Below are 144,179 nucleotides of genomic sequence, written 5' to 3'. Positions count from 1 at the left end.
CTACCCCTCCTCTCTTTCTCGACATAATAAAGAAACAGTGGTCAGCCCCTGCCCTCCCCCCCTGGCACCATCCTCAATAGTTAAAAGAAATTTTCCGGTAGCATCTTAATTGGCCGACCTTCTGCAGGTACCAACAATCGATGCACCTATTGCAGCCTTGCTTTCTAATGTCTCAATTCCGGGTAATCTGGATGAAGGGCTACGCCCCGATGAATGTAGGTCAGACCAGGTGTTACAGAGGGCACATCAGGGTGCGGCATGGGCCATTAAGTCGGCTACCACCGCTTTGTTTTTTAATCGATCCACATTATTGTGGCTTCGCCACCTTCAGGAACACTTTCCCCAGACGATACCCGAATAAAGCAAGACCTGAATAAGATCATCGCGGCCTTGCAGTTCTCTGCCGATGCCACCCAACACGCAGCGCGCTTTGCCTCCAAATCCATGGCATCGTCGATTGCAGCCAGACGCCTAATTTGGCTATGTCACTGGCAGGCTGACGCCTGTCACAAATGGCGCTTGGCCTCTGTGCCTTACTCGGGGGGGAAGTTGTTTGATCCTGCCTTGGAGGCTTTTCTGATTGAGACGAAAGACAAAAGGAAGGTCTTGCCTGCAATGTTTCATCAGGGAGAACCCCATTTTGCCCCTTATCCTCAACGACCGCAGTTCCGTGGAATGGACGGGGGAATGGGTACTCCTCGTTCTACCGGTAATTTTGCTCACAGACAGTAGGGCTCCCATGATAGATATGCCAGGGGCAGACCCTTCATAGCTAGACGGCCCTTTCGAGGGGGAGGAGGTCGTTCCATCCGATGCCGTCACTAGTGCTTCACTGGAAGCTCCCATTGGTGGACGATTGGCCCTCTTCGCCAAGGTCTGGGAGCATTCCAACTCTGACCGCTGGATCCAAGCCACCATCCGATCTGGATTGGCTATAGAATTTCACTCCACTCCTCCGGTGTCTTTTCTCCCCTGCCCGCCTTCTCATAATCCCGGACGTCAGGCCCTCATGGCCTCAGCTATCGCGCACCTCCTCGCTATTAACGCTATTCAATGGGTGCCGCGTGACCAGGCTGGCCAGGGATTTTATTCCCGAGTGTTTTTAGTTCCTAAGTCATCGGGTGGGTGGAGACCTATTTTGGACCTTAAATGACTAAACCACTACGTGGTTTATCGCAAATTTAAAATGCAATCCTTGCGCTCGATTTTAGACAGCATCCGGAGGGGCGATCTCCTCTGTTCAATTGACCTCATTGAGGCTTACTTACATGTTCCCATCCTCCCCTCCCACCGACAGTTTTTACGTTTTTGTTATGGTGGGGCCCATTTCCAGTATAGGGCCCTACCATTTGGCCTTTCCTCAGCTCCCCGTTGTTTCACCAAAGTTCTAGCCGCTTTGGCAGCCGTTCTTCGCCTTCGTTCTGTTTGTCTTCAATGTTATTTGGATGACATATTGTTGTTTGCCCGTTCCCCTCAGCAGGCCCTGTTGGACCTGCAGTTTATAATCCAAACCCTAGATTCACATGGATTCTCCATAAATATGGAGAAGAGCCACCTGACCCCTTCCACACATATCTTACATTTAGGGGCAGTTATTGATTCGGTGGAGGGTAGAGTTTATTTATCTAATGAATGGCAAGATATCTTAAAGGATCTGGTGGCTCAGGTGGAATGTACCAGATGAGCATCTCCCTTGCTCCTTTCCCAGTTGCTGGGTAAAATGGTTTCGGCCATTTCATTTTTTTTTATTATTATTTATAAACTTTATTGTTTAAAAGAAAGAACATTTAAAAAAAACACGTACAAGTTTCTCACAATTGAGAGACAAATTTACATATACAGTACATAAACGTCACCTATTAACTAATTTCCATTATTCTATATAAATATATATATTATATGTACATATATATAAACATACAATAAAGTATTCCATATTCTATACCTCTGACAGTGCTGTTTTTTGTTATATTGATTTCTTCTAAATTTCATCTCTAGCCATTTCCTTTCCTCTGGTTTATCCATTGGTACCATCTATTCCATGTTTCATAATATTTAGAGTCTTCCTTATCCTGTAACTCTAAGGTTAGTCTATCCATCTCTGCGCATGTATATATTTTTTGTATTAATTCCTGATCTGTTGGCAATCGATCGCTTTTCCAGAATTGTGCTAATACTAATCTTGCCGCTGTGATTATATGAAGTATTAGGTATTTTATGTCATTTCGGATGTTCTTTTTGATCATGCCCAATAGGAAAATCTCAGGTTCTAATTCAATTTCACAGTCTGTAATTTCTCTTATCCATATCCTTACCTTGTTCCAGTATTTCTTAATGACGGGGCAAAGCCACCAAACATGGTAGAAGGTTCCCTGTGTTTTTCTGCATTTCCAACAGGTCGGATCTACATTTGGGTACATTTTCGCAAGTCTTGCGGGGGCCAGGTGCCATCGATACCACATCTTATAATGATTTTCTTTGTAGGCCACCGATTTTGTCATGCTGTAATTAGTTTCCCAAACTCTTTCCCAGTCTTCTAGCTGTAGGCTGTGCCCGATGTTTCTCGCCCATGCTATCATCTGCCCTTTCACTAATTCTTCTGCCAAATCATATTTGAGTAAATATTTATAGATTTTTGAAATTAATTTCCCTTCTTTAGATTCTAATAATTTATCCAACCTGTTTTGTTTCAAATCTATTCCCCCCTCCTCCTGATCCTTCCTATATCTTATCTTTATTTGTGAATAGGGCCACCAGTCTATTGCTGTTCCTTGTTCTTTTAATTCTTCCCTAGTTTTTAATTTGCCCTGTGTATCTAATATTTCTCTATATCGTAATATTTTTTGTTCTGATAGTGTATTTGGGTGGGTAATTGCTTCTATTGTTGACAACCAACCGGGGATTTTCATATAATGCTTACTTTGAATTTGTTGCCATGTACTAATTAAAGATTTCCTAATGGTATGATTGTTGAAATGTTTATATGATTTGTTTCCAGAGTTCCAAATAAAGGCATGCCATCCCTTCATTAGGTCATGTCCTTCGAGCTTTAACAATCTTTGATTCTCCAAAGTTATCCATTCCTTGATCCATAGTAAACTGGCAGCCCTGTAATATTTTTGCCACGCTGGAAAGCCGAAACCACCCCTAATTTTATCGTCTTGTAATATGTTTAATTTTATTCTCGAAAAAAAAAAAATCGGTTTCGGCCATTTCAATTGTACCTTGGGCCCGGTTGCACCTCAGAGACCTTCAGTGGTTTCTGTTCCCATTCCAAAGAGCGGGCAAGGGCACTTCACCTACAGTGGTTCTGATTCCCAGGGAGGTGCTATCATCCCTTAGATGGTGGCGGTCTCCAGCCATTTCTAGGGGCTGCCATTTCTTTGAACCGTGGTGGCTGGTGATTACGACTGATGCCATTGTCTAGATCAGGTGGCCCAGGACACTTGGTCGACACTCGAGACATCACTAAACATCAACTGGCTTGAGTTACATGCAGTTTATTTGGTCCTTCGGGCTTTTCAAAATCTAGTGTTCGGCTCTCACGTCTTAGTACTTACAAATAATGTGACAGCAAAAGCGCACATTAATCGTCAGGGGGGCACCAGATCTAGAGCCCTGATGCAGGAGGCCAGGAGGTTGGGTCTCTGGGCGGAGCATCGGCTGGCATCTTTGCGGGCAGAACACATATCATGGGAATCGAATGTGCGTGCAGACTGGCTAAGCCGACAACTGATTGACCACACTGAGTGGCACCTGAACCCTCATTTGTTCCAGGTCCTGTCATCCCAATTTGGCACTCCTGTGGTTGATTTGTTCGCATCGCCAACAAACGCCTAACTTCCATGATTTTTCACGAGATTTCTGGCACGTCAAGCGGAGGCTGTGGATGCTCTGTGCTCCCATTGGCCCCACGGGTTGCTTTATGCATTCCCCCCGATTCCCCTCATCCCGAGTGTTCTGTGGAAACTCATACAGGAACAAGAGGAGTTGCTCCTACTAGCTCCTCACTGGCCGCGAAGGTCGTGGTTTGCCGACCTTCTGCAGTTGTCAGTGTCTCCCCCCTGGAGACTTCCCTGCCCCATGGACTGCCTATCTCAAGGGGCGATACTGCACCTGGATCCCCAGTGGTTGCAACTGACCATTTGGAGATTGAGTGGGACGCTCTGCTGCGAGACAATCTCCCTGCCACAGTCATGAAGACCATTCAGGTGTCTAGGCGCCTGTCCACTGACCGTATTTACTCAGCCACTTGGCGGGCATTTTCTACTTGGTGTAACCTACACGGTGTTTCTCCCATCCGGGCCTCGATAGTTCAAGTTCTCATGTTTTTGCAGGATGGGTTAGACAAGGGTCTCTCCCCCAATATTCTCCGATGACAGGTGGCAGCTCTCACTTCGGTCCTAACCTACGGCTCCCTTCCTTCATTGTCACAGGATCCTTTGATTCGCCGCTTCCTCAGAGGAGCCTCTAATTTATGCCCGCCGGTGTGACATAGGTACCCCACTTGGGACCTTTCTATTATTTTGACTTCTCTCACAGGTGCACCGTACAAGCCGTTGAAGTCTACCAGCCTGCAGCTTCTGTCTTGCAAAGTGCAGTCCTAGTGGCAATTATGACAGCTAGGAGGATTTTGGAAATTGCAGCGCTATTGATGAGAAGCAACTTATGTGTCTTCCATGCGGACCGTGTGGTCCTAAGGCTAGATCCTACCTTTGTCCCTAAAATAACTCTGTGTTTCACCGTTCACAGGAACTTATCCTTCCTGACTTTTGTCCTCACCCAACCACTTTGTCAGACAAGAAATGGCACACATTGGATGTCCGGAGGGCTCTCCGGATATACCTCAACAGAACAGCAGCGATCCGTCGTTCGGAGTCCTTGTTTGTCTCCTTCCTTCCTGTTCCCTTAGGTTCTAAGGTATCCTCTTCTACCATCGGTCACTGGATTCGTTAGACGATTGCTACGGCCTATGAGCTTCGCTCTTCTCCTGTACCGGCAAGGTTGACGGCGCATTCGACATGCAGCATGGCAACATCCGCGACCTGGGCCACCATGCAAGCTTCCTTAGTGGACATTTGCAGAGCGGCAACCTGGACTTCTCCTTCCCCTTTTGTTAAGCATTATAAGTTGGACAGGTTTGCCTCACAGGAGGCAACCTTTGGACGTAATGTGTTACAAGGGGTTCTTGTGGGAGGAGAGTCGTTGGCCCAGACTGAGCCCTCCCTTGCCTAACACTGTGAACTTGGGTATGTCCCAAGCATGGCTGCTGTCTCCACCCTCAATGGAGAAGGGGCATTGGTCCTACCTGACATTCTCCTTCTTGTTGGGTGGAGACAGCAGCCATCCCCACCCGTTTTTCAGTCTGGGTCTTTGGGGTATTGTTTTCTCTGTCTAGTACTCTTCACGAATGTCTCTGCCACACGATGAGCCTGTTTCCTTCCATCTTCACCAAAAACTGGGATCCCTGGCAACGGAGGCGGGACTTGTCAAATTTTACAGGCTCAGTCCTCCAATCTGATCATATGAGTCACTACCCAAGCATAGCTGCTGTCTCCACCCAATGAGAAGGAGCATGTCAGGTAGGACCAGTGCCCCATTTCTCTGTCTCTCCTGTACGCTTCCCCACCCCCCAACCTGGCTCCCCCCCGTTACCATGGCAGCCGAAGCAGAAAAGGCAGAGGCTGACAGAGGGTAAATATTATGTATAAGGGAATTTAGATAATGAACATTCTACTGTTGACTTGTATGAAAATATTTACAGACTCCTTACATCCTGGACATAAACTGTTTCAACTCCTACCCTCAAAAAGATGCTATAGATACAAGAACAGTTTTTTCCTGAACACCCTCACTCTGCTAAACAAATAATTCCCTCAACACTGTCAAACTATTTACTAGGTCTGCACTACTATTAATCTTCTCATCTTCTCATTGTTCCCATCACCCATCTCCTCCCACTTATGACTGTTTGACTGTAACCTTGTTGCTGGTATCCTTACGATTTATATTGATATTGTTTCCTGATTGCTTATTTGTAACCTATGACTATCATTAAGTGTTGTACCTTATGATTCTTGATAAACATATCTTTTATTTTATGTACACTGAGAGCATATGCATCAACACAAATTCCTTGTGTGTCCAATCACACTTGGGCAATAAAAATTCTATTCTATTCTGTTCTGTTCTGTTCTGTTCTGTTCATTTTTATTAATTGTACAAGGTAACTTTGGAATACTGACATGTCAATAAAAAGCAAAAATCATGAAACTGCCTTATTTACTTTAGCCATGTTATGCATGGGAATTTCCTGGAGAAAATAATTATGTTTGGAAGAGTTAGTGGTAAAATGAAACCAGTCCATTAGAGAATACGGTGGCTGGACACCAACGTAGCTGACACTAGCCAGAACATAGAAAAACACAAGTAGTGCAAGACTGGAAGAGGTGAAGCGGTGCAGCCCATAGGATCACCAAGAATCTGACATAACAGAATGGATAATATCAGCAGCAGCTTGGAAGTTTCTTCAACCTAACCTTTAAGAAATCCAGCACAAGGAAAAAAAAAACATTGTAGAAAGACTTTTTCTTTATGCATCTTTTCCTGGTGTAAACACATCATTATGTGATGAAATAAATTAATATATCCAAATATATGGTGTCTCAAATGGGAGAGAGAGAAGCTGATGTTGAATTGGTGCTTGATTTACAGTGTCTCACATTTAAGTGGCTGCACTTTTCATGGAAAAGTTAGGATAAGAGATAGAAAATTTCATGCCATTTCTAGAACTGCTTCTACAGGAGTAATTGATTCTAACTAGAAGTGGCCTTCTTTTATAAAACCCTCCTTAATTGGTGATTTTTCGATTTGAAATAGTAAAAATTATACATGTTTTGGTATGATTGTATTTTATCAATCTATTCATCTATACGCTACTAAAACACTTGTATTCTGAATTTACTATGAATAGATTGTGTCATGAGTTAAGCATATATAGGTTTAGTATACTACTAAAACTCTAATTCCAATAAATTTTAACTAGATGAAATTATCTATTGCAGACCAATTTTTTTTGAACTTCTCTCTCCCTCCCTCTCACATATCTATGTCTGTCTGTCTGTCTGTCTGTCTGTCTGTCTGTCTGTCTGTCTATCTATCTATCTATCTATCTATCTATCTATCTATCTATCTATCATCTTATATATAGTTTATAAGATGAAAGGGTAACAAATGAGTAACACCTTGAAAATATAAAATGAGTGTTGTATGCCCTGTATAGGTATGAGCTAGTAAATATGGACAAAAGACAACAACAAAAAAAAAACTTAACAGATATCATGGAATTCCATTTGGTAGGATTTGTAGGAATTGGAGATCTGCAAGTTCCAGTCTTCTGCCTCTTCTTACTTACCTACATTGCTACCATGGCTGGAAATATCCTCATTATTTTGCTGGTTGTCACTGGTCCTCATCTTGACACCCCATGTACTTCTTCCTGAGTAATCTCTCTTGCCTGGAGATCTGCTACAGTTCTAATATCCTTCCAATGATGCTGGCTAATGTCTTGTATGGTGAGCAGAAAACAATTTCTGTCACTGGCTGCATAATGCAACATTATCTTTTTGGTCTTTTTGGATCTTCAGAATGTTGCCTCCTAGCAGCAATGTCCTATGATAGATATGTAGCAATCTGTAAACCACTGCATTACACAATACTAATGAACAATAAAGTTTGCTCCCAGCTTATAGCTGGATCATGGATAAATAGTTTACTTGTTATGGGCATAATTTTATATTTAATGTGTCAGTTAAAATTCTGTGGCCCCAGTGAAATCAATCATTTCTTTTGTGAATTGAATCCAATATTGAAGCTAGCACGCAATGATACCCACTTGATTGAACTTGTCACAATTTTGATATCTGTTGTATGTATCTTGCCTCCTTTCTTCTTAATCTTGTTGTCATATAGTCACATCATTTTTAATATAATGAGAATGTCATCTGTCAATGGCAGGAAAAAGGCTTTCTCAACCTGCTCCTCACACCTCATGGTGGTGTCCATTTTCTATAGCACCTTAATGATTGTCTACATTTTGCCTAAAACGATGGCCTGCGGAATATTAATAAAGTCTTGTCATTATTTTATACAATCCTGACCCCTTTGTTCAATCCCCTGATATACAGCCTACGGAATAGGGAGGTGAAAGAGGCCCACAGAAGAGCAGTTGCTAAATGGTATAATTTAAAAAAAAAAATGCACTAGTGTAATTTATTATGATTTTGTTAAAGCTGCTTTGATCTCCAATATACCAAAATTTTGATTCTCTTAGGACATCACTATATGTTAGGATTTGTCTAAAAATATCTGTAAGAGATATACAGTAATAAAAAATCCTTCATTAAACTCTAATTTATGATTGTGAGTCTGTGATTTTTTTTGCTTAGCTACACTGTTACAATTTTCTTGTGGATCTCCTGTGTGGAAGTTGCAAGTGTGAATCCTCAGTATCTTTACTTGGTCCAGTGACAAACTGGTCAGTCAATTTCTAAAACAGCCAATGGATCATCATTTTGTTGATTGAAACCCCGCCCCATAAATCCAACCCCCCCAAAAAGCAGACCGCACTTGTGTGAAAAATGAACAAAAATATTCCCTTTCTTCTCTCTCTACAGGATTAAGAGTGCTTTGTTTTAAAACAGCCATGTCTCTTTAAATCTGATGGGATTACGTATAGGAGGAAGGGTAGCTGACCTTGTTTCTGAGATTCTGGGAAGGTGACACTGGAGAGCTAGAGACACACTTTGCACAAAAATAATTTAAGGGAATGAATCTGAATCCCAGTTTAAGGATAATAGACCCCAAATGTACAGGGGAAGCATCAACAGTATTGTCTTGTGGTTTGGGAAATACGCATCTTTCTCTAACATTTTTCAGCAGCCAAACTTTGCACCTTATGTAGCACTGATGTCATTATGTTTTTAAATTATATTTTTGATTTCAGATGTTTAGAATAATATGCATGTGAAGCCTAGCACAAGCTTAGCATATTTATTTTATTTTTCAATCTCAGCTACTTAGGCATTATTTTGATGCTTTCTTGAGTAGCATTTTTGTCATTTTTACTGCACTTAAGGGTGGTGAAAATATGAGGAGAGAAACTGTATTTTTCTGGCACTTTTCATATTCTCCTGGGCATCATCACCTAGAGATTTTTTTCCTCTTCAAGATAAACCCAGTTAATTTGCACAGTAGGGACTGTGTGCCCTTTAATATAAAACAAATGCAAAAATAGGACAATGTCCTTTTTATAGATAACGTTCATTTAGGCTTCATGTCAATTACTCCTTTTATTTACATCAGTCCTGAACCAAATCTAAAAATCAAGGAAAGATTCTATTGAGAATTAGTGGTGATGATGAGAGAAGCTCAAAAGCTGCTAGCAGACTATCAGGTACATATAAAACTAATTTGACAGTGTGTATCAGGATTGTTGTTCTTGTTGATGGTTTAGCCAGCCATACTTCTCACAAGATGATACATTTCATCCTAAGGACAAATTAATTGTGTGTGATAAAATTCTGTTGAGTCTCCTTGAAGTTAGTGTTATTTTTTTAAAAAAATATCAATTTTTATTATTTTTCAAGATCAATGAACCAGCCCTGACTGTTTTGTTTTGTCAAAGGAAAACTGGCAGTGAAGTAGAGAAGATTGATGTGGAGATGAGATGATCTATGAATACATATCAATGCTTCATAGGAGAACCTGCTATGACACAAAATGATTCTTAAAATTATTATTAATTAAGAGCCTACGCTACTAGAAAATTCTAGGCTAACTTTTTGATTGGAGATACGTTTGAAGTCATAATTCTCAGATACACTGTGGCTTCTCAGATACACTTGTGTTAGTTCTGAAGGTACTCAGAAAGTCTATGGCAAATGCAAATTCTTCCATTTCTCTCCCCCCACCATGAATGGAAAAAATTCGTTCTTCTTAGAAGCAGTGTTTATGTAACAGAGCTTACTTTGTACATATTTAGGACTTGGTATATAACATATAAAAAATAATAGGGACGCCTGCTTATAGTTCTTCCCAGTTGTACAGCTACTGAATACTGCACATCTTAAGAATGATGCCCAAATGATTTATTTGCTGGATTTTGTGCAGAAGATACAGAAAACAAAAATCATAAGTCATGCATTATATACTGTATATGAGAAGTGCAACTTAATTTTTAACTCAATTAACAATAGGAAAAAAATTAATTTGAAATTAAATATAAATTAATCAATGTATTTCATGTAGGATGGAGTACCATACTTTGAATAACCTCCTACATCATCAAGCAATCAAGAGAAAACCAAGAAATATAGTTATCATATCTAATAATCTTACTACAGGATGTACAGTATATTTGCAGAATATGATTGGATGAACAGACTGCACCAAAGTTGCATATGGGATTAGAACTTTTTTGAAGTAGTAAATATTCCATTGCTTAGTTATATGATAATTCCAAATCATCTTGGTTGATTTGAATAAACAGACATATCTTCAGATCGGAGATTCTCTAAAACAGGGCTGTTAAACTCCTGGCCTGTGGGCTGGATGTGTCATGTGTGGCCACGCCCAGTTTAGTGAAGGGGAAAAAAGTCCTGATATTTCCTGTGACGCAGCTGTGATGTGAGTTTGACACCCCTGCTCTAAACTAAGTAGGTGTGGGGAGTGAAACTTCAGCTAAAAAAGAAGAGTAAAAAAACTAATCTGAATCTCACTTTCTAATTTTAGTTAGCAGAGGAAATGAATAAATTATGAGAGATTTTAGTTTATCTTTAGAATGAATATTGGTTAATTGAATAGTGATATAAACCCTATGTATATCCTTCCCTGGATTTCTCCTCAATGACATTCTCCAGAAATAAACAAAAGCCAACAAAGTTCTGTTTTCTAAACGCAACATCTGATCCTTATCAGGTCTTGTCATGTTAATTGATACGTTCTCAAATGACTTTTTTCTCAGACTCTCCAAAGTTGAAATTTTGTGGCTTATAAGTATGAAATTATTAACATAAAAACTACTTCCATGCACTGCTATGTATCTTAAGTTTATAAACTGTTTTACAACTGTGTTCCTTGGTTATGTTTAAAACTAAGAAGTGCAAAAGTAAGTTCTGAGCAGCTCAAATAAATTTTGTATCATATTTGCAGGCATGGTAGTGACAAAGCAAGAGAACCAAACAGAAATCACAGAATTCCATTTAGTAGGATTTGTAGGACTTGGAGATCTGCAAGTTCCAGTCTTCTGCCTCTTCTTACTTATCTACCTTGTTACCATGGTTGGGAACATCCTCATAATTTTGCTCGTTGTTATTGATCCTCAACTTCACACCCCCATGTATTTGTTCCTGGGTAATCTCTCTTGCTTGGAGATCTGTTACAGTTCTAATATCCTTCCAATGATACTGGCCAATGTCTTGTATGGTGGGCAGAGAACAATATCTGTAATTGGCTGCATATTGCAACATTGTCTTTTTGGTCTTTTGGCAGCTACTGAATGTTGTCTCCTAGTGGCAATGTCCTATGATAGGTATGTAGCAATCTGTAAACCGCTGCATTATACAATACTAATGAACAATAGAGTTTGCCTCCAGTTTATAGCTGGATCATGGATTCATAGTTCATTTATTATGAGCATAATTTTATATTTAATGGGTCAGTTAAAGTTTTGTGGCCCTAGTGAAATCAATCATTTCTTTTGTGAATTACATCCAATATTAAAGATAGCGTGCAGTGACACTCACTTGATTGAACTTGTAACTATTTCTTTGTCTGCTTTGTGTATCCTATTTCCTTTCTTCTTAACTTTGGCTTCTTATATTTTAATTATTTCCACTATAATGAAAATGTCATCTGTCAGTGGGAGAAAAAAAGCTTTCTCAACTTGTTCCTCACACCTCATGGTGGTGTCTATTTTCTATGGCACAATGATCATTGTCTATGTGTTGCCCAAAACAGATGTATTACAAAATATCAACAAAGTCTTGTCTCTCTTTTATACAATTGTGACCCCTTTGTTCAATCCCCTGATATATAGCCTAAGAAACAGGGAAGTAAAAGAGGCTCTTAGAAAAGCAGTTGAAAAGTTATATCTTTTTCTTTGACATGTCATTTTCTTTGGTATCGTTTTTCTGAATACATCTCCTATAATATATATAATTTTTTTTACTTAAATTTTTTTAAAAAAATGTATTGCCGAGAGAAAATTCTTTCACAAATTTTCAGAGGCCTTTTCTTTATTTTTCTTTATTTTTTAAATATTTTTGGTTCTTTTTTTTTCTTTTTTCTCTCCTTTTCTCTCCACCATTACATTTATATATTTCGCTAAAATGGCATATAAGAGATTAGGAGCATTAAAGAATTCTGCCATGTACGTGGCTTCTCTACCTAAGAAACTCAAGGAAAGGTGATTTATACTGTACATAGAAGTCAATGTTGTTAGTATTCATTGTATTCTCAGAAAGAAAGCTCCAGTAAGGTGCAATTGATTTTGTTACATGTATTCAGTATCTTAGACATTTTTTCACCCTTAGTACTTTAAGAAATACAACATGTTTAAAAGTAAAGCACAAAACATTTCCAGGAGTACCCATTTGGTTATATTTGAAATAAAAGAAGAAATAGAAAATTTCTTTGTCTGTCACTGTCACTTCATGTCACTTCAAAATGGAATCAGTGATTTTGTTCAACAGAGATTCTTTATAAGATAGCCAGCACAGTCTGGTTGTTAAAACACATCTTAGGATGCTTGAGTTCAAGTCTTGCTTTAAGCATAAAGGCCAGCAGGATGACTATGGGCCAGTCACACACTCTCTGTGCTCAACTCACTTCACAGGGTATTGTTGTAGGGAAAACGAGAGAAGATTAGATATGTTCTTTTCTTGGAGTTAGTTGTAAAAATAATAAGAGTGAGAATAAACCATCTCTATAAAATAAATAAATAAATAATTAAATAAATAAATAAATAAATAAAGCATTCCCCTAATCAAATCCCCATGTTGTTTAAATTGTATTTTGTATGTCAATCAGGCCAATTCTGTACTTTATATTTAGTTTGATGGTATTTCAGATATAATCAAACAATCAATACAATTTATTTTTCTTCGTAATAGAATATATGCAATCCAATGAAAGTTACTAGTATCCATTAACAATATTTTATGTAATTATGTATTTTAGTATCTTAATGATATTGTGTAAGAATAAATTGACATTCATATTTAGGCTGAATCTTTTGTCTTCAGTGCTCCTAAATAACTGAGGAAAGGAAATGTTCACATTTTGTTTTGGTCATCACCCAGCCAAATTACCCTACAATTATTGTGACTCTAAATATTTTCCTAAACAGATGTCTCCAGTTGTTTGGGGCTTACAGCTTTCAGAATTGCATCCTGCTTGGCCACTGGAAATTGTTAGAAGTGTAGCCCTGAAACACTGAGAAGACAAATTTGGGAACACTAGATGTAACTGCATCTATGAGCCTATTTGACCAGTAGAGCAAGTGGTGCAACAATGATAGAAGGATCTTCACATGCTTGCTTGTATCTGTTTCTCACCTGTCCTACTGCTCCTGGCCATAGATTACACATTTGGTCTAGCAGAAGGAGGACTTTATGATACTTTTCTCCATCAAAATTACATTTCAGCTGATGAAACCATGAGGATTTAGAAATTGCTAAAGGTTAGCAGGGCAGAAAATTTTTCATGTGCTGAGAAAGTTATTGCCCTGAAATCAGTTGCAGCTTCTGCAATAGAAAATTTGTGTCATGAATGTCAAAGACAATGAGAAAAAGTGCTGGGGATTGAATCATCTCTTTGCACATTGAAGGATTTTTGACCGATAGGGCAAATGGTGAGAGATAGATGAGGATAAAGTTTTTCATTCAGCACGGTCTCACTGAAACAGGTTTAATTGGAAGAAGCATTGTTAAAGTCTCTGTCTCCACTAGTAATAGAATAGAATATTTTATTTGATCAAGTGTGATTAGGTGCATAAGGTACAGAAGTTCTCAGTGTATATACAAAGCAAAGCAAAGCAAAGCAAAGCAAAGCAAAGCAAAGCAAAGCAAAGCAAAGCAAAGCAAAGCAAAGCAAAGCAAAGCAAAGCAAAGCCAGCTTATTCTTTCTCCTATTGTTTATTTTATTTATTTATTTGTTTAAATTTCTATACCGCCCTTCTCCAATATAGGACTCAGGGCGGTGAACAGCCAAAGTAAAAACAAGACATACAAAATCTAAAAACTGTTTAAAATAATTATTTTGGCCGTAATTAAAAATCCCTATTTAAAATCAATTTAAAATTTAACTCAAGCCAGCCCAGCTAGCTGAAATAAATGGGTTTTCAGGGCCCGACGAAAAATCCGGAGGTCTGTTATTGTACGTATCTCTGGGGGGAGGTTGTTCCAGAGGGTGGGCGCCGCCACAGAGAAGGCTCTCCCCCTGGGGGTCACCAGCCAACATTGTCTGGCAGACGGCACCCTGAGGAAGCCCACTCTGTGTGAGCGTACTGGCCGGTGGGAGGCTATTGGTGGCAGAAGGCGGTCTCGTAAATACCCCGGCCCTGAGCCATGGAGTGCTTTAAAGGTGGTCACCAACACCTTGAAGGTGTTTGTCTTTGATCCAGTGGTGAAATGTAAAATTTGTTACTACCGGTTCTGTGGGTGTGGCTTGGTGGTGGTGGGGTAATGTGATTGGGTGGGCGTGGCCAACTTTTTTTGTTTTTTACTTTTAAAAGCATTTTTTTTACAAGCTTAAGAGGTTGCAAAAAAATGTTTTTAAAAGCTTCTGACGATCAGGCAACTCAGCTGGGATCGTCAGAGGCTTTTAAAGGCTTTTTTCCCCTGCCCCCACCCCCATGCCCAGCTGAGCCGCAGGATCATCAGAGGCTTTTTAAAAACTTTTAAAAGAATTTTTTTGGCCGAAGAGGTTGTAGAAAAAATGCTTTTAAAAGTTAAAAAAAAAAGCCTCTGATAATTGCGTGGCTCAACTGGGCATGGGTGGGGCCCAGGGATTTTTACTACTGTTCTCTGAACCACCCGTCACCATCGCTACCAATCAGGCGATCCGGTTCAAACCAGGAACATTTCATCCCTGCTTTGATCCCTTTTAATCCTCAAGGATTTTATTTCCCTAAAATCTTTCTGAACGTGCTCTTCACACTTCATAGTGATGTCTATTTTCTTTAGCACAATGTTGATTGTCTACATATTGCCCAAAATAGATGGATTGTGAGAAATTAACATAGTATTGTCTCTGTTTTATATAACCCTGACTTCTTTGTATACTGTACAAAATAGGGAAGTAAAAGCTTTTTTAAAAAAACAGTTGCTTAATTGTATGGAATTAAAAGAATGCATTGCTGTAGCTTATAAAATATGATAATTTAGGTTGATAGTAGTTTTAATCTCATTCAGTTTGGAATGTTAGTTTTATGTGCTTTATTTATCAAATGTCTCTCTGTTATATAGTCCAGGCATTTCTGTTCAAGACCTGATATATAACAATTCTGAAACTGAGAATTTAGGAGGTATTAAAAAAACCTACTTCTGTTTGAAAAAATGTCTTTCTGTTTGTAAAGATTAAGGAAGTAATTTCATCTGAGAGTTTTATTAGATATCAGGTTTATTAAATATGTAATTCTTTTTAAAAAAAGAAATATATTGCTATGGATTTCAAATGAGTTACATATGCTTTTGAAGTTCTGTGGCTATACAAAGGGAAAGGCAGGAATATGAACAAGCTGAATGAAGTAAACACTAGGTGGCACTGCAGTCTTGTAAAAGCCTTTATTGCAAAAAGCAGGTTAGTTTTTCCCATCCAAAGAATAAAGATGAGAATAAGAGAATAACAGAGTTGGAAGATCTTGTAGTTCAACCCTCCTCATGCAGGAAACCCTATACCATTTCAGACAAATGGTTGTCCAATGTTTTCTTAAAAACCTCCAGTTTTGGAGTACCCACAACTTCTGGAGGCAAGTCTTTCCCCTGATTAATTCTGTCAGTTAAATTAACTGTGAATTAAAAAATAATTCATGAAAATTCATTTGGATTTTACCTAAGGAAATGTTTTTGGGATGCTTTCTGCAGAACTTTGTGCATCTTTCCAAACAATTTATGATCGAATCTGTATTTGTGAACTTTTTTTCTGAGTAATATATTTAATACAGGATTTTTGCTTCATGAATATAAGATTATGGGCATTTTGATTCTGGAAGCTGGTGTTTAGATAAAAAGAAATAAAGATAAGCTTTATTGGAGAAATAATGGACTGATAGGAAAGCCTGAATTATTTAAATCTGTACAGCACAAAGTCTTCCCTATTTTGTAGAGCAGGTGACTCAGGGGAGAACATAAACAGCGGAGGTCAGAATCAGAAGATAAAAAAATAGTACTAAACTAGGGGTGTCAAACTCGCAGTGTCATTTTGTTGTCACATGACATATCACTTTCTCTCCTTCACTAAAATGGGGGTGGGCGTGACCAGCGTATGATGCATCTGTCCTGCCGGCCATGAGTTTGACACCTCTGTACTAAACTGAGAGAGGATACACAGTAGACAGATGATACATAGTAATATGCAAAATAAAATTTTTATACACACACAGAAAATAAAATATTTTTTTGAAACTTTCTATAAATCTACTTCCCCTACTGGTCAATAGGTTTAAAGTGCTGAAAGCCAGTGTCAGAAGTATTATTTCAATCAATAGGACCATTAATTGGTATTATTGATTCCATTTTGAGTCCATGTTCTCTAGTAAAATTATTCTTAGATTGTTTTTTTTTTTTAGATTGTTAGATTGTTTTAGACTCAGGTATAACCACTTTTACTGATAAAAAATAACCAAATTCCTAATATAATTAGAATTCAGTATGTGCTTAGATTATTGTGTACTAGACAATAAAGCTCCCCAAAAAAGTTTTAAAAAATCAAAGAGATAGAAAGATATAAGAAAAAGAAAGAAGAATAAATTAAGAAAAGAGAGAAAAAACAACAACAACAAAGAAATGATTTCTGATCATCTTTACAGCAGTTTAAAACACAATTCAAACATTTCTACCAGGGGTGAAATGCTCCCGGTTTGGACCGGATCACCTGATCTGGTAGTGTTGATGGTGGATGGTTCAGAGAACCGGTAGCAAAAATCCCTGCCCACCCTCTATGCCTAGCTGAGCCATGCAATCATCAGAGGCATTTTTTTAACTTTTAAAAGCATTTTTAATGCTTTTAAAAGCATGAAAAAATGCTTTCAAAAGTAAAAAAAAAGCCTCTGATGATCGCGCGGCTCAGCTGGGATCATCAGAGCCTTTTAAAAGCATTTTTTACAACCTTTTTGGCCGAAGAGGTTGTAAAAAATGCTTTTAAAAGTTTTTTTTTTAAAAAAAAGTTTGCCACGTCCACCGAGTCGCATTACCCACCCACAAGCCATGCCCACAGAACTGGTAGCAACAAATTTTACATTTCACCACTGATTTCTACTATCCCAAATGCTTACCCTGAGACTAATAACTTTTAAGGGATGTGGTGGCTCAGTGGCTAAGACACTGAGCTTGTCAATCGAATCTCTAGTGCCACATAACAGAGTGAGCTCCTGTTACCTGTCCTAGCTTCTGCCAAACTAGCAGCTTGAAAGCACATAAAAAATGCAAGTAGAAAAATAGGGACCATCTTTGGTGGGAAAGTAACAGCGTTCCATGCGCCTTTGGAATTTAGTCATGCCGGCCACATGACCATGGGGACGTCTTCGCACAGCGCTGGCTCTTCGGCTTCGAAATGGATATGAGCTCCACCCTCTAGAGTCGGGACTGACTAGCACATATGTGTGAGGGGAACCTTTATCTTTACCTAATAACTTTCAATATCTTCTCCTCTCAGCTTGATGGTCATATAGAAAATTATTCTGAAAGCCTTTTTCTTTAGGCAGAAGGAACTGCTCAGAATCCCAACCTCTGAATGATAGTGCCCAACCTACAAAGTAAAAATTGCCTTTTCTCCAGGTAAAAAACAGTTCTCTGACGAGATTGCTTAAACTGTGATGGACTGAGCACTTGGCTATGGATTCCAAGCTGCAGTGTATCAATAAGACTTTTGCATATCTTTCAGTTGTTGTGCTGGTTGCCTGCCATGCCTTTGTGACCTTCAAGCAGGGCTGCCCTTGAAAGCCTCTTGACTGCACCTTTGGTTACAGAATTAATCCATTCAGGGGATTGTACAATTTTCCAGCTGGATCAGAGCCTGGAATGTCCAAAAATCTTAAGATTCACAAATACAAATGAAATCTAGCATATTCTACAAATGCAAGCTACTAGATTTTGCATTGACTAATGCTTAGTGAGGGTATGAATTGGTGCAAGCATGTAATACTAATAAGAAAGGGGAATATATGGACAGGCAATTATTTATAGTCACTAAATAATCTTCTTTGGGTGAAGTGGAAAAAGCAAAAAATGTAAGTAAAAATGTATTCATAATTTAATTCTGTATCAAAGAAATGTATATTATGTTTACATGAGGGACTGTAATACATCAACACATTTGATTAGTGCTTCTATCATGTGCATATGGCTGTGGTTTTTTTAAAGTGAAGAGGACGTGCAGATCTGTATATTGGGGAAACAAAACAATCACTACATAAAACAATCACATGACACAATGTATGACACATGACACATCAGGACAAGATCCAGCAGTCCATCTGCATTTAAAAGACAAAGGCAACACTTTCAAAGTCCCCATTTGCTGGTTTGAAATAGGGGTCAAAGAGGCCATCTATGTTAAAATTGAACATCCCTTTCTCAACAGAGGGAGAGGGATATGATATCAGCGATCTCCAGTCTACAACATAGTCTTTTCAGCAGTTCCACATCCATTTGCACACTCATGTGACCTTGAGAATACAGATAAAGTGGCCTCAACGACTCTCTAAAAAGAATGTAAATAACCAGCTGTCTGCAAGGAATATAAATCCTCCAATTCCCTACCATCCAGTCAGAACTGAAGAAGCTTCTTGGATGAGAAGCAAAATACAAGAAAGTCCAGTTGCCTCTTGAAAAAGGCACCTTTGGGACTCCTTGCCTATTTATAGAAAGTTGTATAAATTAAGAGAAAATGCATACAGAATGACCATATAGTACAAGATATTGTATACCAGTTGTTACAATTTCTTTTTGATTTTTCTAATATCTATATAATCAGGAGAAATACCCAGAATAAAATATAACCATATTAAGACAAAAAGTAATAATGATAGATTTTTACCTAGATTAATATTTCTACAAAGAACAATTCAGGATATACAATGGTACTTTGTGTTGCTGGAAGTCCCCATTTGCCTGAAGCCCAGTTTATGAAGTTGTGGTTTTATTTGTGGAAGGTTTTCCGCCCAGCCCATTTATGTCCTTGAAGAAACCTCTAAGAAATTTACCCTGGGGAAAAACTTCTCTTGGTTTCTCTTGGAGTTAACCCAGACGTATCATGCAGATACTATAATATCTTACATATAAAAGTTTTTCTGGGTGATATACCCACCTCATTATTTTCTGCCACTCATGTAATTCTTGTTGAATGGATCAAATGCTATCAGCAGAGATATACTATATTTTTTGATGTATAAGACTCACTCCGCCCCCCCAAAAAAGTGGGTGGAAATGCCTGTGCGTCTCATACAGTGAATGTTGCCAAAGCTCCGCCCACCTGCCGGCCACTACCTGCTGGCCTCTGCCTCCCAGCAATTTGCCTCCTTGCAGCAAACAGCAAACAGCCTGGTCAGCTTCAGCACAGCCTGATTTAGCAAGAAGAGCTGATTGGCTGTTGGATCTGCCTCCCAGAATACCACCTATCATCTGTTCCAGGCTGCGGGGATTGCCACCACCCATCACTGCCATTGCTGCCCATCACTGCTGCTACCTATCACTGTCTCTGTGCACCCCATTTTTGGCCTCCATGCATCCCATTTTTGGCCTCCATGTGCTTTATTTTCAGCCTCTGTGTGCCCCATTTTTAGCCTGTTCCAGGTGGCGGGGATAGATGGCAGTGGCAGCAATCCCAGCCACCTGGAACGGGCCAAAGGTGGGGTGTGCGGAAGCTGAAAATGGGATGCGTGGAGACCAAAAATGGGGCAGGCGGAGGCGGTGATAGGTGGCAGCGGCAATGGCCAGCATTGGCAATCCCTGCAGCCTGGAACGGCTGATAGGTGGTATTCCGGGAGGCAGATCCAACCGCCAATCAACTGCTTGTACTAAATCAGGCTGTGCTGAAGCTGATCAGGCTGTTGGTTGTTTGCTGGGAGGTAGAGGCAGATTTTTTTTCTTGTTTTCCTCCCCAAAAGCTAGGTGTGCCTTAGAATTTGGAGTGTCTTATAGTCTGAAAACATGGTATATGATATAAATTATTAAAATGGGTCCTCTTATTATTTTACTAGTTGTAACGAAAAAACTTCACATCCTATTTACATGTTACTTTTAGCATTCTTTGAGCATTTTATTTTGCCTAAAATTGTATTGCTTGTAAAAGTAAAATAAAATAAATAATAAAATAAAATAAAAATGTATCTCCCATTCTCTGGTCATTATGTATTTATTTTATGCATGTACAGATGATGGTAATGATAGCCATTTCTGCTCATCTATCTCTCAAATATATCCATATTTGTGAAATTATTTCCATAAAAGGAAAAAGGACAGCCACTGCATGAAAATAATTGTCTTCTCACCAATTAATGGATTTTAATCATTGCCTCATCTAATTTATCTATTAAACTTGTCAATAGTCACTAGTTTACTATTAATAAATTCCGAATGCACATTTCTGGAAAACCCATTGTAAATTGTGGGCACAAGACTGTGGGGTGCTACAAAAGGCCCCACATGTGAGCTGGTCGCTAAGTGCCCAAAATATTATCACATGATCATAAGGAGGACCTGACATTGGAACTGTGGAACTGGGTCTTAAGTAGCTTTTTGGTAGTCTATCCCAAATAGAGGACATCTCAATACAATTCTTTTAGGCCATACCCTCCATGCATGATACATATATATTTCCTAACAGTCAGGTTTTTTAATATATTTCAATATAACATGAATGTATTTTAATATTTAATGTTTTCCATAAATCTACTAATACATTCTTTCGGGAATGCAAGAAATTCAAAATACAATTTATGGATGTTACAATGTATTGTAAGCTGCACAGAATCACTTTAAATGTGATAAACAAACAAACAAACAAACTTTAAACTCAAATCCACTGATAGCATAATAACATGATGCTATTAGAATTGGTAAGAGATTCTAATTCTTTAGAGAATTTCTAAAATATCCACTTTTAAATCATTCTTGAGCTTTCAATGGAGATAAGTAATAGGTTTGACTTCTGTTATGGATAACTAATCCACAATCCATCAAATAAGAGAACATCTCAGATGCCTCTACAGTGGCCAAAGCAGCAAAATATGCCATCAAAACCAGCTTAAGTAAAAAATATTGACACTAAAAATACCAAATCCAGTCTGGAATCAGTAAAACTCATTGCATAATAATGGGATTAAAGACATAATATCTATTTTAAAACATATATCTAAAATCTTCTAGTAGTTCCTTAGATTCCTTAGATATACCACCTTCCATTGGAAAAAAATATGAAGGTAAGGCCTACTACATTTGCCTTGTGGAAGGAAGTGTGTGAGTCTATATTTCTGTTCTTATTTACTTCAGTGATAATTAAGTATAGTCCAAGGATGATGTTTCTCATCTGAAACATCTTTGCCTCTTTGCCTGATGGTGCCTGTCAGAAAAAGATACTATGGCCATTGTGATGTTATCATGAGGTTACTATCTGAATATGATGACTTCATGTCATCTACTTTACAGATTGATCTTTCTTGCCTTCGGTGAAAATTGTACACTATGAGTTATAGTGTCTATCTAATTTTTTTTTAAAAAAACCTTCTTGATTAAGATGTCAGGATGAAATAGAAGACTTCTTTCCAAGTAAGTTAAACTAAGTTTATTTAAAATTTATCCTTATAGAATAGTGGAATTGGTGCATAATCATCCAGGAATTAATGTATTCTTATGTTTATGGCAAGTAACATTTTATGGTCCAAGATATTCCTTTCCACAAAGATCAAAATGAATGACCAGTAGAATAAAATACTGATTTTTACAAATGTCTGAGAGAGATTGCAAGATACTAGAGTGTGGATGGTAAATATATGGATATATTCCTGTGATGGCGAACCTATGGCACATATGCAACAGCTGGCATGCAGGGGCCTCTCTGTGGGCACACAAGCTGTTGGCCAGCTCAGGTTCACCACTCAAGTGTGCCCACAAGCCTCCCACCAGCCAGCTGATTTTTGGGATGCCTGGAGGCGGGGAGACACATGTGCATGTGCAGAGGGGTTGTGTGCACTTGTGTGGGGTGGTGGGGATCATATGTGCGAGGGTGGGGGGAGCATTGGAGGGTGCAGCAGGCCCTCCAATGCCCATTTTTGGGCCCAGGAGGCTGCAGGGTGGCCTGCTAGGCCAAAAATGGGGGCTAGGGGGTTGCGGCATGCATGCCAACAAAGAGGGCACTGGGTGCCACGTGTGGCACATGTGCCATAGGTTTGCCATCATAGGTCTAGGTGCTCATCTTGATGATTTTCATTCCCTTCTGGCTGCTCTGGAACAAACAGTCCATATCCAACCTCCAATCAATAAATAACATATATGACTTTTTTTTTAAAAAAAAAATCTGTGTATGGATCTTTGTCAGATGAGCACTAAGGATGAATTTGTTGAGAAATATTCAAATATTCAAATTGCTTAACGCATTGTAAGCCGCCCTGAGTCTCTGGAGAAGGGCGGCATATAAAAATAAAAGGAAAAAAAATAGATCAACAAATTATAAATCTCTAAACAAAACAGAAATCTAAAGGGAAGTTGTTAATGCTAGATATCCTTTGGGATTCGCTATTTATTTGTATCAAAAATGAGCAAATTAGCAGCAAATCTCCCAAGATTAATTATTTTAAATATTTATGAAAAGCATTTAAGAAACATTTCTGTCTAATCGAAGGAGACATTCAAATTTGTCCAGCATGGAAGTTTACCAATAATTTGAAGAAATAGTAGAACTAAGTTCTAGAACATCTATTACTATGCCAGTTACCTGTAACAGGCAAGTTTCAATCCAACTTCAGTATTTTTGTATATTTTGGGAGGAGAATATCATTTCATGATATAGTTTTGCATAAAGACATTTTAAGGCTTCCTAAATTGTGCTAAACTGTAATATGGGTTTATTATGGTTCATCATGCTTTGAGAAGACAACCCTTATAGCTGGGAATCATGATTTTAGTGTGGATCCAGCCACTGTGATTTATTCAACAATCTATTTTTTAAAAATTGTAGATTTTGGTAATGTCTTTCTCCAGCTCTAGCATCATCCCTCCAAAGAATTTTGGATACAGAGTAAGTATTTCCTCTTTTGCTCATTCTAAGCAACTAAAGGACAAGTTTTGTTTTTTAGGAAAGATAACCTTTTGGATACTTGCGAAGGGATATCTCTACTTCTCTGAGTCATAGTTAGCCCTGGAATATTATAAAACTGGTTAAAGAAAAACATTTGCAGAACAAGGTGATTACTGAAGGTCTAAAGGGAAACTATTTTCCTTTATGCAGGAATAGTCAGCAAAGAGTTTATATTTCCAAAGTTGGACTATTCCATGCAATATTGAAAACTCTTGGCTTTCACATTCTCTCATTGTAGAGGAAGCAAAGAGTGGATAGAAAGGCCATATTTACGTAAACCAACTAAGATTTTTACTATCATTCTTTTTTTTTATTGAAAAGTTTTACAGAAAAAAAGAATTTTCTTCCCCCCCATATTCCCTCCACCCTTTCCCTTCCCTCATCCCCCCCTCCCCCCCAGACTTCCCAGAGCAAAATACAAGGTATTTCATTTAACAATCATAAACTAGATTAACCTACCTATCCTCAGACTACTAACTCCCCCCCCCCGAAACCTTAACTCCACTATAGATAACATAATACTTCTAATACTTAACGTTCATTCATAAGCTATTTGATATTTTCTTGAAAATTCTTGGCTTTCACATTCTCTCATTGTAGAGGAAGCAAAGAGGAGATAGAAAGGCCATATTTACGTAAACCGACTAAGATTTTTACTATCATTCTTGATGTAAAGTGATCAAGAAGAAGTAGTGGAGACAGAAAATAAAGATCCTTCAGCTATCTAATCAACCAGCTTGCTCATGCTTCAGCATAAACCACTGATCAGCTTTTGAGGACAGAAGTACATGACATCATGTGTTCTATTTGCCCCTGGCCTATCAGGGTGACTGACCCTACCTGTCCTTTCCTGCTACACATTGAAGAGTGTGCTTTCTAACTTACGTTGGGATACATGATGCAACTTTCCCTTTGTGGTTCATTTTATTGTGGGAAATATCTCTATTCCAACTGGCTACTGCATACTAGGATAAGAATACTTCTCTCTTTCAGTGAATCTGTTCAGTGAATAATATAGCTATTATTTCTAACAAGTCTCTTAAGAAACAATGAAATGTGGAAGTATTTTTAATCAGATGAAATTGACTAGAATATCTATAGAGTATATATATTATGTGTAGTATACTTTGAGCATTTTGAATAATATGATTTGTGGAACAAGTTGATTAAGGACCAACCAGAGGAAAATGTTTTTATGAATGTTATAACAGGGCTGTGCTTCAGTTTCATTCCTTCAAAAATTTGGATTTGGCTTACTATAACCATCAGAAATCATGGTTTCAAATATAGAAAAGAGAAATGGAGAAAACAAAATTGTGTGAAAAACTGACTACTACTATTGCTGCTGCTACTACTACTACTACTACTATTACTACTACTACTACTACTACTACTACTACTACTACTACTACTAATAATAATAATAATAATAATAATAATAAATCATATATCCCTCCCAACTAAAATTATTCTTCTAGATACAATACATGAGTGGAATACTTGTGAACATTAGTTATCCACAATTCCTGAAATAAGTATTTATTACACAGATACAGAGACATACAGAGACAGAGAAAGAAGAAGAAAGTTTTCAATATTTTATTTTTAAACATGTCTTCTTAAAAATATATTCTAGATCTGATGAGACATTTCATGAATTAAGGAAATGCTAGATAAAGAAAAGGAAAACCAGACAGCTATTCAAAAATGCATTCTTCTGGGTTTGGAGACTTTTCCGGAGCTGCAGATTCTTCTTTTCTGGTTCTTCTTGGTAATTTATTTGATGACAATAACTGGAAACCTTCTCATCTTTCTGCTAGTTGTGTCAAATCAACATCTTCATACCCCAATGTATTTTTTCTTGGAAAATTTATCATGGCTGGATGCTTGTTATAGCTCCACCATCTTGCCCAAATTGTTGGCCAATTTGTTGTCTGGTGATAGAACTATAACTCTACATGGATGCCTAGCCCAATATCATTTATTTGGGATTTGTGCAGCCATAGAAACCTATCTTTTATCTGCAATGTCTTATGATCGCTTTGTGGCAAATTGTAGACCTTTGCTCTACAATTCTATCATGAAACAAAATTTTGTTTCCAGCTTATAGTTAGAACATGGATAAATAGTTTGATATTCAATGGCATTCTGGTGGGTCTCATGGATCCATTTCCCTTCTGTGGCTCCAATGTCATAGACCATTATTTTTGTGATTTCCTTCCACTGGAGAAATTGTCCTGCAGTAATAGAAATTTTCTTGAACCCATTGCCTTCTTCATGACTGTTATTTCTACAATAGCCCCTTTTCTATTAACTCTCATCTCTCACATCTGCATTATTGACACCATCATCAAAATCAAATCCAACACTGGAAGGCAAAAAGACTTTTCAACCTGCTCCTCTCATCTCATGGTAGTTTGCCTCTATTATGGCACATTAATCATTGTCTATGTGTTGCCAGACTCTCCCATTCTGAGACCTCTCAATAAAATCTTCTCCATTTTTTATACAGCGATGACACCTTTGGTGAATCCCCTGATTTACTCTTTGTGGACAGGGTTCTGGGTAGGATTAGTGCCGCCACATGTTTATTGGACCCGTGTCCCTCCTGGTTGGTACTGGCCTCCCGGGAGGTTACACGAGGCTGGCTCCAGGGGATTATAACTGCTTCTCTGAGTGAGGGTGCCTTTCCCGCCGCCTTGAAAGAGGCGGTGGTGAGGCCCCTCCTCAAGAAGCCTTCCCTGGACCCGGCTGAATTAGTTAACTACCGTCCGGTCTCCAACCTTCGTTTTGTGGCGAAGGTTGTTGAGAGTGTGGTGGCACGACAACTGCCCAGGCACCTGGATGAAGCTATCTATCTAGACCCGTACCAGTTGGGCTTCAGGCAGGGGCACAGCACAGAAACGGCATTGGTTGCGTTGGTGGATGATCTCTGGAGGGCCCGGGACAGGGGTTGCTCCTCTGTCCTAGTCCTATTAGATCTCTCAGCGGCTTTTGATACCATCGACCATGGTATCATGCTGCAGCGGTTGAGAGGGTTAGGAGTAGGGGGCACCATTTTGTGGTGGTTCTCTTCCTTCCTCTCCGGCCGCTCGCAGTTCGTGTTGGCAGGAGAGCAGAGGTCGACCTCGAGGCATGTCGCATGGGGAGTGCCACAAGGGTCGGTCCTCTCGCCTCTTCTGTTCAACATTTATGTGAAGCCGCTGGGTGAGATCATCCGTGGTTTTGGGGTGAAGTGTCACCTGTACGCTGATGATACTCAGCTGTACATCTCCACCCCAGACCACCCCAACGTTGCCCTTGATGTGATGTCTCGCTGCCTGGAGGCCGTACAGGCCTGGATGGGGAGGAACAGGCTCAGACTCAACCCATCCAAGACCGAGTGGCTGTGGTTGCCGGCGTCCCGATATAGTCAGCAGGTGCCATCGCTGACTATTGGGGGTGAATCCTTGCCCCCCACAGAGAGGGCTCGCAATCTGGGTGTCCTCCTGGATGCACGGCTGTCTTTAGAAGAGCACATGATGGCCGTAGCCAGGGGGGCCTTTTATCAGGTTCGCCTGATTCGCCAGTTGCAGCCCTTTCTGGACCGGACGCCTTGCGCACGGTCACTCATGCCCTTGTCACCTCCCGGCTGGACTATTGTAATGCTCTCTACATGGGGCTCCCCTTGAAGAGCACTCGGAGGCTCCAATTGGTCCAGAATGCGGCCACGCGGGTGGTTATGGGCGCAACTCGCTGTGCCCGCGTGACACCCCTCCTGCGTGAGCTGCACTGGTTCCCAGTGGTCTTCCGGGTGCGATTCAAGGTGTTGGTTACCACCTTTAAAGCGCTCCATGGCATAGGACCCGGGTACCTTCGAGACCATCTTCTGCCACCAATAGCCTCCCACCGACCAGTCCGTTCCCACAGAGAGGGTCTCCTCAGGGTGCCATCAGCCAAGTTATGTCAGCTGGCAACACCCAGGGGGAGGGCCTTCTCTGTGGGAGCCCCAGCCCTGTGGAATGAACTGCCCCCGGAAATACGCAAGGTCTCCGACCTCCGGGTGTTCCGCTGGGCATTGAAGACCTTGTTGTTCCGCCAGGCCGGGCTGTCAATATAATAATTTTAAATTGGGGTATTTTAATTTTTAGAGTTTTAAATCAGCCAAATATATTTAATTATTTTAATTTTTAATTATTGTTGTGTCTTGTGTTTTTAAACTGGCTGTACACCGCCCTGAGTCCTTCGGGAGAAGGGCGGTATAGAAATAAAAAAATTATTATTATTATTATTATTATTATTATTATTATTATTATTATTATTATTATTATTTAAGAAACAAAAAAATTCACAAAGCCCTATGACACTTTACAGCAAAGTGATTATTTTGGGCCAAAGTTATCCCAAACTATCAGTTGGTGCTTAATTCATTAGCTAATATTAAAGCTGTATCTCAATACAAGATATTAAATAAAAGATATTTAATTATTTAATTATTTAAAAGGGAAGATTCTGAATATGATCCTGGTGGGAATACCTATAAATACTCGCCCCCACGGAGAGGGTTCGCAACTTGGGCGTCCTCCTGGATGCACGGCTGTCTTTAGAAGACCATTTGACGGCCGTGGCCAGGGGGGCTTTTTATCAGGTTCGCCTGATACGCCAGTTGCGCCCCTTTCTAGATCGGGACTCTCTATGCACAGTCACTCAGGCACTAGTCACTTCCTGCCTGGACTACTGCAACGCTCTCTACATGGGGCTCCCCCTGGGGTGCACCCGGAGGCTCCAGCTGGTCCAGAATGCGGCCGCGTGGGGGATTATGGGGGCGACGAGGCGCTCCCATGTGACACCTCTCCTGCGCGAGCTGCACTGGCTCCCGGTAGTCTTCCGGGTGCGCTTCAAGGTGTTGGTGACCACCTTTAAAGCGCTCCATGGCTTAGGGCCGGGGTACTTACGAGACCGCCTACTGCCACCAATAGCCTCCCACCGGCCAGTACGCTCGCACAGAGTGGGCCTCCTCAGGGTGCCGTCCGCCAGACAATGTCGGCTGGCGACCCCCAGGGGGAGAGCCTTCTCTGTGACGGCGCCCACCCTCTGGAATAACCTTCCCCCGGAGTTACGTATAATAACAGACCTCCGGATTTTTCGTCGGGCCCTGAAAACTTATTTATTTCAACTAGCTGGGCTGGCTTGAGCTAAATTTTAAATTGGTTTTAAATTGGGTTGTTTTAATTTACGGCCAGAATATCTAATTATTTTAATACTGTTTTTTAAATTTTGTATGCTTTGTTTTTACTTAGGCTGTGCACCGCCCTGAGTCCTATTTGGAGAAGGGCGGTATAGAAATTTAAACAAATAAATAAATAAATAAATAAATAAATAAAAGGATTGAAACACACTGAGTTCCACGTCTTTCTTTCTTTTTCTTTTTTTTTCTAATTAATATAATTTTTATTAAAGTTTTTAAAAAACAAAGCAAACAAACAAGAAACAAAAACATATATTTACATCTTCTTTTCAATATCTTCGCATCAGTAATCCATGTTTACACATTTTCTCTTTCTCAGCTTAATCTATCTTTTATACATATATTTCTAGTATATCATATATATACACCGTTATAATATATTCTCTTAATCTAAATATTTTATTTACATTTAACATAAACGGGTACCTAGTTTCCTTTCCACAATTTATATCTTCCCATTTGTTTCCATATCCCTCCACTTAATTTAACCATTAATTCCAGTTTAATTACCATTAACCAGTAATTCTTTCTTTTCACTGTATGATTCCTTTTAGCATATTTTTATTATGGATATTAGGAAGTATAAAGTTGTATACAAACTTATGTTTCTTGTTTATTACTGTGTTTTTCAAAGTGTTTTCATACAATTATATACTCTGGATGTTGTACACATATAAAAAATAGTTCAGTTGGATTTTGAAAAAAATCTATACAACTAGAACATGTTTATTCTTTATCATATTTCTTGTGTTTTTTCCTGTATCTCTCTCATATATATTCTGAAGATAAAAATCAGGTGTAAAATTCATATATATTTGGTTTGGAGATAATTGTGAGGTTTAATTCACAACGTCTCTGTTCCAATAATATAGGAATAGAACATTTTAATATAACTCTAAACCACTTAAAATGTGCTCTAAAATTCCACATTCCATTGCTCAGTTTCAATTTTTAATATGAAAAATATCATTAAGTATCATAAAAATATCAAGATATCATGGTCTCTTTCTATCAATGTCCTCCTAACCCCTTTTAATCAGCTAAATTCTCCCTCTTGATTGATCAAGAGTAGTTTTTTTTTTCAGCATGTCAATATTTTCAGAAACTAAATATTTCCTGGATGAATTGTGTTTATCATAATTTATCTCCAATTATGCACACCAATCAATGGTATTCTTGACTGAAAAATCTTGTGTATCCAGCTTAAATTCTGTTTTGTGATGGCTCATTAGCACATATTCTCCTCCTCACTGACCATTCTTAGGTAGTCAAGTTAGGAACACACCTGATCACAAATTAGAGATATAGCTTTAAGGCCTACTTCTTAAGTTCTCCTAATGAATACCGTAGTTAAATTTCCTTTGGCTCTCCTTGTTCACTCATACCAAATTGTCTTATTCCTTGGATTCTTACTACCTTATATATTATACATTCTTTATGTTCTGCAATAGCTTCTGCTTATCCTGTAAAAGCAATCACTGACTCACAATGGGTAATTGTCAGCAAGCATGTGAGAGATAGCAAGCATACCTATAGCTGGAGCACTGAGAATAATATCCATAAGACAAAGGACAAAATCATCGGATTACTAATTTTATATTTATTTATTTATATCTAAATTTATATAATTGAGTAAGCCACCATTAAAGCAAATGGAAGACCGTATTTGATACTAAAATTAACAAACTATTAAGAACTTGAGTAATAACTATTAAGAACCAAAAGCAATAAAGAAGTAAAAAGGGATCTGTTTGGTAAAAAACAAATAGTGCAAGCCTCTCCAAGTGAGAGATGGGAAGGTTACTATTAATAATAAGCAATGACAGAATTTTAAGAATCTTTTCTGGAGGAGAGTGGTGAGAATGAAACCTAAGGAAGGCAAATGGGGGAGTGATTGTATGAGAGCGAGAGTGTTTAATTGCGTAATTGAAGAAACTTAGAACAGCCCATGAAACTAGTTAAAAATGAAGTATTGAAATAATTTTATTATTTAGATTTCTGTTCTTTCTCCTATCCTGTTATATTATTGATAGATTTAAAGAAAAGTGAAATCTCAAAGGAAAGGAAGGAATGTTAGAAAGAAGAAACTCATCAAGTAGTAATGGGCAGAGTAGAGATATTGTGGGAGATATTCAGGGGAGGGTTTCAAAACCCGTGTGCATGTGCAGAAGGTACATCCAGGCAGGTGGGTGGAGCTTCCCACTGCTGCTGCTACTGGTTCGCCCAATCTAGGGCAACCCATTAGCAACCCACCACTGGAGATACTGGAATATTTATTTTCCAATTGATACGATTCCAGAAATTCTAAGATCTTCAATATCCTATAAGTGATGGGAAATTTTTGAGTCTTTTCATGAAAGAAGATGAGTGGGCCAAATTTACCATGTGGGTGACATTCTTATTTCCCATGAAATTTCCACCAATTAAATTGTCTCTAGAAGCTACAACCTACATTATCCATTACAACAAAAGTGCATCTTCACTCTATGGAATTTAACTTCATTGTTTATTTATTTAACTTATATGCCATCCATCTCACCTACAGGCAACTCTAGGTGCCTTACAATCAATAAAACAAGACAAAACATGAATATATTAAAGCAATAAATATTAACCCTAAAATTATTGTAAATCCTATTCAGTAAGGGATACAACAATAGATCTCTTGCACTATCTATAATAATTTATATGGTTGACCATTAAATTTTCCCTGTGAAGAGTCTTTAATTCCATTTTTTTTCTTTTTCATACCACAATAGACACAAACAATTCTAAATAATTTCTAGAAGTAACATTTTGGATGCAGTATGTGGGAAATGTTCTTACTTTGTTCCCAAATGCCAAACTGTAAAGGTAGTCAAAAAGTTGCTTTTTCACAGTTTAGGCAGTTACTTGTTTGTGAGGTGGTATGATGTCAAAATATTATTAATAATGTTTGCAACCATAATGAGAGGCTTCATATGAAAAAGAAATTTAATTATTGATATTCCTAGTTTTTACCCCACAAGATTCCATTAGAACAGTATTCTACATTCATCCAACAATTTATCCGCCTTTAAGACAAAGATTGGCAACCAGAACTTTACAGACATCCACCAAGGTGTTTGCCACCTGATCTGAACACCAAAAATAAATACTGAAAGCAAAAATGTAATATAATTCTAGTGAACTTCAGAGCAGAATGCCAGTCTCTGTCACTTTCATTTCCATGAATTCTTCCATGGCCTATAGAAGCAGAATATAGAGTGGATGATGACACCACAGTGTTTTATTTAGAAGTGAGATTCCTGCTGACCTCCCTTCTCCCCACCAAGAAGGCAAAGGACCAATGATATAGGAGAAAACAATCTTAGCAAATAAGGATAGTCTTGGATCTTTGCTGCTGTTAAACTTAATTTTAAATGTCTAGGAGACAACCAGCAACCTATAGTGTCATTCTTACCTGACTAGGATCCTAGCATCCTCAACAAGGACGAAGCTCCCAACGTGAAGCCTTCAACTGAAAAGCTGGGCATACACTCAGAGATAGCCCCTGTTGCATGATGCTATATAGCACAGTGAAATGACAGCATAGAAAATGATTTATGACATTTTGTATTAAGTCATAATCTAGTATGTAGCTTTAATAGATGCTAGTTAGGCACCCCATAAACTTCAGAGCAACTGTAGCTTTGAATACCAAGGATTATAAAATAGAATAAGGGGCCCTGAAAGGTGTCAGATGTCTCACACAAAGTCTGTTAAATCAAAGAAAGAAAAAATGGGTGACGAAAGATTTAGGGAAGGCCCCAAATCTTCCAATGAAAACTGAACATACAGAATGTCCTTAAACTGCTAAATGGCTTGGGAGGAAGAGGGAGAGAGACAGAGAAAGAGAGAGAGAGAAGAGAAGGAAGAGAAGAGAAAAGAAAAAAGAAGAGAAAAAAAAAGAAAAAAAAAGAATGGAATGGATGCTTAACTGGCTTCCTATAGTTTTAATGAGGAATAGAGATAGAGAACAGAGGGAGGGAAGATGTTGAATTGAATGCTAAATTAGAGTCCTCTAAACTTATTAGAGATGTCATAGGATTATTTGTATTGTAGATAAAATGTTCCCACATGTTGGGAAAAATACCAAAATGCTGTCTTCACACCAGATGCTAAGTTTGGTGAGGGTCTTTGGTGAGGGGTAGTGACTGTGTTGCTGCATGTCTAATATTGACATCCTCTGATATTGGTGTTCATTTAAGAATTTAATTTTTGTGTTTGAGGTTTAGTAGCTCAGATCTGCCCTTCTAACTCCCTATCCATGCTCTTATTATTAGTATTGTATCTTGTATATACAAAAGGTCCTTGACTTATGCTCACAACTGAGACCATAATTTCCATTGCTAAGAAAAGCAGCAGTGTTAAATGAGTTGTATCCAATTTTGCAATCTTACATAGCTCTAGAATTTCTTTATCTACAACAAGTGCCAGATTTGAAACCATAGTTTGTTTATGAGGGTTATGAATGGTTGTGACAGGCACAAGGATGTAAAAGTTCCTCTTCTTAGCAGTATGTCTCAACCACAATAGCAACTTAACTTCTGGGTTAGGAGGTTAGGAGGTTCTGGCAGAGGAACATGCTGGCTGGGGAATTCTGGGAACTGAAGTCCACACATCTTAAAAATGGTAAGGTCGATCAACATTGCTCAATACAACTTTGTCCTATCCAATTGGTCCCTTTGACTCTTGATTAAGGTTCTTAATATACCTCCAAAATGTGGACAGGGCCAAGTAGAGGAAACAAATCTAACCACTGCATTCATCAAATCATATCATCGTTATTCCCCAAATGCAGAATTTTCCATATCTTTGTCAATCAAATATACAATTTTCAAATGAGTTATGGAGAATTGGATGGGGAGAAGGTTCTCTCTTCCTTCACAATATTTGAACTTGGGGCCTGATTAGTACTAATTTGGGGAGATCTGGGCCTGAACTAATTTTTTTAGTAGAATAATTAAAGGATGGGATTGTTTGCCATAAAATGAGGCCACTATTTTGAAAGATGATTGGACAATTTCATGGAGCATTGCTCTGTCAATAGCCATTAACCTTGTTTTACATTTCACTGGGGAGAGCAGGGATATAAGGGTTGTTAAGTGAATATTTCACCTAATGACTGCCATGACACATGACCACAATGATCAGGCTCTAGTACAGTCATATCTTGAGGACTACCTGTAATAGCAGTGCTATTAGGATCTTGATGCCTTCTTGGCCATCAGAGAATTTCAAGGCTGTTGTAGAGCAGGAAGCAGAATTTTCATTTTTTGTAAGCAAAGTTTCAAGAGCAAGAACCAAGTGTGAAGGTGTTGTGTCCTTATATGGGCATCCGCTGGTGGTTGGCTAATCCACCGGCGGGAAATTTAAATGAATGTCATTGGCCGGCTAGCTTGCCGGAGCTGTATATAAGGAGGGCTCAGCAGCTCAGCCAGCAGTTCCATATGAGCTGAATAAAGTGCTGAATGGACCTCTGCTGAGTCACGTCTTCTTTTCCCTGCGCCAACACTGGCGATGAAGGACACAAAAGAACTGACAGCATACCTCGTGGCACGATCACCACCATCGACCAAGAGCTGAGTCACTTGAGCTAAGTCACTGAAACTGAACCACAGAACCATGTCTGGACCACAGATCTCGCTGGCTCCGTTTGATCCTAACCAGGAGAAATGGAAGTCCTTCATGGTCTGGTTCAGACAATTCCTGGTGAGCAGCAGTTTCACCGACCTGGACGACAAGCGAAAGTGAGCCCTGTTCCTGGCTCACTGCGGCTCCGGGGTCCTGGAAATGGCCATGGATCTCGTGGCACTGAGGGACATTGAGCTAATGCCATGGACCGAACTACAGGAAGTCCTGCAAGAGCATTACGCTCCAACCAGCACCCCTTTGGCCAACCGGTTTTATTTCCACCAGTGGAATCAACTGGATGGCGAATATATTAAGGACTTCGTATCTACGCTCTGGACAATTGCAGCCAGCTATGAATTTGAGAACGTGGACATCCAACTGAGAGACCGGATCATCTTCAGGATGAGGGATGTTTCGGTCCAAAAGAAACCCATCAGCCATAAGAAAGCCTCACTGAGAGATGTGATTGAAGAAGCTACAGCTGCAGAGTCGTCAGAGAGAGCAGCAGCTGCTATGAGGAGGTCCAAGGGGATTCACAAGATCTACAAGAATCCCCAACCTTCATCAGAGAAGACAACCTCGGTGTCGGAGCCTGAAACCGAAATGACCGTCCACAAGGTTCTCAGACCCCAACGGCAGGAAAACCCTCAAGATGGCGGACGAGAGGAACGCTGTGCCAGCTGCAATGGGGATCACGTGTGTGCCAGATGTCGCTGGCGGGATGCGACCTGCAGGCGTCGCAGGAGGAAGGGCCACATCGCCGAAGCGTGCAGAGCGGCAGAACCGGTCATGGAGGCTCCCAGAACCCACGATCGCAAGAAGCAGAGGTCATCCAGATGGTCCCAATATCCCAGCCGCGAGGGAGAAGGCTACACGAAGAACAGAGGGGTCCATCAGACCACCATAGCACACGCTTCTGCTGAGGGATCCAACAAGTTCCACGTGACCGTCCACGTGGAAGGGACACCATGTCCCATGGAGATCGACTCCGGATCGCCCTATTCCATTATAGACTGGGTTCAGCTCAAGAAACTCAAGCCACAGATTGTCAAAAGCCATCTCAAGCCGATGCAAGCGAGATTGGTGGATTTTGGAGGCCATCCAATCAGAATCCTGGGAAGGACCAAGCTCAGAGTCCATTACAAAGACTTCTCCGGGGACCTACCCATCGCAGTCATCAAGGGAAACCGACCATCCTTCTTGGAGTGGAGTGGTTCAAGCCTCTAGGGCTCACCATTGGCGGAATTGATCAAATCAGGCAGAGCAAACTCGACAAGCTCCTAGAGGACCTCCAGGACGTCTTCAACGGGAGCCTAGGTAAATTTTTGGGGAAACCCATCTCATTCAATTTAGACCCAACAATTACTCCAATTCGGCTAAAGCCCCACAGGATTCCATTTGCCCTCCAGCCTAAAGTTGATGCCCAGCTGGACAAATTAATCACCCAGGGCATATTGGAGCCGATTGATCATGCTGCATGGGAGACCCCCATTGTGACCCCAATGAAGCATGATGGATCTTTGTGCATCTGCGCTGATTATAAATGCACCATTAACAGGGCATTACAGCAGAGCGCATACCCAGTCCCAGTGGTGCAACATCTGTTGCATTCGCTAGGGAGTGGAACCATATTCGCAAAACTCGACTTGGCCGAGACTTGTAGTCTCCCTGGTCTCCTGACAAGAGTTTGTTGTTATCTTGGCTCTTCAAGGCATGTTCAGAAGCCTCCACCAGCACCAATGTCCAAAAGCTTTGGGATCTTTTCTAATCTGCTTCAGAATTTTATTTCCATAGATTATCAGAGGAAACCCATAACTTGCATATTCTGATGTTTGCAGTTATAAATGCATCAAGGCATTTGTCTATCTTTTCAAAGGCTCTCATGGCAACCCGATGAGGTGCTCGCCTCTTCCACTATGATTCAATAAGCCATGAAAATAACTAAAATAATCCTAAACTGAGAATCAATTGACTGTTTCAAGACAATTGTTATAACTGCTAAAATCAGTTAAACGCCTATCTCATGTATGTAACTTTGTCAACACTGAATGGCACAATATTTCAATTGTTTCAATAGATCATAGTTAACCCTTGTAGCACACTGATTCTGGCCATAATCATAGCTGAATCTTGCATGTAACTTCAGTGCAAGAATTTTAGGATTTTCCACAGTAAATAAATGAGTGCGACATTAAAATGGAAAACAAAGACGGTATCAGTGTTCAAAAAACTCCCTGCTAAGCATAAATTCATTTCCTTGATTCTGAACCAGAAAAAAGCTGTGCAACACATCAAAATAACACATAAATTACCTAAATAAATATTCCCTGAATATTTATATATCTTTTAAATATATATACTATGCTATCTCAGGTGAAATGAATCAGTACATAACAGTGGCATGGGGAGGAAGGGAGGAGGCCCCCACACACTGGTGGATCTAGTCATCCAAGGCATTCAACTGACAGCAAGTTTCCCCATGCCAGTGGGCCTAGCTGTCCAAGGCCGCTTAATTCACAGTAGCGTTGGTGGGGAATTGCAGTGATCCTTCAGTCATAGGGTATGGGTTTGCCTGCAAGCACCCAAATTTTGATCAAGTGACCCTGGGGCTGCAATGATTGGAATTTTGGGCAATGACTGTAAGTCTTTTTGCTCATTGCCGTTGTAATTTCAGTCATGAATGAATGATTGAAGGTTGAAAATCAGGGAGTCGCAAGTTCAAATTTCATCTCACCCTGAAGAGCCATTTGAATTATTCAATGGGTGACATTTGAATAGTTAAGCACTATCCAACTCATTTTACAAGATGGTAGTTCCCCAATGAGGAACTGTCCCCTCCATTCATTGTCATCTCAAACTCATAAAGAAAAAACAAGATCATTATTTAGAAAAGGAAAGCAAATACTACAGCTTTCCTGAGAAATTGACCAAGATTGGGAAGTTGAATTTATGCAGAGAATGTAAACACTCTGAACAAATACACCCTTTCTTGAAGTTGACTGTGAAAAAGGCAAGAAGCTCTAAACTATAAATTTGTTATCATCTCCTCTTTCAGTTTTCATTATTACTTTTCAATATCTTTCCTTTACATTTCCAACGTTTAATGGAACATTAATGGGGCTCCCCTTGGGGTGCACCCAGAGGCTCCAGTTGGTCCAGAATGCGGCCGCGCGGGGGATTATGGGAGTGACGGGGCGCTCCCATGTGACACCTCTCCTGCGCGAGCTGCACTGGCTTCCTGGGTGTGCTTCAAGATGTTGGTGACACCTTTAAAGTGTTTCTTGGTTTAAGGCCGGGGTATCTACGAGACCGCCTTCTGCCGCCAATAGCCTCCCACCAGCCAGTTCGCTTGCACAGAGAGGGCCTCCTCAAGGTGCCGTCGGCCAGACAATGTCGGCTGGTGATCCCCAGGGGGAGAGCCTTCTCTGTGGTGGCACCTGCCCTCTGGAACAACCTACCCCCAGAAATACTCATGATACCAGACCTTCGGACTTTTCGTCGGGCCCTGAAAATACATCTATTTCATCTAGCTGGGCAGGCTTGATCCCATCCTTGCAGTTTTAATTTGTAATTGGTTTTAATTGGGTTGTTTTAAATTAAAGGCCAAAATTATTTAATGTTCTTTAAACTGCTTTTAGATTTTATATGTTGTGTTTTACTGTGGCTGTTCACTGCCCTGAGTCCTGTTGGAGAAGGGCGGTATACAAATTAAAATAATAATAATAATAATAATAATAATAATAATAATAATGATGATGATGATGATGATGATGATGATGTCATATAGCCGATGGGACAAACAATTACTTCTTTTCAGTGGCTTTCAACTGGCTACGGGACTGAGTTAGAAACCAGGACATCATAAGTTCTAGTACTTCCTTGGATATGAAAGTCAGGTAGGAGTCTTTGGGCCAGTCACTCTCTTCCAGCCCCATCGACTTCATAGGGTTGCTCTTATGGAGAAAACGGGATATGGGAGAACTAGGTATGTAGGCTATGCTGAATTCCTCAAAATCAAAAGGGGATGCAAAGATATACGCTATTTCCATAGTAACAATATATAATATGTCCTTGAGTGTCATTGCCTTTTTTAGGTGCATATGTCTGGGAATTTTATTTCACAATCCAATAAACAGCCTTTCCATTTTCTGGTGGTTTCCCACCCAAACATAAAATAGACCTGATCCTACTTAGCTTGCAAACAAAGTTGGCCAAGTGATTGCCACTGCTTAAATGAATAGCTCAAGGAAATTAAAATAACAAATGTTAAAAAGTTGGCTCTGCTCAGTTGTGAATCAGATGTTTTAGCATGTAAATATTTTAGCCATTATATTACTGCAGTGCTTCAAGAGTAATATTTGAAGAGACATTAGGGAATCAAAGCTAAGAAAATGAAAAAAATGAACTTTTAAAAAATTGTGTGTGCATATGTGTGCATTTTAATGCTTTAATTTTTTTTAATTTTTCCAAAATGTATATCCAGGTAGTCCTCCACTTACAACAATTCAATTAGTGAGCACTCAAAGTTACAATGGCATTTAAAAAAAGCGAGTTATGACAATTTTTACACTTTTGACTGTTATAGTATTGTCACATGATTTACATTAAAATGCTTGATAACTGACTCACATTTATGATGGTTGCAGTGCCCTGAATTCATATGATCCTCTTTGGTGGCTGTCTGACAAGCAAAGTCAATGTGGAAACTACATTCACTCAACAACCGGATTACTAGTTTAACAACTGTAGTGATTCACTTAACAAAAGCTGCAAGAAAAGTCATAAAATGGGGCAAAACCCACTTAACAAATGTTTCATTTAAAAACATAAATTTTGGGCTCAATTGTGGTTGTAACTTGGGGAGTACCTGTATGTTCAAAAAGATCCACCTGTATAAAATAATTGGCAATTACTTTTCTGAAATAAAGGAGAATTGTCCACTGGCAGACTGTGATTGTGGGCAATTTAGGTTAAACGGGTGATAAACTGGGCTAAATCTGGGCCAAAGCTTCCCAATTAGCTAAAGAGTATTTTTAAACTGATTTAAGGCTTTGCTGGCAAGGCCATTGAGAGAGTTCCCTTCTTTTCCAATTTTTCCTTGTTATTTTGGTTTAAGCATGTTTATTTTCATGGCTTATTGAATCAGACTGTAAGAGACGAGCACCTCATCGGGTTGCCATGACAGCCTTTGAAAAGATAGACAAATGCTTTGATGCATTTATAACTACAAACATCAGAATAAGCAGGTCATGGGATTCCTCTGATAATCTATGGAAGAAAAATTCTGAAGCAGCCTAGAAAAGATCCTAAAGCTTTTGGACATTGGTGCTGGTGGAGGCCTCTGAACATTCCTTGAAGAGCCAAGATAACAACAAAGTCTTTTTAGGAGACCAGGGAGACTACAGAATTTCCAGTCCTAGTCAGCTCTATAACTTCCAAAAAAACAAGACATTGTGTTACTTGATGCTGCTGATAGAAAAAGATTTCAGGTTAAATAGACAAAATAGACAGATCATCATATTGCAACGTTCTGAGGTAGTGAAGAAATTACTTTGGGGAAAACCTCCCTCCATTCTAGAGATCTACAACAACTTTCTAAGTTACACTTCTTTTGCAGGTTTTGGGCCAAACTATGATCTTGGCCCTTTTACAGTAATATCTGGATTTTGACTCACTTTAATGAAACAGTATTACCTGTTTGTTCTCAGCATTGAATGTCTGGTGAGAAAAATAAACTAATTAAATATGTAATGAGGAAGTGGGCCACCTTGAATACATTTCTGAGAAAGTGCTCATGTATGAAGAAAAAAAACCCCCACAGAGCTGCCAAGTCAAATATTCTATTCCAAATGGTTCCATAGACATTGGAAGCTGATAACCTCTGAGATAACATTGTAGAGCATATTTATTTATTTATTTATTTATTTGATTTGATTTCTATACCGCCCTACTCCTGAAGGACTCAGGGCGGTGCACAGCCAAACAATAAAACACATACATACAAAATTTAAAAGTAGAATAAAATCAAATTAAATAATTTTGGCCCCGACAAATTTAAAACCCCAAACTTTTAAAACCAATTTAAAATTGAATGTATAAAATACTAAAAGATATTTAAACATTAAAAATCTTTTATAAAAGAGGGGGAAAATTCGGCCAGGCCCGCCTGGTGAAATAGTAAGGTCTTTAAAGCGCGGCGGAAGGTGTGCAGATCCGGGATCCTCTGTATCTCTGGGGGGAGCTTGTTCCAGATAGTAGGTGCCCCCACAGAGAAGGCTGTCCCCCTGGGGGCTGCCAGTCGGCATTGTTTGGCTGACGGCACCTGGATGAGCCCCTCTCTATGGGAGCGTACCGGCCAGTGGGAGGCTATTGGTGGTAGTAGGCGGTCCCGCAAGTACCCAGGTCCTAAGCCATGGAGCGCTTTAAAGGTGGTAACCAAAACCTTGAAGCGCACCCAGAAGACCACCGGGAGCCAGTGCAGCTCATGCAGGAGGGGTGTTACATGGGAACGCCATGTCGCTCCCATTACCACCCACGCGGCCGCACTCTGCGCCAGTTGGAGCCTCCAGGTGCTCCTCAAGGGGAGCCCCATGTAGAGAGCGTTGCAATAGTCCAGGTGGGAGGTGACAAGGGCATGAGTGACCGTGCGTAACTAGTCCCAATCCAGAAAGGGACGCAACTGGCGAATCAGGCGAACCTGATGAAAAATCCTCCCGGTCACGGGAGTATCATATAAAAACATGGTACTCTCCAGGGCTGTCAAATGCATTTAAAGAGAAAATGGCCTCAAACACAGCTTTCCTTTTGTTCTGCACTCTTTTTCAATTGCTCATTGCAACAGGTAAGGGAAATACATCAAATATTTTGCGTTGATTCATTTCACCTGGGATAGTAACCTTTGCTTTAAAATACTAATTTTCAGAGACTATTAATTTAGAAAATGTATATACTGTTTGGATCAGTTGCACGGCTTGTCTCCTAATTCCAAATCAAGGGAATGAATGAATGAATGCTTCGCAGGGAGTTTCTTCAGTTCTGATCTTGGTTTTTTTTATGATTTTAGACACTCGTCCCTGTGTCTTTCCATTTATTTTCTGTGGGAAAACCTATTATTCCTGCACCAAAGATCATAGCTGGAGGGGCAAACTATGATAAATCTCCTCAAAGGAAGTATTGTGCCACTACAGGTCTGATAAAATTACATTGATGAGATTGGAGTTTTACTGATTTTGTAAAATATAACAACTGTCTTGAAACAGTCAACTGATTCTCAGTTTAGGGTTTCTGACCCTAATCCCATATAGAATTGAAACAAGCATTGTTGACATTCATTGTCAAGGAGCCTTGGTAGTACAGTGGTCTAAAGCACCCTGTTATTAAGACCAGCTGCCTGCAATTACTGCAGGTTTGAATCTCGCCAGGCTCAAGGTTGACTCAGCCTTCCATCCTTTCTAAGGTAGGTAAATTGAGGACCCAGTTTGTGGGGGCAATAAGCTGACTTTGTATAAATATACAAAAAGGATGAAGGCTATTGCTTAGCGCATTGTAAGCCGCCCTGAGTCTCCGGAGAAGGGCGGCATATAAATCAAATTAAAAAAAAAAAAAAGCATTGAGGGTGTCTGTTTGCAGAAGAATTATATAATATTTAGTGAGAAAAAAATGTTTCTCCACCTTAGGCACTTTAAATGTCTGGACTTCAAACCTCTGTGGGAAATTCTGGGAATTGAAGTCCACCTATCTTACTAAGGTGAAGAAACATAGCTTAAAAGATTAATGGCATCCTTCCCTGTGATCCCAGGAAACACCTCCCACTACAAAAGATGATTTAGAGGATTTGCACAAAAATACACAAAAACTGAAATGGAGTCTAAAACCCAAGGAAATCTAAGGAAGATTCATATGGTCTTTTCCATGTTGCACCCTCATCCTCCTTGCTGTGTCCCTGGAGAGCCCCAAAATTGTTAAATTAATCTTCAGCTCCTAAAAATTATTCATAACTTACTAAAAATTACTCATAGCCAAATGAAGTCTTACTGATTGACGGATGAGTCCCCGAGTATCTAAAAGGATTTAAAGCTCAGGACGTCTGCCACGTATTAATGCGGTCTTACTGCTTTCCAGCACCAAGGGTTCTAATTGCAGTATAACTTTTTAATTCATACAGCAATTAAACAGAATGTGGCTTTAAGAAGAGCACAGTGTCAAGAAAAACTGCTTCTGAAGCCTTGAGACAGATTGCCTTTTCTAACTTTTAGCCGCATCACACATTGGTTGGGCACACCTGTCAGCTGCAGGGGGAAGGGAAAAGTAAGTGGACCTGGGCATGGTGAGGCAGGGAAGGCCCAGACCTCTCTAGAGTGGCATGGGGAGGGATGGAGGAGGCCCAGACACACCAGTGGGTCTAGTTATCCAAGGCATTCAACTGACAGCAAGTTTCCCCATGCCAGTGGGGCTAGCTGCTAAGGCCGCTTAATCGACAGTAGCGTTGGTGGGGAATTGCAGTGGTCCTTCAGTCATAGGGTATGGGTGTGCCTGCAAGCACCCAAATTTTGATCAAGTGATCCTGGGGCTGCAATGATTGGAACTTTGGGCAATTTTTGCTCATTGCCATTGTAATTTCAGTCACTAAATCACAGTTTTGATCTTGTCTTCTTTTATGATTTTAGACACTCCTCCCTGCATCTTTCCATTTATTTACCACGGGAAAACCTATTATTCTTGCATTGAAGATCAAAGCTGGAGGGGCCCATGGTGTGCCACAACTGCAAACTATGATACATCTCCTCAATGGAAGTATTGTGCCACTACAGGTCTGACAAAGTTACATTTATAAGATTGGAGTTTTACTGATTTTAGGAGATAAAACAATTGTCTTGAAACAGTCAACTGATTTCCAGGTAGGATTTCTGACCGTAATCTCATATAGAATCAAAGCTAAGAAAATGCAAAAAACCCCACCTTTTTTAAAAATTGTGTATGCATAAGTGTGCAGTCTAATGCTTTAATTTTTTTAATTTTCCAAAATGTATATCCAGGTAGACCTTGACTTATAACAGTCCCTTTAGTGAACATTCAAAGTTGCAAAGTTATTAGCATGAAAAAAGTTTTGACATATTTACATTTCTGGGTTATATTATTCAGTAGATTTAGGAGAAATAACAATTGTCCTGAAACAGTTAACTGATTTCCGTTGTAAAGTTTATGAGACTAATCTGGCATAGAATTAAGACAGGCATTGCAAAATGTTTGTCTGTGAGCTTCATAAACTATACATTATAATTACGGATCAACTAATAACACTACTAAAAGTTTTTTTTTTTCATGATTCCTTCCCAGCATTTACAGTCAGCACCCTAAAATGACATATAATGGTGCTTCAGTGTACAAAGAATTGTTCTTTTACCTTTCTTGAAAGCAAAGAAAGTGTCTTACTGACATGAAATTAAAACTTGAAGTTATGTGACATAAGCTATTACTAAGACAGTTTATAAGTTTTAATGGTTTCTTTTGTGTTTAGAATATGGAGGTAATTCTGGTGAACAATCTTTAGTATTGCCCTTTAAGTACAAAGGCTGAACATTTTACTCTTGCATCAATAAAGATGACAAAGGGGAAGATTCATTAATGCAGCTGGATTTTGCCAAACTCTGCAGCAGATTAATTTAAATTGAATTATCAGAATCAAAGCAAGAATCCTCCACAGTGGATTGTATTTAAGTCCAGCCTCTCAAAGTTTGTTCCTGAACCAGAATTTAGAGATCCAGGGAACTTTCCTCCTTATTTATTTCTATCACCTTCCACTATCTTAGCTATTAAGAAAATTAGGCTGAATACTCAAACTGCTTTTTGCTTACAAGAGCCATTGAGCGCAACTCCATGTTGTGCCCTGAAATCATTTTATTTGTAAAGTATTAAAATTTATTAAATATTACATTCACTTGCAGGCACATGTAGGTTCCATTTCTTGCCATTAAAAATAAAAAAAATTATAACAATTTGTATTCATGCTTCATGCAGTTCCATTATGTGGTACACAATTTGTATATTGCATGTGGTAGCCCTGCTGGACAGCTCTGTGGCGATAGTTGAGTAATAATGCAAATCATGTTTTGCTTTTTGTAGTAAATGCAACCTAGGTAGCATATTTATCCTTTCTGACAGAATTGGCTGTGATTTTTATTCCTGCCAAATAAAACAAACAGGAAAAAGTTTCTAAACTGTTTTTGAGTTATCATAACTTCTGTAAGTAGAGATTTTGAATTCACTTTATCATAACTTGATGATGTAACTGTATTGTTTTCCTTTTTCCCTCAGATTAGCAAAATCAAGAACGTTTGGGATGATTTGATTCCGGAGATAGTTAGAAGTTATGCAAGAAATGCAAAAGAATGTGCAATTTTCATTAAGATATGCAAAGTCTACTCTTTGCATATCTTAATGAAAATTGCTGATTCTTTGTAATAAATATTCCGAGCAGAAAACTGGAGCACATTCTTTTGCATTGCTTGTATTCCATTCATCAGAATCAGACTTGACGCAGATTTCCTTTGCTATCTTCCAGCAGCACCTCCCATCACCTGAGCATGCCTGTCACCAGCTGCAAGGAAAATAAAAGGCATGGTAGGGTGGGGGAGGGGGAGCAAACCTCTCTAGAGTAGCATGGGAAGAGATGGAGGAGGTCCCAATGCACTGGTGGTTCTTGCTATCCAAACATTCAACTCATAGCAGATTTCCCCATGTCAGTGGGCTTAGCTGTCCAAGGCCCCTTAGCTCACAATAATGCTGGTGGGGTGTTGCAATTATTCTTCAGTATGGATGTGCCTGAAACAACCCAAATTTTGATCTCGTCACCATGGAGCTACAATGGTTAGAACTTTGGGTTGTAAGTCCTTTTGTTCATTGCCATTATAATTTTAAATAGTCCCTGCATGAATGGTTATAAATCAAAAATTGCCTGTATTGCAATCAGGAAGTCCGAGTTCAAATTTCATCTCACTCTGAAGAATGCTGGGTGACATTTAAATAGTTAGACACTATCCAATCCATTTCACAAAGTTGTAGTTTTGTAATTAGGCACTGTCCCTCCATTCATTGCCATCTTGAACTCAGAAAGAAAAGGCAAGATCATTATTTTGACATAGAAAACAAACATCACAGCTTTCTTAAGAAATTTGTAAACATGGGGGAGTTGAGTTCATGCAGCTCTAAACAAAACTTACCCCTTCTTGTTCTTGACTATGAAATAAGCAAGAAGCTCTAAGCTGTAAGTTTGCCATCATCTTTTCTTTCACTTTTCAGTGAAAAGTTTTCCTTTACATTTCCAAATGCCCCTTATGTTTCATGTCATATAACCGCATGGGATGAACAATTACTGCTTTTCAATGGCTTTTCAACTGATATAATGACTATGGGGTTCAGTTAGAAACCAGGAGACTGTATGTTCTAGTCCTTCCTTAGATACGAAAGTCAGGTAAGAGTCTTTGGGCCAGTCACCCTCTCAGCCCCACTAACCTCAAGGGTTGCTTTTGTGGTGAATATTGGACATAGATATGTATACCACATTGAATTCACCAAAATCAAAATGGGATAGAAAGATATATGCAATATTTCTGGCAACAACATATTGCATGCTCTTGCATGTTATTACTATTTTTGGATTGCATATCTGTGTATTTTATTTCACAGTCCAATAGAAAGCCTTTGATTTTTCTGGTTTCCCACCCAAACATAAAATAGACCCAGGGCCGGATTTTCCTATAGGCTAACTACGCTTCAGCCTAGGGCCTCAAGATCAAGAGGGGCCTACATTCAAATTGTAAGCAAAATTAAAATTATACTTTCACTATAGGTGAAAGGGCCTCATAAGTGGAATAGCCTAGGGCCTCTTTTCATCTAAATCCGGCCCTGAATAGACCTGATGCTACTTAGCTTGCAGACAAGGTTGGCCAAGTAATTGCCACTGCTTAAGTGAATATCTGAAGGAAATTGAAATAGCAAATGTTAAAAAGTTGGCTCTGCTCAGTTGTGAATCAGATGTTTTAGCTGATTATATCACATGTAAATATTCTAGCCATTATATTATTGCAGTGCTTCAATATTTGCACAGAGATTAGGGAATGAAAACTAGAAACATGTAAAAAAAAAGGATCTTATCCTTTAAAGCTACGTATTATGTGTGCATTGGCCTGCATTCTAAAGCTTTCATTTTGTTAAGTTTTCCAAAGTGCATGTATGTTGAGAAAGACACACCCATATAAAACTATTGGCAGTTACATTTCTGGCATACAGGAGAATTGTCTGTATGTCAAAGACTAGCATCTCATTGCATAGCCATGAAAGCCTTTGGAAAGGCAAGTGCTATGATATTCCTACAGCTACAAAATCAGAAAATGCAGGTCACAGGTTGCTTCTGATACTCTATGGAAGTACATTCTGAAGCAGACTAGAAAAAATACTAAAGCTTTTGGACATTGGTACTGGTAAAGATGCCACAAACAGCCAATAAAACAACAAAGACTTTCCTAGACAAGGACCCAGGAAAACTACAGAATTCTCAGTCCTAGTCAACTCTATAATTCTACAACTTCAAAAAAATATATTGCATCCCTTGATGCTGCCGATACAAAAATATTATTAGTGAAACTGATATGACAAAATAGTTCCTCATTTTGCAACATTCGGAGGCAGTGAAGAAATTACTTTTGGGGAAAACTTCATTCTACAGGTCTCTAAATCTGATTTCCCCAGTGTGCCAAGAAGCCTCCTATCTCTTCCAATGTTCCCCATCTTTATTTGCATGCTAGGACCCCTATCCTCTACTGTCTTCCAAAATTTGCCCAAATTCATGTTCATTGTATCAATGAGTCTATATAACCATCTCATCCTCTGCTGTCCTTTCTCCTTTCTCCTTAAACCTTTCCCAGCATCAGGGTTTTTTCCAATGAATCCTCTCTTCTCTTTTTCATTTGCAATTGTCCACAAAGACAGTCAAAATTAGCAAGATGGTGTATAGAGTACTGAGCAAGAAACCCTGACTTCTTTTATAAATGTGCTGGTTGGCAGGGTTCCAAGTAACAGCTCATAGGAAATCAAATCTCCAAGACAGAGTTCCTCAAAGTATAAATTTATTAGGCATGTCATATTGGCACAGCTGGTGAAAACCCGAATCTAAAGTCCCCCAGGTTTTCCCCACCCAGTTCAAAATCCAAAGTTCTTCCCCCCATTACACACAACCATCACATGCCCCAATCAGGTCTCTCCCTCTATTCCAGATGCCTCCCATCTACACCCCTCCAGGTGCTGGTGAGAATGTCCTTGGTTTCCAGAAGAAAGAATGTTATTTTGGCTACATATTCCTCCCATTATCTCTACTCTCCACCTCTTCCCCACAGCTCCATCCAGCCTGACTATGGCAACCCTGAAGACACTCAAAGATGGCTCCAGGATTTACAGGCTGCCCCTACTCATGTGAGAAGGAAATCCTGAAAAAGGAAAGAAAGACACTGAGAATTAAACTGATCCCTCTCAGCCTCCCCTACCTTGTCCAGGCCTATCTTTAGGTTTACCTGGGCAGTTATCATGAAACTGCCTGATTAATCTGTCTGCTTTCACAACCCAGCTCTTAACCCAGATGGCCTCAGACAGGGGATAGCTTTCCAGTGGACTAAGTACTGGAGTCAAACGCAATGCAGGCGTGAATCCAGAATTTCCTTCACCTCATAGTGGGTCTCTTCCTGTACTACCATAGGCTTTGGTGCTGCCCGGTCAACTGGTTTTAGTTGGCTTTAATAAGCTGCTATGAAAAACCGAATGCACTTTCCCTAACAAGTGTGGGACTCTAAGGGGAATGGTTATGGGGTTTATGACTTTCATGACTGGAAACCTAGGACTCCGCTTCCTACTTGATAATATCTCAACCTCAAATACTTCGTTGACAGATACACTTTGCCACCCACTTGGAAAGGAGGTTTGGGGAGCAGTGCTTGTCCGCTTGTGCTTTATAGGTTCTCACCACTTCCAGCAGTGCTTGCTTGGTATTTTCCCACCCCTGCTTCAAGGACTCCATCTAGTGGTTCGGGGACATGGACAACGGTGATTTTGTGGGTAGCTCCAGCATAGGGGCGAACTCCATGTCACTGGTGATCTGGAATGGGGTTAGGCGGGTGCTGCTATACACTGTATTATTGTAAACCACCTCTGAAAATGGCAGCAGATCCACCCTGTTGGACTGTTGATAGTCCATATAGCAGCTCAAGTACTACTCCACCATGGTGTTTGCTCGCTCTGCTGATGCATTAGTGCTCAGATGAAAAGCCAAGCTGAGGCCCTGGGTGGAAACAGTGGCTCTCAGGAACTCCCTCCAAAATTTTGCAGTGAATTGGATCCCACTATCAGAGATAATCCTATGGAAGACCCCATGCAGCCTATAGATTTGTTTTATAAACATCCAAGCCAATTTCTTGGCAGAGGGTAGCCCCTTGCAGGTGATGAAATGGGCTTACTTTGAGGATAAATCAAGTATGGCCCAAATTACCGTGTTCCCGCCACTCTCGGGGACCTCGACTATAAAATCCATGGCAATTTCCTCCCACAGATGGTTTGATTCTATCACTTGTTGAAGGAGACCAGGGGCTTTCCCTGGCCTCTTTTCCATGGTTGCACAGGTGGCACAACTTTTTACATAGTTGTCATTTTTGGCCACCAAAACTGCCATCTGGCTAGGTGCAGAGTTTTTAGGTAGCTGAAAACACCTGCCAGTTTGGCATCGTGGCTGCGCTGCAGGACCTGAAGTCTCAAGGTGATAGGGACATACAACTTGGTTCCTTTCCATACCAGTCCATCTTTAAGGGTGAGGACTTCCATGTTATCATTGAACCAAGAGTCTGTATCTGGGATGGGTTCTACTTATCTTTACTACCAGTTCGTAATGGGAGCATGTGCACACACTTGTTTCGCTCACATGTATGCACTTCTGTGCATGTGCAGATCACCCATGATGATGTCATGGTGGGTGGGCAGAGCCTCATGCTGATTTTACTACCGGTTCTAAAGAACCAGACCAAACCAGGAGCAACCCACCACTGCTCTTCAGAAAGGCTGTCTTCAGTGCCACTGTCATCTGGTCACTTCTGGTGGGTGGCTGTCGCCAGGCTTGACCTTAGATGGTGACTTGGGAGCTTAGACCAACTGGGAGGTGGGGATAATGGTGTGGATGACCTCCTCTCAGTGACTGTTGAATTGTGGCTTTCTTGACAGAGCATCAGCAAGTAGGTTCTTCCCCCCCGGGATGTATTTAAGGTTGAAGTTGAACCTCTTGAAATATTGGGTGCACCTGACTTGCTTGGGGGAGAGGTTTTGGGGTGTCTTCAGTGCCTCTAGGTTTTTGTGATCAGTCCAGACCTTGAAGATTGTCCGCAAGATGTTTCTTTAGGACTTGGTGCACTAATTTGACATTTTCCTGTAGGGTTTCATTGAAAATGAGAATGTCACTAGGTAGACTAGGACTCCTTTGTATAGGTGATCATGCAGCACTTTGTTGATTAGGTGCATGAAAACTGCTGGGGCTCCTTGCAATCCAAATGGGATTTCTTTGAACTGCAAGCTGCCTAACAGGCAACTGAAGGCTGTCTTCCACTCATCTTCTCTTCTCTAATGCAGGCTCTCTAGTACATCTCCAGTAGGTTCGAGCTTGGTGAACACCTTCCCCTTTGCTAGGTGGGCCATCATGTCCTTCATTAAAAACAAGGGGTAGATATTTTCCACACATACTGCATTGATTCTACAGAAATCCATGCAGAGTTGTCGTTTACGATCAGAGAGGCCTGGTGAAACGCCAAGTATATGCACATACAAAGGGTAGGACACTGATGTTAGAGATTAGTATTGACCAAAAAATAGTATTGTTAGTAAATATATACACCTCTAATGTCAATCAAATGGGTTTCTTTAAAGATTTGCATAAGAAAATTAATGAATTAAATTACGAGCATGTATGCATAGTAGGTGACTTTAACACAATTGCTGATACTTCAATTGATTATGATCCTGGAAGGGGTTCTCCTAAATACAAAAAAGGGCATAGGAAGGTACTTCCCAAAACAAGGGATAACTTAAGAACAGAAATAGGGTTAAGAGACGTCTGGCGAGACTTCTATCCTATGCAAAAGTATTTACATATTTCTCCCCCAGGCATAGATTGTGGTCCAGGATAGATATGGTCTGGTCAACATCAGATTTGAAATAAGGCATAAATTCGGTTGAAATAGGGATGAATATATGGGCAGACCACCACCCTCTGGTAATAAAATGTAAGGGGTCCACTAGAAGAGCGAGATGGTCTATGAGGGCTGAGATCATGAAAGATGAAGGATTTATAAATATGATTTAAAAAGAACTAGATCATTTTTTTGCCGAAAACAAGAGAGAAGATACTTCTCTTCAAAATATTTGGTATACTGCCAAAGCAGTAGTTAGAGGATTGGTAATAAAATATACAGCTACCAAATGGAGAAAGGAGAAGGCCAAACGGATTGAGTTGATGGCTGAATTGGAGAAAGCTGAAGGAGAGCTGCGTTTAGATCTGCATAATAATTTGATTAAGGAAAAAAATTATTTGATTAGGCATGAGTTATCTATCCTAGATCAAAACGATTTGGTGAATAAAATTCGGAAATGTTGACAAAACCAATTTGAGCATGCTAACAAACCGGGCCGGTGGTTGTCATACAGATTAAGAAAACAGGCAGAATCTAAAAAGATTGAATTTTTACAGGACTCTATGGGAAATTTGGTAGGTACTGCAGAGCAAAAAGCAAAGGTGGCCCAAGATTTTTATACCTCCTTATATAGCCAAGAAATTCATCAGGAAGATAAAGTCAAGAGTTATCTCCAGAACCTACAATTGGAGATGATTCCGGATTACTGTAAAGAAATTCTAAATGCAGAAATTACAGTTGGAGAAATAGCAGTAGCTATCAAGAATCAAGACCGGATGGGATTCCTAGTGAATTTTATAAAGGAGTCTTTGACTCATGATGCATGGTATATTTTAGATATCTAAGAATACATTTTGCTCCTTGTCTTTCTGTAGGTTCCGTGTTGAATCTAACTAATTGGTTCACGCTATAAGAAATATAGCGAACATAAAGACATTTCAAGTTGCCCCAGCATCTTGCAGCAGACTGTTCACCCTCGATGTGAACAAGATGGGTATCATCTAGAGACAAACCAATAATACACAATGCACTCTCATTCTTCCTCTGGAACTCAGCTATCTTCCTGGCATCCTCGGCATCGTAAGCATTCCAGGAGGTCACATCTGGTGGATTCTGCACTACATCCCATAGCCCTTCTTTGTGCAACAGGAGACTGCACTTGGTGGACCAGGATTTGTAGTTGGTGCCATCCAGCTGGGTAACCAGTGATAAATTGGGAGCTTGACCTTGTGCCACCCTCAGCAGGATATTAAATACGTATCAGAACGTCTGGAGCAATAATGTGTGTCACAACTCTCTTATTGCTATAACTGGTATACACACTCTGGTACTGGGCCCATAACCAGTGTTGAGGGTAAAACTGCCCTCTGCAAAGTGGTGCAACGGACCAGACAGCGAATAGATACGTTGCTTAGCAAAACACACAGATACTCACAGACGCTGAACGTTTAAAGAAAAATAAACAGTCTTTACTTATAGTAAAACAAACTTGGCTTCTCAAAACAAAGATAACACTTCTTCAAATAATCACGGTTCAACACAAAAACAAAGTTTGCTTACAATTCCAGTTCTCTTCAGTAACAAAGACACAGTTCCTTTCAGCAGTTCAACCTTCTCATAGCAGGAGCAGAAGTGAATGAACTTCCTGCCTTCTTTTATGTCTGCTTAGCACAGCCAATTTAGTCATCTTGTAACAGTTAAAGTTACAGAACATAGTTTTCTATATATTATCTACCCAACCGTAGGATAAGCATCCAACACTTAGTTTGTACATCAAAGATCTATTTAATGAGGTTTTATTACACTCTAGGATACCCCGGTCCTGGACGGAAACCTACATTTCCCTAATCCCGAAACCCGATACAGATAAAACTCTGATCCAGAACTATAGGCCAATCTCGCTCCTGAATGTGGATTACAAGATTTTTGCAACAATTGTTGAGAGACAATTGTTGAGAGACAAAAAGTTGAGAGACTCTGGGTATTCCTGTCCCGATTTATCCACCAAAATCAGAATAGTTTCCTACATCATAGGCACCTAAGAGATTAATTTAAGGGTAGTATTGAATGCCTTAGAATATTATGAGACACACCCTGATAAACCAATGATAATGATTTTTCTGGATGCCCAAAAGGCTTTTGATAGAGTCAACTGGAATTTTATAATACAACAATTGGAAGTGATGGGTTTTGGGTCTCAATTTACAAGGACAGTTCAAGCCATCTATTCTAAACAGTCAGTGAGGTTACTGTTTAATGGATCACTATCAGACGAGATACAGATTTATAATGGTACCAGACAAGGATGCCCTCTTTCACCACTGCTTTTCATTTTAACACTTGAACCACTTCTTAAGACGATTAGGCAGGATTCAGAAATTAAGGGCTTAAAAGTTAAAGGGGAATAATTTAAACTCCAAGTATTCGCTGACAATTTGGTTTTCATATTAGAAGATCCCCTTATTACAGGACCAAAATTACTTACTAAATTAGATGAATACGGGAAGGTAGCAGGATTAAAAATCAATAAGGAAAAAACCAAAATGTTAACAAAAAGTATGTCACGTGCCCAAAAGGAACAGCTCCAAAGTATTATGGGGATTAATTGTGTCAAAACACTTAAATACTTAGGTATTTGGCTTACAAATAGATGTTCTTCTATCAAGGAGCTCAATTATTCCAAATTATTAATAGATACAGCGAATGAAGTGGAAAGATGGCGGCATATTCAGATCTCATTTTTGGGTAGAATTGCCGCGATAAAAGCCCATGTTTTACCAAAATGGATCTTTTTATTCCAAGTGGCTCCTGCAAGATTGGATAAAAACTTTTTTAGGAAATTAGATCAAATTCGAAGCAAATTTATTTGGCAGAGTAAAAAACCCCATATAAAAAGAAAAATGCTGCAAGAGCACAAAACAAGGGGTGGCTTGGGGCTCCCTATGTGGGAGCTTTATTACCAAGCTTCATCCCTGGTTTGGATAAAAGATTGGGTGATCCTCTCAAGAAAGCATACTTTGGCAATCAAAAGATATGATTTGCAGCGGGGATGGCATTCCTTCTTGTGGTCTCAGAAACACAAACAATGCAAACATTTTACTAATGTTTGGATTGTAATGTTACACACAGATTCCTAAGTGGGTGTCTCCGTTAGAGGCAGTGACCCTTCCGACTGTGCACAATATAAAGAGGAACTGGACTTATGGTGACTTGTTGGATGAAGTCGGGAGACTTAGACCTAGAGCCGATCTCCAAACTAGAGGATTAGACATAGACTGGTGGTCCTATGTGAAAATTCAAGCTAGATTCGCTAGGGATAAATAGGAACATGGTATTTCCCTTCATTTACAAATTTTTGACAAGCTTCTCCTAGGTGGCCGAAGGAAATTTATTTCCAATGTTTACAATTTTCTTCTGTCCAATTTTATGGTGGATGATATTTTAAAGGACACGATGATTGCCTGGGGGAGAAATATTGGAACAACAATTCAGTTTGATGCATGGCAAAATGTATGGAACAAAACTATGAAATTGACCCTTTCTTCCCCATTCAAAGAAAACTTTTATAAAATGATTTATTGTTGGTACCTCCCCCCCCGCCAGAATCGCTAAGATGTCCCCAGGATCCTCTGATAGATGTTGGAAATGTGGGTTGGCCAAGGGTACTTTCTTCCATCAGTGGTGGATCTGTCCATCAACTAGATACTATTGGGGAAAAAGTGGCGTTGATCCTACCTGACACGCTCCTTCTCGTTGGGTGGAGACAGCAGCCATGCTTGGGAGATGACTCCTTCGATCAGATTGGTGGACTGAGCCTGTAAAATTTGACAAGTCCCGCCTTTGTTGCTAGGGATCCCAGCTTTTGGCGAAGACAGGAAGAAAACAAACTCATCGTGTGGTATAAAAGTTCCTGAGGAAAAACAGAAAAAGACCCCGAAAGACACAGACTGAAATGGGTGGGGATGGCTGCTGTCTCCACCCAACGAGAAGGAGTGTGTAAGGTAGGACTAACGCCCCTTCTCCATTGAGGATGGAGACAGCAGCCATGCTTGGGACATACCCAAGTTCACAGTGCTAGGCAAGGGGGGGCTCAGTCTGGGTCAACAACTCTCCCCCTGCCAGAACCCCTTGTAACACACTATGACCAAAGGTTGCCTCCTGCGAGGCAAACCTGTCCAATTTATAATGCTTAATGAAAGGGCAAGGGGAAGTCCAGGTTGCAGCCCTGCAAATGTCCAGCAATGAAGCTTGCGTAGCCCAGGCTGCAGATGTTGCCACGCTGCGAGTCGAATGTGCCATCAACCTTGGCGGAACAGGAGAAGAGCGAAGCTCGTAGGCAGTTGCTATCGTCTAATGAAGCCATCGACCGATGGTGGACGTGGATACCTTAGAACCTAAGGAGACAGGAAGGAAGGAGACAAGCAGGGACTCTGAATGACGTATCGCAGCCGTTCTGTTGAGGTATATCCGGAGGACCCTCCGGACATCTAATTTGTGCCATTGCCTGCCCAAAGCAGTAGCTGGGTGAGGGTAAAAGTCCGGGAGAATAAGTTCCTGTGAACGGTGAAACACAGAGTTAATTTTAGGGACAAAGGTAGGGTCCAGTCGTAGAACCACATGATCCGCATGGAAGACACATAAGTCACTTCTCATTGATAAGGCCGCGATTTCCGAAATCCTCCTCGCTGACGTTATCGCGACCAGGAAGGCTACTTTGCAAGACAGAAGCCTTAGGCTGCTAGATTTCAACGGTTCATACGGTGTACCTATCAGAGAGTTCAACACAATAGCAAGGTCCCAATTCGGATACCTATGTAACACCGGGGGGCATAAGTTAGAGGCTCCCCTGAGGAAATGGCGAATCAGAGGATCCTGCGACAATGAAGGGAGGGAACCGTAGGTCAAGACCGAAGCGAGGGCCATCACCTGACGTCAAAGAGTATTGGGAGAGAGACCCTTGTCTAGACCATCCTGCAAAAACCGGAGGACATGAACAACTGAGGCCCGAATGGAAGAGGCCCCTTGTAAATCACACCAAGCAGAAAAGGCCCGCCAAGTGGTAGAGTAAATGCGGTCTGTGGACAGACGCCTAGAAGCCGGGATAGTCTTTATGACTGTGGCAGGGAGATTGTCCTGCAACAGAGCATCCCACTCAATCGCCAAACGGTTAGTTGCAACCACTGCGGGTCCGGGTGCCTTATCACCCTTTGACTGAGACAGTCCTTGGGGCAGGGGAGTCTCCAGGGGGGAGACACAGACAACTGCATTAGGTCGGCAAACCATGACCTCTGCGGCCAGTGTGGCGCTATGAGGAGCAACTCTGCTTGCTCCAGCAGGAGTTTCCGCAGAACTCTTGGAATGAGCGGAATCGGGGGGAACGTGTAAAGCAGTCCCTGAGGCCAACGGGAGCGCAGAGCATCCACAGCATCCGCCTGCCGAGCTGGAAACCTCGTGAAAAATTGCGGAAGTTGGGCATTCTACCACTGGAGTTCCGAAGCGGGATGACAGTAACTGGAACAAACGAGGGTTGAGATGCCATTCGGCATGGTCAATCAGTTGTCGGCTCAGCCAGTCTGTGCGCACATTTGATTCCCCTGATATGTGCTCCACCCTCAAAGAAGCAAGCCGACGTTCCACCCATAGTCCCGCATAAGGGTCCTAGACCTGGTACTCTCTTGGCGATTAATGTGCGCCTTGGCGGCAACATTATCTGTGAGCAGCAAGACATGGGAGCCGGATAGCAGATGATGAAAAGCCCAGAGGGCCAAAAATATCGCATGTCGCTCCAGCCAGTTGATGCTCAGTGATGCCTCGACTGCCGACCACCTGCCCTGGGCTACCTGATCTAGACAATGGGCTCCCCAGCCGAATGTGCTGGCATCAGTAGTGACCACCAGCCACTGGGGTTCAAAGAAGAGGCAGCCCTTAGAAACAGCTGTGGACTACCACCATCTAAGGGACGATATTACTTCCCTGGGGATAGGAACCACCGTAGGTGAAGTGCCCCTGCCTGACCATTGGAATGGCAACAAAAACCATTGGAGGTCTCTGAGATGTAAACGCGCCCAGGGGACAATTGAAATGGCCGAAACCATTTTACCCAACAACTGGGAAAGGAGCAAGGGAGATGCCCTTCTGGTCTCACCACCCGAGCCACAAGGCCCTGTAAGCTGGCTTTCTGTTCGCTAGATAAATATACTCTACCCTCCACCGAATCAATAATTGCCCCCAAATGTAAGATACGGGTAGACGGGTTCAGGTGACTCTTCTCCATATTGATGGAGAAGCCATGGGATGCTAGGGTTTGGATTGTAAATTGCAGATCCAAAAGGGCTTGTTGAGAACGGGCAAACAACAATATGTCATCTAAGTAACATTGCAGACAGACAGAACAAAACCGAACAACCGCTGTCAAAGCGGCAAGGACTTTGGTGAAACTACGGGGGGCCGAGGAAAGACCAAATGGTAAGGCCCTATACTGAAAATGAGCTCCTGCGTAGCAGAAGCGTAAAAACTGTCTGTGGGAGGGGAGGATAGGGATATGTAGATAAGCCTCAGTGAGGTCAATCGAGCAGAGAAGATCGCCCCTCTGGACGCTGTCTAAAATTGAGAGCAAAGATTGCATTTTAAATTTGCAATAAACCACGTAATGGTTTACCGCTTAAGGTCCAGAATAGGTCTCCACCCACCCGAAGATTTAGGGACTAAAGACACCCGAGAATAAAAGCCTTGTCCAACTTGGTCACGCGGCACCGGTTGAATGGCTTTAATGGAAAGGAGGTGCGTGATAACTGAGTTCATGAGGTCCTGACATTTGGGATCATGCGAGAGAGGACAGGTGAGAAAAGACAACGGGGGTGGGGGGATGGGAGGTGGAAATAAATTCTATAGCCAGACCAGATCTAATGGTGGCTTGGACCCAGCGATCTGAAGTAGAGTGCTCCCAAACACTGGCGAAGATGGCTAATCTGCCGCCAATGGGAGGGATTAAATTACTATTAACAATGGCGGTGGATTGGACGACCTCCTCCCTGTCAAAAGGGCCATCTAATCATGGAGGGCCTTCCCCGGAAAAACCTGTCCTGGGGACCCCGTTGTCTTGGGGCAAAATTACCAGAAGAACGAGAAGACCCCGCTCTGCCATCCATTCCCCGAAGCTGAGGGCGCTGACCATAAGGAGTGACCCAGGGTTCCCCTCTACGGAACATCGCAGTTAAGACCTTCCTTTTATCTTTCGTCTCCAGGAGAAAGAGCTCTAAGGAAGGGCCGAACAACTTTCCCCCTGAGTAGGGTACAGAGGCCAAATGCCATTTGTGTCTGGCATCAGCCTGCCAATGACGCAGCCAAATCAAACATTTTTGCTGCAATAGAAGATGCCAGGGACTTGGCATCTGCGGAGAACTGCAACCCCGCAATGATTTTATTCAGGTCTTGCTTTACCTTGGTATCATCCGGGGAAAGAGTATTTTGGAGGTTGCAAAGCCACAACAGTGTAGAACGATTAAAAAAGGAGGCAGTGGTAGCCGGTTTAATAGCCCACGCAGCTGCCAGGTATGCTCTCTGAAGTATTTGATCTGACCTGCACTCGTCAGGGTGGAGACCCTCATCTGGATCACCGGGAACAGAGATATTAGACAGTAATGCCGCTACAGGCGCATCAACAGATGGTATTTGAAGAAGGTCAGCTAAGTCAGAAGCCACCTGAAAATTCCTTCGATCTGACAAAGTAAATAAGCACAGGGGACAAACGGGAGCGCTAAAGACTCCACTTAGACAAAAAAATTGTAAAAGAGCTGAGAAAGAGAATTTCGGCACGAAAGGGGTAAGGAAAGGGTGGGGGGGGCGTGAAGCTCTACACAGGCACACAAACCCTCACAGGCAATTAAGCCTGCCTAAGCAGGGAACGCAAGTCTCCACAAACTCCACAAAGCTTGATTAGAGAGAGGCAATTAAGTATAAGGAAAGTGCAAAGGAAATTATTCTGTGCCCTCAGCCAACTGGCCAAGCCAGGTACTGAGGAAATCTTATTACCAAAATTGCTAACACACTCACAAGTAGAATAGTCAGAGAAGTCCAAGGTCAAATCCAAGAAATCAAACGTTGAAATATAATCAGGAAAAATGGATTGCCAGAGACACAGAACCACACGACTGTCCAGTCTGATGGACTGAGTCAAAAGCTGGGATCCCTAGCAACAAAGGCAGCACTTGTCAAATTTTACAGGCTCAGTCCACCAATCTGATCAAAGGAGTCATCTCCCAAGCATGGCTGCTGTCTCCACCCTCAATGGAGAATACAGCAGTGGCTGTTGGAAATAACAGGTGTGAGCTTCCCTCTTCACCCAGACCTCTACTTACTCGGAATAAGTCCGGACTACATCAATAAGAAGGATTGGTATATATTTGTCCATGACTCAACAGCGGCGAGATGGCATTTGCTCAACTGTGGAAAGATGCAGACACGCCCCCTGACCATCTGATAATAAACAAGATTCTTCGATGTGCTGAGATGGACAGGCTAACATATATCTTAAAAGACAAGAAAGATTCAATATATAATAGAAGTTGGGACAGATGTTTTGTTTGGCTCAAAAGAAGGTTAAACCTAGGAGAAGGGTCATAAGATTGTCTAATTAGATTAATAGATATTTACTAGGCTTTATAACTCTCTATCATTTTGATAAAAATAGACCAATTGTTTTGTACTTAGTAAAAAGAACTTGATTGCATTGAAATGTTTGGCCAGGATGATATTAGTTAATATTAATTGGAGAGTGAGCTTAACTCTCGGTTAGTCTTGTTTGTTGTTTGGTTTTCGTCCTGTGTTTAGGTGTTTCTATGTTTTGTTTCCTATATTGCTTTTCAACCATTATTGTGTGTTAATTTTATTGTAAATATTTAATAAAGATTTTTTTTTAAAAAAAGAAATCCATGCAGAGTCTCATCAAGCCATCTTTTTTTTCCTTAAATAGCACTGTGTCAAGTTTATGGTACTTCCTTCCTCTTCTTTCTCTCTCTCTCTCCCTCCCTCCTTTTTTTCTCTCTCCCTCCTTCCTTCCTTCCTTCCTTCCTTCCTTCCTTCCTTCCTTCCTTTCTTCCTTCCTTTCTTCCTTCCTTCCTTTTTCCTTCCTTTCCCTTCTTCCTTTGTCTTTTTCTCTTCCTTCTTTCCTTCTTTCCTCCCTCCCTCCCTCTCTTTTTTCTTTTTTTCTTTCTTTCTTTCTTTCTTTCTTTCTTTCATTCATTCTTCTCTCTCTCTCTCTCTCTCTCTGTCTCTCTCTCTCTCTCTCTCTCTCTCTCACACACACACACACACACACACACACACACACACACACGGTCTGAGAATGGTGGCAGCAAGAGAAGGAAGTAAGCGAGTGGCAGTGGTGCCCCGGGAGGGTGGGTGGCCCAGCCTGGAAGTGGCGCATCCCCCTTGGAGGCTGGATGTGGGCAGAGGGCCCCAAGGCAGAGGGGAAGGCAAGCGGGTAGCAGTTGCCCAAAAGCCCTGGGGAAGCCAAATGCACCAGGCCCAAAAGGCGAGCGAGCCTTGCCATATCCCCTTGAGGTGGCTCTTTGGCCAAGCGTAGCAGGTCTCCCATCCCTACTGCCAGTGTCAGCCTTACATTGTAGATCTTTCATGCGCCTCTGCCAGCATATTCAGTGTGCCGGGGTGGGTTCTACTTACCTTTACTACCGGTTCACAGCAGATTTGTTTGGCTGGGTTTTTGTGAAGCTCATTGGAGCTTTGCTATTTTCTAGCCAGTATCGTCACAATGCTTCTGGTTCCTCAAAGGGTTGGAGGCAGTTCTTTGATCTGGCGGTGGCAGCGGCCATTGAAATGACCGCTACAAGCTGGGAGAACCAGACTACGATTTGTGCAGGAGCGGTGATTGAATAGAGTATAGTTACCAGGTGAGTGATTGGCCAACTCACAGGTAAGAACAAAAACTCTCTAAAGCTTAAAAGGAATCCCTGAAATAAGTGGCTAATTGGCACTTGGAAATTCAAAGTGAAGAAAAAAACAAAAAAGAAAGTGGAATTTTAAAACCAAACCCTAAAAGGAAAACTTTCTATCTGGACTTAAAATTGGATTTGGAGGGAATTGAAAACAATATAAGAAAAAGAAAACTGAGGGAAAGCATTCTTTAACAAAAAAAGGAATTAAAAAAAAAGAGAAAGTATTGTCTTTGTGGATTTACAATTGATATTTTGTTGCCTGGGGATTTGTGGATTGGAGACAGACATCTGCTGGTAGAAAAGAAATACTGCAATAAATGTTTTAAAGATTGAAAGAACAAAGGAAATTTTCATGAGAAGTTTTTAAAGGAGTATTTGTTTAAACAGCTGGAGCAAGACTTCAAAAAGAACTGGAAAGAATAAAGTTTTGAACTGGAATGGTCTAAATGAATATCTGAATTGGACACTACTTGGAAATAAAAGATAAAAGAGAGACATTATATGGACTTGAATTTGAACTCATTCATAAGTTAAAATAACAATAAACTAAAAAAAATCTTTTCTCCTTGAAGTGACAACATGGAAAATTGGGAATTTGAGTATGAGGAACTAAGGGAAATGTTTCAAAAGGCGTGAGAAGCGTTTAAGGGAAAAAAAGAAGCGGAGGACTGGTTAGAATATAGGAAAAAGGAAAAAGAAAATGCAAGTGCGAAGCAAGAACACAATGTTGGAAAGAAAATAATTGAAGATCAAAAAATAGATGATTACACTGGGATTGAGAGTGACAAAATAAAAATGGAGAGGGGGAAATATTTCTCAAAAAAGAAGAGAAAAGAATGAAATGGGAAAAGATTGAGTGGGAGAATTAAGAGGGTAACAATCTTAAAAACTAGAGAAAGTATGCAGGAGAGAAGATACAATAAATAGAAAAAGAAAAAGAAGGAAATAAGAGAAGGGGAGAAAGGGAGGAAAATATTAAGAAATGGAATTCTGGAGAGACCAAAACAAAATGGGTAAAAGGGGAAGAATAATGGATAGGAGAAAGGGACTTAAAACATTAATTGATTTAAGGGAATAGTGTGAATAGTAGAAATTGTATGTAAGAAGTAAAATAGAAGAAATATACTGATTATTGTAAAATGGAATAATGAATTGAAATTAAGATACAAAATTGAAATGTCAGTAAATGATGTAAGTAAGGATGAAATGAAATGTATGTAAGAAGCAAAAAGAAGTATATTGTTTAATGTAAAATAGATCAGCAGATGCAATATGAAAGATAGAATGGTTTATATGTGAATATAATTGAAATTGAGATATAAAATTGAAATGCAAGTTAAAGAGAAAAAGAAAATTCATTGATGTGGGAATAAGAAATTAAGAACTAAAGAAAATAAGAGGTGGAAGGTTATTTAAATTAAAAGATTTTAAGGTAAAAATGGAACAAATTGAAATATATTGTTAATAATTAAAAATGTGATGGGAATTCTGAGAAATATATTCAATAAAGGGAGGAAAAATTAGGGTTGTCTGGACACCATAGAGGAAAATACTGAATTGAAAATGAATACAGCAATAGAGAGTGAAGAAGGAGTAGGGAGATGGAAGGAAGGGAGAAGAGAAGAAAGAGAGAGGGGAATAAAAGAAAGGGGAGGGGGAGAAAGGAAGGGGAAGTAGAGGTGGAGTAGGAGAGGAGGAAAGAAGAAAGTAGGAAGGATAAAAGAAGGGAGGGAGAAGAAAGAGAGGAGAGAGAGAAGAAAGATTGGTGTAAAACAAAAAGATGAAATGGAAGAAAGGCAACCCTGAATACATTTAAATTTATCAGGATAAAGAATGAATTACTATGAAAGTTAGAAGAGAATATATATATGATTTAAAAAGGAGAAATTAGAATTGGAGGGCAGAAGAAGATGTTGTTTATATAATCAGTGTAGAAATATCAAGATATGATTGAAATTATGGAAAAAGAATATTTTGGTGGAATTTGTAACTATATAAAATGTATTTGGATATGATAAGTTGTATAGATATGATAGGGTCAATATTCTGTTCACAAAATATGTGGGTGTGTGTCAGGGGTGAAATCTAAAAATATTTGTTACCGGTTCTGTGGGCATGGCTTAATTAGTGGGCGTGGCTTGGTGGAAAGGTGACTGGGTCTTGTTGGTCAGGTGGGCATGGCCAAGTCAATGTCATTTCTTTGCCCTTTTTAAACCTACAAAACACAACACAACACAACACAACTGGCTCACCCACAATATAAAAGGATCTGTGTTAGACCCAAAATGGCCCCTGCAACAAACAGGAACCTCACAAAGCCACAAAAAGCCCCCTCACCCCCCCAAAAAAAACCAACTTTCACACTTTACACACACAACACAACACAACACAACTGACTCACCCACAATGTAAAAGCAGCTGTGCTAGACCCAAAATGGCCCCTGCAACAAGCAGGAACCTCATATAGCCACAAAAAGCCCAAAAAAACCAACTTTCACACTTTACACACACAAAATTCCACATACAGCTTTGTGAGATTTTGTGTGTTTGTGTAGTTAGAGTGAAACACTACAGAAACACACTAAATCTCAGAAAGCTGCACAAATATTATTTTATTTTTATTTATTTTTATTTTTATATAAAAGCAGCTAAATTTAAAACTTCCTAAACTTTAAATGGCTAGGTCTAAAAAAAGAACAACTAAAAAAAAAACCCCAATTAGCTATTTTTTTAAAGCTCCCAAAGGGGAAAAAAACTTACCCAATAGAACAGGGGTGTCCAACCTTGGCATCTTTAAGAGTTGTAGACTTCAACTCCCAGAATTCCTCAGCCAGCTTTGCTTTGCTGGCTGAGGAATTCTGGGAGTTGAAGTCCACAACTCCCTGCCTGCTTGATTGCAGGCAGGGAGATTCAGTTGCTTGCTGATGCAATCAATTGCAGGGATTATAGCAAGGCGTTGCGACCAGCAGCTAAGGTAAGCAAGCTGAGGGGGGAAGGGGGAGGGATCGTCAGAGCCATTTAAAAGGAAAAAGTTTTTTTTCTTTTACATTGCTCTGGTGATCCAAGCTGATTAGCAGGCAACTCAACTGGGATCGTCAGAGCTTGGCTGGCCAGAGCCATTTAAAAGGAAAAAAAAGGCTCTGATGATTACGCGGCTCAGCTGGGCATGGGGGGCGTGGGGGCAGGGATTTTTGCTACCAGTTCTCCGAACTGCCGCCGCCATCGCTACCTACTCGCCCAAGCTGGTCCGAATAGGGAGCATTTCACCCCTGGTGTGTGTGGAGGGGAAAAAAATCAATAAAACTTGATTGAAAAAAAAAAAAAGACAATTCTTCATTTCATAACATTCAGAGACAGGGATGAAATTAATTTTTGGAAAAGCCTCCCTCCATTCTAGAGGTCCTCAAGTCTGATTTTCTTGTGTATCATTTCTTTTTTTTTTTTTATAAAAGTTTTTTTTATTTTTTACACAAACAAACAATGCATTTTTTCTGAACAGAGTATTGACCGAGTCACAAATTTATACAATTTTTAGTTATTTCCAACACAGTTTATATATTTACTTTTTGCCATAATATTCTTTCTCTCTAATTTTTATTTTCTTTTCCTAGTTTCTTCTAATAGTCAATGTTACCATTCGCCCTAATCTCTAATCTTAATCAAATTTAATTTTTTCCTTACTTTCTCCAAATTAAAACCCTTAAATTTGAAATCAATCATTTTTCTAATTATTAACCTTAACTCTAATTCAAATATTTCCCCATTGCATCTTTTTCACAACATTCTCTTATCCAATCATTAATATTTTCCTTTGTCAATTTATCTAAATATTACAATCCACTATCTTATTAAGTCACTTAATTCTATAACATTACAATCATTCATTTCTTTTCCCTTGCTTTTTCAGATATATGTCTTATTAAACAATAAGTCAAGTTACTTTGCACAATACACTCTATTTCTCAATTCTTCTTATTTTTAATGTAAATCCAAGTTTCAATTGCTTTTTCAAATATATCCAAATATTACAGTTTCCATAGTTACAATTAAAAATATTCCAAATTTTACAATCTCATATATTAAACTTACTTGTATTTATAAATCTTATTTCAATTCATTTTTAATTCAAGTAATTATCCATTGCTTTGTACATAATTTAGACAGAATTACCATATATACTCGAGTATAAGCCGAGTTTTTCAGCACATTTTTTATGCTGAAAAAAGCCCCCCTCGGCTTATACTCGAGTGAGGAAAAAATGCCTTTTTTCCTGCAACCGTTTTGGCTTCCAAGGGCTGCAGGGAGGCTTGCTAAAGGTAAAATGGGGTGTGGGGGGATGCGGCGCCCCTCCCGTGCCCCTTTTTGGCTCCCAGGGGCTGCAGGGAGGCTTGCTAAAGGTAAAATGGGGTGTGGGGGGATGCGGCGCATCTCCCGTGCCCCTTTTTGGCTCCCAAGGGCTGCAGGGAGGCTTGCTAGGGGCATGAGGGGGGGTTGCCTAGCAAGACTCCCTGCAGCCCCCTGGAAGCAAAATTCTCTTGTGTAATTTTTTTATAGTGTAAAACTAATCTATTATGTCTCAAAATAAAAGGGAGATCAAAAATCCAATTAGTGCCATGTAAATTCTGGAATCCCCAAAGACCTTTCCCATTGTATTTATTAAACAAATTTATATAGCTACCCAACTCATATACAGTACTTTTAAAGTTATTGTTGATACCATATTGTTTTTGTTGATCCTCTTTTCCAATTACAGAGCTAGTTTCCTGTTTTTCTTTGAAATCAATATTCAAAAACATTTAACCTACTGATGCCTCAATTAATGTAATTTTATTGGTATCTATTTTTATTTTGAAATTTACCAGTAGTTGCTGCATTTCCTACCCTAGGCTTATACTCGAGTCAATAAGTTTTCCCAGTTTTTTGTGGTAAAATTAGATGCCTCGGCTTATATTCGGGTCAGCTTATACTCAAGTATTTATGGTACTTTTCAGCTTAATTTCAAATGTTTTAGTTAGTTTCATCATTACAATTAAGAACATTCCAAGTATTACAATCTCAGCTATTAAGTTTTCTAAAATTCATTTATATCTAACAGGAAAGAGCCTGTAGTACAGTGGACTAAAGCACTGATATTAACATCTGCTGCTTGCATTTACTGCAAATTCAAATCTCACCAAGCTCAAGGTTGACTCAGCCTTCCATCCTTTCAAAGGTAGGTGAAATGAGGACCCGGATTGTGGGGGCAATAAGCTGACTTTGTATAAATATACAAAAGTATGAAGGCTATTGCTTAACGCATTGTAAGCCACCCTGAGTCTCCGGAGAAGGGCGGCATATAAATTAAAGCAAAACAAAAACAAAACAAAAAATATCTATAATTTTTTTTACTTCAATTCATTTTTAGTTCTAAATGTATACAGTATATTTCCCTTTCCCCTTTCCATCAATCATTTCTTTGTCCTTTTCTCTCATTTTTCCTTCTCCCCCCTTTTTTTCTCCATTTTAAAATCCTGAACTCTTCTATTTTGCCCTGTATTTTCAATTGCTTTCCATCCCCTTTTCTTCTTTCTTATTTTTCCACTGTTAATCCCAGTGTAATCATTTGATTTTTAAATATTTTTTCTATTCCCCCCTTTTTTCTCTTCTTGTCTCTTTCCACCATCTCTATTTTTATCATTGTTAATCCCAATATAATCTTTAAAGTTCACCTTTATTGCTAAACATCTCTTTTCTCCCAGTTCTCCTCTCCTTTTCATTATTGCTTCCCACATAATCATTTAATTTTTCATAATCAATATCTTTGTCTTTGTTTTCAGTATCACTTTCTTGCTTCTCGTTCATGGTTTCTTCATCTACTTGAGTGTATTCTAATGTAGTTTCTGGTTCATCAAGTTTAGGTTTTCCATGCATCATTATGATCATTTCATTTAGCTCTGTTTTCAGTGATATATAAATCATTTCAATTAGTTCCTGCGCCATTTTCTTATTTCTGGGTTGTTGTTATTCCAATTTTAAGTTTTGTTATAACCCACCTTCTTTAATTGTCAATGTCGAACAGTTTGCAGACAAACAAATCCTCCCTAAAAGTTCTCACTGCTCTTATCACTTTAAGAGGTATTTTTTTCAATGTAAAAGTTCAATTTTGTAATCTTCTTTTTTTCGCCTATAGATGTCTCTCTCCAATCCACAATTCCAATCAACAGCCTACAAAAGTATCCATTTTGTTTAAATTCCATGTTGCCAATCTTTGCCAATTTTTATCTTTTTCTTCTTAATTTTATATTTCCTAATCAATTTTGAATCCAAATCCAAATTCCGAATCCAGTTTTTTTTTTAAAAAAAAAATTCTATTACAGGGCTTTAGTGTTAAATTTCCCTTTGTCCTTTCTTTAGCAGTCAACAAAATTCTTTTTAAATTCTTTCCAATCCTCTTCACACCTATTATGGATTTATTTTCGTTTTTTTTCTTCTATTTTTTTAATCATCTCCACACATTTTAGTCCAAAAATCAAGTTTTGTTTCAGGCTTTGCCACTTTAAATTTCCACTTTATTCTTCTTCCTTCATTTCCTCCACGCCCATTAACTGCTGTTATTTCTCTGGGGCAATTTAACAATTTAAAAGTATTCATTTTTTGCCTGTGTGCTGGCAATCACTCACCTGGCATCAGTACTCCATTCAAATCATTGCTCCTGCTCAAAACTTGGTCTGGTTGCCCCAGCTTTATGATGGCTGCAGTGGCCACTGCCCCTGCTGCTGAGTCAAAGAGTTTCCTCCAACCTCTGAGGAACTTGCCTGTTCCTCTTGGTTGTCCAAAGTGCCTCTCCTTCTCCATCCCTACAAGACAGATCTGGTCCGAAGACCTCTCTTCTTAGTGGCTTGTCAGCCCGGGATTTCACTGGCTCATCAGAGCCCGCTATTCCCCGTCTGTCTCGCCATGATGTTTCCAGTCGAATCTCTTGTGTATCATTTCATCAAACCTTTTAAAAAAAGCTTTCAACTAGGGATTGCGTATTATCAAACAGTCTTTTTTTGGATATCAGGGACATTTGCTTGTCAGTAATCTGATTGTTGCTCTGCACAATTTATCAGTAATAGATAACTGAATACAGGAAACAGGGAACATTGATGTAATATTCCTAAAAAAAGAAAAAGAAAAGAAATAGAAAAAAAACAAGGAAAATATATTCTGGATATTTTGATGAAAAGTTAAAAAATGAAATATTGAACTCCAAATATTTTGGAAATTGGTAAAATGCAAAAATTCTATACTGAGAGCCCAACATAGATGTAAATCAAATGAAAGTACTTTCATTACTCAGGAACACATTATGTTTTCCTTAGAGAAAAGCAAAAATTATTCAAAACAACAATATAAAGAAAAGCGGAAAGGAAAAAAAGAACAAATAAAATCCACCAACAATAAATTGGCATTGAACAACCCTGTCAACTTTTAAAGATAGAAAGCAAAGGGAACCAAAAGTTTCAAAAAGTGAAATTAAGATATAGACATACTTAAGAAAATGAACTGCTAAAAGGAAGATGGATGTTTGGTGATTTATTGAGCATTCCCACAAAGAACTGAAATCTTTAAGACACCCCATCCCAGATAGGTTCATGGCCATTTGAAAGTCAACTTGGATCATTCCTAAATGCTTCCATTCAAATCCAGGGAATAGCTTTGCCAAAAAACCAGCTTTGGCAGCAAAATCTTTATCAATGACTTGGACAAGGGAATACTAAACTGGCAGGAATAGCCAACACTCCAGAAGATAGGCTTAAGCAACAGAAGGATCTTGACATACTTGAACATTGGATGCTGTCTAATAAAATGAAATCCAATGGTGAAAAAAGTAAGGTTCTACATTTAGGCAAGTAGAACAGAATGCACAGGTACAGTATATGTGGTACCTTGCTCAATAGTAGTAACTGTGAGAGGGATCTTGGAGTCCTGGGACAATCATTTAAATATAAGCCAGCAGTGTACTGCAGCTGCCAAAAAAGCCAACACAGTTCTAGGCTGCATAAACAGAGGGATAGAATCAAGATCACATGAAGTGTTAATACCACTTTATAATGCCTTGGTAAGGTCACACTTGAAATAGTGCATTCAGTTTTGGTCACCACGATGTAAAAAAGATGTTGAGACTCTAGAAAGAGTATAGAGAAAAGCAACAAAGATGATTAGGGGACTGAAGGCTAAAACATATGAAGAATGGTTGCAGGAACTGGGTATGTCTAGTTTAATGAAAAGAAGGACTAGGGAGACATGATAGCAGTGTTCCAATATCTCAGGGACTGCCACAAAGAAGAGGGAGCAAGCTATTCTCCAAAGCTCCTGAGGGTAGGACAAGAAGAATGCAGAATGCAGCCACGCAGGTGATTATGAGAGCCACAGGGCGCTCCCACGTAAAACCTCTCCTGCGCGAGCTGCATTGGCTCTCAGTGGTCTTCCGGGTGCACTTCAAGGTGTTGGTTCTCACCTTTAAAGCGCTCCATGGCATAGGGCCAGGATACCTGCGAGACCGTCTGCTGCTACCAATAACCTCCCACTGGCCAGTACACTCACACAGAGAGGGCCTCCTCAGGGTGCTGTCAGCCAAGCAATGTCAGCTAGCGGCCCCCAGGGGGAGAGCCTTCTCTATGGGGGCACCCAACCTGTGGAATGAGCTACCTCCTGGAATACGACAGATCCCGGACCTCCGCGCTTTCCGAAAGGCCCTGAAGACTTATTTATTCCAACAAGCTGGCCTAGCTTAAATAGTTTTAATGGTTTTTTTAAAATTTTGATTTTATTGATTCTGGGTTTTAAATTGGGAACTTTTCGATTTTGCAGATCTGGGATTTTAAATTGGAAAAGCTGATGATTTAATTTATTTTAGTTTTTTCTTAACTTTTGTACTATATGTGTTTTAAGTTTGGCCGTCTACCACCCTAAGTACCCCTTGGGAGAAGGGCGGTATATAAATTGAATAAATAAATAAATAAATAAATAAATAAATAAATAAATAAATAAATAAATAAAAGCTATGGGTGGAAACTAATGAAGGAGAGAAGCAACTTAGAACTAAGGAGAAATTTCCTGACCATTAGAACAATTAATCAGTGGAACAAGTTTCTTCCAGAAGTTGTGAATGCTCCAGCACTGGAAGTTTTTAATAAAATATTGGATAACCATTTGTTTGAAGTGGTGTAGGGTTTCCTGCCTAAGCAGGGGTTTGGAAGAGGAGACCTCCAAGGTCCCTTCCAACTCTGTTATTCTGTTCTATTCTGTTCTGTTCTGTTCTGTTCTGTTCTACGCTACTCTACTCTACTCTACTCTACTCTACTCTACTCTACTCTACTCTACTCTACTCCATTGTACTCTACTCTACTCTACTCTACTTTACTCTATTCTATTCGAAAATCAACAGATTGTCAGCAAGAAAAAGAAAAGTTCCTACCATTTAGTAGCCATCTTGGGGAGCAATAAAAAATACACCAATTGTTTTATGTACTGATTCATTTTGCCTTAGATAGCATGTAACCAATCTTTGATTTAAAAGACTTATAAATATTCAGGGAATATTTATTTAGATAATTTATATGTTATTTTGATACTGCACGGAGGTTACATGCCGTTATTATGGCCAGAATCGGTATGCTACAAGGTTTAACTATGATATATTTAAACAATGAAATATTGTGCCACTCAAGGTTTGACAAAGTTACATACAAGAGATAGAACTTTTATTGATTTTACGAGATATAAAAATTGCCTTGAAACAGTCAACTGATTCCCAGTTTAGGATTATGTTAGTTATTTTCATGGTTTATTCAATCAGAGTGTAAGAGACTAGCACCTCATAGGGTTGGTGGAGGCTTCTGAACATGTTATCTTGAAGAGCCAAGATAACAACAAAGTCGTTTCAGGAGATCAGGGAGATTACAGAATGTCCAGTCCTAGTCAGTTCTATAACTTCAAAACAACAACAAGAAGACATTGTGCTCCTTGATGCTGCTTATAGAAAAAGATTACAGGTTAAATAGACAAAATAGATAGTTCATCAAATAGCAACGTTCTGAGGTAGTGAAGAAATTACTTTGGGGAAAACCTCCCTCTATTCTATAGATCTACTACAACTTTCTAAGTTACACTTCTTTTGCAGGTTTTGGGCCAAACTATGATCTTGGCCCTTTTACAGTAATATCTGGATTTTGACTCAATATAATAAAACAGTATTACCTGTTTGTTCTCAGCATTGAATGCCAGGTGAGAAAAAGAAAAAGTAATTAAATATGTAATGAGGAAATGGATCACCTTGAATACATTTTTGAGAAAGTGCTCAATTATGAAGGGAAAAACCACAGAGCTGCCAAATCACATATTCTGTTCCAAATGGTTCAGTAGACATTGGAAGCTGATGACCTCTGAGATAACAGTGTAGAGCACATAAAAACATGGTACTCTCCAGGGCTGTCAAGTGCATTTAGAGAGAAAATGGCCTCAATCACATCACTCCTTTTGTTCTGCACTCTTTTTCAGTTGCTCATTGCAACAGGTAAGGTAAAAATATTAAATATTTTGGGTTGAATATTTCACCTGGGACAGTATATCGCTAATCATTGCTTTAAAACACTAATTTTCAGAGATTTTTTAGAAAATGCATATGCTGTTTGGATCAGTTGCATGGCTTGTTTCCTATCAAGGGAATGAATGAATGTTTAGCAGGGAGTTTCTTCAGTTCTGATCTTGTCTTCTTTTATGATTTTAGACACTCGTCCCTGCGCCTTTCCATTCATTTACCGTGGGAGAGTATTTTATTCTTGCACCACATTTAATAGCTGGAACGGCCTATGGTGTGCCACAAATACAAACTTTGATTTGTATGGTCAATGGAAGTATTGTACCATTACAGGTCTGACAAAGTTACATTTATGAATTTTACTGATTTTAGGAGGTATAACAATTGTCTTGAAACAGTCAACTGATTCCCAGTTTAGGGTTTCTGATCGTAATCTCATATAGAGCAGCTGCCAAATCACATATTATATTCCAAATGGTTATGTAGACATCGGCAGCTGATGACCTCTGAGATACCTTTGTAGAATATATAAAAATGAGGTGAAACAAGGAAAATTATACAAGACCTACAAATTTGGAATACTTAGAGGGAGCAAAATGGCAGATTTGGAGGACTACAAACATCGTGGATTCTGACGAAGAGTTCAGGGATTGAGCAAAATTTTCTAATATTAGCTTTTTGGTGTTTTTGGACACTTGGGACATTGGGAGTTTGATGTATTATTGAGCTACTTCTAGCCCATTTAAATAAAGAAATATGTTACAACAAGGGAAAACAAATACACTCTAAAAAGAAATACTATTAATGCTTCAATGTATCCAGGAGGCAATGACAAGGAAACATAGGGAGATAATGGAAATAGGTATATAGGCTGTCCTGATTTCCTCAAAATCAAAATGGGATACAAAGTTATATGCAATTAAAATAGCAACTGTTAAAATGTTTGCTTTGTTGAGTTGTGAATCAAATGTTTTAGCAAGTAAAGTAAATTTTTATCTATTATATTATTGCAGTGATTGAAGAATAATATTTGAAGAGACATTAGGGAATCAAAGGTAAGAAAATGCAAAAAAATTACTTTTTAAAAAATTGTGTGTGCATAAGTGTGCATTCTAATGCTTTATTTTTTTAATTTTCCAAAATGTATAAGTCCTTGACTTATAACAGTTCCTTTAGTGAACATTCAAAGTTGCAAAGGTATTAGCATGAAAAAAGTTTTTACATATTTACATTTCTGGGCTATATTATTCAGTAGATTTAGGAGAAATAACAATTGTCCTGAAATAGTTAACTGATTCCCATTGTAAAGTTTTTGAGACTAATCTGGTATAGAATTAAGACAGGCATTGCAAAATGTTTGTGTGTACCTTTAGTGAGCTTCATACATTATAATTACTGATCAACTAATAACACTATTAAAAGTTTTTTTCCCCATGATTCTTTCCCAGAATTTATAGTCAGCACCCTAAAATGACATATACCGGGGCTTCAGTATACACTGAATGCATTGTTCTTTTACCTTTCTTGAAAGCAAGGAATTTGTCTTACTGACATGAAATTAAAACTTGAAGTTATGTGACATAAACTATTACTAAGACAGTTTATAAGTTTTAATGGTTTCTTTTGTGTTTAGAATATGGAGGTAATTCTGGTGAACAATCTTTAGTATTGCCCTTTAAGTACAAAGGCTGAACATTTTACTCTTGCATCAATAAAGATGAGAAAGGGGGGAGATTCATTAATGCAGCTGGATTTTGCCAAACTCTGCAGCAGATTAATTTAAACTGAATTATCAGAATCAAAGCAAGAGTCCTCCACAGTGGATTGTATTTAAGTCCAGCCTCTCAAAGTTTGTTCCTGAACCAGAATTTATAGATACAGGGAATTTTCCTCCTTATTTATTTCTATCTTAGCTATTAAGAAAATTAGGCTGAATACTCAAACTGCTTTTCACTTACAAGAGCCATTGAGCACAATTCCATGTAGTGCCCCGAAATCATTTTATTTCTAAAGTATTAAAATTTATTAAATATTACATCCACTTGCAGGCACATGCACGTTCCATTTCTTGCCATTAAAAAATAAATAAAAACAATTGGTATCCATGCTTCATGCAGTTCCATTATATGGTACACAATTTGTATCTTGCCTGTGGTAGCCCTGCTGGAAAGCTCTGTGGCGATAGTTGAGTAATAATGCAAATCATGTTTTGCTTTTTATAGTAAATGCAACCTAGGTAGCATATTTATCCTTTCTGACAGAATTGGCTGTGATTTTTGTTTCTGTGAAATAAAACAGATCGCAAAAAGTCTCTAAGTTTCTTTTTGAGTTATCATAACTTCCTATAAGTAGATATCTTGAACTCTCTTGAACTTTATGATGTAATTCTATTGTTTTCCTTTTTCTCTCAGATTTGCAAAATCAATAACATTTGGGATGATTTGATTCCGGAGATGATAGTTTTCCAATCAAGGTTATGATATATGCCATCTATCACCTTATCTTTGCAAATTTATTATTAATCTAGGCTTTCTAGAAGTTAGTAGACTTTGTATTTCTTAATGAAAATTGCTGATTCTTTGTAATAAATATTCTAAGCAGAAAAATGGCGCACTTTCTTTTGCATTGCTTGTATTCCATTCATCAGAATCAGACTTGACACAGATTTCCTTTGCTATCTTCCAGCAGCACCTCCCATCACCTGAGCATGCCTGTCACCAGCTGCAAGGAAAATAAAAGGCATAGTAGGGTGGGGGAGGGGGAGCAACCTCTCTAGAGTGGCATGGGAAGAGATGGAGGACTCCCAATGCACTGGTGGTTCTTGCTATCCAAACATTCAACTCATAGCAAGTTTCCACATGTCAGTGGGCCTAGCTGTCCAAGGCCCCTTAGCTCACAATAATGCTGGTGGGGTGTTGCAGTTATTCTTCAGTATGGGTGTGCCTGAAACCATCCAATTTTTGATCTCATCACCATGGAGCTACAATGGTTAGAACTTTGGGTTGTTGGGTTGGGTTGGGTCCTTTTGTTCATTGCCATTATAATTTTAAATAGTCACTGCATGAATGGTTATAAATCAAAAATTGCCTGTATTGCAATCAGGAAGTCCGAGGTTCAAATTTCACCTCATCCTGAAGAATGCTGGGTGACATTTAAATAGTTAGACACTATCCAATCCATTTCACAAAGTTGGAGTTTTGTAATTAGGCACTGTCTCTCCATTCATTGCCATCTTGAACTCACAAAGAAAAGGCAAAATCGAATTTCCAAGCTAAATGTTGGAGATATGAATGTAATGATGCAACCTATTATCATATATGGTGAACTTGAAGAAAATCAAGGCATTTTGGATAAAAATTTGGTGGGTGATGCAGAACATTTTGAAAAGAAGGTTGAAATTTACTCCTCAATTGTTTCTATTGGGTATAACTACAGACTGTACAGTTTCAGAGACTAAATTGATTTTGAACTTAATATCAGCAGCTAGGCTGCTGGTAGCTCAATATTGGAAGAAGGACTCTTTGCCTACTATTGAAGAGTGGATATTGAAAGTAACAAACCTAGCAGAAATGGCGAAAATCTCGGCATATTTGAAGGACCACACGCAAGAAAGATACATATCGGAATGGAGAAGATGGATTGATTATATTCAAAATAAGTATCAGACAAGAAAATATCAAATAGCTTATGAATGAATGTTAGTATTAGAAGTATTTGGTTATCTGCAGTGGAGTTAAGGTTTCAGTGGGGGAGGCAGTACTTTGAGGATAAGTAGATTAATCTAGTTTATGTCAGCAGGTGCCATCGCTGATTATTGGGGGTGAATCTTTGCCCCCCACAGAGAGGGCTCGCAATCTGGGTGTCCTCCTGGACGCATGGCTGTCTTTAGAAAAGCACATGACGGCCGTGGCCAGGGGGGCCTTTTATCAGGTTCGCCTGATTCGCCAGTTGCAGCCCTTTCTGGATCGGGACACCTTGTGCACGGTCACTCATGCCCTTGTCACCTCCCAGTTGGACTATTGTAATGCTTTCTACATGGGGCTCCCCTTGAAGAGCACTCGGAGGCTCCAACTGGTCCAGAATGCGGCCGCGCGGGTGGTTATGGGTGCAACTCGTTGCGCCCACGTGACACCCCTCCTGCGCGAGCTGCACTGGCTCCCAGTGGTCTTCTGGGTGCGATTCAAGGTGTTGGTTACCACCTTTAAAGCGCTCCATGGCATAGGACCCGGGTACCTTCGAGACCGACTTCTGCCACCAATAGCCTCCCACCGACCAGTCCGCTCCCACAGAGAGGGTCTCCTCAGGGTGCCATCGGCCAAGTTATGTCAGCTGGCGACACCCAGGGGGAGGGCCTTCTCTGTGGGAGCCCCAGCCCTGTGGAATGAACTGCCCCCGGAAATACGTAAGATCTCTGACCTCCGGGTGTTTCGCTGCGCTCTGAAGACCCTGTTGTTCTGCCAGGCTGGGCTATTAACATAACATTTTAAATTGGGGTATTTTAAATTTCTGGGATTTTAAATTGGAGCCTAATTATTTAATGATTTTAAATTTTAATTGTTGTTTTGTCTCTGTGTTTTTAAATAGGCTGTACACCGCCCTGAGTCCTTCGGGAGAAGGGCGGTATAGAAATAAAATTATTATTATTATTATTATTATTATTATTATTATTATTATTAATGTTTGATTAAATGAAATACCTTGTATTTTGCTCTGGGAAGTCGGGGGGAGGGTGGGATGAAGGGGGGGAAAGGGTGGGGGAATATGGGGGGAAAATTTTTTGTATTTCTTTTTTGTAAAACTTTTCAATAAAAAAAAACAAAGAAAAGGCAAAATCATTATTTTGACATAGAAAACAAACATCACAGCTTTCTTAAGAAATTTGTAAACATGGGGGAGTTGAGTTCATGCAGCTCTAAACAAAACTTACCCCTTCTTGTTCTTGACTGTGAAATAAACAAGAAGCTCTAAGCTGTAAGTTTGCCATCATCTTTTCTTTCACTTTTCAGTGAAAAGTTTTCCTTTACATTTCCAAATGCCCCTTATGTTTCATGTCATATAACCGCATGGAATGAACAATTACTGCTTTTCAGTGGCTTTTCAACTGATATAATGACTATGGGGTTCAGTTAGAAACCAGGAGACTGTATGTTCTAGTCCTTCCTTAGATACGAAAGTCAGGTAGGAGTCTTTGGGCCAGTCACTCTCTCAGCCCCACTAACCTCAAGGATTGTTCTTGTGGTGAAAATTGGACATAGATGTGTATACCACATTGAATTCACCAAAATCAAAATGGGATAGAAAGGTATATGCAATATTTCTGGCAACAACATATTGCATGCTCTTGCATGTTATTACTGTTTTTGGATTGCATATCTGTGTATTTTATTTCAGAGTCCAATAGAAAGCCTTTGCATTTTCTGGTGGTTTCCCACCCATATATAAAATAGACCTGATGCTACTTAGCTTGCAGACAAGGTTGGCCAAGTATTTGCCACTGCTTAAGTGAATAACTGAAGGAAATTGAAATAGCAAATGTTAAAAAGTTGGCTCTGCTCAGTTGTGAATCAGATGTTTTAGCTGATTATATCACATGTAAATATTCTAGCCATTATATTATTGCAGTGCTTCAATATTTGCACAAATCTTTTCCTTTAAAGCTATTTATTATGTGTGCATTGGCCTGCATTCTAAAGCTTTCATTTTGTTGTTTTCCAAAGTGCATGTATGTTGAGAAAGACACACCCACATAAAACTATTGACAGTTACATTTCTGGCATACAGGAGAATTGTCTGTATGTCAAAGACTAGCATCTCATTGCATAGCCATGAAAGCCTTTGAAAAGGCAAATGCTTTGATATTCCTACAGCTACAAAATCAGAAAATGCAGGTCACAGGTTGCTTCTGATACTCTATGGAAGTAAATTCTGAAGCAGACTAGAAAAAATCCTAAAGCTTTTGGACATTGGTGCTGGTAAAGATGCCACAAACAGCCAAGAAAACAACAAAGACTTTCCTGGACAAGGACCCAGGAAAACTACAGAATTCTCAGTCCTAGTCAACTGTACAACTTCAACGAAGTACATTGCATCCCTTGATAGAAAAATATTATTGGTGAAACTGACAAATAGTTCCTCATTTTGCAACATTCGGAGGCAGTGAAGAAATTACTTTTGGGGAAAACTTCATTCTATAGGTCCCTAAGTCTGATTTCCCCAGTGTGCCAAGAAGCCTCCTATCTCTTCCAATATTCCCCATCTTTATTTGCATGCTAAGACCCCTATCCTCTACTGTCTTTCAAAATTTGCCCAAATTCATGTTCATTGTACCAATGAGTCTATATAACCATCTCATTCTCTACTGTCCCTTCTCCTTTCTCCTTAAACCTTTCCCAGCATCAGGGTCTTTTCCAATGAATCCTCTCTTCTCTTTTTCATTTGCAATTGTCCACAAAGACAGTCAAAATTAGCAAGATGGTGTATAGAGTACTGGGCAAGAAACCCTGACTTCTTTTATAAATGTGCTGGTTGGCAGGGTTCCAAGTAACAGCTCATAGGAAATCAAAACTCCAAGTATAAATTTATTAGGCATGTCATATTGGCACAGCTGGTGAAAACCCGAATCTGAAGTCCCCCAGGTTTTCCCCACCCAGTTCAAAATCCAAAGTTCTTCTCCCCATTACACACAACCATCACATGCCCCAATCAGGTCTCTTCCTCCATTCCAGATGCCTCCCATCTACGCTCCTCCAGGTGCTGGTGAGAATGTCCTTGGTTTCCAGAAGAAAGAATGTTATTTTGGCTACATATTCTCTCCATTATCTCTACTCTCCTTCCCTTTCCCACAGCTCCATCCAGCCTCACTGTGGCAACCCTGAAGACACTCAAAGATGGCTTCAGGGTTGAGAGGCTGCACCTCAAGTACTACTCCACCATCGTGTTTGCTTGCTCCACCACCCCATTTATTCTCAGATGAAAAGCCAAGCTGAGGCCCTGGGTGGAACCAATGGCTCTCAGGAACTTCCTCCAAAAGTTTGCTGTGAATTGGATCCCCCTATCAGAGATAATCCTATGGAGGATCCCATGCAGCCTATAGATTAGTTTTATAAACATCCAAGCCAATTTCTTGGCAGAGGGTAGCCCCTTCCAGGTGATGAAATGGGAGTGCTTTGAGAATAAGTCAATCATGGCCCAAATGATCATGTTCCTGCCACTCTCAGGGACCTCGACTATAAAATCAATGACAATTTCTTCCCACAGATGGTTTGGTTCTGTCCAGGGGGTTTTCCTGGCCTCTTTTCCATGATTGCACAGGTGGCGCAACTTTTTACATAGTTCTCAATGAATTTCTTCATTTTTGGCCACCAAAACTGCCATCTAGGTCCAGAGTTTTTAGGTAGCCAAAATGTCCTGCCAGTTTGGCATCATGACTACACTGCAGGACCTGGAGTCTCAAGGTGGTGGGAACATACAACTTTGTTCCTTTCCATGCCAGTCCATCTTTAAGGGTGAGGACTTCCGTATTATCATTGAACCAAAGGTCTGCATCAGGGATGGATTCTACTTACCTTTACTACCAGTTTGCAATTGGAGTGCATGAGAATGCTTGCTTTGCTTGTGGGTGCATGCTTCTGCGCATGTGCAGATCATCTATGATGACATCGTGGTGGGTGGGCAGAGCCTCGTGCTGGTTTTACTACCAGTTCTATAGAACTGGACCGAACTGGGAACAACCCACCACTGCTCTGCAGAAAGGCTGTCTTCAGTGTTACTGTCATCTGGTGGCCTCTGGTGGGTGGCTGTCACCGGGCTTGGCCTTGGGTGGTGACTTGGGCCACCGGCTGGGAGGTGGGAATGATGGTGTGGATGACCTCTTCTCAGTGACTTTTGAATTGTGGCTTTCTTGACAGAGCATAAGCAAGTAGGTTCTTCCCCCTGGGATATATTTAAGGTTGAAGTTGAACCTCTTGAAATATTGGGCCAACCTGACTTGCTTGCGAGAGAGCTTTTGGAGTGTCTTCAGTGCCTCTAGGTTTTTGTGATCAGTCCAGACCTCAAAGCTTGTCCACAAGATGTTTCTTTAGGACTTGGTGCACTAATTTGACATAGTCCTCTTGGGTTTTACTGAAAATGAGTATTTCACCAGGTAGACTAGGACTGCTTTGTATAGGTGATCATGCAGCACTTTGTTGATTAGCTGCATGAAGGCTGCTGGGGTTCCTTGTAATCCAAACTGAGATTCTTGCTTCTCGATCCACAGTCATTCTGCTCACTGCCTGCAAAGAGAAGGCCGATTGTGGAGAAGGGAAACCTGCTCTAGGCCCACTGTGCTTGGCCAAAGGGCGCAGGCTGCCTCGAGGGGATGGCGAGGCTTGGCCACCTTTTGGGCCTGGGTCTCAGATTCTGTGGGGTTTCAGGATAGGAGGCCTGAGAGAAAGCACCTGGTCTGGGCACACAGTGCCCTAGCATGACACTCTCCCACGAGGGCCACTTGCTTGCTCTCTCCTCTGCCTCAGGTCCTACATTCAGCCTGTGATGATGCTGATGCACAGATGGTTCCTGTAGTCTGCAATTTTTCTGGAAATCCATTCATGCTCCTGCATTATTCAAAGGGTATTCATTCCAAAGTGCATAGCTAAATATCTATGGAGATTCTGTGCCTGTGTTCAACAGTGAAGGGGCAGGTCAGAAAACATTCTGCAGAAAGCACAATTATATCACCTACAGTAGATGTCCATTCTCATATTCACCACAGATTGATCAAAATACTTCTGGCCACAAGGCTATGAAATGAAAATAGCTCAAGAACATTAACATTTAACAATAAAACAGTACAATTATGAAATCAATCTATGCATTGAGAGTTTTTAGATGAATTATTGTATGTTCAAATCAAGTAAGCCAACATACGTATCAATGTAGCAATTTTTACTGCTCTGTAGTTTAAGAAAGGAGAGAATGCATGCTATTTATGTCAGTGGTTCTCAACCTTCCTAATGCCGCGATCCATTAATATAGTTCCTCACGTTGTGGTGACCCCCAACCAGGGAGTGGGTTCTAAAATTTTTTACTATCGGTTCTGTGGGTGTGGCTTATTTTGTGGGTGTGGCTTGGAGGTCATGTGACTGGGTGGGCGTGGCTATCTGGTCATGTGACCGGGTGGCCATGGCTATGTGTATAGAGACTACTCAGAGGGCTGAAAAAAGTCATTTCTGACAGATCCTCACACTTTTGACTGGTCCTCACACTTATGACCATCCTCACATTTATGCCCATGCAGCATTCTTAACAACCATGTCACTCATTTCACAACTGCTTCTCTTCACCATGGTGATAAGATAGGGCAAAAAACGTAAAATGTGAGGACAGTCGTAAATTTGAGGACTGGTCAAAAGTGCGAGGACCAGTCAAAAATAACTTTTTCAGCCCTCTGAGTAGTCAATATGCATAAAAGGATACAGCAATAGAGAGGGATGAAGGAAGGGAAGAGAAATTAGAGTAGGAGTGGGGGTAAGAGAGAGAGGAAGAGAGGAGGAGAAGGAGAAATATTTTTATATCTATCCTCACATTGGGTTAATTATGTAATTATACAATACAGTTGTTTAATACAAATTCAACATTTTAATATAAATCAATTAGTTATATAACTATCTTTTTTGTATATCAATCAATATGAACATGAATATTCCAATTATTTCAATGCAATCCAATTTCTTACAAGTCAATTAACTATATTTACCAATAATAATAAACCAAATAATTTCCCCCATATATTCCTCCAAACCACAACTTAACCATTTCTGCTTTCAACACAATATACAATTAATAGTATCTCAATTATTACAATTCCCTAGTTAAATAGAGCTTTTTTTTCTTTTGTGTTTTAAAATCTTGAACCTCCTCTTTTGCCCTAAATTTCCCATTGTTTGCAGTTTTGTACCTACCTTTTTTGGTGAGGAAAAAGAAAAAGAAATCTCTCTCTGCCTCATTTTGTCACATTGCAGTAAAGACCCTGCTTTACTTTCAGTTTCATTTTTTCAGCATAGCTAGGGGAAAAAAAATCTACTCCTCTCTTTGCAGCTAGTAACAGAGCCCTCCGCAAAACAGCTGAGAGCAAATCAGCTGAGAGTCCGGAGGCTGATCAAATCAATTTATGGTAATTAACCTATGCTGAAGCTGAAAGGGGCTGTTTTTTTCTATTTTTGCAGGCACCGGTCTTCTCATTTGTTTTCTTTTAACACTGATCAGCTGTAGGGCGGCCCTTTGAAGCCCCGCGGCAAGAATTTAAATGGTTTGTTTCCCTCTAGCCATCAGCTGGTACTCAGGAGGCAGCAATAGATTGGGAGTGGGCGGGGTAAGCGACCGGCGACCGGGGATCCAACAGAGGCAGAGGGTGAGGGTGAGTGAAGGCATGGGGGGGGGTGCGCGAGAGGGCTTTGGCAACCCCTGTGAAATGGCCGTTTGACCCCCAAAGGGGTCACGACCCCCAGATTGAGAACCGCTGTTTTATGTAAATAGGCCATTACTGATAGGAACATTTAAGAAATAGTATTAAGAAATGCACTCTCTCTCCTTGTTTCTGTCTCTGTTTCTGTCTCTGTCTCTCCTCCCAGTGGAGATACCACCATTGTTTCCATTTCTAATCTTTCAAAAGCTGTTTAGAGAAAATCTATTGTACAGATTGCCACCTCAAACTGCTAAGAACATCAAGAAACAATCAGGGTTTATTTTAGCTTTTCTAGAAGAGAGTACATTAAGATTGGAATTTAATCTGTGCCTCACTCTTACATATATTAATTCAGGATTTCCAAGAAAATCTGAACAATGATATGAGGCAGACATGAAAGTCACAAAGACACAATTCCAATGCTGCACTTAGAAGACCTGCAAAATAATACAGTTTTGGCAAAATGCTATAATAACTGAAACTACAAGAGAAAGTAGAGGCTGCCTGAACGTAGAACTGGAAGGCAGAATGAGGCAAGAGTAACAACTATTAAAAGTGGGATATCCAAGAATTTGCAGAACTTCAGTATTTCAGACAGACAGGTTGGTTTTAGTATAAATTATGATATGCTGCAGCTGAGCCAGGAATACATTAATTGAGACACAAAACACAATAATCTGTAGGTATTGACTCTCTCATTCTTCTTTTCATCACTGTCCAGGACTAGCTGCAACATTTCATGGGCCATATGTATTTTCTTTCTTCTACAATGGAAGGTTGCATTTAGCTTGTACAAAAGCTGGATCTTCTGATGGAAAACTCTGGTGCTTGTTAACTACAAACTACTGTATAATAAAGACCACAGATGGACATTGTACTCTCTTATGGAAAGAGAGTATGGAAAAACTCAGATGATAAGAAGGGAACATTATAGGGAATCCTGATAACTACCCCTGCCTTAGAACTGAATGTAAATGGTTAAGACACTAGACTAGAACAGAGAAGATCCAAATACAAGTCCACCAGTGGTGGGTTGCTACAGGTTCGCCCCAGTTTGGGTGAACCGATAGCAGCAGCTGTGGGAGGCTCCACCCACCCACCTGGATGTCATCAAATACGATCTGCGCATGCACGAGTGAACCGGTAGCAAACGTAAGTGAAACCCATCACTGAAGTCCACACAAAGTTGAAAAAAAATCTCTGGATTACTTCCCACCAATTACCATTTTTCAATCCAATTTACCTTTCAAGGCTGTATTGGCAAAAATACTGGAGAAAATATTATACCTATGCCCGTTTTGTTTTAAGAAGAAATATGCCATATACTTCTAATAATGCAATACAGAAGTAAAATAAAGTCTTTGTCACTTAGAATTTGATTCTTGGGTGCTACAAGAACATACCCATATTGTTTGAACTGGTTTGCCATTCAGGGAAGTTTTCTACTTCTCTGTAACCCTAAGATTTCTTAGAGATATCATCTCCCAGTGATAGGTAGAACTGACCTGCTTAGCTTTTTTGAGATTACCAGATGCTGCTACCTATTCTGACTAACAGATAGGTGGTAATAAGAAAAAGGTGGAAGTGCAGTGAAAAAAGCCATTAAATAATTTCCTTGGTTTGTGTGAAAAAGAAGGGATATCCCCAATATTTGGCAGTTGTAGCTAAGAGTGGAAAGCAGAAGGAGAATTGAAGCTGAGATAGTTTTGTTCAAGAGAAAATTGATCCATCCATTTATACACAGGGAAAATATGAAAAGAGGTCTTTTTTAAAAAAATTAAATAAATTTTTATTTGTTTAAAAGTATAAACAAAACAGAACTAGTGACAACAAAACATACAGAACAAAACATGTAAACAAAGATTTCAAATATACATTTTGTCAAACTTATATTGTCAAATAAACAAAGTAATGTATGTTCTTATTTGTGTTTTGACTCTTCCCTGTTTGATCTTACTCACATATCTATCTTTATGATTCATTGTTAATTTATGTTAGTGATTTATGTTCCTGTATCTGTAACTCCAATTACTCCCTATTCTTTTTTCCTTTTCCTATTTTTCAACCAGGTATACCACTTTTCCCATACTAGATAATAATCATGTTCCTCTTTATCTTGTAATTCTTTTGTAAGTCTATCCATTTCTTCACATTCCATAATCTTATTAATTATTCTATCATCTGTCGGTGTGTCACTACTCTTCCAATTTTGTGCAAAAATTATTCGTGCTGCTGTTAATATATGGGTGATTAAATATTTTATTTCCTTTTCATATTGTCCATTTATTATACCTAGAAGGAAGGTTTCTGGTCTCATTTCTAATCTTCGTTGTGTGATTTCTTCTACTTGTGTTCTAATCATTTGCCAGTATTGTTTTGTTTTTGGACAGGTCCACCACATGTGGTAATAAGTTCCTTTATAAAATTTACATTTCCAGCAATTTGGAGAAGTGTTGGGGAACATTCTTGCCAATCTGGCTGGTGGGAGGTGCCACCCATAGAAATTTTGTACATGTTTTCTTTGTACAAACATTGTTAATTTATAATTTATTGTCCATAATTTTTCCCAATTGTTTAATTGGATATTGTAGCTGAAATTCTTTGCCCAAATTATCATATTTTCTTTGACCACTTCTTCTTCTAATTTGTATTCTCTTAAATAATTATAAACTTTTTTAATCAATTTATCTTGTGATCCTTGTAAAATTCTATCTAATTCATATTGACCATTTTGGAATCCAAATTCAGCTAAATCTTTCTTATATTTTGATTTTATTTGTAAATATGGCCACCAGTCAATATCCATACCCATCTCCTTCAATTCTTCTCTTGTTCTTAGTTCCCCTTGGTTGTTTAGTAAATCTTTATATGTTCTCATTTTGGTGATATCCATAGTATTTGGGTAGATCTGGGCTTCCATGGTTGATAACCATTCCGGGATTTTATTGTAGTGTATTTTTTTGATGCCCTGCCATGTCTGGTATAGTGCTTGTCTGACGATGTGCCTCTGAAAATATCTATGCTGTTTATCTGTTCCCTCCCACATAAAAGCATGCCATCCTCGTTGTAAATCGAATCCTTCTAATGTCAATAATCTTTTATTTTTGAGTTCCATCCATTCTTTGATCCAAATTAGTGCTGATGCTTTATAATATATTTCCCAGTCCGGTAGAGCTAATCCTCCTCTTTCTCTTGTATCTTGTAGGTGTTTTGTTTTAATTCTTGCTTTCTTCCCTTGCCATATGTAATTTGCTATTAATTTATTAAAGTCCTTAAAGAAGTTTTTCCCTGGTTTTATTGGAATCACTTGAAATAAGTATAAAATTCTGGGTAGAACATTCATTTTAATTGAGGCAACTTTTCCCAAAAGAGATAATTGTAATTTTTTCCAAATTTCTAAATCTTTTTTAACTTGTTTTGCCAATTTATCATAATTATCCTTTCTAATTGTTGAGCATTTTTTGGTGAGCCATATTCCTAGATATTTTACCTTATTGTCATTTGTATATTTAATTGGTCTTCTCATTCTTTTTCTTGTTGTTTAGTGAGATTTTTTGTTAGTATCTTTGTTTTTTGTTTATTGATTTTGAGTCCGGCTACACTCCCGTATTTTTCTATTTTGTCTAATAATTTAGTGCCCGTTGTTATCGGTTGTTCTATGATAAATACCATGTCATCAGCGAAGGCTTGAAGCTTATATTCTTCCCCTTTGATTTTCAGACCTTTTATTTCTTTATCCCTTCTGATCTCCTTTAAGAGGGTTTCTAAGGCTATTATGAATAATAGTGGGGACATAGGACATCCCTGTCTCACTCCTTTTGATATCGAAAATTGTTCTGTCAAATCACCGTTTATTATTATTTTTGCCGTTTGGGATGAGTAAATTTTCTTTATCATATTTATGAATTTGTTGCCGAATTTCATAGTTTCCAGTTGCAGTACAAGAAATTTCCAATTTAGGTTGTCAAATGCCTTCTGTGCATCTAAAAAAATTAGGGCCACTTGTTTATCTGAGTTTATTTCATAATATTCTAATACGTCCATTATTAATCTCGTATTATTTTTTGTCTGTCTCTTTGGGATAAAGCCATTTTGATCGGAGTGAATATATTCATTAATTATTTTATTGAGACGTTCTGTGATAATCAATGTAAATAATTTGTAGTCCACATTTAAAAGTGATATCGTCTGTAATTTTTAATATGCATATGATCTGTCTCTTCTTTTGGTATCAGTGTAATAATGGCCTCTGTCCAGGAGTTAGGATTTGTAGCTTCCAGAAGTGCATCGTTCAAGACTGCAAGTAAAATTTCATCAGTTACGTGTTGGCAAGATTTGTAAAACTCTGCAGGTATACCATCCGGTCCCGGAGTTTTATTTGTTTTTTGTTTTTTCTTCGCCTCTATTAGTTCTGTCATCGTAATTGGTCTGTCCAATAGATCCCTATGTGTTTCCTCTAGTTCTTTGATATCAGCTTCATTTAAATATTGTTGGATGTCTTCTTCTGAGATCTCTTCCTGTTCATATAATTTTTGGAAAAATGTTTTAGCTATGTTCTTTTTATCCTTGTTCCTATAATATATCTCTCCTGTGTCATCCTGTAATTGATATATTGTCCTTCACTCTTTTTCTTTTTTCAATTTGTATGCCAACCATCTTCCTGTCTTATTCGCATGTTCGAAATAGTTTTGTTTTAATGATTTAATTTTCCTGGCTATTTCTGTTTGTGTTATTAAATTTATTTTATGTTTTGTCAAATTTATTTTTTCTTTGATCTGTTTGTTTTGAGGTTCATTCTGTAACTCAAATTCATATTTTTTAAGATCTTTCAATAAATTGTCTTTCTTCTGCTGTTTTTCCTTGTTTTTTTTTTTTTTCCATGAATGCTATTGTCAGGCCTCTTATATAAGCTTTCGCCATATCCCATAAGTTCTGGAGAGTGGTTTGTTCTTTAATGTTGATCTTAAATAATATTTTCATTTCTTTTTCTATCATTTGTACATAGCTTTTATCTTTCAAGATCTCAGTATTCATCATCTATCTCTTCTTCTTCTGATAGCCTTTCCAAATTATTTTTACTGGATTGTGATCTGCCCAAATATTTGTCATTATTTCTATTTCTTCTAAGTCTTTCCTAAGATCCATAGTCATCCAGGCCATATCAATTCTCGACCAGGATGAGTGTGGATTGGAGTAAAAGGTGTACTGTTTTTTTTCTTTATTTATTTCCCTCCAAGCATCCTGGAGGCATAATTCTTGTGCCATTTCCTTAAAAGTATCTGGAAGAGTCTTTTTCCTAGTTTTATTTTTTCTGGTACTCCAATAATCTTTTTCCATGTCTGAGATTGCATTGAAATTACCTATGATACAAATGTTTTCGTAGTCTAGATCTTTTACCTTATTATGTATGTTTTTGAAGAAGGTATGTTGATTCTTGTTTGGCGCGTAGATCAAAATCAATAATATTGTTTTTAATTCCGTTTGTAATTCAGTCATTAAAACTCTTCCCTCCTCATCTGCACATACCTGTTTTGCTTTTAGGTGTTTCCTAATATAAACTGCAATGCCTCTTTTCTTTTGTTCTGCTAGTGATGTGTAAAGATTTCCTAATCTTGTATTTTCTAATATCTGTTGGTGTTGTTTTTTGATATGAACTTCTTGTAAATTTATTATATCCATCTCTAATTTTTGTAATTTTGTAAATGTCCAAATTCTTTTAGTTGGGGCATTTAACCCATTTAAATTAATCGAAATCATTTTTATTTCCTGTTCCATTTTTCTTCCTATTTATTTGTTGTCTTTGGTTTCCTTGTGCTTCTTATTATTCTTTGCGTTTTTCCCCTTGCTCCTTCTTTCTCCATTTTTTCTCTGTCAGATGTAAATGCCTTATTCTCCAATGTGTAAATAATGTATATATGGAACATCAGAGGTTAACTTATTCTTTGGACTTTAATGTATTCATAACTTACCACTCCCATTCCTAGCTCCACCCCTTGTATATATAAGGAGCCACCCTCACCATTCTCGTTGCTTCTACCTCGAATATTCAGTGAATATAGAATGCCTATCATAATTAAAAAGAAATATATTTAAAGCTTTAACTTCTATTATCTTTATTGAGTCTGATCCTGAAAATATTGCAACAAGCTGGTAGCAGAGGATGGTTAATTGACTCAATAAGTAATTAAAAATGTCCAAGAAAGATAGGCCCAACACCAGGGCCTACAGCAAAGAAATAGAAACTGATCAAGAGATGATCAACGAATCCACCAATGCGATTTCGAGAGAATCCGAAGAATACACCACTGAAGAAGAAGAACTAATGAGTGAAAATAATGACCAGAAAGAAATCGAAATAGAAAATAACGAACTCAGGTCAGAGATATTAAAGATACTAAAAAGCCAAAAGAATGATGAAAGTCTCATCGCGGACCTCCAGGAGATGCTGAAGAACAGCGGAGCAGCGAGAGAGAAAAACGTCATTAAAGAAAAACCCAAAGATCAAAAAATCGTAAGTGAGATGACTACTGAGAAAATAGTTGTTAAAAAGAAAAGATGTGATCCCGCGCGAAATTTTGAATGGCAGCCATCTTGGTTTCAACGAACTTCAAAAGAGAATGGAGCAGAGCCAATCAAAACGCTCAGTTCAAAATTTCTGGCGCGAAAAACACTATCAGACGAAGAAAGTGAGAAAGAAGTCTCAAACTCTTCAGATGATCCAAAATCAGAAAGTGAAGACGATTTAACAAAATCTCAAGTAAAATCAGCAATGAAAACGCTTTTTGCTGCTTTTGGGCCAAGACTGAAAATTACCAAGACATCTACGAAGAAGCAAGAAATCAAACCGGCGACTCAAGACCTGCATGCTCCCATCCTGACTTCGAAAGCGACGACGCCCGAGCCCAGAGAGCCATGCCGATTTCGCCCTACACCACAGACAAAATCGAATACCAACGCACACAAAAAGAAGAAAAGAACCGTCACCACCACCAGAACCCCAAAAACCGAGCCAGAGACCGACTCATCTGAGGAGGAGCGGATCGAGAGAGCTGAAAGGGAGAGAACCTTCCACGACGCCACCAAAGAAGAAATGAACAACGCGCATGTGCGAAACTACGTAGACGACCCAGAAGGACTTGAACTGGCCAGAGAACCGCGCAGACTCATTGCAAGCATCCCAATGCCGTTCTGTAATTTCCTGCACTTGAGAGATCACGGACTGCCCCAGGTTGTAAGTAATGGACAGAATAATGTAGGTAACTTACCCAGTGACTTCCCAAAACTTAGAATTGATGGCATTAATTTACAAGAGTGGTATCAACAGCTTCAGGTTATTTTCATGAAAGAAAATTTACTATTCTTTATAACTAGCCCTCCAAGAAGACCTTGGACTTTAAAAATAGATTGTTTACATCATAGAGCATTTTTCATAATAATATCTAGCGTGTCTCCTGCAATGTATCATAGCATCAAACCAAACCTAACTGTATCAGAAATAATTCAATGCATGTTTAATCTATTTCACAGCGATAGCGTAGCTACAACCACAAGAATGTCTAAGGATTTCTTTTCCTCTAGAGTAAAACCAGGGGTTTCTATAAGTGAGCATTTGATAAATCTAAACAAAATAAGAGCTGAGCTACAATTGAGGGGGGAAGTGATTTCAGATCAAACAATGAAAAGTGTTATTATCAATTCACTTGATCCATCATGGGATAGCTTTATGTCACACTTAGATACCATTAATTTGGGATATTTATCCATAGAAAGTCTATCTAACAAATTGATAGCAGAAGACAATTCAAGAAAAAATCGATCCAGTAACCAAACAGACCACAAACCTTTTAGGAAAGTAGTCTTTCAAGATAAACATAATGAGGCCTTTAGATGCTACAATTGTGGATCCAGGGAACATAGTAGAAGAGACTGCCCCAAAGTCTCAAGAGAGAGACATAGACCAGAATATAGGAACAAATATAATTACAGACAATCTTCCACAGATAGACACAAATATAGAAGCCCACCAAATTACAAAGAAGGTAGAGGGGGTAGAGAAAATTCAAAAGAGAGGAAATCTGGGTCACTGAATGGGCTAAATAAACAAGACAGCACCAGAACACAGCAGGATGAGAATAACAATTGGCTTATTGACTCTGGTGCAACAAATCACACCACCAACAACAAAAGTATATTATCTTCATTTATAGAAGATAAGTTTGTGATAAAGGTAGCTAATCAAGAAAAGGTTCAAGTACTAGGCAAAGGAAATGTGACCTTGCCTGGTCTAGGGAAAATAGAGGGGGTATTATTAATCCCAGAAATACCTCACAACATACTAAGTGCCATAAAATTAAGCAGAGAATCTGATATCAATATAGTTTTCTCAAAGGGGAAAGCAACTATAGAAAAGAACAAAACAAATGTAGGTACTGTAATGATAAAAGGAGGTCTACCCTATCTGATAACTAAAGAAAGATGTTTACATAACATTGATTCAAATATGGAAGATTGTATTGAAGCAGATGATGAAAATGTCAGTAACAGTGACAATGATGAGTGTAGAATAACTCATGATCACAAAAACACATACAAGGAAAAGAAACCAAAAATAGGTAAACCAATTCATGATGAGTGTGCTCACATCTTACACAGGAAGTTAGGACATGCAAGCTTTCCTGTAGTACAAAAAATGACTGAACACGCAGAAGGTGTCAAAATAAAAAATTGTGAAAATTATTTGGAATGCTCAGTATGTAAGTCCACCAAACTAAAAACCAGTCCCAGACCAAAAAAATCTAACAGATCAACTAACAATATTTTTGATTTGGTACATATGGACTTAGTTGGTCCATTAAGTCCCTCAATTACCTATAGAAAACGTTACTTCCTAACAATAGTGGATGACTACAGCCGATATGGTTTTGTTTACACATTAAAGCACAAGGATGAAACATTTCAGAAATTTAAGGAATTCTACAAACGTATAGAAACACAACATAATATCAGAATAAAGCAAATTATGACAGATAGGGGATGTGAGTTCATGTCTAAAGAATTCTCCCAATGGTTAAAGGATAGAGGAATGTTACATTTCACGTCCAATCCTTTTTCTGCATTTCAAAATGGAGTTGCAGAGAGGAAAAATTCCACACTACAAACCATGATTAGGTGTACATTAGAGGATGCTGGTTTAGGCAAACAATTTTGGTCAGAGGCATTACATTATTCGAATTACACTCAAAATAGAACCTGGTCCAGTATTGTGAATAAGACACCATATGAGGTGATGTACAATAGAAAACCCAAATTATCACACATGCACATATTTGGAGTCACTGCAGACGTACACATACCTAAACAATTGAGGAGAAAGGGAGAAAACGTATCCAGGAGATTAAGATTCATGGGATACGAAACTGGAACCAAAGGGTACAGATTTATTGATAGTAATAACAAATTTATAGTATCCAGAACAGCTGTATTCCATGAACAGGCCAATTGGTCAAAATTGCACCTTAATGAAATATTTCCTAATAAATGTAAAGATACGATATCTTGTGAGGAAGGAACAACAGAAAATCAAAATATTAACAAAAGTAAGAACAAAACCAAAACTTGGACTAATAGTCAGCATAAAATAAAGACAGACACATTAACAAAAAAGGAAGCTAGATATTTGCATGATAACCATAGCAAGCCTGAAAGAACTATTAGAAACAATAGAAACCAAATACCAAATAAATACAAAGATTACATAATGCATATGAATGGAGAACAAGTAACACCTAATACATATGAAGAAGTATTGAAACTTCCACATGAAGAAAGAGAAAAATGGGAACTAGCTATGGAAAAAGAGATGGAAAGTTTACAAGGATTAAATGTATTCACACCTGCGATCGCACCTAAGGATAAAACAATTATAGGTACCAGGTGGATTTATAAAATTAAGAACTTAGAAGGAGGCAATACCTTATACAAGGCTAGACTAGTTGCACAAGGATATGCACAAAAATATCCAGAAGACTATACTGATACATATTCACCCACAGTGAGAACAGAGAGTGTCAAAACAGCCCTTGTAGTAGCATCTGCACTCAATCTGGACGTATTCCAATATGACATACAGACCGCATACTTACATGCAAAATTAGATAAGGAAATATATGTAAGAGCACCACACAGTCAATACACTAATAAGAACGAAATTTGGTTATTAAATAAGAGTCTGTACGGATTAAAGCAATCCGGCAAAAGATGGTACGATTGCTTGGTAAAAGTACTTAAGACCATGGATTTCAACGCCACCACTGCTGATAACTGTTTCTTTGTAAAAAAGAGTAATGATCATATTGAATTTGTATTAATTTACGTGGACGATATTTTATACATTGGAAAGCATAAAGAGAGCAGGGAAATCTTTGTAAATAAGTTAAATGAACACTTCTCACTGAAATCTCTGGGTAAAGTGAATAAATACCTTGGTGTGCAAATTAACAAAACTAAAAGGGGATTCAAACTTACACAGAAAGATAAAATCATCGAACTCCTAAACAAATGTAACTTAAATAATGCTAAAACCTGTGACACCCCTATGCAAACTGATTTTCTTAGAAACACTGATGAATCTTCCCCTGAGTTTAAAGACAACACATTTTACAGATCAGTTATAGGTTCACTCCTTTATATATCTAATTGGACTAGGCCAGATATTGCATTACCTCTCAATCTATTGTCAAGATATGTTAGTAAACCAACCTTGTATCATTGGGAAGCTGTCAAAAGAATTCTAAGATATCTGAAGGGTACATTAGATTTTTGTTTAATGTTGGAACCCAATAATGACAGAGAACCAAAAATTACTTGTTATGCTGATGCAGATTGGGCTGGTGATACAACATGCAGAAAAAGTACTTCTGGTTATGTTTTTCTATTGAATGATTGTCCAGTTTACTGGTATACTGGTAAACAAGAACTAGTAGCCACTTCTACTACAGAAGCGGAATATGTTTGTTTGTCCAAAGCTGCAAATAACCTTGTATGGTTCAATGATCTGATCACTGATGTTTGGAAGAAACCCACCTTACCATTTATTATGCATGAAGACAATAAAGCGGCCATTGAAATATCCAGATCCGATGCAATTGGACAAAGGTCCAGGCATATTGATATAAAGTTTAAGCATGTGAGACAACTGTCTCAAGACGGATTCATTAAAGCAATACATTGCGATACTTCTGAACAATTAGCTGACATATTAACAAAACCCTTACCTTCTAAACAACACAAATATTTAACTTCTAAATTATATGTATTATATTGTCCTGAATCAGAATGTAATTGGTGTTGTGTAACGAACCGGCATTTAGAGGGGGATTTGTCAGATGTAAATGCCTTATTCTCCAATGTGTAAATAATGTATATATGGAACATCAGAGGTTAACTTATTCTTTGGACTTTAATGTATTCATAACTTACCACTCCCATTCCTAGCTCCACCCCTTGTATATATAAGGAGCCACCCTCACCATTCTCGTTGCTTCTACCTCGAATATTCAGTGAATATAGAATGCCTATCATAATTAAAAAGAAATATATTTAAAGCTTTAACTTCTATTATCTTTATTGAGTCTGATCCTGAAAATATTGCAACATTCTCTCTCTAGTCTTCTCTTCTCCTCTTGATGAAAAGAGGTCTTACTCTAGAGAAAGGACTGATTAGATAGTAGCTTAGCTTGTATTTTTGTTACATGTTTATATGTTTTGTTTTCTCTGTCCCCTTTTATATAAGACAGGACTAGTAGGAGTCACTGGGGAAATAACATAAGGAAATGCAGTGCTTTGGATCCAAATTCAAAAATGTGCTTTAAAATAAAGAAGAAGCTGCAGATTTTCCTGGAATTCTAGGAAAATGCATATTTGAGGCTAAAAAGGTGTAGTGATATGCAGTCAGAATGCTCAGGCCTGCTGTGAAATACCTTTTTAGCCTTGCATATCTTTACCACGATAGTGAGTGAGCTGACACACAGCAGCTGTCGAGTATCACTGGCCATGTGTCCATCAAGGAGTCATGCGCAAGGAAAAACACAGTATTTTCCTCAAAATACCCTAATGGCTATTCGGTATCCCTTTAGGATTGTAGGACCTGAACTTTAGATTATTAAATTATTTCTTTGCCAGAAGGCTTAGGGTGATATAATGCAGTGGTGGGTTCCTCCCAGTTCGGCCCGGTTCCGCCGAGCTGGTAGCCATGACGATATGATGTCACCAAACTGGTTCTGCCCCCCCGCCCCCCTGCATTCATCTTACCTTTTATTTGACCCCACCCCCAATCTATTGTTGCCTCCTGAGTCCCAGCTGATCGGCTAGAAGGAAAAAAACTATTTAAACTCTTGCCACGGGGTTTAAAGGGCCACCCTACAGCTGATCAGTGTTAAAAGGCAGTGTGGTGGTAGACCGGTGCCTCCAAAAACAAATGAGTAGACCGGTGCCTGCAAAAATAAATGGGTAGACCAGTGCCTGCAAAAACAAATGAGTAGACTGGGGTCTCCAAAAACAAATGAGTAGACCGGTACAGCTCTGCAAGCAGTTAAAAGTCTGGTAGATCAGTACCTTTACTTTTTTACTTCACTTTATTTTGGATTTATATACCGCCCTACTCCCGGAGCACTCAGGGCAGTGAACAGCCAAAAGATAAAACACACAGAGGAAAAAGGGCTGACCGGCTGTCTGACTATCTGTGTGACCTGCCACTGTGCGACCTGCCTGCTAGGAGGAGACTGAACAAGGGACCAGCTGGAATGACAAGTCCGCCTGACAAAGGTAAGTGTAGGTGCCTAAGCAAGAGACCAGAGTGGACTGACGCTGTAACAACAGACTGTAGCAGGGGAAGGCACCTGGATGGTTGGAAAAAAGGGCCAGGGGAACCCAAACTCCAGTGACCCTTTCCAGGGTAGTACTGTAAAGGAAAAGGGGGAAAATGAACATTCAGATTTTGAAGATTCTGCTAATGTAACTTTACAATAAAGTAGAATTAGTCCACCTGCTCATGCTTCCTGCTAGAACTACCACATTAGGCTGATGAAACAGACCAATTTCAGAAGGAGATATGTACATAATCATTCAAGTATATATTTTTTTTACTGCACAAATATATTTTGTGTATAATATACTATATCTCCATTCCACCGGGTATCTTGGTCATTTCATTATTCATCCAATTCTGTGGGATCCTTGGTGCTGTCTGTGCTTGGTTGTTTTCTTGCAAATGTTTCATTACCTTTCACTTACTTCTTGTTACATTGAATGAGAGCAAATCGCACTCCCTTCTAGCACTGATGATGTTACCTAGATTGGTAATGAAATATCTACAAGAAAACAACCAAGCTCAGAAAGGACTCTCATTTCATCCCTGAGTTACAAACATGCTCATCTATCATTCAATGTTATCTGTTCACAAGATTACCACTTTTGAGAGTTCTGCTTAGTTCCATCTCCCATTACCTTTTCTTTTCACTTCAGAACCACTTCCTTGCAATTTTCCTTCACTTGCAATAGAAGAGCTTACACTGCCTGTACAAGACATGGTGCTTCTGATGGCCAGCTGTGGTGTGTGCCAGAACCATAAACTATAACTGGGATGTTAAATGGAGGCATGTGCCTTTAAAAGTAGGAGAAACAACAACCTGGTATAGACAGCTCTTCCCCCCACCCCCACCCACAACATCCAGAGACTCTGAATGGCTGTACTTATATTTCAGTGGAGCATATGTCCTGTCAGAGGAGAGTTTCCATGTAACATGGGATGTGCAAATCAAGATCTTCAATTACAGATTAAAATGAAATTCAGATTGAGGAAAAGAAAGCGTATCAAGTATGAGTTGTTTGGAGGGAATGGGTGTGAATGTAGAAATGAAAAAAAGTATAGGGGGAATGAAGGCACTGAGACAGTAGAGGAAGAATTAATTCTAGGGGAGGAACGGCAATAAGATTAGCTGAAATGGAGTAAACAACAAGTATTGTGTAAAGTATGACAGGATAGAGAAACAATGCAGAGCATGGCTTGTGGAATTTTTTTCCAACTCTTTTACTGCAGTGGCCACACATTTCTGTGCATGTGTGTATTAGGAAACAGAAATTAGGCTATGTGTGATCCAAACTGGATCACATGATGAGGGATAGAAGGAAGCCTTCTATAAATTCGTAAACGCCAAACTTAAAAACTCAAAAACTATTCCACCATTAAAAGGGCCTAACAGGGAAGACTGTAATGATGAATTTAAAGCCAACCTCTCCAAGACATTTTTCAGTTCAGTCTTTGTCAATAGCAATGGCATCTGCTCCTCATTTCCTAATTGTATGACAACTAATTGCAACAATCTGCTACATATTTATTTTACAGAAGATAACATTGAAAGGGCACTATGCAACCTAAAGCCATCTCTATTTATTGGCCCTGATGGATTATGTGCCTACTTCCTGAAAAAGCTTTCCACTGACATAGCAGAATCTCTAAGCCTATGAGGTATCTTTCAGAACCAGCTCCTTGCCCAACCTGTGGTCATTAGCCACGGTCATTCCTATCTTCAAAAAGGGAGATCCCAGCTTAGTTGAAAATTACTGACCAATCTCATTGTGTTGCGTCACCTGTAAAGTCATGGAATCAATCATAAACCAATCCATCACCCTCCACATACAGACAAACAACCTGCTCTCTAACAAGCAGTTTGGTTTCAGGAAAAATTTGTCCTGTAATCTGCAACTCCTACACTGCAGAAACGTTTGGACCACACAACTCGACCAGGGTAAAACAATAGGTGCAATTTACATAGACTTCAGCAAAGCTTTTGATTAAGTGGTACATGACAAACTATTGTTAAAACTAAACTCATACGGCATTTCTGGATCCCTGCACAAGTGGATAGCCACGTTCCTGTCAAACAGGCAACAAGTAGTCAAATAGGAAGTGCTCTATCAAACCCTGCATCCGTTAACAGTGGTGTTCCCCAAGGCAGCATATTAGAACACACACTCTTTCTGCTTTACATAAATGACCTTTGAGATAATATTATAAGCAGCTGCATCTTTGCTGATGATGTAAAACTATTTAACACTACCGACAATACTGCTGCCCTACAAAGCGACCTTGACTATGTGTCAGAATGGTTGAACAACTGGCAACTCCAGATCTCAACTAACAAATGCTCTGTCTTACACATTGGCAAATAATAATAATAATAATAATAATAATAATAATAATAATAATCATCATCATCATCATCATCATCATCATCATCATCATCATCATCAGAACACCAAATCCATCCATGGGTGGATACGATCTCTTAGATGACGCCCACTCTGTCAAGGACCTAGGAGTACTCATTTCAAACGATCTAAGCCCCAGAGCTCACTGTAACAGCATTGCCAAGAAGGCATTAAGAGTTGTTAACCTAATTTTGTGAAGCTTTTTCTCCCATAACATTGTACTGCTAACTAGGGCATATAAAACCTTTGCCAGACCAATCCTCGAATACAGCTCATCTGCCTGGAATCCACACTGCATATCGGACATTAATACACTTCAGAGGGTCCAGAGGTATTTCACGAGAAGAGTACTCCACTCCTCTGCTCACAATATAATACCTTATGCCACCAGGCTTGAAATTTTAGGCTTGGACAACCTTGAACTATGCCGCCTATGGTCTGATCTAAGCATAGTACACAAAATTGTCTGGTACAATGTCCTACCGTTCAACGACTACTTCAGCTTCAACCGCAATAACACACAGGCAAACAATAGAGACAAACTCAAGGTAAACTGCTCCAAACTCGATTGCAGAAAATACGACTTCAGCAATAGAGTGGTCAATGCCTGGAATGCTCTACCTGACTCTTACTCTTGTCAAAGTAATTTGAAACATCTGCTTGAATTTTGTACAAAATGGACTCTGAGGTGCAATTTATAGCACTGAGTACAAAGAAAAATAATTTTTGGATAAATTGCTTACATAAGATATAGGACTAAATCACAACACAATGATCTCTGTCTGCATACTCCTTTAGTGTTTCAAGTACCCTTTTAAATAAAATATCTACATTTAACAATAATTAATCTTCTACCATTATAGTCATTTTGCAATATGAATCTTTTGAGCAGCACAGCTTCATTAATGTAGCTGGGTTATAGATCAGGTTATTTAAATTGAATTATCAGAATCAAAGCAATAAATCTCTGATATAGGTCGCATCTGAGTCAAAACTATATTCCTGAGTCAGAATTATATAGGTATAGGGAAATTTCCGCATTAGTTATTTATTCACTTTTTAGTATCTTAGCTATTAATTAAATTAGACTTTATAGTAGGATTGCTGGTGCATATAAAATGCCCTTGAGCAGAATTTCATTTAGTGCAACAAAAGATAATAGGTAAGTGGTAACATTGTGTGGTGTACATTTTGTACATAGCATTGTGGTGGACTTACTTAATTCCTCTATAATGATGGTTGGGTAATGATGCAAATTACTCATGAATTGTTCTTGTGGAAAGATGTGTGTGTGTGTGTGTGTGTGTGTGTGTGTGTGTTTATGTATTTACCCCTTCTGACTAATTGTGTTTTTGCTGTCTACAAAATAAAACAGGACACAAAAGGTCTTTAAACTGTTTTAAAGTTATCATAACTTCCTGTAAGTAGAAATCTTGCATAAGTGGATAGCTCCATTCCTATCAAACAGGCAACAAGTAGTCAAAATAGGGAATGCCCTATCAAACCCTGCACCTGTTAACAGCGTTGTCCCCCAAGGTAGCATTTTAGGACCCATACTCTATACTTTACATAAATGACCTTTGCGATCATATTATAAGCAACCTCGTTCTCTTCGCTGATGATGTAAAACTATTCAACACCACTGTCAATGCTGCTACCCTACAAAAAGACCTTGACTATGTGTCAGAATGGTCAAACAATTGGCAACTCCAAATCTCAACCAACAAATGCTCTGTTTTACACATTGGCAAAACAAAAAAAATCAGAACAAAAAATACAAGCTGGGAAGATATGACCTCGAAGATGACCCTAACTCTGTCAAGCACTAGAAATCAAAGAAGAAACCAACATGGCTACACAAAGATCTCTCTGACAAATGAAAAGACAAAAAGGACAAATACAAAAAAAAATGGAAAGAGGGACACATAACTAAGGCAGGATATCAGCAGACAGCCAGAATCTACAAAGACGAAGTCAGGAAAGCAAAGGCTCAGAATGAACAAAGACTTGAAACAAAAGTCAAAGATAACAAAAAAAGTTTCAAAAATCCTGGAACACCGTAGAACTACTAGAGGACCGGAAAAGAGCTGATGTAGTTCCCATCTTCAAAAAAGGAAAAAAACAAACAAACCCAGACCCAGGACATTACAGACCAATCAGCCTAACATCAATACCCAGAAAGATACTGGAAAAGATAACAAAAAAACAGATCTGCCAACATCTAGAAACGAGTAAAGTAATAACTAGCAGTCAGCACGGGTGTTCTGTCCCCGTCTCACACATGCACCCCAGCAGTTGACCAAGAGTTAAAATAAACCAGCAGACAAGAATTTCCTTTGATAACAGAATTGGCAGCAATCCAGTGGCTGATTGCCAAAAATTTTTACTTACAAAGGGAAGTTTTTCTCCTCCATCCGAAACATCAAAGTAAGTCCACAAAAGCCAAAGAATAGTCAAGTCCAGTCCAAAAATCAATCCAAGCAGAGCATATAACAAAGTTCCAGAAATGCAGAATGACTTGCTAGCTTTCAGTTTTGTTTGTCACAAGGCTTGACTGGCCACCACAGCCACTTTTATCCCCTGTGGGGTGTGATCCAGTGACTCAGCTTAATCTCTGGTACGCCTCTTCCTCTGCTGCGCATGCTTATCTCTGCGACTCTGTCGGGGGTCCAGCCAAGACTCATCTCCATCGCTGTCCAACTGCGGCTGCTCCGAAGTGCCTGGCCCCTGGCCTATCTCTTGGCCTTCGGAGGACACCTGAGGCATTGCCAGAGAGGAGGGTCCTGGAGAGGGAGGCCTTGCCAACTCCTCTCCTTCACTTTCGGGGTCCTCTCCCTCTGATAAAACAGGCTCGGGGGTCAGAGTCACAACAACGGGTTTGTTAAAAACAGATCATGCCAAACTAATCTTATTTCATTCTTCAACATAGTGACTAAATTAGTAGACCAGCGAAATACTGTCGACATAATATACTTAGACTTCAGCAAGGCATTCGACAAAGTAGACCACAACCTACTTCTTTGTAAGCTAGAAAAAAGTGGATAGATAGCTTCACTACCAAATGGATTCACAACTGGCTGACAAACCGTACTCAATGAGTAGTCCTTAATGGGTCTAAGTCTATATGGAGAGAAGTAAGCAGTGGGGTGCCACAAGGTTCCATCTTAGGGCCAGTACTCTTCAATATCTTCATAAACGACTTAGATGAGGGAATAGAAGGGAATTCACCAAATTTGCAGATGATACTAAGCTGGCAGGAATAGCGAACACTCTAGAAGATAGGCTCAAGATCCAGATGGATCTTGACAGACTTGAACACTGGGCCCTATCTAACAAAATGAAATTAAATGCAGAGAAAAGTAAAGTTTTACACTTAGATAAGAAAAACCAAAAGCACACTGAGGGAAACCAGGCTTAATAGCAGTGACTGTGAGTGGGATCTTGGAGTCTTAGTGGAGTCAGCTAAATATGAGCCAGCAGTGTGCAGCAGCAGCTAAAAAGCCAACATAATCCTAAATTGCATTAACAGAGGGATACAATCAAGATCAAGTGAGGTACTAATACCACTCTATAAAGCCCTAGTAAGACCACAGCTAAAGTACTGCATCCAGTTTTAGTCACCACACTATAAAAAAGATGTTGAGACTCTAGAAAAAGTGCAGAGGAGAGCAACCAGGATGATTAGGGGACTGGAGACTAAAACATATGAAGAATGGTTACATGAACTGGGCATGGCTAGTCTAGTGAAGAGAAGGACCAGGGAGACATGATAGCAGTGTTCCAATATTTGAGGGGCTGCCACAGAGAGGAGGGGGTCAAGCTGTTTTCCAAAGCACCTGAAGGCCAGACAACGAATAATGGATGGAAACTGACTAAGGAGAGATTCAATCTAGAAATGAGGGGAGACTTTCTGACAGTGAGAACAATCAACCAATGGAACAGCTTGCGTGGGAGCTTCATCACTTGAGACTTTCAAGAAAAGATTGGACTGCCATTTATCAGAAATGGTATAGGGTCTCCTGCTTGGGGGGGGGTGGACGATGACCTATAAGGTCCCTTCCAACTCTGTTAAACTGTTAAAGGACCTTGGGGAACTCATCTCAAATAATCTAAATGCCAGAGCTTACTGTAACAGCATTGCCAAAAAGGCATTAAGAGTTGTTAAGCTAATCTTGCATAGCTTCTTCTCTGGTAATATTGAACTGTAAACTAGGGCATACAAAACTTTTGCTAGACCAATTCTTGAATACAGTTCATCTGTCTGGAACCCGCACTGCATATTGGACATTAATACAATCAAATGAGTCCAGAGAAAATTCATGAGAAGAGTCCTCCATTCCTCTGCTCACAACAGAATACCTTATGCCACCAGACTTGAAATTTTGGGCTTAGACAACTTAAAACTTTGCTGTCTTTGGTCTGATCTACATAAAATCATCTGCTACAATGTCCTACCTACTTCAGCTTCAACCACAACAATATGTGAGCACACAATAGATACAAACCTATGGTAAACCGCTCCAAACTTGTTGTGGTCTGCCAGCAGCCTGTGGAGATGGCAGCAGAGTTGGACAGCAATGAGGCTGAGGAAGAACATGGGACAGTCCTGGAGGCTGGGCAAGGCCTGGATGAGGGCTCTGCATCAGAGGCAGAGATGGGGCCTGGGCCATCAGGGAGTGAGGTGTGGACTCCAGAGCCTGATAGGAGTGAGGCAGAGGAATGGAGGAGCCTGTTCCTAATGCACGCATGAGAAGAGCTGCCAGAAGGCAAGAGCAGCTGAAGCAAAGAGGACAACTCAGGAGTAGGGCCAAGAGATGATTGGTCCCTCCCATAAGGCTTAAAACAGATCAGCAACGGCGTTTGGGCTTTGCCGGAAAACAACGTTGGTAGCTTCGACTTCTTCTTTGTCTACGTCTTGTATTTATTTTTGTATCTGTGACTTCTGAATGTTTGCCAAGAAAGGCTTTTGGCAGTTTGCCTAATTGGACCAAGATTTGTGATAGGACTGAGGAATTTGTGTTGGGAGGAATTTGCTTTAATTTAGTTGAACGATGATGGGAATGAAGTAATTCTCAGCTGTTCGAATGAAGTTTGTTTGTTTTTCCACTGACTGATTTTCCTACTACTTACTTGAGCTTGGGTCACAACACTTGATTGCAGAAAATACGACTTCAGTGACAGAGTTGTCAATGCCTGGAATGAAACCTGTCTCTGTGGTTTTTTCCTCCAACACCCAAAAATTTAAGCTTAGACTGTCTACTGTTGACCTCACCCCATTCCTAAGAGGTCTTTAAGGGGTGTGCATAAGTGTGCCAGCATGCCTACCGTCCCTGTCCTAAAGTTCCCTTTTATTTGTATCCATCTCATGTATTCATAATCACGTTTATGCTTATATCTGTCTTCTAATATATGCTTGACAAAATAAAATAAATAAATAAAAAATAAATATTCGGAGAACTGGCATGATTAAGGACTGAGTTCTATTCTCCTTTACATAATTATTTTTTACAGCTACGTTAGATAGAATAAAAATAAACAAAAGCAGCAGCAACACCAACCCCAATCTCCCCCAAAACAAAACAAAACAATTTTTCTGCTGCAAATGCTAGAGAAGGATATACAGGTAGTCCTCAGTTAAAAACAGTGATTCTTCAGTTGGACAAAAATAGAAAAGGGAGAAGCAAATCCTTGAGATTCTGAGGTTAAAGTGGGGAAAGGATATGTTTGTGGACGTTTCTCAGATTATTATTATTTATTATAGATGATTATAGAATCTATAACCTATTGAAACTTTCTAATATTCTCCCACAATTTGTTCTTCATAGGATGGGAAGTTGCTGCCCAGAAAGCCTTGTGCAAATTTCTAGTCCCAATTTTGCAGACCACAAAGGTAGTTGAGGAAAATTCAAAAGTAGCTTAAACATCTGAGAAGCTTAGTCAGAACATAATAATAAAAATCTGTCCATATTTTTTCATTTCTGTTCCGCAGAACAGGTCTCATTCAATATGATAGTGCCAATATCATTCAGGTATCTGTTTGAGGTCAAAGTAATTTGAAACATCTGCTTGAATTTTGTACAAAATGGACTCTGAGGTGCAATTTATAGCACTGAATACAGAGAAAAATAATTTTTGGATAAATTGCTTACATAAGATATAGAACTAAGTCCAACTCAATGATCTCAGTCTACATACTCCTTTAGTGTTTCAAGTACCCTTTTAAATAAAATATTTACATTAAACAATAATTAATCTTCTACCATTTTAGTCTTTTTGCAATATGAATCTTTTGAGCAGCACAGCTTCATTAATGTAGCTGGATTATAGATCAAGTTATTTAAATTGAATTATCAGAATCAAAGCAATAAATTTCTGATATAGGTCGCATCTGAGTCAAAGCTATATTCCTGAGTCAGAATTAGAGATATAGGGAAATTTCCACATTAGTTATTTATTCACCTTCTTGTATCTTAGCTATTAAGTAAATAGACTTTATACTAGGATTGCTGGTGCATATAAGATGCCCTTGAGCAGAATTCCATTTAGCGCAACTAAAGATAATTGGTATTACTGACCTAAGTGGTAACATTGTGTGGTGTACATTTTGTGCATTACATTTGGTGGACTTAATTAATTCCTTTATAATGATGGTTGTTCTTGTGGAAAGATATTGTGGAATTGTTCTTGTGGAAAGATATCTATAGGTTTATGACTACAAGCTTTAATCTTAACATTCTGAAATGTTCAAATATATTTTAGGGAATAAAATTCATAGAACATATTTTGGCTTCTTAAGGTTCAGTGCTATTTGCTAGTTTTTCTTCCAAGATCAGAAAAGATAAAACCCTTTCCCACATAAATTATATGTGACATTGGAGACTTGCTTGAACAATACTAGATGTCCATTGCTTTCTGCTTAAATGCCACCGATTTAGCATATTTACCCCTTCTGACTGATTTGTCTTTTTGCTGTCTACAAAATAAAACAGGACAGAAAAAGTCTTTAAACTGTTTTTAAGTAATCATAATTTCCCGTAAGTAGAAATCTTGAACTCTCTTGAACATTATGACATAATTATATAATTTTCCTTTTCTTCCAGATTACGAAAAATCAAGAAAATGTGGGATGTTTACGATTCCAGGGATGATATTTTTCCAGTCAAAGTTATGATATATGCCATCTGTCACCTTATATTTTGCAAACTTACTATTGCGCTAAAAGTCTAGATTGATAGAAGCTACGAAGCTTTGCATTACTGAGACATTATTTAATTGTTAAATGTGGCTAGCTTCTAAACTCCACATATTTGTTGTATCATTTTTTGCAGCTTCTAGGAACCTTCTTCTGTCCCATCAAACTTAGGAAGGAATCCATGAATTTTCTGCCAATTTATGATTGGTTCAAAATTCTTATCTTCAGAATATTGTTGGCTTAAATGTTAAGATATTCTTAAATTGATTTTCTATGTAATGTTTAAAAAAAACTGGTAAAAATGTTTTTTTTTAATGTAGTTTTGTTGATCGTGGCATTCAACACTGGAAAATATAGCACAGGGTGCTATATTTCATTGAGTGCTGCAGCAGGGTTGTGTTTGACCTCAGGGGGCCGGGTGGGCATGGTTGAGTAAGCATGGCCAGCTTGACATCACTCATGTCGGGTGCACCTTTGGTGGCCTGGGTGGGATGTGGGAGATCCATTGTCTCAAGCAGAAGTAGGTGAGACAGTAAAAATGGAGCTCAGCTCAGGGGGGCCACGGGACCCATTTTCCACCTGGATAGCCTCCTCAGCCCTCTGCCAGCAAAAATGGAGCTTAGGGGAACCACGCACAGCCCTCCTTAGCTCCATTTTCACTGGCAGAGGCACCATGAGCCAGTCCTTTTCTTTTTCCAGGGCAGCCCTGTTGGCCAGATCTAAGCACCCCACAGGCCAGATCCAACCTGTGGATCTTGAGTTTGACACCCCTGGTATAGCAGAAGGAAAGCATATCTGACTTCAGAAGATTTTATAGAATATGTTTAGGCTAGTGATTGATAAATCAATCTGAATGTCGATTTTTCCCAGTGTTATGCCAATATATTGGTTTTGTTATCTTTTTTTGCTTTGAATGGCTGGGCTGCTCCTGATCATTTCTGATCATTTCTCAACTTCTGAATTTTTGTAATAGATATTCTCAGCAGCAAACTGGAGCACATTCTTTTGCATTTCCTGGATTGGTTTACAAAGCTTCCTTAAATGCTCTCCACAAATACAGAAGTTAACAGAAAAGCTGCCATGGATGTGTTGCAAGAGTTAAAGCTGTATCTAGATAGATAAGGAAGGAAAGTAATGCAAGCAGAAAGGGAGACACTCTCAAAAATATGGATTAGGAATGAGATTGAGAAAAGTAGCAAGGTCAGGGAGGGATGAACTGCTCAAAAAGATGAATTTGCTACATTTGATATTTTTTCCCCGAAAAGAAATTTTAGGCACAGTAACTTTAATCCAGATTAAGATTCTGAGATAGTATAGCTTTTCATTATGTGTCTTGCATAATGAATCCAGAGGCATCTCTATGCTCAAGCCACACAGCCAAGGTAAGCTTGGCCTTTGAAGAGCTTCTGAACACTATTCATCTAAACAGACATAAGTTGAGATAGTTTCATATCCACACAGTTAAACTACACTTAAACATGACACGTTTTTGATCTAGTCCTGCAAACAGATTATTGTTTAACCTCAAACCAAAGAAGCACAAAGTAATCAACATGTGTAAAAACATTTATTTGATAAGGATTGCCAAAAAAGAAAAACAACAACAACAACAACAACAACGTATTACTGACCCATTATAGGAACTATAGCCAAGATCAATTATATCCTCTATATTCAAAATTTGGATGATAACATCCTAGTTTGTATAGAAAAATAGAAAGGGATGGTGGACAACCATCAACCAAGCAATGTCATCCCTGCTGAGGGAGATGCTTCATTGGCAGAAGAGCTGAATCATTTCTTTGCTCGCTTTGAAGTGGAGACATCAGAGACAGCTAACATACAGCCAGCAGCCCATTGTAGCCCCCACACCATTGTGGAGGAAGAGGAGGTGAGGAGCATTCTGAAGGCTGTGGACCTTAAAAAGGCTGCTGGTCCTGATGGTATCTCTGGCTGAGCGCTTAAAGACTGTGCTGGTCAGTTGGCTGGAGTCTTTTCCAGAATCTTCCATTGGTCTTTATCCCAGTCCACTATTCCATCTTGTTTGAAGGTTTCCACCGTTGTTCCTCTGCCAAAGAAGTTCCATATCAATAACGTCAACAATTACAGACCAGTGGCACTCACGCCTATCATCATGAAGTGCTTTGAGAAATTGGTCTGCCGGCACATCATTTCTGGTCTTCTGCATACATTTGATAAGGATTTCCTGTCTGGCTAATCTCAGAGGGTCAGATTAGGTAATCATATCTCTTCAGCCCTCATTCTTAACACTGGTACACCAGAGGGTTGTGTGTTGAGTCCCTTGTTCTATACTTTTTATGTGCATGATTGCATTTCCACTCACACTAGTAATACTATTACTAAATTTACAGATGATACAACAGTGGTGGGACTCATCTCCAGGGGGGATGAGTCCCCTGAGTCTGCCTATCAGGATGAGGTGGAACGGTTGTTTTAATGGTATGGAGACCATAACTTGGTCCTTAACACAAATAAGACCAAGGATCTTATAGTGGACTATAGAAGGAAGAGATCAGATATCCAGCCCTTGCTTATCAATGGAGACCGAGTGGAGCAAGTGCCAGTTTTAGGTTTCTGGGTGTTATCATAAAAGAGGACCTAACCTGGGGCACTCACATTGCAGCATTGGTAAAAGGGCCCAGAATAGATTATACTACCTGAGACTTCTCAGGAAACAACAACTGAATGAAAAACTGCTGGTGACCTTCTACCACTGCACCATAGAGAGTATTTTAACTTACTGCACCTGTGCATGGTTTGCCAATTGCACAGTGGCAGTTAGGACAGCAGTCCAGAGGGTTAATGTCATTGCTCAGAGGATCATTGGTTGCCCTCTCCCCTTTTTGGAAGAGTTTTATAGCTCCTGCTGCCTTAAGGAAGTTCAAAACATCCTTATAGATCCATCTCAAAATGGGCACCCTTATTTTTTGAACTATTACCATCTGGCAGATGGTACAGGATAAGAAAAACATGGACAAGCTTCTATCCCAGGGCAGTAACTATATTGAATTCTATGGTATAGTGCAATATTAATGCAATATTGGGTTTTCAATTTCAATTATATAGAATGTGAAGGATGTGTGTTTGTGTTTTTATTTTTATACTTATAATGTATCTTGAAAATGGCATTTAATTTTGTTGTACGATGTGCAATGACAATAAACTAAACTAAACAATGAAAATCAAGCCTTCTTTCTCATTCATAAACCTTCTTCCTCAGTCACAATGCTGAGATGCACTTGTTTAAAAGATATGGTACCCCTACCATTAATTAAGCTATAATATTCTGACTATTAATAAAGTCTCTCTCTTTCTCTTTCTCTTTCTCTCTCTCTCTCTCCCCTCCCTCCCTCCTTCTCTCCCTCCCTCCCTCCCTCTCTCTCTCTCTCTCTCTCAGAATATCTACAATGATGCTAAACCAGGAATCCTACAATGCATCAGATATGGCATGGGCCTCCAGCAAACTCAGCAACAAAGAGTATAGGGCAGTGAAAAAGACCATCTTCTTATTCTGAATGGTGACCTTTGAACATTCCTGGAATATTAGCATGTCCATCTCTTTGGAGACAAGCTTAATAATATGGAAGGGATACCTGGCAACCTTGGAGGATTGTGGTACATTCGATCAGAAATAACCTTCAACTGGAATAATAGTTATAAATGCATCTAATTGGTCACCTATATTCTGAGAGAATTGAAGTTCCACCCAACCATAGCTATAAATTGGCAATCAATGGCATAAAAATGAATGGACACTGTTCCTTCACTGCCACAGCTATCCATTATTACCATGATATAATCAACTCAAGTTTGACCATCCAAGGTGTCAGTTACAATGTAGTTTGTGTAAAAAGAGATTCACAGGTTAAGTGCTGTGTCTCCACCCCAAATACTCCCCATGTACTATACAGATTTGGCTCTCTTTTCTAGCTACTTTAGATTGCAGCAAGAATCCAAAATAAGTTAATTACTGTTAGGCCATTAGAAGATTATATTGTAAATTAAGATTTTTGTCAGTCCTTGTAGATACACCAGATCTTGAAACAACATCACACGAACATACTCTAATCTTTAAAAAAAAAATCATCCTCCAAAGCAATGGTTCTTGCATATTTCCATCAGCACCTTCTTCTTGAGGCTATAATTTCTTCTCTATCACCCATCCCTTCAGAAAATAAGCCTTCTGTTGGAAGAGGTGCATTTATTTTAAGCTTTAATCATTCTGATCAAAGGCTGTAAGCAGGCCATATTGTACTGAATCCAAAATAGTGATTTGCACTAGGCTGATCTTTCTGCCTTATTGATATCACTGAAAAACCAGTTAAACTTTGAGTTTGCTAAGAAGTAAGTCTTCAAAACTGTTCTTAGACTTTAATTCTACACATACCAGTTCAGTATTATTGAAATTATATTCATTTGTTTTGTTTTGTTTTTTTTAAATTTTATTGAAAATTATTAAAAAATACAGAAAAAAAAGTATAACAATATGGATAGAATTGCAGAGAGTAATATAATACATAGAGAGTTTTAAAGTATCAATTTTCGCCTGGAGAAAGTACAAACCTCCATTAAGCCAACTCATCAAAAGAAAGAAAAGTTTATCCAGGAGAGAAAATTCTCAACTGTCATGCAATGCTCCTATAAATATTTACCCACATTCATATTAAGATTAATATTTTCATTCTTTTTAAGAATTCTTTTTTTGCAGCCAAGCATACCATCTGTCTCAGCTCCTATATAACCCCGATTCTTGTCTTTCTCCCTTGAGAGTGGAGACAGCAGCCAGATGTGGGTTGTGCTCATTGGTCAAATGTGGACTGAGCCTGTCAATTCATTCTTAAATCCCGCCCCTATTCCTAGGGGATTCCAGCTTTTTTGCTCAGTCGTCAGACTGGACAGTTGTGTGGAAAGTGTGCTCTATCTGCTTTTCAGCGTTAGAGTGGTTTTTTTCTAAGTAATTTCTTCAGTTTTGTCTACTGAACATTTTAAATTAATTCACCTATACCTCAGAAGATTCTTAGGACATCTGAGGACGTTTTCTACTTTCAGCATCAAAGAAAACATCGTTGAAACTGGTCAGTTAATCATTTCCTTGGAGCATTCCGCTCCCTTAAGGAGGCGGGGGTTTTAATTTCGCCTTTATCAGCAGAAGCTATTTAAAACGTGACAAATCAAGCTGATCATTAAAGTGGAGTTTCACACTCCCTCATGCTAACCGCTTGTCGGCCACTGAATAAAGTCACAGCTTTACAGATTGTTGCTGCAATCTTTACATCAAAGTTGGCTTTGACGCTTTTAAAAACAGCCTTCCTTTGCTGCTGCTGACTTTAACTGATTTCAGCTGTTTAGCGTTGAATTGTGGCTAAAAATTTAGCCAAAAAGAGGAGTCTCACGCTCCCAAGATCATCTAAAAACCTCTTCTAACATAAATTGATTTCAGCTGCTTAGAGCTGAGTTGCGGCTTCAAATCTAGACGAAAGAGGAGAATCACGTTCCCAATATCAATTTACGCTCCCAAGAGCAATTAAAGCCTCATTTAATAATTATTCTACATAGGTACTTATAGTTACCTTAACGACTTTTAACTGTTGGAATTTTATCTCTGCCTTACAGTTGAGCCTCGCGCTCACATTGACAGTTGAGCCGGTTGCCATTTGAATACCGGCAATAACTCAAGTTCCATTCCTGAGAGCCTCCAGCCTATCAGGCTGTGCCAGTTGAGTGCTGAAACGCCATTTTGATTACTGGCGCAGCTAGAATTTTACATTTACCTGAGAACATTAAACATATTAGCCTTTATCTATCCTTTCAAACTATTGAAAAATAATAAATATTTTAAATAACTTACATCTTACTGATTATAGATTTGGTCTGATTCCCAATCTATTATTATGCCTAAAGCTATCTCAAAATCCAAACATGGCCGAAAGGCCACAGTAAGAGAGCAATCACAGGCTTCATTTAGGGAGGATCATAATCAGAAACAAAAGGAATGTGTACTTCCTATGCGCACAACTGCAAAACATTCTTTGGTGACCCCCAGTGCTGTCATCAGTCAGGACAAGACTGTTAAAAAGTCACGTAAAAGAAATAATTATACTGACTCTAAGGTTTCTTAAATCAGAAGGTCTTCTGATGAACCTATACAGGAAACATCTAATACATCAGAATCTTTAAGAGGTTACCAGATGTCAGTTCAATCATCTGAAGTTTGGGGTTCTAATCCCGTTATGGGTACAACCACTACTGAGGAGTCTAGCGCTCCCACGTTCTCAATGCTTAATGCACCTACATCCTCTGTTCCTATCCAAACTTCTAATGAAGTGGACCAGGCTCGAGATCAAGCGCAAATCAATTGGCGCACAGAGGACATTCAACATATGATTAATATGGCAGTACAACAATCCTTGTCGGAACATATTTACCCTGCTAACAGGCAGATTTCTGGGTTTTTTTTTTCGAGCATTCAAAGACTTCTGATTCTCCAGATACATTTAATATGGATGATGCTATTTCACTATAGCCATAAACTTTTGCATTTGAGGAGTTATCTCGCTCCCTGATTCTTGCCGCTTGTCGGCAGTTTTAAGAAAGCGCAGAGTTTTTACCTGCTATTTTAAACTGCCTCACAGCTGATTGAGGCTAATTAACATTTTCGACTACAAGGCTTGACTTTCTGTGGCTATCTCCGTTTATCAGTGCTTTGATTATTTGGCCAAATTAGACTGTTTAAGACAGATCTGCCTTCATTTGAGACTGAGCAGTGCTTCAGTTTTTGACAGTTACGCCAGCTCGAGTTCTTAGGTGACTGCTCGGACGCCATTTTGTTTAAGGGCAAGGGCACAGTTTTTTTCTATCAAGCCTCCAATCCTTGGTTCTGTACTGGCTATAAGCATATTCTGCCCTTATAAACTAAAACTGCCACATCTGGCTACTGGAAATGGTGTTGGAGATATAATTTACATCTATAACACATTTATATTAATTTAAACTACTTTTAAATTTACGTTGCCCTATTACAGGGCTGATAAAATTTTAGGGGGTCCTTTCAACCCGATTGATTAATTAAGGCCAGTCATGCCTAGGGCTCTGGCCAAGTCAAAATTAGTGCCACAGTGCGAGAGCAGTCAGTGGATTCTAAGATGGAAGCTTCCAAGCATACACAAGGGGAAGGAGTAGCAATTAAGCCTTGTTCTGAGGCTCCTCCTAAGCGTAAGGAGAAGCTACTAAGAAAAACTATTGGCAAAGACAAAGACACTGGTTCTGCCCCATTGGCTATAATGGTTGGGTCTCCAGGAGAATGTAGACATGCCTCCTCTCTGACCCCGGATCACATGTCAATATAAGATTTCCCACTATTAGTTGAGCCATCTGATTTATGGGGATCTCCTCCTCCTGTTCGGAGTAACAATAATGTGGAGTCTAGCACTCCCACTCTTACGGTGGCACAGTTTGTGGATAGCTAGCTCTGACAGTTTTCAGAGTTAGACTGTTTTCTTTCATACCTGATTCTTTGGATTTGACCTTGGATGTCGTTCTTGGCTATTCTTTTGTTTGCTGGACATCCTTTCATCGAACTGGTAAGTTTCTGTATGTTGGTGGAGCTTTCTGCTCCTGTGGGTGGCTCAAAATCACCGGCTTTGCCAGTGGAGCCCTGCATTTTAGACAGCGACTTCTCTTTGCGGAGTCTTGCACTCCCCACGGTCTTTGGGCAGCCATTTTTGTCACTGCCAGCCGCATAACTGTTAGTGGAGTTTTTCGCACTCCCTGCCTCTCGCCGCTTGTCGGCCTTTCACTCAGGCACAGCTTTTCTCCAGCAGACTCAATAGAGCCACTTCTCAGCTGTTTGAGACTAGCTGCCGGGTTCTGAGTGGAGTCTTTGTGCTCCCTGACTATCATCGCTTGTCGGTTCTTTTCCTCCAGGCTCTGATTCTCTCCTGCGGAAATGAACAGTGCTCTGCCCGCTGTCACTATTAACCGCTTCTCAGCTGATTAACCTTGCCGCCGGCTTCGAAGTGGAGTTTTCGCGCTCCCTGTGGTTTACCACTTGTGGTCACATCACAAGGGCTTGGTGATTTGTAAAATCGCCCTAATTTATACCTGCTCGACTCTTTGACTTCTCTTACCGGTCCGCATCTCAGCTGTTTGACATTGCTGATCTGCTTAGTAATGAAGCTTTGTGATCCCTGAGTTGGCAGTTCTGGCCGCCATTATGTTTAGGGGTGAGGCGACACATTGAGCTTCTCTCAGTCCTCCAGTCTTTCTGGCTGTGCCTGCTACCCTGGCCTAACCTTGCCTTCAGCCCTGTTGGCAGACATTGCTTCACCTTACAGGCTTGGGGTTAATTGCCTTCTCTTTTCTCTGTTGCTGCCTCGCATATTTATCACAGAATGCATCTAGAATTTGACATTCCCCTGATACAGGACTGCCTTGCTTAACATGGAGTCTATTTTCCACTTCTTGGGTGTTATATGGCCTATCATGCCTAAGGCTCTGGACAAGTCAAAACATGGCCACCAGGTCACAGTAAGGGAGCAGTCAGTTGCTTCCAAGTGTAAGATGCCAAGCATGCGCAAGGGGATGGAGTATCCATTAAACCTCAGGCTAAGTTTTCTGCTAGACGCAAGGAAAAGCTTCTATGGAAGCCTGTAGTCAAGGCCAAGGACAGTGGTCCTACATCATCTACAACAGCCAGGGTTTCTCCAGGGGAACGTAGACGTGACCTCTCTCCGACCCCAGATCAGATGTTGCTACAAGACTTCCTGGTGTCAGTTGAGTCAGCTGACTTATTGGGATCTCCCCCGCCTGTGGGGTATCAATGCTGTGGAGCAGGGCCGGATTTAGATGAAAAGAGGTCCTAGGCTATTCCACTTATGAAGCCCTTTCACCTATAGTGAAAGGGTAATTTTAATTTTGCTAACAATTTGAATGTAGGCCCCTCTTGATCTTGAGGCCCTAGGCTGAAGCCTAGTTAGCCTATAGGAAAATCCAGCCCTGCTGTGGAGTCTAACACTCCAGCTGGGTTGGTGGTTCATCCACCTGTATCTTCTGCTCTGGTTCAAGCCTCTACAGAGGCCGACCCAGCCTGAGACCATGATTCTACCCCTTTACATCCAGAGGACATTCAATGTATGATTGCAGCAATGGGGCAACGATCCCTGTCGACTCATACTTTCTCGACTGCCAGACCAATTACAGTGTTTTCGGTCGATTCGGACTATTCGGCTTCGCTGGACAGAGTCGATATGGAAGATGCCCTCTCGCTTGCGGGCTCAGATTCTCCATCCGTCTCCTATGTCAGTAGACACTCTGTATCGGAAGAGATGGAGCCTCAGGAACCAGAGTTGTCAGAGGTTGAGGGCTTACCTCCGGATCAACATGCATTCATGAGCCTATTTCCCCAGGCTCTGTTTAAGTCTCTTCTGTTTAACCCCTCAGCAGGACATTTCAGATCTCCAATTTACCATTCAGACACTGTCCTTGCACAGCTTCTCTGTTAACATAGAGAAAGCCATCTGAAACTCTCGACTAGAATTCTTCATTTGGGAACTATGATTCTAGAATTATGGTTCCTAGATGACTAGAATTCTTCATTTAGGAACTATAATTGATTTAGTTGAAGGTAAGTTTTTCCTCTACCTGGATTGCAACCCGGGTTGAGATCTCTTGTGGCCAGGGTCATAAAAGATAGAAGGGCATTCCCCTTGCTACTCTCAAGACTGTTGGGCAAGATGGTCTCGGTCATTTCTATTGTTTCCTGGGCCAGGTTACACCTTAGAGACCTTCAATGGTTTCTTTTGCCTTTATAGAATGGGGGCAGGGGTTTCCTCTTTGGCCAGAATTGCAGTTCCGAGGGAAGTGCTCACGTCCCTTCGCTGGTGGCGATCCCCTGCAATTTCCAAAGGCTGCCTGTTCCTGGAGTCTCAATGGGTGATAGTGACCACCAATACCAGCAATTTCGGTTGAGGGGCTCACTGCGGGGTGCAAGTCGCTCAGGCCACATGGTTTACCATGGACGCTGCTCACAGTATCAATTGGCTGGAGCTTCGTGCGAATTCCCTTGCACTTCGGTTTCTTTTTCGTCAGCTGGGGGCCAGCACACATGAACTGGTGCTCACCGACAACACCTCAGCCAAGGCCCACATAAATTGCCAGGGTGGCACCAGGTCCAGGTCTCTGATGCAGGAGGCCAAACAACTGGGACTTTGGGCAGAGCAACATCTAGCCTTGTTAAAGGTGGACCATATATCGGGAGATGCAATCGTGACGGGGGACTGGCTGAGCCGCCAAAAGATAGATCACGGAGAATGGAGCATCCATCCTCTCCTATTTCAACTTTGATCTTTGCATCCTCCTACTAATGTGACAGCTCATTCCACCAGAAGTGCTGCAACTACAGCTGCTTGGGCTTCTAAAGCTTCATTGATTGAGATCTGCAGAGCAGCTACTTGGACCTCTCCTTCTCCATTTGTAAGACACTATAAATTAGATAAATTTGCCTCCGCAGAGGCTGACTTTGGGAGAAGAGTATTACAAGGTGTTGAGGTCAGGGAGGAGTATTCTGCCCAGACTGTTCCCTCCCGTGAGCTGGGACAGTGAACTTTGGTATGTCCCACATCTGGCTGCTGTCTCCACTCTCAAGGGAGAAAGGGGCATTGGTCCTACCTGATACGCCCCTTCTCGTTGAGTGGAGACAGCAGCCAGTCCCACCCTTTATCAGTCTGGTCACTAAAAAGTTTAAATTTCTTTCACAGGTTGTTTATATTTCTACTTTCCACACTCAGAGTCTGTCTTCCTCCTTCGCCAAAGCTGGAATCCCCTAGGAATAGGGGCGGGATTTAAGAATGAATTGACAGGCTCAGTCCACATTTGACCAATGAGCACAACCCACATCTGGCTGCTGTCTCCACTCAACGAGAAGGGGCGTATCAGGTAGGACCAACGCCCCTATCTCGCAAAAGTCCAGTAAGCTTGTCTGCTTCTGCACAGTCCATGATCTTAGCAATTAATGTAGTCTCCAATGGGATATTTTTGGATTTCCATTCTTGCGCGAACGAGATCTTGGCTGCAACGATGATGTGGAGAGCGAGATACCAATTAGATTTGTTTAAGTTCTCTGGTTTCATGCCTAGTAAAAACGTTTCCGGGTTCAAATCTATTCTACATTCTATGATTTCTAAAATCCACTTTTGAATTCTAGCCCAATATTCTTTTGCTCGGGGACAGGTCCACCAACTATGAAAATAAGTTCCCATAGCAGCATTGCATTTCCAACAAACCGGAGAGGTTCCTGGGAGCATCTTCGATAATCTAGCCGGGGGCAGGTGCCATCTATACAGCATTTTGTATATATTTCCTTATAGGAAACCGACATTGTTAATTTTAAGGTTTCCCCCCAAATTTCTTCCCATTTTTCAAGTTCAATCGAGTATCCCAAATTTCTCCCCCAGGCAATCATTGAGTCCTTGATGACCTCATCTCCAATCCAATCCATTAAGAGGAATTGATACAGTTTGGATAATACCTTCTCATCTTTCCCCAACAAGATCTTATCAAGTTCCTGTAGGGAATTATAGATTCCTCCTTTGTTTTTATCCTGAGCTGTCCTAGATTGGATCTGATTGTATGACCACCAATCTAGCTCATAGCCTAATTCCACCAGTGTATTTCGAGATTTTACTTTGCCTGAAGGATCCAACAGAACTTGGTAAATTAATGGTTTATTTCTCTTGTAAAGAGTCAGGTGTATCATCGCCTCTAAAGGGGAAAGCCAAATCGAAGTCATCAGGTAATATTTATTTCTTATTCGATCCCATATGATCATCAAAACCTTTCGAATAAAATGGTCCATAAAATATTTATGTTTTTTGGGCCTTTCCTGACTCAGATAATAATGCCACCCCTGTTGCAAATTGTGGCCTTCCAAGCTAAGGATTCTCCTCATCCTCAAAGCAATCCAGTCTCTGATCCAATTTAAGATAGCTGCTTGATGATAAAGCTCCCATTTAGGTAGGCCAAATCCTCCCCTGGAAGGGGATTCTTGAAGCATTTTCAATTTAATCCTTGGTTTTTTGTTCTGCCATACAAATCTATGTATACACTGATCTAAAGATTGAAAAAAAATTGTATCTAATAAAACTGGGGCTGTCTGAAAGAGAAAAATCCATTTAGGCAGGATTTGTTCATAGCAAAAGGGCTCCAAGGAAATAAGTGGTGCTACCTAGAAGAAGGGATCTACCTGGGCATTGGAAACATTTACTTGGGCATTATTATCTTGGAACGATGCTTGACATGAAACAGACTATTGCTATTAAACTAATATCACTATCAAATTAGTATTGTCCAGAGTTTCATTAGAAAAAAGCTCCACTGGAGTTAATGTTATTTAATTCCTTAAAACTAAACAGGGACAAGTAAGTCAAGCAAACCTGCTGAGAATATGTCCAACAATCATGTGAAAACACTCAATGCAAAAAAAAAAAAAAAAAAAGGTGGGGGGGAGATAAAAATGGCAATTGTTTCTGAAGAACACAGAAAGACAATTGGGACCAATAAATCAATGCTTGTTACATGGCATAATTTTTCTCCCTCATTCCTGAGGAATGTTACAGTCAGGATGGCAATACCCTGCCTGCAGATGCTCCTTATGAAAGAGTTCACTCAGATCACCCTTGGTTTTGAGGTTTATCATGATATGTGAATTCAGCCTTCGTGAATCTCTAATTCTAAAAATGGCATTATGTTATGGCATAATTTTTCTCCCTCATTCCTGTTTTCTCACACTTAAATGTATCTAATAAGTTATACATTGTTATTAACCTAATTACTGTTAAGCTAATTAAACTATTTTTTCTTGATATATTCCTAAAGAACTCACAGTCAGAGGTCTTAAGATGACATATATGGGGGCTTCAATGAATGCATTGGCCTTTTACTTTTTTAGAAAGCAAGGAAAGTTATCCATCTTTGATAAGTGGACTGGGAAATTTCTTCCATGATTTCAAGAATGTCTAAATCTAACCCATATCAGAATAAGGCTAGTTTCAAAACAATGTTAGATTTTCAAACTCAGGTTTTCCTGCCCCAGCCAACAATTTTGGAAACTCTGTAATTGTTTTTATTTTTTTTTTGTCCTTGAAACGCAAGAGTATGACTAGTGGTGGGATTCAACTAATTTAGCAACTGGTTCTCTGCCCTAATGACCGCCTCGGTGGGCATGGCAATGGTGGGTGTGTTCAGGGTATGTGACTGGCAGCACACGGCCTCTTGCATCTCCCTAGGAGCAAAAATGGGCTGCATGAAGGCGTCCTGCTCCCCCATGCCCCATTTTGGGCCTAGGATTTTTGCTCCAGGAGGCTTCAGGGAGGCCTCCTAGGAGTAAAAATGAGCTATGGGGGGGGGGGCACACAGAACCCTCCCTACGCCCTATTTTTTTTAAAAAATTGATTTATATGCCGCCCTTCTCCGGAGACTCAGGGCGGCTTACAATGCGTTAAGCAATAGCCTTCATACTTTTGTATATTTTTACAAAGTCAGCTTATTGCCCCCACAAACCGGGTCCTCAATTTACCTACCTTAGAAAGGATGGAAGGCTGAGTCAACCTTGGTTGTATTTTCCCTTCTGCATTCTTTTGCAGGAGTACTGCTCCTACTCCCACGTCACTCGCATCAGCCTGTACTACAAAAGGTTCTTCCATGTCTGGATGTTTGACGACTGGTTCAGCGGCAAACAACCGTTTTAACTTTTTGAATGCTGCCTGACAGTCCACTCAAGGCCTGGGAGGGCTTTGGTTTTGCTTCACCTTTTGTTTTCAGGAGATTTGTTATTGGTAGCACAATTTTTGCGAACGAGGGGATGAATTGTCTATAGAAGTTAGCAAATCCCAAGAAGCTCTGTAGTTGTTTGCGGGTGCAGGGCATGGCCCATTCCAATACAACCTGGACTTTTCCAGGATTCATCTCTATTCCTTCACTCAATATGCAATATCCAAGATAGTCAATTTTGCTTTGGTGGAATTTGCACTTGGAGAGATTGGCATACAGTTCAGCAGCCCTGAGTTTTTTCAGGACAGTTCGTACCAATTTCACATGGTTGTCCATGTTTTCAGAGTAGATAAGAATGTTGTCTAAGTAGACGAACACCCCTTTTTACAAGTGCTCATTGATCAATTGCATGAACACAGCAGGGGCTCCTTGTAGTCCAAAAGGGAGCACTCGAAACTGGAAACATCCCAATGGGCAGTTAAATGCTGTTTTCCATTCATCCCCTTCCTTAATTCGCACTCTGTAGTAAGCCTCTTGTAAGTCGAGTTTGGTGAAGATCTTCCCTTTTCCTAGGTGGGTTAGCATGTCCTTCATGAGTGGCAGGGGGTAGACATTTTCCATGCAAATGGTGTTCAGGTTCCTATAATCAACTACCAGATGAAAGGAGCCATCTTTCTTTTCCTGAAACATCACCGGTGCCACCACCCTTGGTCTGGCTGGTTGGATAAACCCCCGTTCTAGGTTTTTGTCAATGAACTTTTGTAACTCCCCCAGTTCTCGAGGGGTCATGGGGTAGATTTTTGGCTTAGGGAGCTTTACCCCAGGGAGTATTTCAATTGTACAATCTGTAGCTCTGTGAGGGGGCAGCACGTCTGAAGCTCTTTCACTAAAAACTTCTCGGAGATCCCAATACTCCTTTGAAATCTTCTCCTCCCCTTCAATATGACCCATTGCCACCTCCACCCCTTCATGTTCTACTCCATCCTTGGGGGGGGGTTCTTCCCTTTCTAGTCCAGGTTTTCTGGTGCGGATGCGCAAAACCCCCGTTTTCCAGTTAACACACGGGTTCCATCTACGGAGCCAGGGCAATCCAAGTATGAGGGGTCATTCCATGCTAGGGGCCACAATAAAACTGAGAGTCTCTACATGGTCCCCCAATTACATTTCAATGGGTTCAGTCACAAAACTGGTTGCCTCCCCCCCATTGATCCATCCAGATGACAGAATGCAATGGGCCTTTTCAACGTTTTTAGTCTCAGACCCATTTTATCCACCACTTTTGGGCTGATTATGCACCTGGTGCACCCAGAGTCTAATAGGGCTAGCAGCTGCGCATGTGCTCCTGTGGGCGGCACCCTTATTTCAACAAGAATGAGCATGGGGCCCTCAGTGTGACTCACCAGATCATCGGAGTCGGAGTCCGTCTCGCTGTTGTCTGTGGTGGTCGAAGTTCCCAACTCACCCTGGTTTCGGGGAGTGAACTCAACGACTTCCTCTTTCAGGGCAGCTTCACGGGTTTTTGCGGGCGTTTTGTCAGCCTTCTTTGGTGCCGAGCCAGTAGATTTGGGCACTGGCTTGGAGAAACACTCAGCGGCCCGATGACCTTCCTTGCCACACTTGAAGCATGTGAAGGGCTTTGATTTGGGTTTGAATTCCGCTCTCCCCCCGACCATCTTGGGCGCTCCTTTGCGGTAGTAGTAGGATGACTGGTCCCCTGTACGGGCCCCTTGGAGTCGGCTTCAGGCCAGATTGATCTCCACATCCTCAGCTACTATGTACCAACTCTGCAAATCTTCGGGGACCCCCCGTGATCTACAGTCTTTGTAGACGTCTTCATTCAACCCATCCTTAAAACTCTCCAATAGGGCCACTTCGGACCACTCTGTCATAAAAGGTGTCAGCTCGTGGAATTCTTGGGTGTATTCTGCCACTGATCTCCAGCCCTGCTGGATACCCTTCTTTCGAAGTATCGCCTTCCTCTCAGCTAGGTGGTCTTCAAACTGCCTCCTCAGGGCCCCCATGAATAGGTTGTAGTTTCTCAGCAAGGTGGAGTTGTTATTGTGGAGGACCACCATCCATTCAGCTGCCATTCCCTCTAGGGCATTCGTGACGCATTTCACTCGCACCACATCTGACAGGTAGTCCTTCCCCCAGTCCTGCATGTGGTTCCACACTTGAATCAGGAAAAGCCCAAGGTCTTCGGATTCCCTCCATACTTTTCGGTTATGGGGGGGAATTTTTAGGTTTTTGCGTCTCCGGGATGGGGCCTGCAAGGCTGGGGGGTCCCTGGGCTGCTGCATCCCTCGCTTGGGTCCCAGAAACCTGAGATATTCCTTCCCCAGCTTCCTCTTCCTCTCCCCCACAAGCAGTCTCTTCAGGGTCCACTCTGGGGTAGTCTCCTCCCTTCCCACTAAGGAATGCATAAGACTCACGGTTTTTTTGGCTTTCTTCAGCATCATGGAGGAGTTGCATAGCCTGAGCAATCATGAGGCTCTCCTTTTGCTCTTGCAGCCACACTGCCTCTCCCTTACAAGGTCTGGAGCTGGTTACTCCATGGGGGGTCCTCGCCAGGTCCGGTAGCCTTCCTACTCCCCTCGACCATCTGGCTTCCTCTGCCTCCTCTCTCAGCCGATTTTTTTCCATCCATTCTGCAGCTTCCTTTTCTGCTTGAAGTGAAGTTATTGTAGAACCAGAAGCTCCCATCTGGTCTCCATCACTCTCTTGATCAGATATAGTTTGAGTTCAGCCCCCTCGGTAGTTATCCGGGATGGCTGGAGAAATGAGATTCTGCTTAATGTGCTTCCTTCAAAGTCCAAGAAAGAATGACCCAGACTCCATTATTTTAGAAGCAGGTACTTTTACTGGAAAATGAAGTGATCGCAACCAAAGGAAAGCAGAATCTAAGCCAAAAAGCATGAAAGTTACAGATAGAAAGCATTCCCTCCCACTGTCCATTGTAAACCATCCAATCCAAGGGTCTCCCAAAGGTCAGGTGGGAGCACACGTCTGGCAGCATCATCAATCAGGAATGCAACGACCGTTCCTCCAAAAGCAGCCCAGTAGCTTAAGAATCACTTTCATTTCTCTGTCTCTCCTGTACGCTTCCCCTCCCCCCAACCTGGCTCCCCCCCCCCGCCATTACCATGGCAGCCAAAGCAGAAAAGGCAGAGGCTGACAGAGATTAAATATTATGCATAAGGGAATTTAGATAATGAACATTCTACTGTTGACTTATATGAAAATATTTGCAGACTCCTTACATCCTGGACATAAACTGTTTCAACTCCTACCCTCAAAACAATGCTATAGAGCACTGCACACCAGAACAACTAGATACAAGAACAGTTTTTTCCTGAATGCCCTCACTCTGCTAAACAAATAATTCCCTCAACATTGTCAAACTATTTACTAGGTCTGCACTACTATTAATCTTTTCATCTTCTCATTGTCCCCATCACCCATCTCCTCCCACTTATGACTGTTTGACTGTAACCTTGTGGATCTCCTGTGTGGAAATTGCAAGTGTGAATCCTCAGTGTTTTTACTTGGTCCAGTGACAAACTGGTCAGTCAATTTCTAAAACAGCCAATGGATCATAATTTTGTTGATTGACCCCCCCCCCAAAAGCAGACCCTGCACCTGTGTGAAAAATGAACAAAAATATTCCCTTTCTTCTCTCTCTACAGGATTAAGAGTGCTTTGTTTTAAAACAGCCATGTCTCTTTAAATCTGATGGGATTACGTATAGGAGGAAGGGTAGCTGACCTTGTTTCTGAGATTCTGGAAAGGTGACACTGGAGAGCTAGAGATACACTTTGCACCAAAATAATTTAAGGGAATGAATCTGAATCCCCTTTAAGGGGATATGCCCTTTAAGGATAATATGCCCCAAATGTACAGGGGAAGCATCAACAGTATTGTCTTGTGGTTTGGGAAATATGCATCTTTCTCTAACATTTTTTAGCAGCCAAACTTTGCACCTTATGTAGCAATGATGTCATAGTGTTTTTAAATTATATATTTGTAAGTGCACCACCGTCCCTGTCCTAATATTATGCTCCCTGGCCAGAGAGGGTTGCACGTTCACTCCAGCAAAGGTTTCTGCAACCCTCTCCGGCCAGGGAGCATAACCGCTTCCTGGCTCGCACATTTCTTACCGCACCCACTTCCCCACCAGTAGATCTCCATGAGTGAGAAGCTGCGCTCTCCTCCGGTCCTCCTGGGGTGGCTCACCTCCTCTCTGGCAGCTTCTCCTTCTCCTGGCTGCTCCAGGAGCGGCCTGTCTGTTACCCAGCAAGAACAAGCCACGCCCACAAAATAAGCCACGCCCACAGAACTGGTAGTAAAAAAAATTAGAACCCACCGCTGGTCTTATAGCCTGAAAAATATGGTATATGATATAAATTCTTAAAATGGCTATGGGTCCTCTTAATATTTTAGTTATAATTGAAAAAACTTCACATCCTATTTACATGTTACTTTTAGCATTCTTTGAGCTTTTTATTTTGCCTAGAAATTTTCTAGAGTTCTATTGTTTGTAAAAGTAAAATAAAATAAAATAAAAATGTCTCTACCATTCTCTGGTCATTATGTATTTATTTTATGCATGTACAGATGATGGTAATGATAGCCACTTCTGCTCATCTGTCTCTCATAACCTACATATCCATATTTGTGACCATATTGAAATTATTTCCATTGTCTAAAAGGAAAAAAGACAGCCACTGCATGAAAATAATTGTCTTCTCACCAATAAATGAATTTTAATCATTGCCTCATCTAACTTATCTATTAAACTTGTCAATAGTCACTAGTTTACTATTAATAAATTCCGAATGCACATTTCTGGAAAACCCATTGTAAATTGTGGGCACAAGACCATGGGGTGCTGCTAAAAGCCCCACATGTCAGCTGGTTGCCAAGTGCCCAAAATGTGATCACATGATCATGAAGAGGATCTGACATTGGAACAGTGGAACTGGGTCTTAAGTAGCTTTTGGGTAGTCCATCCCAAGTCAAGGATGTCTCAATACAATTCTTTTAGGCCATACCCTCCATGCATGATACATCCATATTTCCTAACAGTCAAGTCTTTGAATATATTTCAGTGTAACATTAACATATTGTAATATTTAATGTTTTCCATAAATCTACTAATACATTCTTTGGGAATCCAAGACATTCAAAATACAATTTATGGATGTTACAATTTATTGTAAGCTGCACAGAATCATTTTGGAGAGTGAGATGGGCAGCATATAAATGTGATAAACAAACAAATTCAAATCCACTGATAGCATAATAACATGATGCTATTAGAATCAGTCAGAGATTCTAATTCTTTAGAGGATCTCTAAAATATCCACTTTTAAATCATTCTTGAGTTTTCAATGGAGATAGGTAATAGGTTTGCCTTCTGTTATGGATAACTAATCCACAATCCATCAAATAAGAGAACATCTCAGATGCCTTTACAGTGGCCAAAGGATCAAAATATGCCATCAAAACCAGCTTAAGTAAAAAATATTGACACTAAAAATACCAAATCCAGTCTGGAATCAGGAAAACTCATTGCATAACAACGGGATTAAAGACATAGTATCTATTTTAAAACATGTATCTAAAATCTTCTGGTAGTTCCTTAGATTCACAAAGGATTTGTTTCCATCTCCCACTCTCAAATGCACTATTCTGTACTGGACAGAGATGAGTTTGTATATATACCACCTTCCATTGGAAAAAAATATGAAGGTAAGGCGTACTACCTTTGCCTGATTGGAAAGTGTGTGAGTCCATATTTCTGTTCTTATTTACTTCAGTGATAATTAAGTATAGTCCACGGTTGATGTTTCTCATCTGAAGAGGAGAGTCTGACTCCTTTGCCTGTTGGTGCCTGTCAGAAAAAGATATGATGGCTATTGTGATGTTATCATGAGGTTACTATCTGAATAAAGGAAACTGACCCTTGTGACTTCATGTCACCTGCCTTAGAGTGGGTAATTCTCAGTTTCAGACTGATCTTTCTTGCCTTGAGTGAAAATTGTACAATATGAGTTATAGTGTCTATCTAATTTTTTTTTTAAAAAAACCTTCTTGATTAAGATGTCAGGATGAAATAGATGACTTCTTTCCAAGTAAGTTAAACTAAGTTTATTTAAAATTTATCCTTATAGAATAGTGGAATTGGTGCATAATCATCCAGGAATTAATGTATTCTTATGTTTATGGCAAGTAAAATTTTATGGTCCAAGATATTCCTTTCCACAAAGATCAAAATGAATGACCAGTAGAATAAAATACTGATTTTTACAAATGTCTGAGAGAGATTGCAAGATACTAGAGTGTGGATGGTAAATATATGGATATATTCCTGTGATGGTGAACCTATGGAACATGTGCAAGAACTGGCATGCAGAGCCCTCTGCATTGGCCCAGCTCAGGTCCACCATACAAGCACACGCGCACACCTCCTGCCAGCCAGCTGATTTTTGGGATGCATGTGGGGTGGAGTGCATGTGGGACACACGTGTGCATGTGCAGAAGGGTTGTGTGTGCTTGTGCGGGGGGATCACATGCGCAAGGGTGGGAGGAGCATGGGGTGTGTGTCAGACCCTCCAATACCCATTTTTGGGCTCAGGAGGCTGCAGGGAAGTCTGCTAGGCCAAAGTGGGGGATGGGGGAGGTGCAGCCCCCCCCACGGCCCATTTTGAGGCCCAGGAGGCTGCAGGGAGGCTTGCTAGGCAAAAAATGGTGGCCAGGGGGTTGCAGCACGCATGCCAACAAAGAGGGTGCTTTGTGCCACCTGTGGTACACGTGCCATAGGTTAACCAACATGGGTCTAGGAGCTCATCTTGATGGTTTTCATCCCCTTCTGGCTGCTCTAGAACAAGCAGTCTATATCCAGCCTCTGTGTATGGATTTTCATCAGATAAGCACTAAGGATGAATTTATTGAGAAATATTCAAATGGATCAACAAACTATAAATCTCTAAACATCACAGAAATCTAAAGGGAAGTTGTTAATGCTAGATATCCTTTGGGATTCGCTATTAATTTGTATCAAAATGAGCAAATTAGCAGCAAATCTCCCAAGATTAATTATTTTAAATATTTATGAAAAGCATTTAAGAAACATTTCTGTCTCATAAGAGGAGACATTCAAATTTGTCCAGCCTGGAAGTTTACCAATAATTTGAAGAAATAGTACCACTAAATTCTAGAACATCTGTTACTATGCCAGTTACTTGTAACAGGTAAATTTTAATCCAACTCCAGTATTGATGTATATTTTGGGAGGAGAATGTCCTCTTTCATGATACAGTTTTGCATAAAGACATTTTAAGGCTTCCCAAATTGTGTTAAACTGTAATATGGGTTTATTATGGTTTATCATGCTTTGAGAAGACAATGATTATAGCTGGGAATCATGATTTTAGTGTGGGTCCAGCCACTGTGATTTATTCAACAACCTATTTTTAAAAAATTGTAGATTTTGGTAATGTCTTTCTCCAGCCCTAGCATCATCCCTCCAAAGAATTTTGGATACAGAGTAAGTATTTCCTCTTTTGTTCATTCTAGGCAACTAAAGGACAATTTTTGTTTTTTAGGAAATATAACCTTTTGGAAACTTGCGAAGGGATATCTCTACTTCTCTGAGTCATAGTTAGCCCTGGAATATTATAAAACTGGTTAAAGAAAAACATTTGCAGAACAAAGTGATTACTGAAGATCTAAAGGGAAACTATTTTCCTTTATGCAGGAATAGAGTCAGCAAAGAGCTTATATTTCCAAAGTTGGACTATTCCATGCAATATTGAAAATTCTTGGCTTTCACATTCTCTCATTGTAGAGGAAGCAAAGAGTAGATAGAAAGGCCATATTTACATAAACCAACTAAGATTTTTACTATCATTCTTTTTTTTTATTTTTTTAAATTTTTATTGAAAATTATTAAAAACATACAGGAAAAAAAAGTATAACAATATGGATAGAAAATAAAGACCCTTCAGTTATCTAATCAACCAGCTTGCTCATGCTTCAGCATGAACCACTGATCAGCTTTTGAGGACAGAAGTACATGACATCATGTGTTCTATTTGCCCCTGGCCTATCAGGGTGACTGACCCTACCTGTCCTTTCCTGCTACACATTGAAAAGTGTGCTTTCTAACTTACGTTGGGATACATGATGCAACTTTCCCTTTGTGGTTCATTTTATTGTGGGAAACATCTCTACTCCAACTGGCTACTGCGTACTAGGATAAGAATACTTCTCTCTTTCAGTGAATCTGTTCAGTGAATAATATAGCTATTATTTCTAACAAGTCTCTTAAGAAACAATGAAATGTGGAAGTATTTTTAATCAGATGAAATTGACTAGAATATCTATAGAGTATATATATTATGTGTAGTATACTTTGAGCATTTTGAATAATATGATTTGTGGAACAAGTTGATTAAGGATTAACCAGAGGAAAATGTTTTTATGTAACAGGGCTGTGCTTCAGTTTCATTCCTTCAAAAATTTGGATTTGGCTTACTATAACCATCAGAAATCATGGTTTCAAATATAGAAAAGAGAAATGGAGAAAACAAAATTGTGTGAAAAACTGACTAGTAATACTTGTCTTTTAGTCATATATCCCTCCCAACTAAAATTATTCTCCTAGATACAATACATGAGTGGAATACTTGTGAACATTAGTTATCCACAATTCCTGAAATAAGTATTTATTACACAGATACAGAGACATACAGAGACAGAGAAAGAAGAAGAAAGTTTTCAATATTTTATTTTTAAACATGTCTTCTTAAAAATATATTCTAGATCTGATGAGACATTTCATGAATTAAGGAAATGCTAGATAAAGAAAAGGAAAACCAGACAGCTATTCAAGAATTCATTCTTCTGGGTTTGGAGACTTTTCCGGAGCTGCAGATTCTTCTTTTCTGGTTCTTCTTGGTAATTTATTTGATGACAATAACTGGAAACCTTCTCATCTTTCTGCTAGTTGTGGCAAATCAGCATCTTCATATCCCAATGTATTTTTTCTTGGCAAATTTATCATGGCTGGATGCTTGTTATAGTTCCACCATCTTGCCCAAATTGTTGGCCAATTTGTTGTCTGGTGATAGAACTATAACTCTACATGGATGCCTAGCCCAATGTCATTTATTTGGGATTTGTGCAGCCATAGAAACCTATCTTTTATCTGCAATGTCTTATGATCGCTTTGTGGCAATTTGTAGACCTTTGCTCTACAATTCTATCATGAATACAAAATTTTGTTTCCAGCTTATAGCTGGAACATGGATAAATAGTTTGATATTCAATGGCATTTTGGTAGGTCTCATGGATCCATTTCCCTTCTGTGGCTCCAATGTCATAGACCATTATTTTTGTGATTTCCTTCCACTGGAGAAATTGTCCTGCAGTAATAGAAATTTTCTTGAACCCATTGCCTTCTTCATGACTGTTATTTTTACAATTGCCCCTTTTCTATTGACTCTCATCTCTTACATCTGCATTATTGACACCATCATCAAAATCAAATCCAACACTGGAAGGCAAAAAGCCTTTTCAACCTGCTCCTCTCATCTCATGGTAGTTTGCCTCTATTATGGCACATTAATCATTGTCTATGTGTTGCCAGACTCTCCCACTCTGAGACCTCTCAATAAAATCTTCTCCATTTTTTATACAGTGATGACACCTTTGGTGAATCCCCTGATTTACTCTTTAAGAAATAAAAAAGTTCACAAAGCCCTAAGACAACTTTTCAGCAAAGTGATCATTTTGGGCCAAAGTTATCCCAAATTATCAGTTGGTACTTAATTCATTAGGTAGTATTAATGTTGTATCGCAATAAAACATATTTAAATATTTAATTATTTAAAGGGGAAGATTCTGAATATAATCATGGTGAGAATACTTATAAATACCATGATTGAAATACATTGACTTCCACCTCTTTCTTATAATTCTTTCTTTTCACTGTATGATTCCTTTTAGCATATATTTATTATGGATACTAGGAAGTATAAAGTTGTATACAAACTTATGTTTCTTGTTTATTACTGTGTTTTTTCAAAGTGTTTTCATACAATTATATACTCTGGATGTTGTATATGTATAAAAAATATAGCTCAGTTGGATTTTGAAAAAAATCTATACAACTAGAACATGTTTATTCTTTATCATATTTCTTGTGTTTTTTCCTGTATCTCTCTCATATATATTCTGAAGATAAAAATCAGGTGTAAAATTCATATATATTTGGTTTAGAGATAATTGTGAAGTTTAATTCACAACGTCTCTGTTCCAATAATATAGGAATAGAACATTTTAATATAACTCTAAAATGTGCTCTAAAATTCCACATTCCATTGCTCAGTTTCAATTTTTCTTAATATGAAAAATATCATATTAAGTATCATAAAAATATCAAGATATCATGGTCCCTTTCCATCAATGTCCTGCTAACTCCTTTTAATCAGCTTAAATTCTCCCTGTTGATTGATCAAGAGTAGTTGTTTCTCTTTTCAGCATGTCAGAATTTTCAGAAACTAAATATTCCCTGGATGAATTGTGTTTATCATAATTTATCTCCAATTATACACACCAAACAAGGGTATTGATTGAAAAATCTTGTGTATCCAGCTTAAATTCTGTTTTGTGATGGCTGATTAGCACATACTCTCCCCCTCACTGACCATTCTTAGATACTCAAGTTAGGAACACACCTGATCACAAATTAGAAGTATATCTTTAAGGCCTACTTCTTAAATTCTCCTAATGAACACCGTAGTTATATTTCCTTTGGCTCTCCTTGTTCACTCATACCAAATTGTCTTACTCCTTGGATTCTTACTACCTTATATATTATATATTCTTCATGTTCTGCAATAGCTTCTGCTTAGCCCGTAAAAGCAATCACTGACTTGATTGGGTAATTGTCAGCAAGCATGTGAGAGATAGCAAGTGTACCTATAGCTGGAGCACTGAGAATATCCATAAGACAAAGGACAAAATCATCAGATTACTAATTGAGTAAGCCACCATTAAAGCAAATGGAAGACCATATTTGATACTAAAATTAATGAACTATTAAAAACTTGAGTAATAACTATTAAGAACCAAAAGCAATAAAGAAGTAAAAAGATATTTATTTATTTATTTATTATTTATTTCATATATTTATATGCCGCCCTTCTCCAGAAGGACTCAGGGCGGTGAACACAAGTTAAAAACATGTACAACAAAATCCCATTTTAAACCAAATTAACTAATAAATAATAAATAATAAAACCCAGAATCAGAGTCAGCCTATTTGCTTGAACAGCCAAGTCTTCAGGTCCCAACGGAAGGAGCGGAAATCAGGAGCCTTCCGGAGCTCAGTAGGCAACTCATTCCAGAGGGTGAAGCACCCACAGAGAATGCTCTATCCCTGGGCACCACCAGATGACATTGGCTCACTGTCGGAACCCTGAGGAGAGCAGCCCTATGTGAGCGAACAGGACGATGAGAGGCAGGCAGGAGAAGGTCCTGCAAATATCCTGGACCTAAGTCATGTAGGGCCTTATAGGTGAGAACCAGCACCTTGAAGCGGACCTGGAGAATCACTGGTAACCAGTGCAGCTCACGCAGGAGAGGTGTTATATGGGAGTAATGAGGGGCTCCCGTAACAACCCATGCAGCTGCATTCTGGATCAGCTGGAGTCTCCGGGTGCACCTCAGGGGCAGGTCCATGTAGAGGGAATTGCAGTAATCCAAGCGGGAAGTAACCAGGGCATGAGTGACAGTGCGAAGGTCATCTTGGTCCAGGAAAGGGCACAACTGGCGCACCAGGTGAAACTGTGCAAAGGCCCCCCTGGTCACAGCTGTCAGGTGGTCTTCTAGGGACAGCCGAGCATCCAGGAGGACACCCAAGTTGCAAGCCCTATCAACGGGGGCAAGTTTTTCCCCACCCATCAAAAGTGATGGAGTCTCTGAAACCTGAGATGCCGGCATCCACAGCCACTCAGTCTTGGAGGGGTTGAGTCTGAGTTTATTTCTACCCATCCAGGCCCACACTGCCTCCAGGCAACGGGACATCACGGAAAGGGCATCTCTGGGGTGGTCTGGGGTGGAGATGTATAACTGGGTATCATCAGCATATTGATGATATCTCACCCCAAAGCCACGAATGATCTTACCCAGCGGCTTCATATAGATGTTAAAGAGCTTGGTATTGCTTGGTAGAAAACAAATAGTGCAAGCCTCTCCAAGTGAGAGATGGAAAGATTACTAGTAATAATAAGCAATGGCAGAATTTTTTTTTAAAAAAAACCCTCTTTTCTGGAGGAGAGTGATGAGAATGAAATCTAGGGAAGGCAAATGGGGGAGTGATTGTATGAGATGCTGAGCGAGAGTGTTTAATCGCATAACTGAAGAAACTTAGGTTCCGGTTTCCTTGTCTTCGGCGACGGCGGCGCTCTTTGAAGCTCCGCCAGCCCCGCCGCCTGTAGAGCCGCTTCGAGACGAAGAAGCGGCTCGAAAACTTCTAAATCCACAGGATTGAAGAAGGAGAGATCGCAGGGCACAGGTTGAGCCCCTGTAACCCCCCAGGGAAGTTTCTGGGGAGAGAACAGGCGTGGCTCCCTCCCAACCTGCTGGAACTCCGGGCGACGTGGGACGATTCTGCTTTTGCAGAACAAGCCGGCTGCAGGAAACTTAAAGCGAAAGAACCAGTTTTAATAAACAGCGAAACTACCTGAATCCTGAAATTTGGAAACGCAAGTATTAGCACTTTGTTGACTTTTCAATCTGAGAAAATGCGAATGAGTGAAAGTGCTTTGAAAAAATATGGCGCCTAGCTTCAGAGTTAACGAGCCAGCGAGTGTGGATTGGTGAAGTTACTTTGTTTTGCTACAAAGTTTCCAAGTTGCTACTAAGCTGCCTTGCTTGTTATAAGAGAAATAACTGGGAAATTTTTTCCCTTTTTAATATTGGACTTTGCTTTATTTTAACCCTTGTTTGATTAAATCTGGGGGACTTTTTTAGAAGTCTTTGTGCAGGAGGGAAAGGAAAAGGAACTTCCCTCTTTAGAAAAACTAGATCACGAGCCAGGATGGCTTCAAAGAAGCAGGAAGGGAAGGCATTAGGGGGGGGGGATCCCCCACACACAAACATCAAACGCAACTTCCCCCTGCTCAACAGCTACAAACCCAGAAAAAAGAATTTGATGTGGGAGATTTAAAAGAATTTATTTCTAAAACTCTGGATGACAAATTTCAAAAATCTCAACAGGGGATAGATGATAAACTTCAAAAATCACATCAGGAATTTATGCAGGAAATTAATGAAGTTAAAGACATGGTGAAACAGAATCAAAATAAGGTGACCAAAAAAATATCAGAAGTGGCGTCTGGCCTGGCAGAATTTATTGGGAAAGTTGATTTTAAAGTTGAAGAATTCAAATCAGAAGTTAATGTTAAGATGAAAGACAATGATTATAAAATTGATGAAGTTGACAATAAAATGCAGAGAATTGAAGATGAGATTGTTATGATACAATTCCGAGCGATGGAATTTGCCATACGGCTTCGGGGAATTCGAGAGGAGGAGAGACAGGACTTGAGACAGGTTTGCTCTGAAGCCTTGGCTAAGATTTTACAAGCTAATCCTGATTTGGTATTTCATAAAATAGATAAAATTTACAGAGTGAACTCTTGGGTGGCCAGACAAAGACAATTGCCTAGAGATGTGGTCATATACTTTACTGAGAGAGAAATTAGAAATGTTATCCTGCAAAAATCTTTTCACACTTCTGTACAAGTGGGGGGCTCACGACTTGAAATTTTTAAAGAATTACCTCCTAAAATGCTGAAAGCTAGAAAAGAATTTGGTTTTCTTGTTAAGGAATTGAAAAATTTACAGATACCCTTCCGGTGGGACGCACCAGCTGGGATAATTTTTAGATATAAGGGAGAAGGATATCGGTTGAATACCGTGGAGAAGGCACAACACTTTTACAGTACTATTCTTAAGGAAAGAACACCATCTCCACGTACATCTACAGTTTTGGAGATTAAGGAGAGTGAAGAGAGGCAATTGAAAGAACAGTCTAAGCAGGAATTAGAAAACATGCAAGGTGCAGAAGGAGGTTTTCTGAGTGAGCCCTTGTTGGATTCTTCTCCAATTTTGGATTTGATTCAGTTGACAGAAGTTAAAGATCAACGTATAACTAGAGCCCAATCCAAGCTACTTAAACAACAGCAACAACAACAACAGGAAAGACAAGACAAGAAGGCAGTTAAGAGTACCGTACAAGAGAGTGGAGCTATGGGAGGAGCGAGATCGAAGCTCTCGGATGAACTTCAAATATTTTGCTCTGTGCTCCAGAAAGAGGCTGATGACCTTTAAGTGTCTATCTTGGAATGTCAATGGGTTGAATTCAGCACAGAAAAGGAAGAAATTATTTACATATTTGAAACAATTTAATAATGATATAATATGTTTACAAGAAACGCATATCACAACTCAAGATCAAAAATATTTGATAAACTCAAAACTAGGAGCACATTATATATCTTCAACTTCGCAGAAAAAGAATGGTGTGGTTATTTATGTAAATAAAAAATTAACAGCGAAAGTTATAGAAGCAGATCAAGATGGTAGGTTTGTAGCAATTGAACTGCTCACAGCAAATGGTCAAATTCTTTTGATTGGAATTTATGCTCCCAACCAACAACAGGATTATTTTTATAAGATGTTACATACTAAAATATTGCAATGGGACTATAGATCTATTTTAATTATGGGAGACTGGAATGGAGTAATTGATTCTAAACTAGATAAAAAGAGCTTGGCAAAGTCTAGAATTAGACTACCACAGACTTTTTTTGATATGAAAGAAGATATGGAATTAAAAGATGTTTGGAGAATACATAATCCAAATGAATTGGACTACACTTTTTTTTCGGATAGACATAGATCTTTTTCTAGGATTGATTTTATCCTGTTGTCAAATGATCTACTTGTTAAGACAAAAAGAACAAAGATTTTTCCAAGAACTCTGACTGACCATAGCCCTGTATGGATAGAAATTGAGATGGATAAGGTTGAGAGACGTTCTTGGAGATTAAATGAGAACTTGTTTAGATATGAAAAAAATACAATAGAACTTAAAAAGCATTTGAAAGAATTTTTTGAAATAAATTTGAATAAAGGTACCCCAATTGAAATTGTTTGGGATGCAAGTAAAGCTTATATGAGAGGGGTACTCATCTACATGAATTCTAAACATAGACTGTTCCGACAAAAGAAAAGATTTGAGTTGGAAATGGAAATAAAGAATAAAGAACAGTTACTTATTAAAAACCCAACAGATGAAAGAATACGAAGTGCTATAAAACTTTTGAAAGACCAATTTCAAATGCTTATGGCGGAACAAGTTGCAACAAGTTTACAATACGCGAAGCATAATACATTTTGCAACGCTAACAAACCGGGCAGATGGTTGGCTTACACATTGAGGAAAAAACAAAGTATACGGACTATTGATAGTATTGATATTGGAGGGAAAGAAATCTTTCAACAAAAACTAATTAAAGAAGCTTTTGTGGATTATTATACTAAACTATATGCCAAAGAAGAGGTGCAGAATGGACTTATAGAAAAATATTTAAAGGATAAGAGAGTTACAAAAATTACTGATCAACAAAAGGAAAGAATGAATTATCCTATAACAGAGGAGGAGATAACAGCAGCAATTAAACAGCTAAAAACAGCCAAAGCTCCTGGCACGGATGGTTTGACCGCAGTGTATTACAAAACTTTATAAGCTGAAATGGTGGGACAACTTAGAGATTTATTTTGCAATATTCAACAAGGGGGCAAAATACCCCCATCTTGGACAACTGCTTATATATCTTTGATACCAAAAGAACAAGTTGGTCCTAAAAAACCAGAGAACTACAGACCAATATCTCTTTTGAACACAGACTATAAAATTTATGCGAAGGTATTAGCCAACAGGTTGATGCCAGTAATCCAAAAGGTGATTCATGCGGACCAAGCGGGATTTATTGAGGGCAGATATATGAAGGACAATGTAAGGCAAGTAATAGACTTATTGGAATATCTTGACAAGAATAAACAGATTTCTGCAGTGCTGGTTTTTTTGGATGCAGAGAAGGCCTTTGATAGAGTGGATTGGAATTTTCTATTAAAGACTTTTAAAAAGATGGGCTTTGGGGACCAATTTATACAGGCGATCTCAGCAATTTATCAAGAGCAAAAAGCACAGATTATTATTAATGGAAGTTTGACGACAGAGTTTAAAATTGAAAAAGGAACAAGACAGGGATGTCCGTTGTCCCCACTTTTATTTATTTTAACATTGGAAGTCTTGCTAAATACAATACGGGACTCAAAAATTTTGAAAGGCATAATGATAAGGCAAGAGGATTATAGAATAAAGGCATTTGCAGATGATCTGGTGGTTACCCTATCACAACCAATGGAATCAACAATCCTGATGAACGACATTATACAAGACTATGGTAGAGTTTCAGGTTTTAGAGTGAATTCAAAAAAGACTAAAATGATAGCTAAAAACATGACACAAGATCGCAAACATGAGCTTGAAAGGAGGGCAGGTTTTGAAATTGTACCTAAGGTAAAATATCTTGGAGTTCAGGTTGCAGAATCAAACATGAAATTGTTTCAAAATAACTATGAGGTGTTGGGGCGAGAGGTTCAGAAAGACATGGAGACTTGGAAAAAGCTGCAACTGTCTTTACTTGGAAGAATAGCAGCAGTTAAGATGAACATTTTGCCAAGATTTCTGTTTTTGTTTCAAATGATTCCGGTGCTTAAAAGTGATAAACAACTGAAAGTTTGGCAAACTGGACTTAATAAGTTTGTCTGGAACGAGAAAAAGCCGAGAGTGAAATTGAAAATTATGCAAGATGTTCCAGAAAGAGGAGGCCTTAAACTTCCAAACCTACAGTTATATTATGATGCAGCAGCTTTAACTTTAACAAGTGATTGGTTTGGAAGTAAAAAGGCTGGAATATTGAATGCAGAAAGTTTTGATCTTGAATTTGGATGGCATGCTTACCTATTTTATGATGACAAAGTTGATAAAGTATTTAAAAGTCATATACTTAGAGACTCTTTGATGAGAGTTTGGAAGAAGCACCGACTCAAATGGGATTATAAAATACCGCTATGGCTGGATCTTGGTATCATCAGCATATTGATGATATCTCACCCCAAAGCCACGAATGATCTTACCCAGCGGCTTCATATAGATGTTAAAGAGCTTGGTATTGCTTGGTAGAAAACAAATAGTGCAAGCCTCTCCAAGTGAGAGATGGAAAGATTACTAGTAATAATAAGCAATGGCAGAATTTTTTAAAAAAACCCTCTTTTCTGGAGGAGAGTGATGAGAATGAAATCTAGGGAAGGCAAATGGGGGAGTGATTGTATGAGATGCTGAGCGAGAGTGTTTAATCGCATAACTGAAGAAACTTAGAGCAGCTCATGAAACTAGTTAAAAATGCAATATTGAAATAATTTTATTATTTAGATTTCTGTTCTTTCTCCTATCCTGTTATATTATCAATAGATTTAAAGAAAAGTGAAATCTCAAAGGAAAGGGAGGAATTTTAGAAAGAAGAAACCTATTGAGTAGTAATGGGCAGAGTAGAGATATTGTGGGAGATACTCAGGGGAGGATTTCAAAACCCTTGTGTATGCGCAGAAGCATCCAGGCAGTGGGCGGAGCCTCCCACTATTGCCGCTACCGGTTCTCCCAATCTGGGGCAAACCGTTAGCAACCCACCACTGGAGATACTGGAATATTTATTTTCCAATTGATATGATTCCAGAAATCCTAAGATTTTCAATATCCTATAAGTGATAGGAAATTTTTGAGTCTTTTCATGAAAGAAGATGGATGGGCCAAATTCACCATGTGGGTGACATTCTTATTTTCCAAGAAATTCCCACTAATTAAATTGTCCCCTAGAAGCTACACCTACATTTTCTATTACAGCAAAAGTGCATCTTCATCATATGGAATTTAATTTCATTGTTTGTTTGTTTATTTAACTTATATGCCATCCATCTCACTCACCTACAGGCAACTCAAGGTGTCTTACAATCAATAAAACAAAACAAAACAAAACATGAATATATTAAAGCAATAAATATTAACCCTAAAATTATTTTAAATCCTATTCAGTAAGAGATACAACAATAGATCTCTTGCACTATCTATAATAGTTTATGTGGTTGATCATTTTCTTTTTCCCTGTGAAGTGTCTTTAATTCCATATTTTTTTCTTTTTCATACCACAATAGACACAAACAATTCTAAATAATTTCTAGAAGTAACATTTTGCATGCAGTATGTGGGAAATGTTCTTACTTTGTTCCCAAATGCCAAACTGTAAAAGGTAGTCAAAAAGTTGCTTTTTCACAGTTTAGGCAGTTACTTGTTTGTGAGGTGGTATGAGATCACAATATTATTAATAATATTTGCAACCATAATGAGAGGCTTCATATGAAAAAGAAATTTAACTATTGGTATTCCTAGTTTTTACCCCACAAGATTCCATTAGAACAGTATTCTACATTCATCCAACAATTTATCTGCCTTTAAGACAAAGATTGGCAACCAGAGCTTTACAGACATCCACCAAGGTGTTTGCCACCTGATCTGAACACCAAAAATAAATACTGAAAGCAAAAATGTAATATAATTCTAGTGAACTTCAAAGCAGAATGCCAGTCTCTGTCACCATTTCCATGAATGCTTCTATGGCCTATAGAAGCAGAATACAAGGTGGATGATGACATCACAGTGCTTTATTTAGAAGTGAGATTCCTGCTGACCTCCCTTCTCCCCACCAAGAAGGCAAAGGACCAATGATATAGGAGAAAACAATCTCAGCAAATAAGGATAGTCTTGGATCTTTGCTGCTGTTAAACTTAATTTTAAATGTCTAGGAGACAACCAGTAACCTAGAGTGTCATTCTTACCTTACTAGGATCCTAGCATCCTCAAAAAGGACGAAGCTCCCAACGTGAAGCCTTCACCTGAAAAACTGGGCATACACTCAGAGATAGCCCCTGTTGCGTGATGCTATATAGCACAGTGAAATGACAGCATAGAAAATGATTTATGACATTTTGTATTAAGTCATAATCTAGTATGTAGCTTTAATAGGTGTTAGGTAGGGACCCCATATGCCTCAGAGCACCTTTAGCTTTGAATACCAAGGATTATAAAATAGAATAAGGGGCCCTGAAAGGTGTCAGATGTCTCACACAAAGTCTGTTAAATCAAAGAAAGAAAAAATGGGTGATGAAAGATTTAGGGAAGGCCCCAAATCTTCCAATGAAAATTGAACATACAGAATGTCCTTGAACTGCTAAATGGCTTGGGGAGGAAGAGGGAGAGAGACAGAGAAAGAGAGAGAGAGAAGAGAAGAAAGAGAAGAGAAAAGAAAAAAGAAGAGAAAAGAAAAGAAAAGAAAAGAAAAGAAAAGAAAAATGGAATGGAATGGATGCTTAACTGGCTTCCTATAGTTTTAATGAGGAATAGAGATAGAGAACAGAGGGAGGGAAGATGTTGAATTGAAAGGTAAATTAGAGTCCTCTAAGCTTATTAGAGATGTCATAGGATTATTTGAATTGAGGATAAAATGTTCCCAAATGTTGGGAAAAATACCAAACTGTTGTCTTCACACTAGATGCTAAATTTGGGGAGGGACTTTGGGGAGGGGTAGTGACTGTGTTGCTGCATATCTGATATTGACATCCTCTGATATTGGTGTTCAATTAAGAATTGGATTTTTATGTTTGAGGTTTAGTAGCTCAGATCTCCCCTTCTAACTCCCTATCCATGCTCTTATTATTAGTATTGTATCTTGTATATACAAAAGGTCCTTGACTTATGATCACAATTGAGACCATAATTTCCATTGTTAAGAAAAGCAGCAGTGTTAAATGAGTTGCATCCAATTTTGCAAACTTACATAACTCTAGAATTTCTTTATCTACAACAAGCACCAGATTAAAAACCATAGTTTGTTTATGAGGGTTATGAATGGTTGTGACAGGCACAAGGATGGAAAAGTTCATCTTCTTAACAGTATGTCTCAACCACTTAACATCTGGGTTAGGAGATTCTGGCTGAGGAACATGCTGGCTGAGGACTTCTGGGAGCTGAAGTCCACACATCTTAAAGATTGTAAGGTTAATCAACATTGCTCAATACAACTTTGTCCTATCCAATTGGTCCCTTTGATTAATTGGTCCAATTGGTCTCTTGATTAAGGTTCTTTCAACCTACCTCCAAAATGTGGACAGGGCCAAGTAGAGGAAACAGTCAGGACAACTCTTATCACTGCATTCATCATACCATGGTTATCCCCCCAAATGCAGAATTTTCCATAACTTTGTCAATTAAATATACAATTTTCAAATGAGTTATAGAGAATTGGAATGGGGAGAAGGTTCTCTCTTCCTTCACAATATTTGAACTTGGGGGCCTGATTAATACTAATTTGGGGAGATCTGTGCCTGAACTAATTTTTTTAGTAGAATAATTAAAAGATGGGATTGTTTGCCATAAAATGAGATGATGGCCACTATTTTGAAAGATGATTGGACAATTTCATGGAGCATTGCTCTGTCAATAGCCATTAACCTTGATGACTGTTCATTACCACTGAAATTACAGTTCCATTGCCTAGCCAATTATATATTTTTTCTTTACAGTACTCAAATGTCAAATGTGCTTAGCTTTCAATCCAATCCATCTTGACTCTGATAGCAAATTGATCCAGCAAGAATTGCAAGGGGAAGGGGAAAGACCAATCTCCATTCTTCTGCCTGTGTTAATGTTTTCTGCTTTTGGCAGGTTTTTGACATGGTTTCTAGACTTGGAAGGTGATGTGTACAGCTGATTTTGTAATACTAATCTCTTAGAATCATAGAATCATAGGGATGGAAGGGACTTTGGAGGTCTTTAGGTCCACCCTTTGTTTAAGGCTTGAGACCTTATTGTATATTGTCACAGACAAATGGATATCCAATCTTTTCTTGAAGACCTTCAGTGATGGAGCACCCACAACTCCAGAAGGTGAGCTGTTCATTGATTAATTGTTCCTACTGTCAAAATATTTCTCCTTAATTTCAGGTTGGATCTCTCTTTAATGAATTTCCATGTACTCCTTCTTGTCCTGGTGCTTTGGAGAATAAGTTGTCCCGCTCTTCTATGTGACAGCCCATTGACACCCAAGTTGGGGAAATAGAGCATGGGGCATCTCAGGGGTGGGGAAGGCCTTGGGACTGAGGGCCACACGAAATAGACTTTGTAATAGTTACAATATATATTTTATAGTACTGTTGCACTGGCTAACTAACATAGTTTTTACAAGAAAAACTTTAAAATTTAAAAAATAAATAAATTTGATTTTTCCAATGTATTGCTAACAATTTGTTTTTGAAGTCTTAAACTTCAAGAAAAGCCTTTCTTTTAGAAACAAGGACTGGCAGGAGAGCATTCGATGCATTGTAAATAACAGTTTCATTTTCAGCTGTTCTCAGGCCTCCATGAACAATGGAAATATTTCAAGCCCAACTTTGGGAAACACTAAGAATGTATCTTACCCATACCCATTCTGATGTTTTCCCTTTGCAATTTTTTTTTTACTTTTATTCAGAATATAAAGCTCTTTTATATGGCTATGCTCACATAGATTGGATGCTTTAATTCTGTAAATATCTGTTTAATTGATATAACAAGAAAAATATGTAAAGGCAGAATGTAGGGCCAAATTTGGCCATCAGAATGGCCAGGGCATGGTTTCTCCCTCTGATGAACCATTTAACAATCAACATGTTTGTTTTACATTTCATTGGGGACAGCAGGTGAAATATTCATTTAATGACCACCATGACATGTGACCAGGCTCTGTTACAGTCATATCTCAAGGACTACCTGTATAGAGCAGTGCTATTAGGATCTTGATGCTTTCTTGGCCATCAGAGAATTTCAAGGCTGTTGTAGAGCAGGAAGCAGAACTTCCATTCTGCTGGAAAGGAAGCAAAGGTTCAAGAGCAAGAACCAAGTATGCAGGGATGCTGTCCAGAATGGACGACTCTTCAAATAGGATCTCCACTAACAGCACTTGTTGATAAGAACTCTTGTTGAAGAAGAGTTCTAAAGTGCTTTTAGTGGGGATCCTACTCTTTTGACTGGAGAAATTCCAAGACAACACAGAAGCAGACCGTCAAAGCTAAATATATGGATTGAAATTGCAATTATATCAGCAGACAGTACAAATCACTTGTTATTAGCTGGGGATGTTTGTACCCCAAAACTCTCAAAATGCACCTTGAAAAAACAAATCAAATTATAAACTAATAAGACCTAAATAAGTTAGAAATTCATATGGGAAATTATGTAGTGCTGATATTTCCTTTGGGGTTAAGAGATGGATTTCATCATTTAGCAGTTCTTATTTTAACAGTTTATAGAAAGTATTTATTGTGGGGGAAAAAAGTGCTGTGGTTTTTTGAGGGAAGAACATGAAGAAACAGGTATATTCACTGCTTGAACATCTAAGAATCAGAGAATAATGTATTAGCAAGTAAGTTCTATACGGGGTGAACTTGATAATTAGTTCATTACAAAAAGGATAGGCTTATGACACAGTATGGGTTACTGTGGCATTTGAATTCAATCAGTATGGTGATTATGGATGGACAAAGTGATTCAGCACAATAAGTTAATCATTCCAGAGTGTTTTAAATGCAAATATTGTGGGGCAAAAAGCTCCTAATAAAAGCTGAGGTTGTACTTGAATGTTAACTCATTTTATCAGTTTGCTTTTTTGTCATGATATTCTATATTTTTTCTGTCTTTAATAACAATATTCCATTCATATAAAAATTGTTAATTGTTTATGCCAGGCTCTTGTGAAAAACAGAATGTCCGAACAGATCACAATAATTAAGGAAGAGGTAAGTGGAACACAGTAGTAATGCTGATAAAATAAAGCTGAGTTATTTAATTGCTAATATTTTCAGTATCAGCAATGATAATTTTTAAATAGATTACAGATAAGTTTAACTAGAACAGAAAAAAACGGACTAAGATAATGTAAAATCTATTTAAAATACCAGGTTATTGCACAATGAAACTACTAACAGGTTATTTAAAAATGTTAAAATAGTAGGTTAATAAATAAAAGATAAAATCTTACTCAAAATCAAGAAATTATAAAAGAGAGAAACTCAGAGGAAGAAAGTGAGAAGAAAAATGGTAATAATTTCCCAGCCAATGAACTGTGTGTAAAACTTCAGATGGATCCTGTTAAAATCTTTTCCTTTAAGACTTCAGTCACTATTTCCCATAGATTCATTATCTAAAACAAACCTCTCTTAATTAATTCTGAATTTTAAAAAGTTTAATAAAGTTAGACTAGAAGATTATAACGAAATCATCTTCACTGGATTATCTAATTATATCTGTTAAGTTTTTTTTCAGCTTTCTAAAAGTTTGGAACACCAAAAGTGAAAAAGTTGGTTTCTAGTGTCCCATTTTTACTATGCGCAGTCCTCAATTAATGATCACAATAGAGCCCAAAAATTCCATTACTAAGCAAGACAGTGTTAAATGAGTTTAGCTCCAGTTTACCACCAATCTTGCTCATAGTTATTAAATGAATCATTACAATTGTTAAATTAATAACATGTTTTTTAAATGAATCTGGCTTCCCCATTATTTCTCTGTGATAATTTCTTCTTCTTTTGAACTCAAATGAAACTTTTCATTAAAATCAACTGATGGTGTCATTTTATATTTTATAATTTAGAACTGAGAAATGGGGATTAAGGAGTATCTGAGACAAACAGTAGTAGAGTTTTAAGAATGCTATGTTTTGTAACCATGCAACACAAAACTCCTTTTAAAAAATGTTTGCATTGTAGAAATGCTAAATTTTTTAGTACCAACTAACTTTTAGCCCATTTTTTCTATTCCATTACCCCCTAATTCTGGATTTTTCCAGCCCTTTCAGGAAAAGGTGAGTGAACACTGGGGCAGAAACTATTTTTTAATGTCAATCTTGCTATAATAATATTCATTAGCAACAAACCCGGTAGGCAAGTACAGAATCCTGGATCAGATATTTGACCCAAATTAGAATTTAGGTTACTTTTTCAAAGCATGTTGGGATTGGGGGAAAATGACTTATCCAGTGTAGTATTTGGATGCATGATTTTCTCATTGTGTTCCAGGCTTCACAGGATATTTCCTAGAATGAAGAAATGTTGAACGCAGAGAAAACAAACCTGACTGGCATCACAGAATTTATCCTCTTGGGGTTGGGGAACCCCTCTGAGTTGCAACCTCTTCTTTTCTTGCTTTTCCTGATAATTTATCTTGTGACAATAAGTGGGAACCTCCTTATTATTGTGCTGGTTGTAGCTGACCAACATCTTCACATCCCCATGTACTTCTTCCTGGGGAATTTGTCCTGCCTGGAAACCTTCTACTCCTCAACTATCTTGCCAAAAATGTTGAGCAGTTTTTTAACTGGGGACAGAATTATTACCATGGGTGGATGCCTAGCCCAATATTATTTCTTTGGTTCTTTTGCAGCTACTGAAACTTATCTCCTTGCAGCAATGTCTTATGACCGTTATTTGGCAATATGTAAACCTTTGCTCTATGCTTCTATTATGAGTAGGAAATTATGTTTCCAGCTTATCATTGGGGCATGGATGAATGGGTTGCTAGTTAATGGCATCATGATGTTTCTGATTGGTGACTTATTTTTCTGTGCCCCCAATATCATTGATCATTATTTTTGTGACCTGATTCCTCTAGAAAAGCTCTCCTGTACTGAAACAAGCCGAATTGAACTAGCTACTTTTCTTTTGGCCTTTATTTTGACTGCCACTCCATTTGTTCTAACACTCACTTCTTATTTTTCCATTATTACCACCATCATAAAAATCAAATCCAGTACTGGGAGGCAAAAAGCTTTTTCAAGCTGTTCATCTCATCTCACAGTAGTTTGTCTTTTTTATGGCACCATTATGATTGTCTACATGTTGCCAGACACACCCACCCTGAGACATCTCAATAAAATCTTCTCCATCTTTTATACAATTCTGACTCCTTTGGCTAATCCTATCATTTACACACTACGGAATAAAGAAGTTCACAAAGCCTTTAGTCGTGTTCAGAATAAATTGACATATTTTTGGAAGTTATAACTAATAGGATCCTTTTTTCTTTAAAGAACATCTTGAGTGGAGTTGATAAATGTAGAAATGCTGTAAGAGTCACCAAAGAAAGTTTTTATAACTAAAATTAATTTTGCTATTTTTTTATAGCCATCCACACCATGTAAATTTCTTTCTATTCACCCTACAGCTTGTGAAATTTCACAGCCTATCAGTTTCTACAATTTTTTCTGTCTCCCATCTTTTTATATGGATTTTAAAACATTTGCTAATGTATGTGTACAATCTGAATAGTTTTGTGACTATACTCCAATAGTTTATGTTTAATTCCCATTTATCATGTTTTAGAAAAGTTCGTGTTATTTTTTTCTTATTGTAGGCTTTTAAAAAAGTTTTTAAAATTTAGATATAATTTACATTATAAATAATCATCATAGAACCGTGTTATGAAATAATTATCTTTTAAATAATTATTTTCTATTGTTAATGGATATGTTCTGCTATTTTGTCTTATAACACAGCTTTGATTGGCTTGTTTACTTCTATTTGTTCTGGTTGCTGGTTTACTTTTTCCTAGAAATATTGGAAATAAAGTGAATAAACCGTAATGAATTGTCCAAAAAAACAAAAAACAAAACCACAATATATCTAAGGCTGTTTGCATTAACATTAATAGGACAAATGAGAAATTATTGCCTTTGATAATCTTGGAAGATTTTGATATTGTCTAAATCATGACAAAGTAATAATATGGGGCTTCTGAGTTATTGTAAGGCAGCATGATTTGTAAAATCGAATGTTATTCATGATAAGAAATGTGCATTAACCTAGAAGCATATTTCTAGCATTCTTACCTAGAAGATTAGAGTTGTGTGTCATCACTGTATGTTTTGAAAACAAGAAGGAATTTGTTGGATATAGTTGCTTGGGATTGACTTGAAGGTGGAATCTGACTGGTCTCAAGACTCATATTCTATAAAGTATGTTTCCCAAGCTTGGCAAATCCTACTTGTGTGGAGAATTCTGGGAGTTAAAGTCCACAAAGCT

The 144,179-nt window shown here is 39.2% G+C and overlaps 3 protein-coding genes, 2 long non-coding RNA genes and 2 pseudogenes across 7 annotated transcripts; 5 read left to right on the top strand and 2 right to left on the bottom strand.

Annotated features, from left to right (window-relative positions):
• The first annotated feature begins 7,298 nt into the window (after positions 1-7,298).
• Positions 7,299-8,280, top strand: LOC117668949 (olfactory receptor 10C1-like; annotated as a pseudogene).
• Positions 8,281-9,634: 1,354 nt separating this feature from the next.
• On the top strand, positions 9,635-12,164 carry LOC117668948 (olfactory receptor 10C1-like). Its single transcript, XM_034422998.2, has one exon. It carries the CDS (start codon positions 11,214-11,216, stop codon positions 12,162-12,164), a length of 951 nt encoding a protein of 316 aa, XP_034278889.1. The 5' UTR covers positions 9,635-11,213.
• Positions 12,165-25,164: 13,000 nt separating this feature from the next.
• LOC148114045 (olfactory receptor 8A1-like) lies at positions 25,165-32,344 on the top strand (annotated as a pseudogene).
• A 21,698-nt stretch (positions 32,345-54,042) lies between these two features.
• On the bottom strand, positions 54,043-136,986 carry LOC148114043 (uncharacterized). Of its 2 annotated transcripts, XR_015733733.1 has the most exons (4): positions 136,908-136,986; positions 123,641-123,768; positions 59,028-59,198; positions 54,043-54,131 (listed from the first exon to the last, which is right to left on the bottom strand). It is a non-coding gene; the product is annotated as an uncharacterized LOC148114043 (long non-coding RNA). The 2 variants fall into 2 exon arrangements; XR_015733732.1 differs by lacking the exon at positions 123,641-123,768.
• LOC148114044 (uncharacterized) lies at positions 105,641-110,115 on the bottom strand. The gene is made up of 2 exons (XR_015733734.1): positions 109,682-110,115; positions 105,641-106,158 (listed from the first exon to the last, which is right to left on the bottom strand). It is a non-coding gene; the product is annotated as an uncharacterized LOC148114044 (long non-coding RNA).
• On the top strand, positions 126,656-127,709 carry LOC117668947 (olfactory receptor 5G3-like). The gene has a single exon (XM_034422997.2). It carries the CDS (start codon positions 126,732-126,734, stop codon positions 127,707-127,709), a length of 978 nt encoding a protein of 325 aa, XP_034278888.1. The 5' UTR covers positions 126,656-126,731.
• LOC117669032 (olfactory receptor 11A1-like) lies at positions 130,269-143,769 on the top strand. Of its 2 annotated transcripts, XM_060693644.2 has the most exons (4): positions 130,269-137,511; positions 138,952-139,014; positions 140,850-140,900; positions 142,179-143,769. In XM_060693644.2, exon 4 carries the CDS (start codon positions 142,209-142,211, stop codon positions 143,160-143,162), a length of 954 nt encoding a protein of 317 aa, XP_060549627.2. In that variant the 5' UTR covers positions 130,269-137,511; positions 138,952-139,014; positions 140,850-140,900; positions 142,179-142,208; the 3' UTR covers positions 143,163-143,769. The 2 variants fall into 2 exon arrangements, with proteins under 2 accessions (XP_060549627.2, XP_034279015.2); XM_034423124.3 differs by lacking the exon at positions 138,952-139,014.
• The last annotated feature ends 410 nt before the right edge of the window (positions 143,770-144,179 follow it).

This window comes from Pantherophis guttatus, chromosome 4 (genome assembly GCF_059756535.1).
Source record: "Pantherophis guttatus breed Tessera chromosome 4, ASM5975653v1, whole genome shotgun sequence".
Lineage (NCBI taxonomy): Eukaryota > Metazoa > Chordata > Lepidosauria > Squamata > Colubridae > Pantherophis > Pantherophis guttatus.
The sequence above is the reverse complement of the archived record's forward strand: the minus strand, read 5'-3'. Positions and strand labels throughout refer to the sequence as shown.

Coding starts and splice junctions, on each gene's coding strand:
- LOC117668948 (XM_034422998.2), top strand. CDS start 11,214: ATGGTAGTGACAAAGCAAGAGAACCAAACAGAAATCACAGAATTCCAT.
- LOC117668947 (XM_034422997.2), top strand. CDS start 126,732: ATGCTAGATAAAGAAAAGGAAAACCAGACAGCTATTCAAGAATTCATT.
- LOC117669032 (XM_034423124.3), top strand. CDS start 142,209: ATGTTGAACGCAGAGAAAACAAACCTGACTGGCATCACAGAATTTATC.